The sequence below is a fragment of the Canis lupus genome, chromosome 31 (genome assembly GCF_048164855.1).
Source record: "Canis lupus baileyi chromosome 31, mCanLup2.hap1, whole genome shotgun sequence".
In the NCBI taxonomy this organism is placed as follows: domain Eukaryota; kingdom Metazoa; phylum Chordata; class Mammalia; order Carnivora; family Canidae; genus Canis; species Canis lupus.
The window spans coordinates 8,333,418-8,477,596 of record NC_132868.1 but is presented as its reverse complement, the minus strand read 5'-3'; the positions used below and the strand labels follow the sequence as shown (position 1 = coordinate 8,477,596).

General features: G+C 40.6%; 2 long non-coding RNA genes and 1 pseudogene across 7 annotated transcripts in view; 1 reads left to right on the top strand and 2 right to left on the bottom strand.

The window, feature by feature from the left end:
• The window catches only part of LOC140621938 (uncharacterized), a 13,503-nt gene extending 4,977 nt beyond the window's left edge, over positions 1 to 8,526 (bottom strand). For 3 of the 4 annotated variants that reach the window (XR_012021680.1, XR_012021679.1, XR_012021682.1), the window contains exons 1-4: positions 8,003 to 8,396; positions 7,149 to 7,201; positions 2,954 to 3,077; positions 327 to 442 (exon numbers count right to left, since the gene is read on the bottom strand). This is a non-coding gene — a long non-coding RNA (uncharacterized lncRNA). The other variant, XR_012021681.1, reaches the window with a different exon arrangement.
• Positions 8,527 to 29,429: 20,903 nt separating this feature from the next.
• LOC140622022 (NADH dehydrogenase [ubiquinone] 1 alpha subcomplex subunit 1 pseudogene) lies at positions 29,430 to 29,673 on the bottom strand (annotated as a pseudogene).
• Positions 29,674 to 58,970: 29,297 nt separating this feature from the next.
• Positions 58,971 to 115,410, top strand: LOC140621937 (uncharacterized). Of its 3 annotated transcripts, XR_012021676.1 has the most exons (6): positions 58,978 to 59,096; positions 86,297 to 86,398; positions 96,566 to 96,860; positions 108,718 to 109,014; positions 110,164 to 110,247; positions 110,706 to 113,522. It is a non-coding gene; the product is annotated as an uncharacterized lncRNA (long non-coding RNA). The 3 variants fall into 3 exon arrangements; XR_012021677.1 differs by lacking the exon at positions 86,297 to 86,398 and having other exon boundaries at positions 58,971 to 59,096; XR_012021678.1 differs by lacking the exons at positions 110,164 to 110,247; positions 110,706 to 113,522 and adding an exon at positions 114,956 to 115,410.
• The last annotated feature ends 28,769 nt before the right edge of the window (positions 115,411 to 144,179 follow it).

The following is a 144,179-nucleotide window of genomic DNA, read 5'->3' as shown; positions in this document are numbered from 1 at the left end:
CCCCCTTTGTCAGCTGTTTTGATGGGCCTTTTCCAGAAACTTCCATGGCTCATTACTGTTACTAGTCGTCTCAGCAAGAGGCTGTGTTTTGAATTCACCATGTATGTCTGAATGGCAGACATTTTTTTTTCCCATCTCTGGCAGGAGTTCAGTACCATTAACTGTTAAGAACTATTGACAGTTCTCTTCAAGGTCCCAACTGTTATTTATGCTAAGATTGATCTGTGCTTCAACACAGAAGGATGAGTGGCCACATGCTGAGTTGACTTACGGCAGTTTTCTATAGCTTAGCCTGTTTCACATCCTACCGTGGAAACCTGCTTTACCTTAGGGTCTTTGAGACATATGCTCCATGCTGGTCCATGGTGGGTGGTGCATGAATACAGGACATGTCTTGCTCACCCCTTCGTGGATCTTAGACTCAAGCCCAGTAGTTTGCTCCCTGCCAGACATAATTTTTATATTATTCTAAGTTGTGTCACAGTAAATTATTTTAGGTTGAAAATCTTAGAGGACCAGTAATTAATATCCTTGCTTTTCCTCCCTGAATTGGGAATCAGTTGGGAAATAATGTAGGGGTCCAGCCACTGGGGACCAAACCTTATTACCAAAAACCCTTTTTTGATTTTTTTATGAATTATACTTTTTTAAAGATGAAATATTTTAAAGGATTTTGGCACATTATAATATCATTGCAACTGGTGTAAATTTACAATGTGTCCCTTTTTTCAAAATCGACTAAATCAAATCAAGTTTCCATGAGATGGAACAATGAAAAGCTATTTCTGAATCTTTGAAGTGTTTTTTTTTTTCCCCTCTGGTATTGGTCAGTGATGTACTTTACTTTTATTTTATATTTTTACTTTTTGATACCCTATAACCTTTCTTAAACAATAAAATATGATTTTTATTGAATGTAACACACCTTAATTCTACTTATACATTCACCTGGTCACTAAGTTTTCTTCCCTGGGGGAGACCTTTTATAGCAGGGTAGAGAGAATAGACCCGATTACGTACTTCATTCAGACAGGCAGAAAGTTAGCAAAGGAGAAAAAAAGGTCCTTCTTAGGCTACCCAGTTTCTCCTCTCAAGTTCACTGGTACCAGAAATGGGGTCACCTCCCTTGGGGTGGAATGAGGACGGGTGGGTCTGGGGGCAGGACTGGTACTCCCACAGAGCTCCTTCTGTGTGGAAACAAGGAGGAGGAAACAAGGTCTTCCGGACTGTCTTCAGGAGGGGATTTATGCCTCAGCCAGTTAGGTGCATGTTTTTAGGAAAGTAAATTTGGAAGTTTTTGTCTATAAGCACAGCTCTCACTAAAAGCTGACTTAATCTGTGAATTTTCTAAGGTCTTAGCATTTTCTCTTTCAATTTTTCCTGTAAGCCCTATGGATATACTTTACTGCTCGCTGGTCACACCAACACGTGGGAGGGTGGATTAGTCAGGCTTTGCTGAGATAATGTTGTGCATCAGGGAAACCCAAGTATCAATGGCTTCTGGGAGCAAATGCTTTTTCTTGCTTAAGGAAGAGTGAGTTGGCTGACATTTGCGGGGCTTGAGTGCGCTTGGCTCCAGACTGTTGGGGTCAGTTCTGTCCTGGTGTTTCCTCATTCTGGATCACTGGCCCCTGGGACAGGTTTTGCTCATGGTGGAGGACAGGATCGCCAGCACTGAGCAGAGCCGTGCCGTGGCATACGATACGAAGCTGCCACTTGCATGGTGCCGGCTCACCTTCTAGCAACCCAAACAACTCGAAAGTGCATGCCCAACACGGAGAAGGGCCAGGAGAAGGAATATTTGGTGAACAGCAATGCAATCAGCCACAGCAAAAATAAAGCTTCAGCAGGTGAAAAAGGAAGTGGGCGGGGAGCATGTTTGCGGACCACTTCCTTAGTTGGGTGTCTCCTGTCTTGCTCTGGAGTCAGACAGCATCATGCTTGGCTCACTGGCTGCTGACCCGCGACTCTTGAGCTGTGACCAAGAGCTGCGGAATAAAGCAGCTGGGAGGAGAGCGCCAGTGTAGACAGGGGTGGGTTTCGGAGAGTGACAGTCGGCCAGTTCAAGGAAGGAGAGGCCCACCAGGCCGGAGAAGTTGGCAGGGAAGAGGGTTGCGTCTGCACGTGCGCATTCATCTATTCCCATCAGAGGAAGCAGAACTGGCTTATCAACGGATGCAGAAGATTCCAGAAGAGGGAGGAGTTCAGGCGCGGGAGGCAGGAGGCGGCACAGGGTGCAGCCCCGCGAAGACCCGTAGGGGGGGCGGGGTCGTCCCCGGGGTCGTCCCCACAGCCCGGCCGCCTCCCCCGTAAGGTGGCCGGTGGCCCGCGACTGCTGGGGGCCAAGGAAGGGAAGGGAAGGACGGTCCTTTAGGAGGAGGCAGGGAGGCGGTGCGGGCGGGGGCGGGGGCGGGGGCGGGGGCTGCAGGTGCGGTGAAGGGAAGCCCGGGGGAGGCGGGATGGAGCGCTGTCGGCCACGCGGACGGGGACTTACCGCGACCCCAGGGTCCACATCTGCGCCCAGGCCTGGGGTGCAGAAGCCGGGACGGTGGCCCCGAGCCCCAGGGGCCCGCGGAGCGGAGGGTGAAGGGGGTCTGGCCCGGCGCGGAGGGCAGGGGCGGGGGGCGCTGGGCAGGTGCACGGACCCGGTCCCCGAGCCCCCAGCGCCCGGCCGGCCACCGCGCCCCTCCAGGTGTCCGCGGCTCCTCAAGCACCCCTGTCCCCGGCTACCTCATGGATGGGGCTCGCTGCGAAATTAGGGTGCGGGACCACTTCAAGAAATGAGGGCTGTCAAGAGGGTGACACCAGGAACAGGGGCCTTCTGTGCCTCAGGCCCGGCGACTGCAGAGGCCACGTGCCTGGGAAGCCAGCTGGGTCCCCAGCACTGGGGTCTCAGCCCACACACATCCCACGCCTTCTCGTCCCTGTCCCTTCGGCATATGCCACCTCCTACCTCCTGTGTTGTTCCTCACCAACGTCCATTCGAGAATCAAAATCCCGTGTCTAAGCCAGTTCTTTCTGCTTTCCCAGGACTTTGTTCCAATTTCTGGAAGCACGCTTCTCTGTTCACGTTTAGACTATACATTATGTAAGGTGGTTAACGGAAGAAATGAACAAATTAATGAATAATGAGCTTTGAAGAGTCGGATCCTATGGAATAAACCAGAGAAACCCCGCCCACAGGACACCCACGTGGAAGGCGGCTCTTTTCCAGAACCAGGGGAAGCATCCCTATTCCTCTCACGTTGAAAAAGCCTACAGCTCTGTTGTGCTGCTGCAGCTCATTCATTAACTCCTTCATGCCTGATACACGGGCAAAATTGTAATTTACCTTTAAATCTTGAAAAAGGAAGTGACTTGAGATTTTACTTAAAATTTTTTTCTTTGGTTCGTTTTCCAAAAGACCTGAGTTCTTTTATAAGAAAAGATAAATGAAGGGCACTTGGGTGTCTCCTTTGATTAAGCATCTGACATCTGGTTTTGGCTCAGGTCTGATCTCAGGGCCATAGGAATGATCCCTGTTGAGTCCCATGTGGGGCTCAGTGTGGAGTCTGCTTAGGTCTCTCTCTCTCTCTTTCTCTCTCTCTGCTCCTCACACCCTCCTCCCCTTAAACAAAGCTTTAAAAAGAAAAGGGAACAGATAAATGAAGCTGAACCACTCAGATGAACACAGAAGTTCAAGATCCACCACAGGAGGGGGTAAGGTGAGGATATTACAAATAAAGGATCAGAGAGCTTCTACTGAACATTAGATTTGGTTCAGAATTTCTTGATAGCAAAAGCAAATCTACAGATAGTACCGTTTAATGGATTTCTAATTGTTAGGTCATATTCAGATTGGTGTAGACAGGGGCCGCATAGATGTGCCATGGATGGACACAAGGTTCCTCATCTTGTCTAGACAATCCATGTCTCTCCACAAGGATTCCAAGGGACATATGAGCACTGAGCAAAGAGCATGGCAAAGAGTCCCTTTTCTTCCTTGATATGTCAGCCTAGACTAGTAACTGGAAATCCTGAGACCAGGTCTGGCCCAGAGGAGAGCATCCTCCAGTGAGGCCATGCAGGTACCACAGCCCAGGACCATGCAGGGAGGAGGCTCTGTCAGGGTGCCTGTCCATCAAGAGCCCACACCTGAATCTTGGGGTCCCAGCTTCCAGTTGAGAAAACAAGTCCAGCCTGGGGGCCAGGCAAAGCAGGAGAGGATATGCCTGAACCTGAGTAGGGCAGGTCTACACTATCCATGAGACCTTCTCTGGTTGATGCCTTAGATACTCACACTGGCCAAACTTCCCTTGCTAGTTTTAGGTAGGCAGCCAGGGGAAGAGGAAGTCTGGCCCAGGAGAGACACTGTTTTTTAACGAATAGAACTGAGAGTATATTACTAAACTGTAGTCTGCAGTCTGTGAGGCTTACCCCTAGGGAGATGAGCTCATGTCATCTGACTGTGCTGCTTCCCAACCTTGTAGGTCAGTGCAAAGCTTCCAGAACCTCATGGGATGAATGGGCGGCATGTCCCTGCATACCCCTCTGTCTTTCTCACATTAGCAAGTGACAGACACAATGAGGCTTTGTCAGGAGTTGGGCAGTGTCTAATTTAGAAGCTCCGAGGGGAGATGTTCTGAGTTGTCAATTGAAGGGTGTCCAAGGGTTTGGATTTCAAAAGTGTAAGTACTGGTGTTTTATTGTTATATAAATAAAATGGATATATCCTACCTGCTCATGGACAGTCAGTCCACTAGATATACTTGCTAAGGTGAAGAAGGGGGTAGGCAAAAGTGGTATTTCCAGGTAAGACCCCCAAAGGATAAAGATGAGACTATTTTCATGTATGCCAGGACAGTTAAGTGCTTTCCCTTCAAATACAAGGAATGCTCTAGAATAAAATAAAGACCTAAGCAAAGTCATACATTCATACTTTGAAAGACATAAGAGGTTAATAAATTGTTTATGACCAAAGCAAAACAGAATAAACAATGACAAAGCTCAGCAGGCCCTTCTGAAATAGTATGCATAATGGGACTTACTTTGATCATGTTGAAACCACGAAAAATGAAAATATATTAATATGTAATATAAAATAAATAACATAATATAATCTAGAATATGTAATATATGACATTATTTTATAATATCATTATAATGTTATATAATGTCATATTTAAAAACATAAATACCTATGGGAGGTAAAGCCCTAGTGGATTTGAAAAACCCAAAGTAAATCAGAGAAGATTCAAGAACTTGCAGGCAGGCATAATCTGCCAAGTAACAATCCATGCAGCCAGGCAGCACAGCCTGGTGGTGGACAGCACTTCAAAGTTAGCAATCATCCCTCCTCCCGCTCACTGGCCTGGTGACTTTGAGCAAATGATGTAAGTGTGCCCCCATTGTTATGGGTGAAGTGGGGATCATAATGTCACGTACCTAATGGGACGGGTGTGAAAATCCAGTGAGAACTGTGCCTGGCTCCTAGTCAGTTCCCCTGAATATAAGCCGCCGAAGCTAAATTTAAACCAATTCCGGAATCTGTCTACACGCTTAGAGACAAGGTTTTCTGAGGAATCCACTTATTTAAAATGCATCTCTGCCTTATAACCTTCTGGCCAGAAACACATTATCGCGTTTGGATGTTGAGCTCTACCTTGAAATAGGCACTGGCTGCCTCCTTCTAACTGCATGGAGTCTGCTATTGGATCGCAAATCGTGGAGAATTATTACATGTGCACGTTTAGGAGGAAATATCCTGGGTGCATTTTAGTGTAATCGGGTAAAAAAAAAAAAAAAAGTCAGGAAATAAAATATCGAGCATTGCCTTGACCGCTTTTGAAATTGGGAACTCAGCAGTGCGTGCAGTAAGCCCCAGCTACCACCCAGGACTCAGACATGACGTGATGCTGCGGGCCCTCTGATTATTTTGAAGCTAGAGAATACATTATCAATTGAACTGGAAATAAAATTCAGTGCAATTTAATAGGCTCACGTCTTACTGTTGTTGATTTTCTTCCTTTTGTTTGTTTTTCCATAAAAGAAAAAATACTCTATGCAGCTGGCTTTAGAGCCATCTGTTTGGGGGCAGTTTGCAGAGATGCTAATTAAGGGGAAAAAGATTTGTCATCTTAAGGAATGCTGACAACTCTTACGATTCTCAAGGGAACAAAACCTGGTTAGAAAATGGTCTTTTTTTTTTTTAAATTGTGGTTTATTTGATGTCTAATTTATTCTTTTTTTGATGTGCAAGCAAGATACTGGCTTATTCTCAAAAAGGGTGCATACCTTTCTCAGAAGGGAGCAGCTCATTTCTGAGTTTTTATTTTTTCACTTCTTGTAAATTTCTCATTTTGCTCAATGGACCATCTTGTTGCTGTGGCCTACTAATTAAGAACATTTTAAAAAAATATTTTAATTATTCATTCATGAGAGACACAGAGAGAGAGGCAGAGACACAAGCAGGGGGAGAAGCAGGCTCCCTGCAGGGAGCCTAATGTGGGACTCGATCCTGGGACCCCGGGATCACTGCTTGAGCGGAAGGCAGACGCTCAACCACTGAGCCACCCAGGTGAACCTTAAGAACATTTTTATTGTAGTTATGTTTATATATATAATCATATATAATAATTATAATTATATGCTGTAATTGTATATGATATATAATAATATATAACATTCTGTATATTTATATATAATTTATGTATTATGAATAATATCTAAGATATACAATATTATTGTTTATGTATTATATACAGTTCATATATTCTATGTAATATATATTATATATATCATGTCATTGTGGCTTTATGTATACGTGATCTGCCATCATAACCACTGTTAAGTGTGCCATGCAGTGGTGTAAGTCCCATTCACAGTGGTGTGCAGCCATCACAACTATCTATTTCAGAAACATTTTTATCACACTAGCTGGGGCCTGTTTTTGTCTGAGACAAAGTTCACCGTGATTCGGGGCACCAGGCCCCCTCCAAACGTTTCTCAGAATAGAGCAACCAAGGGAAAGCCAGAGAGGAGGTCCTTGTCCTAGGACAGCGGGACAGGGACCCAGGGGGAGGGTGACAGGGCTGGCTGGAGCAAGGACCCGGCAGGGGCTCCCTCCGATGTCGGCCCTCGGCCCGGCTCTGAGCCAGAGGCATACTCACCTGTCTGCAGTGCAGGGCCCTTGTGGAAAATAGTGGGTTTCCTCTTCATTTTTCTGAAAATCAAGTCAGCTTGGTGACTACCGTAACCTTTGCTCGTCTCATGGGCCTTTCTCCGCCCCGTCTCACCAGCTTTCCCTGGCTGGTGTGGCTTCGGGGCCCAAGAAGGGCTTTCCCTGGCTCTGAGCCCCTGGCCCAGAAAAGTCCTCCCGGGGAGCAATGCAGTCACTCCTGCCTGGGAGAGACAGGCAGGAGGCCCAGAGAGGTGGCTTTGCTCTTTAAGGTCGATTGTTTGCCTTTCATCCAAATGTGGTTAAATTATAACTTCCCCCTTCCTCAGGGAGCTCCAAGAAGTTTCTAACAGAAACCACAGGAGACCATCTGCCTTTTATTTCGTCAGTAAACAAACCTATTAAAAGTGCATTTCCCCCCCTCCGGCCTACAGAATTTCAAATGAACCCTGAATCAGTTAAAAATTTAAATTATTTAAAAAATAATTTAATCTTTCCCGGACTCTTTGAATTCACTTAGTTCACTTAAAAATAAAAACAAGGCTTCAGTAAGTATTTGGACATACTTGATGCTCCACTCTGATAAGTTCATTTGATACCCATAAGAACAGAGCCTATATTATCTCTTGCTAGGAGTCTTTTCTTCTCAGAAATTGTCTGAATTTAGAAATTTTATATTGTATTTGTCATTAATATACCATCATATATTAAATTTTATATTACATTGTTTCTATTACTACATTATTACTAATCTATTATTAATATGTTGGTGCTATTTGCTTAACCCATTCTTATTAAACTAAATTTTGTAAAAACGAAAAGCTCAGAGAGACATTTCCTGCTTACAGACAACGGATCTTCTGGGCTCCGCGCATCAGCTCCGGTGACTACTGGCAGCATAGCTCCAGGGCGAATCTTATCAAGTGTGTACATGAGTCTGCAGAGCTGGTGTTCATGGGCTGTTGCTGCTGGGGTGCCAAATTTGAAAACACTGGAAAACTTTAGATAAACTTCAGATTTATGAACTCTAAAGAGAAGAAGAAATACATGAAAGCCAATGGCTTTGGCTTCTCTTGTTTCTTTTCTGCCTTCTTTCCTGCATCGCTAGGATGGGCAGAGGGGCCAGGGCTGTAGAGAAGTGTGTTTGGGGCTCAAGCATCTAGACAAGATTCTGATAATAGGAGAAAAACAGGAGCAAAGAGGCACAGGGTGTCGAGACCCATGCTGGGAAGGGAGAAGGGTGGCTCACAGGAGGAGCTGTCATCCATAGAGGGCCCCCTAGGTGGTGTATGTTGTCATAATGATCCCCAGGTACCACACCACCTCTTGGGAACAGAGACTTCATGCTGGGCCCTTCAGCTCTTTCTCTGGCTGATTCGAGGTCATGAGCTGTCTTGTCCATCATCTGACTCAGGAGATGAGAACAAAGGAAGGACAAAGGTGAACACAAGCCCTGGGCAATAGTAGGGCAGAGACACCAAAACTTGAAACAGAACTTTTCTCCAAAGAATACTATATTTGGCATTAAAAAAAACAAAAAACAAAAAACAAAAAACAAAAACAAAACAAAACAAAAAAACCTAGGGCAGCCCAGGTGTCTCAGTGGTTTGTTTAGCGATGCCTTCAGCCCAGGGCATGATCCTGGAGGCAGGGGATCAAGTCCCACATCAGGCTTCCTTCATGGGGCCTGCTTCTCCCTCTGCCTGTGTCTCTGCCTCTTTCTCTCTCTCTGTGTCTCATGAATAAATAAATAAAATCTTTAAAAAGAAAAGAAGTAAGATTTTTTTTTTATCACTGAAGGAATCGATCAGTGTTGGTTTTCTTTAGCTCATGGTTTAGTATTATTTTTATCATCATGTGTGTTAGTTAAAATAAAAATAACACTAAGCCACGAGTTAAAGACCACCATCCTGATGTCGGTTTTTCCAGGGATCTGCAGGTTGTAACCTGGCATTAGAAAGAGGAGCCGGTGCCAGGCTGATCTTCACACTTCGCAGAGGGCAGTGTGTTTGATGAAACGTTTCACCGTTCTATCCACCACTATGGCCAATCAGCTGGCCCCGAGAGATTCTCTTTGCTTGTCTATCTTCAGCAGTGATCCCCATCCCCATCCCCATGTTGGCAGTGCCACTCTGCTATATGGCCACTCACACCATGGATGGCAACCCAAGAGTGCACATTGTTCCCCGTCAGTGGCTGTGGGAGCCTGCGGGAGGGGCTCGTCCATGCTGTCACTTGGCACCCAGTGATGGTGTGAAAACTAGCACCACATCGGGGCTCAGTGCAGGGCGATGGCTGCGGACTGTGGGGTCCTGGGGCCTTTGCAAGCCAACTTTGTGCCAACACTGGCAGCTGGCGGTGCAAGAGAGCAGAGGTTGTGTAGTGTTGGCAGGACTAGAAGGGCAGCCAATAAGAGACAAGGGGCCTCCCGTATTTTCCTAGAGGGAAAGTTCCACTAGGGTCGGGGTCATTCTGTGATTGTTTCCATTGCCCCTTGACCACATCCATGCTGGCATGGCGTGGGCGCCTCACCTCAGTGGGGAATGAAAGTGTACCCCAAGACTGAGATCCTCTGGGGCTTTTCTGGTTTTACAATGTTGTTTTTCATGTGAAGCCATTCAGAAATCTGTACCTACTTTTTCAAAACACCCAAATAAGAGACTTTGTGTCTTCATCGATCCTGTTAGAGTTCCTAAATTCTCTTAGCCATGGCGTGCATTATGCCAAAATGGAATTTGTTAGCCAGGCTATAATAACACAACATATTTGCTAACAAACACCTTCAAAATTGGCCAGAGACCTCTTCAAGTTGCTACAGAAGAAGAAAACAGTTCACTATAGAAGTCAAATTGCAGTGAGGAGGCTTGAGGGCTCTGAACGTTTGAGCACAGTTCTGTGTATGGTGTGCATGTGGGTGATGGGCAGGGCATGGTCTGGGAGAGAGGGTGTACTAGGGGGGTTAATAACTGGCATTGAGCTATTTATTCCCACAAACCTGAACCCTTCATATTTTGGGATACACTGAGTAAGCTAACTCTTGCCCAAAGCCTTAGAGGAAGAAAGTGAGATAAAAACGAACAGGCAACAATAGTCACTTTTCCCTGAAGCCTTCCCAGCTGTCCAAGAAAATAGTCCAACAAAATGACATAAAAGAAATATAAAGCTAACATTTCATAACCGAAAGGGACAGATTGAATTGATTCAGTTTCTTCCAACACAGAATTCCGTGGGAGTTTAATAGTTTTTGGATTTTAAATCATGTGATGGTTTCTGAGTGTAGCAGATCATTTCTCTGACTCCAGCTGGGTGTGGCCAAGCTCATGGGAACAGGTCACCAGAGAGTTCTGGGGGGCTCATTTCTGACAGATGCTAGGCCAGGTTTTTTTTTTTGTTTTAATAATTTCTGTGCCTAGACTTTGCCTTCTGACTAGGATGGTGTCTTAGGGGGCACCCTGGACAACCTGGTGGGTGTCAGACCACAATACCCTTAGTGGTCCACTGAGGGAGAAGGGGGTGGTCATCCCATTGCCTGACTCGAAGGTGACCCAGCACTGACCTTCACTCAGGCCATGTGTCCCAGCCTTCAGAACTCATGGACCACACACACTAGGTCCTTTCTGGAATGAGCCAGGAGGCAAGTCATAGATGCTCAGTGTGCCAGTTGCAGAGACTGTCATGCATGGTTTTTGTATAGAAGTTACCCTCCGTCTCAGGAAGGGCCATCCTTTGTGTGATACAGGGAGCAGCCATCCTGACAAGCACAGCGAGGCAACCATGGTGCTTCTGGAATGTGTCCAGGCAGCTGAGCAGGATGGCTCGGGGACAGACCTGCAGCAGTAGGACATCAGAGCCTGTTCCACAGGCACTATTGCTGCTACATCCCATAGTAAGATGAAGCCAACATAAAAGGCCCATAGCCATAGTAAGAGGGAGGGGGCGGATCCTATTGTTGAAGGACTCACCTTACTGCCTGGGGCCACAGCCCTGTGTTCTTGCCTCTTGCATCTGGTTGACAGGCAGACCGGACACTGGGGCAAAGTGGGTTGAATAAGTTGTGACCTATTGGAACCAGGCTTATCTTGAACACATGTTTCCATGTCAGAGCATGTTCCCTGGGTCTTCCACTGTCCAGAACTTGCCAGTTATTTGGGAACAATTGTCAAAGCTCCATGGGTATCCTAGACTAGCTGACTCATGAAAGTAAAGGAACATAAGGAAATCACCCAGAAATTACCCTCTTCTTGACACAGTAACTACAACAACCACTGAGTAATAATAGCCAACATCTGCCAAGGATCCCCACATGCTGAATCCTTCCCAAAGCTGGCTTCAGTCCATCCTCCTGGCATCCACAGGAGGGTCCCTATTAGTGTCCTTGCTTTGAGATGAGGATATAGGGACTGGAGAGGGAGGCAGCCTCCCTGAGTTCATAGCTCTCGAAGAGCAGGATGAGGGGCCACCTGGAGTCAGCCCTCTGCTCGTCCAGCTGCTCACCTTTATCTCTCTTTTATCATTATCAAAGCACCTCGAATGCTGGGGAACCTACAGTAGATACATGAAAGGATCTTCATTTCAGATTTCTGTCATACTTTTGCTCATTTGGGGAATCTTTATTTCTCTAGACCATTTCCAGGTTGTCCATCTCTCCCTGCGCCCCTACAAATTTCCCTTCACAAGAAGATTTAGGAATCCTGTCTATGAAGGAGATGTTCCTTCAAAACTAGGTATCTCCTCCTCAGAAACAAAACTTGTCCCTCTGCCCCGAGTTACATCTCCCTTCCATGCCTGTTTTCTTTCTTGTAGGAATTTACAGCATTTTCACCCTGTATAACAAATATTCATTTCGGTGACAGTCTCTGTTTGCACAGAGAGGGTTGTAGTATGTGTGGCTTTATCTCCAGTGGTAACGCAAGTCCTGATACATGCTGTGTACCCTTGAATAAGTGTTGAATTGAACCAAATCACCAGATTGTGCATCGGAGCGCCTCCTACTATACCTGAAGCCTACACATTCTACTGTGTGGAGATGTCCTGAATGATCTCTTATCATGACCTGGACTTTCATGTAGTTGAGGTTTTACTATATTTACACCACTTTGGCTCTGAAAAATACCAAAACTAAGACAATTTTGAATACCTGTGAATTAGATTGAGTAACTGTGAATCAAAAGGTATGTAGCTCTTCTCCTGATTCAGGCAACGGGGACATCCAAGCTGCCATCTCGTTCTTGGGCATCTTTGGAAGATGCCACCAGCCCACTTGCTAGGTCAGGTAGGAGAATGCCCACGTAATGGGATCATGGCAGGTCAACTCTGATTTCAAGGGATTTCTGTTGAAGAGACTTCACACTCACTAAGTTCAGAGCAGGTCACTTGGTAGGGCTTGGGAAAGGCTGCAAAGAAAGAGAGGATGAACATGAAGGCAGCTGGCTTCCCTCACATAACAGCATCTTAAGGGGGCTGTCTTACATAAGCACATGGGAGGTGGAGCACCAGGGGCTGCCTGCTGAGCCTTGGCTGAGGTCCCTTTGTCTGGTTTTCCCAGGACAATAGCAGTACTGCATCTAATACAAGTGCTGGGCCCTGCCCTCCGCCCATTCTTTCTTGATCAAGACCCTTGGACTGGAAAGCCACAAGATGGGTAGGAGATGCCACCTTACAAATTATCCACTGCATTCTTCTGGACAGTTTCCCTAGGCATGCAATTTTGGGTTCCTAGGGCTCAGTTAAGCAAGTGCCTGATTCTGTTAGGTCCAGGGACATTTCTTTAGTACTTCTCCAACTCACCAAACTGCTAAACAAAACCTAGGAAGGCAGCAGCACTGGGAATCCTGTGGGTGCCTCCTGCCCTGTGACTGTTCCCTCCTGCAGAACCGAGAGAAGCCCGCTGCTCCAAGAGGCTCCTAGGCACCTGGCAGCCTGGTCCTAGTTACATGGTTGCACATCTTAGTGCCTCTGCCTTGATGTCTTGGAGAAATATACCACATGTAACCTTGTACCATCTTCCCAAAGAATTGTGAGTTTTGTTAGTTTCCTCTTTCCTTTTTATTTTTATTTTATTTTATGATTTTATTTATTCATTCATAAGAGACACAGAGAGACGCAGAGACACAGCAGAGGGAGAAGCAGTCTCCTCACAGGGAGCCTGATGTGAGAGTTGATCCTCAAACCAGGGATCGCGCTCTGAGTGGAATACAGAGGCTCAACCACTGAGCCGCCCACGCATCCCTATTTTTCCCTCTTTTTAAAATGACAAGCAGGAGACAGCAATTTAGAAGGCCCTGAAAAATGTTTTTCAATCAAAGTTATTCAAAAGCAGAGATGTGTTTGAAATGCATGGTTTTATAGAAATGTTTATATAAAAAGGAAGAAAATATATCCTTCATGGAACCAGACATGGGCATTGATTAGAACTTGGAATGAAAACGGAGAATCCAGGTCAAGGAGGGACATGCAGCAAATACACAGCCACCTCTCTGGCTGTGGGAATTTACCTACAGTATTTCCTAAGTGACTGAAATGCAGAGAACCTCTGTGCACTAGAGTGGCTGGCATCAGGAAGTCTGGGTTAGCATCTTCTGGCTTCCATACTGCCAAATGGAAGGGTCCTCCCATGGCTCTGGCCTCCCTGACCTGCAGACCTTGTCCCAAGCTCATCTCTCAGAGTGCAACCTCACTCTGTGATGGATCCTGCTGTCTTTGCTAGTATGCCTAATCCTAATCAGTTTGGTATTTAAAAACATCATCTTGATCAATATTGCCTTTAGAGCACTCATTTTTTTTCTTTAAGTAGGCTCCATGCTACAATATGGGGCTTGAACTCATGACCCCTGAGATCAAGACCTGAGCAGAGATCAAGAGTCAGACAGTTAATTGACTGAGCCACCCAGGTGCCCCTAGATCAGTCATTCTTACAGTGTTTTTGGAGCATGACACATTTGAAAATCTCGTGAAGCCTAGGCACCTTCTCCCCAGGAGAAGTGCACACACTTACCAAGAACAGTGATCACAAGTCCTGCTTGAGATGGAGAGCCCTCCTCTGCTGTGATCCCCATTCTGGGATACCACAGCAACATCAAGATGCTCCTGAAAGTCATTATGAGGCTGAATTCAAGAGTCATCCCTTAGGAGCACTCAGGCCTTGTTCTTGGGTTTGGGCCCCAGGCTAAGCTCACTTTTGCTGAGGGCAGTTTCATCTCAGGGCTTGCTGCTTTTCCTCGTACTGGCCCTTACTTGGAACTTACCTTTTTCACTCTGCTTGTTAAGTCAAATTTGGTGGGGGGGGGGGGGGGGCAGACATTGAATATCCAGATTCTTCCTTACCAACAAGGTCTAGAGTTTTTTTATGCAAAGTAACTCACCAATTCCTGGATGAATAGCTCTGCCTACCACAGAGTGAGGTGCTAAATCCCTAAGAAAAAGGTTGAATTATCCACAGCCATTCCGTAGGAGAATTAATTCTTCCTCCAGACATTTGTACAACTAAGTCTACCTAACTACTCAAAGAGGCAAAGTAACAAAGACCTGCTTCTCATCAACAATGAAAATGTCCTTACTTCCCTAGAAGTGATGTGTGTGTATTTGTGTTGTCAGATTACCATGATGGGGCACCATGGGTTTGCTTGAGAATTATTAAAATGCTGCAGTGAACCCATCTCTGTGTAGTATGATTTAGCCCACTCTGGTAAGACTGCAGCATGCCGTATTTACTCTGGTAAGACTGCAGCATGCCGTATACTGCTTTAACCCTGTATTGCATGTATATTCCTTTTGGATTACGGTAAAATAAAGATGAGCATGGGGGAGGATAGCCTCTTTCAGCTCAGCATGAGACATTTTTAGTTGGCTATTTGGATGTAACCATTTTGCCGTGCTTGATTTTTGTAGGTATTTTGACTCAGATTTGAAAATATCTCATTGAACTTCTAGAATCTTTAAGGCATAATGTGATGTGTAAATCCAGAATCATCTTCTCTCTGCAGAACTAGATCATTAGCTTGATGGATGTTGGGAATGGTGTGGTGCTTGAGATGAGGGATGAGATAGGTGCTCTCTGGTAGATCAATTGCATAAACCCCAAAGTAAATTTTCCATATTTGCTCATCTTAGATGGTAGCTATCTATTATTCTAGGCAATGTCTAAGAATTTGGAGAGTGTTGGATGAGCAGTGTCTCATAGACTCAGATTTTGTCTGCAAAGTTACAATGGCCAGAATTGTCCCTTTCCACCTCAGCAGCAAGCACATGTTACCTTATAAAATCTTTGCAATAGTTACTTTTGCCATGGTCTCTCCAGCACTCTGATTCTTCTTGGGACTGTTATGAAATTGAATAGCATGTTAATTGCATAAAATCCTTGAATGTATCATACTGGATCATTTCTCTCCCAGAAAGTGCTTTATTCCATCCAAATAACCATTACTCTCAGAACAGTAGACACTTCCCAAACTCAGAGAAGTGTGATTTTAGAGATTTTGTGTTGGAAAGTGAAGAACATGAGCATGATAAAAGAGTATGGTGAATCTTGTGGTTTGCGTGAGATGGAGTTCTAAAGTTGGGGAGTAGAGCATCAGGAAAAAGCCAACTCCATGTTCACTATTGTTTCAAGCAAGAAGCACTTTAGTTTATTCATTTTCCCAGTATTAATCAAGCATTTTCCACTTGCCACGTGTGATGCTAAGCATTATAGTCAAGTAAGACACAGACTGCTGTTGAAGACACATGGATATGAAGGAGTTGACAAACTCAGAGACAGTCAAAATGCAAGGGAGAACATGGGAATGGAGGGAGAGAGGAGGGGAATACTGGTGTCAGTCACAGGAGGGAGATCAGTTGGATGAAGATATGAGGCATTTTCTCCATAAGGGTCATTTGGAGATGGACAGTGGGCACCAGGTCAGGTTTTGATAGATAGACTATGAAGAGATGTTGCAGCCAGAGGGAAGGTTCTTAAGGCCATTCCAAAGAAAAGCAGTGGTGGAATGTTCAGGAGGTGGTGAATGGTTTGATTCTGTTTCATGGAAAGGTTTACCCTGAGAGATCCTGGGAGAGAATCTAGAAGAATAAGCTGACAGCTCAGTGGCCATATGCACACCCAGCCCTCATTTGCACTTATTGTTCCAACACATTTCTTAATCATCATTCCCTTTTCTCAGAAATGCTTCCCTTTTCTCTGAAATACCCTCTTTCAGACAGACAATGAATTACATGGATGGGCTGGCAATCTTTGGCTACTACTGTTAATATGGCAATTTCCCTCCATCCTAAAAAGAACAATTTTCTTAATAACTCCTGATTAACTATGATATGTCTTTTGCTGGCCATTTCATGTTAATGGGACAGAGTAGGAAATTTTATGTGATGTAACTTGAAAATCTGAAAGTAGACCAAGATCCAAAAGTCTCCTGCAGAAATGTCTGAAATTCAATAGCAGGAAGAACAATAATAATGAAATCCAGTGTGTACAGATGATCTGATTGACTAGGCACTATACTGCTGATTTCATCTTGGCAACAACCCAAGAAGTAGAGATTGTTGTTATCTCTGTCATACAGGTAGGGAAACTGAGGCTCACAGGGGTTACTCATTTCCCAAAGTGGTGGAGCTACTGAGCACTGGGACAAGCTTGCTCTGGAGCCACACTCAGAAATATCAGACTATTCCTAGGAATGTAACTCTTCAATTGCATTGGTCACGATTACAATGAAAATGACGAAGCTTTTCAATTTACAGACTACTTTTACATGTTTTCTTATTTGCTCCACACAGCAAACCTCTGCAGCTAGTAGATATTTGTCTCTATAGAAATTCAGAGAAGTTAAATATCTTTAAAAGGCTCACCCAGTTGAGAAACTATTGCACTGAGTGCCGAGTCCAGGTCCATTGGTTTCCTACTCCATTCCCACACAGACATGCCTCAGTTATGTGTTCATTGAGTGAATAAGTTTAATGGATACTTAAAGGGGAGATGACCACTTGCGGCAGTGGAACAAAGTCAAAAGTGGAATGTGTTTTCAACGTGTTGCTGTAAGATAAGTTCTAGAAATGTTCTGGACACATAGCACTTAGAGTTAACAGTAAGGCATACTTTAAAATATGTTCAGATAGATTTTATGTCAAATATTCTTATAAAAAAAACAAATACAAGGAAATGTTTGGAAGTGATCAATAGTGTGTTTAGTATCTTGGTTGTGATGACTGTATCATGAGTGGATGCATATCTCCATTCTTTTCAAGATATATACTTTAAATGTGTACAATATTTTGATATATCAATTATACCTCAATAAAGCTAAAAACTTCAAAGTTGTTATGAATATCTGTATAAAAATAAGAAAGAGTTAAAGATGTTAGGTCTGAAAAGGGAGGGGGAAGGAGTCAAAGAAAAAGCAAGTAGGGATGGTTGGAGACCTTCTCACTTAAGACATTTTCCTAAGGCTGGCCAAGACTGGTGGTATGGAAACCAATTCCATAATAGGGTTTTAGTTTAGATAAACTGATGATTGGAAAGTGGACAAATTTCACTATTTGGGGAGGAAACCGGGTGGGTCTCAAATCTAGGTTTTAATGTTTTTAAAAATGCAATAAACAAAGCATGATAGTGCTACCTTTTACATCCACGTATTCCCAACATTTAGGGGATAAGTTGAGTTTTGGAGAAATTCACATGTGCTATTGTGTTTTCTGTTTAAAAGTTACACAATATTAAAAGAAGTCATCATTATCTTTATAATGAATGCCATCACTGTCTCCACTGCACATTTGCTTTGTGGATGTTGTATGAATCTCTAGGCTCTGTAGTTCCCTTTTTCTTTCTAGGTGGCAACTTCATGATCGGATTTCAATTGAATGCATTTTGTTTTTAAATCACCCCCTCTTCTGGAATTGTAAAATGACGCGATAACTCGAGAGAGTTCAAACAGGTTTTTTAAGGACGTTTGATTTTAATATAACAAGAGAAATGAAAAAACAACAAAATAGTTAATTAAAAAACAAAACAAGAGAAATGAGCTCCTTGGAGGTAAGTCTCCGGGAAGGACTGTGGAAATTCGTTCAGCGCTGGCATTTTGAAGATTAGGTTACAGAGGATTTTAAAACTTTTTTTTTGAAATGACTTTTCTACAAATTCTAGCTTAGGTCAAGAAGGCAATCAGATATCTAATCTGAATCCATATTTTTGGAACAAGATGCAATGAAATGACCCACTGGGTCAACTTTTACAGAAGCATCTGTAGAAGCTCCAGTAGAGAAAAGTCTGTTTCAGTATCTCTTTCTCTTTCTGACTCAGGCTGGAGTCATTATTTCCATATCTGGGAAGTGATTATCAGCCCAATTTGTACTTATGAATTTGACAAAAGTTATAAATGAGTAATGACTAATTTAAATGAAATACTAGTGACCTTATTCCCTATACATGGCCACTGGCAGGAAATTGGTAAAATCTATGGAAGAAAACTGTGTAGTTTAGCCAAAACCTGCCTCAGGGATTAATCCAAGGAGAGAGAAAAAAAAATGATCTCTTTTTAAGAAGTAATCTTTGAAATGCTATCCAAATTGTACAAACAAAATATATACAAAAAACGTGGAGTAGAAAATGAAATAGAGTACCTTAACTTGATAGAATATTAAATAAGTATGAAAAAGGTAACTATGAAGTCTAAGGAGTCATACATGTGAAAAATTTTTGTTTTTTGACACAGTAGTGAAAAAGATACAGACTTCTATCTCTGCTATATTCATAGCTATACAAGTTACCTCATTAATGTCACCACTATAATATTTGTGCTGCAAGTAATTGTAACAACTCTAGAGTAAGAAGTGACTAAGGCCATGCCCAAGATTAAGGAAAGCCCCAAAACCCACCCAGAAATCAAACACAATTCCCAGAGGGCATGAAGGGCAGAAGACCTCCAGGCATGGCTTGTCCCTTAGTGTACTCTTTGATGTTTCAGGACTTTGATTCTTTATATTTTTTTCCTTTCATTTTTATTTAAGTTTTTTTATTTATTCATAGAGAGAGAGAGAGAGAGAGAGAGGCAGAGACACAGGCAGAGGGAAGAGAAGCAGTCATCATACAGAGAGCCTGACGTGGGACTTGATCCAGGGTCTCCAGGATCACGCCCTGGGCTGCAGGTGGCACTAAACTGCTGTGCCACCAGGGCTGCCCTCCTTTCATTTTTAAAGAAGATTTGAGGAGAGAAATAAAACTGTTGATGATAGAATGTGACAGTTATGTATTTCAAAACTTGTTAGTGTTAAAAACAAAACAAGCCCCAAATGGAGTCACTTGTGCTAAGCCTCATGTCATCACACTGAAATTTAACCTAATTAGAATTTCTCCTCTCCCAGAAAGGAAATCTTAAGCCAGTAGATCAGGAATCACTTAATCAGCACAATTTCGGTAACCTTCTAATAGACTCTGTTATCCCCTAAAGGAAAATGATTTTCTTGTAAAAACTGACTTTTTTGGTCTAGTATAACTTCCTTGTTTCTGCCCCCTTTTTCCTATAAAAGTCTTTCATTTTGTACAGCCCCTTAAACTCGTTTCTATCTACTGGCTTGGTTACTCCCAAATTCATGAATTGTTGAGTAAAGCTGTAAGATCTTTAAAATTTACTCAGTTGAATTTCATTTTTTAACAATAGGATGAAGCACATTTTCTCAAACCTAGCAGACTGTAATGTTTATGTTCTCACTCTGCATGATGAAACCCAGCCCATACAGATGTCCTGGGGACAAATGCTGAGGCAGTCATTCATACTGGGATACCCACACAGGTGCTTGCTGCACTTGGGGAGCAAACAGACATCTTTGGCAATTTAGTAGGTGGATATATTTATGCTTAAACAAATCAAGTCAGTAGTTCTATGGCTTAAGTCTATGGGTATTAAATCACCAGCACTAATTTTTTGGGGGGGTCATGAAAATCAATATTTGCTTACTTTTCCAGGAGATTCTTTATATTGACTGTGGAAAAAGACAGTCAACCAGGCATAGATTGTGGGCTTCCTTTCAGACACCCATCTTAGGAGCCACAAGAAGAGAAATAGGTTGAAAGAACAGAAATCACAGGTGAAAAAAAAAAAAAGAAATCACAGGTGAGAAAATGAAACACGATCTCCTCATTAAATGGGCTTGGGAAAACTGGATATCCAATTGCAAAATAAATAAATTGGACCTTTATCATATACCATGTGTAAAAATTAACTCAAAGTTAAAGATTTAAACAATTATATATTTAAATATTTAAATATAAGAACTGGAACTGTAACACTCAGAAGAAAACATAGAGGAAAAGCTTCATGATACTGTTCTTGGCAATGATTTCATGGATATAACAGCAAAAGCAAAAAAAAAAGAAAAAAGAAAAAAAAATAACAGCAAAAGCATAGCAACAAAAGCAAACAAAGACAAATAGGACTACATCAAACCAAAAAGCTTCACACAGCAATGGAAACTATCAGTAGAGTGAAAAGGCAATCTACACAACTGGAGAAAATATTTGCAAACCACCAGATATCATGTATCTGATAAGGAATTAATATCCAAAATATATAATTAACTATTACAACTCAAAAGCAAAAAATAAATTCAATTAAAAATTAGGGAAAGGACTTGAAGGTATATTTCTCCAAATTGCTACAAATGTCCGAAAGGTACATCAAAGATGCTTAATGTTGCTAATAATCAGGGAAATGCAAATCCAAACCACAATCAGATATCACTTCACACTTGTTAGGATGGTTATTATTAAAAAAGTTGGTTATGATATGGAGAAATTGAAGGCTTTGTACATTGTTGGTGAGACTATAAAGTGGTGTAGCCCTATGAAAAATGGTATGGCAACTCTTAAGAAAATTTAAAATAGAATTACCATATGATACATCAATCTCACTCCTAGGTATACACCTGAAAGTTGAAGTCAGATCTTGAAAATGTATCTATACTCCCATGCTCATATACAACACTCAAGATATGGAAACAACCTAAGTATCCACTGGATGAATGGATGAAGAAAATGTGATATATACATACATTGGAATATTATAAGAAAGATGCTCTGCCTTATACGACAATATAGATGAACTTTGAGGACATTGTGCTAAGTAAAGTAAGTCAGTTACAGGACAAATTCTGCATCATTCCATTTAAATGAGGTATCTAAAATAGTCAAATTCATAGAAACAGATAGTAGAATGGTGGTTGCCAAGGAGGGGAAATAAGGAGTTGCAAATAAATAAATAAATAAATAAATAAATAAATAAAGTTTCTATTTTGCAAGATCAATATGATCTAGAGATCTGGTGTATAACACTGAACCTATAGTTAACAACACTCCATTGTGCACTTAAAAAATTTTTAAGAGGGTAGATATTTTTAAGTGTTCTTATAATAATAGCAATAATAATAACTATGAGAAATCTGGGAAGGTGGAAGGTATCTGTCCTCTCATGCAAGAAGAAATAGTTGTGGGAACAGGATATATTGCCAGAGAACTCACATATGGGAGATGAGCCCCTTTCTCTATTTCCCACATGAGTCTAGATGAGTGTGAGATTGGAATTGTAATCCAGGTAGGTAAAATTTGGTCTAGTCACTTTTAGCTTGGCAATTTAGCAGATGTCCCATTGCTATGTGGGTAAACCCCTGACAGACAAGCCCTTGTCTACTCACCCAAGAATTTCCATCTACTTTCCAGAAGACAGATTGTGCACTATTGCGGTGGTCGGTTTTGAAAACATAATGCCAGCCGAGGGAAAGAGTAATATTCAAGTGGTGATCTGGGAGGTATAGGGAACAAAAAGCAGTGAGTGGAGGTGGCAGATTGCCTTTATGTGTATACTGCATTCCAACTTTGTCCTACAAGGCATCCTGAAAAATGACAACAGAGAGTGGCTGCTCTTGGACAGAAAAATGTTTGAGTGGAGAACAATGGGACTAGAAGATACCTCTATGGGGTCAGATTTATGAGTGATTCTCTGTTTTGAGGAATACTCCTCCTATTTCTCAAGCTCACCAAGAGGGCCAAGGTGCTTGGCCTTCCCCCCAAGTCGATAGCACTAGCTGAAATAGTGGACCATCCCAAGGAATAAAGACGAGCTCACAGGGAAAATTATGAGACAAATGTCAAACAGGCAACCATTGAAACAACATTTAATAGATAAAACAAAAACTAGTTAAACACTAAGAACATAACTTTTTAATTTTTTAAAAGATTTTATTTATTTATTTGAGACAGAGTGCAGAGTGAGAGGGAGATAGAGAGCAAAGTGTGTAGTGGGTGGGGGATCTCTCCTGATCAGAAGGAGAGAAAGAAGCAGGTTTCCCATGGAGCAGGGAGCCTCATGTGGGGCTCAATCCTAGGACTCTAGAACCACAACCTGAGCCAAAGGCAGATGATTAACTGACTGAGTCACCCAGGCAACCCAAGAACATAAATTTATTTATTTATTTATTTGTTTGTTTATTTATTTATTTATTTATTTATTTATTTTTAAAATGTATTTATTCAGAGAGAGAGAGAGAGAGAGAGAGAAGCAGAGACACAGGCAGGCTCCATGCAGGGAGCCCAATGTGGGACTCGATCTGGCATCTCCAGGATCATACCCCCAGCTGCAGGCGGCGCTGAACCGCTGCACCACCAGGGCTGCCCAAGAACATAAATTTAAAGGAAGCATAATGACTATCCTTAGAGGGGTGAAGGAGAATATTGGCAACATTTAATCATATGCAGCTAAATTTTAGTTAATACCAGTGTGTTAGTGAAGAGTAGCCGAGACAGGCCATCTGGAGGAGAATGAGTGCATGTCAGAGTTCTTATCTTGTATGAGAAGGTGTAAACTTTGATGATCTTTAAACATTTGTATGGGAAAATAACTAAGTATGGTTTCCATTATTTAAGAGTAACCACCAGAATAATGAATGAGTTTTAAACAAGTAAGATAAATTTATATATCAAAAGGAAAGTAAGAGAAGATAAGAAACAAAATTAAGGATGGTAAATGGAAAACATAAATTAAGATGGTGAAAATAAGTCCTATTAAAACCATAATTACAAAAGACATAAGTGGGCTAAATAGTCTGTTCCAAAGGTGTGTAGGTTGAATTTTGAAAAAGATTTCAGTTTATATTTATAAGCAATCTCAGTTTATTTTTATATAGAGACACATGAGACTAAAAAAAAGAATATAAGAAGATTAAAAATAAATGAATGCAGAAACATACATTAGAATTAAAAGTAAGCCAGTGTAGCAATTACATCAGACAATGGTAAGATTTTTAAGGAAAGAAGGAAAGGTGGGATCCCAATATGAAGGAAAGATGAGATTTTTTTGCAATAGAGTTAAGGAACTATTTAAAACTAATATTTGTTTTCCCTTGATATAAAGAACCTAGAAGATAAAAATCCTGAATCTATTGAAACCTAATAATATGGCCTTAGCAAATATAAAATCAGATGCAATCATAGGGAGAAACAGATAACTATACAATTATAGTTAGATTTAACACATCCTATTTTAACTTGGCAAATCAATATCATAAGGCAAGCTGTACCATAAATCTCTCAGCACTAAATAAATTAAAGGCAAAAGACAAAGAACAGCAAAAACAAACAAAAAATAGTTGAGCTGAACAACAGAATCAAAAGCTGGTTCTTTGAAAGGATTTAACATAGACAAAGCTCTGGTAAAATCGATCAAAGAATAAAAAAAGAAGGAACAATCTTTTTAATGTACAAAATGAATAAAGGAAATAATTTCCAAAGAAGTGCTGATGGGGTGTGGCAAAAATGGGAGCTCTCCTGCTCATCTGCTAGAAGTAAACACTATCCTAGCCATTGCTTTGAAAAAATCTGGTAGTGTCTAATGAGACTGAGTATATAGATATCGTACAACTCAGCAACTCTACTATTCTTTTTATATTCTCCAAGAAATCTGCCCAGATATCCACAGAGATATGGACATTATAGTAAAGAATCAGAAGCAACCCAGGAGTTCAACAGTAGGAGAATGGGTAAATAATGTGTGTAGAGGATGGAATGCAATGAAAACAGAAGGAGAAAGTATATCCTTGCATACATGGCAGCAAAAATAAATGTTGCTGTGAAAAGAGCAATGCGTAGATGAGATTTATTGCATAATGAGCATGCAAATAAATTAAAACTCACACTACCAAGAATACCATATATGGATGAACGCATGGAGATTCATTCACGGCAAGCAAAGTGCAAAGACATGTAGCAAATGGCAGTGGTTTCCATGGTGGGGAGGTATGGAATGGGATCAGGGGTAGGGTTGAAAAGGGGAAAGTTCATGCTAAAAGTGAGCCAGTGTTCTCTCCACTGATGCTAATGTTCAAGGATCAGGCATATGACAACTGAATTCTTTTTCCTCAGGGCCACCCTTCAAAAGAAAAAGAAGAAGGGGAAGGAGACAGAGGAGAAGAAGAAGCAGAAGGAAAAAAAGCTCCTTCCCTCAAATATGTAGCCTTTGTTTTGCCTTACTGCCACACTATGCTCAACCCTCACAATATAAATCAGGAGGAATGCCATCTCCCTGATTTGTCCTCCCTGCACACTGATTGACAAAATTCCAGTACTAAGAACTACCATTTGTCCAGTGGTAGTTTTAAAAAGAGAAGTCTCATAGATTATGTCACTGGATCCATGCAATAACTTGCAATACAGGCAAAGAAGACAGCATTACTAGTAGGCTCATTTGATAGAGGCCATTGGTTTTCAAGGGGGATTAGGGATTTACCCAGATGCACACAGCTGGCTTTAAACCACACCACATCTTTTTCTTCTTCCACGCTGCCTCCATATATCCTGGTAGGCTGGGCAACAAGCAGATTCAGTCTTTGTACTTTGACTTGTCCAACTCTCCAGACTTAGTTCTTTGCTGCAGTTGAATTAACTCCCATTTTTATACTACATTCCTCCCCTTTCACCTCCTATATATTTATTTGCAAAATATTTATCTGCAGATAGTATTTTTGGAGTGTCTGAGTTGTATTCAAATGGAGATTGCTCAAAAAATAACTTTTGGTGTGACAATTTGCAACTAAGTGAATTCCCTGGGACTCAGCCTGTCATCTGCAAGATAAGGGTTGAGTTCCATGAAAATACCTCTTTTAGTTCTTTCATTTCATGAATCTAGGAATGTAATCTTAAAGACACACTAAAATCAGCCTCTTTCTTGATTTTCGAGCCTGTAAACTTTTTTCATTCTCCAGTCTCTGTTGCTTCTGTATCATTATCATTTAATGTAAAAACAGTATGTTTTAGTAAGAACAAAAAACCCAATACCTTGAAATGAATCCTCAAATTGTATTGCAATTTTCTCTTACTAAAGTAATTCCTCCTACACTTGCCTTCTGTGCTTGGGGACAGATAGACGCAACTATACAAAGAGCTATAAAGCACTTTGTGAGAGTTTGAAGGTGGCTCTTCCTCCCCTGCTCTTGGGCTCAAAGGAGCTGGAACGTGGGTACATGGGCACAGGTCCCCCAATTGGCCTCACTACTAGCTCTATGGGACAATATATGGCATCTGCTGTTTTGAGACACCTGCCATTTCTTTTCCTCAGTTTCATTAAAAATTCTACTTGAAACTGAGAATGAAACACAGTTACAGGCCAATCTCCACCTTTTACTTCAATCACAATGTCTATTTATTGGGTGATTTGAGGCACAATGGAATATTCATATGGAAAAAATGTCAGATATGCTATAAAGGGAAGCTAGTATTTCTCAAGTAAACAAAAACCGTAATGACAATATGTAATAAATTGTAATTTATGCAAACCCAGAAGCACTCACATCCTTGGCATACATTTTTCTGTTCCACCTAGAGGATATTATATCTGTCTGTTAAGACATGATTTAGCATTTAGCAAGGAATTTTGGTACTATCAAGGAAAACAGGAATTTCAATAAAAGCCAAGATCTTATAAGAAGCAGGTAGTTCCAGTCAACAGGGAGTTTAGATGATGTCAGTAGGGGCTTGAATCCTGGCTGTGCACCTTATTGGCCATGTGGCCTTGAGCAAGTCAATGACCTTTCTTTTCTTAGATTTTTCTCATCTAAAAAAGAAGATAATCACATGACCTACTTTATGGAGACTTTGCAACAGGTGAGTGAGTATATGTAAGGCATTTAGAAGAACACTCAGCACATAGAAAGCATTGGATTGAAATGAGCCATGTTCCTTTGTCATTGCTATTTTTCTTATTCACCAGGAGACATCAATCCTTGTTTTGGCAGAGATGGGTAAACGATGGAATTACTTATATGAAATAGGATACATTCCCACTTATATGCAAGTATCAGTTCGTTCATTTTTACTGTTGTGTGGTATCCCATTGTATGAGTATACCAAAATGTGCTTGTCCATTCACCAGTTGCAAAATATTTGAGTTCTTTTCATTTTTGGTAATTATGAATCAGAAACCTCTCATCTCAGGGTTTATACAATGACAAACATTTGTAAGAATATTTGTTAGTTTCCCTGTGGAAAAAATCAGTAGGAGCTATTGAACTGGACCTTGACGCAAGCTTCCCTTAGTCTATATTTTCCAACCAGGTCAGCCCTCCATGAACTTGACACTCATCTCATTATCCAGTGTTTAAAGTGATCCAGTTTGATTGTCTTCCACAGTTTCTTTTTGTTCATCTAAATGGAAATAAGGACAAAAAGGAAAAAGGTGGCTTAGACTATAGCAATACAGACAATTTCTCAAGTTTCCAGCTTACAATGAATATTTACTGCTACGATTTCTGTTCTCTTGCTTCATTTTCTCACTTTGCTAGGATTCAGTACCTGTGTGGGTTATAAAGTGCCTTTCCCATTTTCATTTGTAATGTAGATTTTTAAATTCTTTAATATTCTTCAGTTTTATATAACCATGCTGTTTTGTGAATATTTTAGTAAGCGATTCCTTTTCAAACTTATTTTGCAAAGATATGCTTTTGCTTTCTCATTAACATTAATAGACTTTTGGTGGCAAAAACCATCCATTATATATAGAATTGCCAGTTTCTATGCATAGACTGAGAGATTTTAGCCTTATTAAAAAGTTCAGTGTAAAATGTTGGGTCTTTTTCCTTACTTTTTATCCATGATTATTCAACTAGACCTTAACAGATCATTCTATTTCTGTGCTTGGGCCTTCAGTGTGTCTGTGGGATTTTAAGACATGTACTAAATGAATGTGAGGAAGTTCTGATCACCAGAGGATAAGGCTGATGGCAGGCGTGTGGATGGGGGTGTGTGGAGATCTTTAAAGCAGCACCTGCTTGTCTTCACAAACTACCTTCCCTGGGCTTCCTTTCACATTTGCTGAGATTTTCAAGAATCCAACATCATTTTGAGGCATCCTTGTTGTTGTGCCCAAGATTACGTATCCAAGAAACCACCAAGGAGCCAACACTGATGCAAACACACGAGGGTTTATTTACAAACTCAAGCTTGGGTCCAAGTATACCCGACACAGCACAGCACAGAGGAGCAGGGATTTGGACTCCCGAGGTGGGTTCCTGCTTAGTTTTATGGGCTGGTCTAGGGGACCTCCAGGAGGGGTCGAGGAATTTCTCAAGTTCTGTTTACATTCTGATATGGGGCTTTCAAGGGCAAGAATTCTCTGTTCTCATTTTAATATGGGGGTTCCTGCCACTGGCTTGAGCTCTGTTTTCATTCTAATATGGAGCTTTCTAGGGTGTTAAGCTGTAAACTGTTTTTTTCCCCTGTAACTGAAGTAATGTAAATTTCAGCTCTTATTCACAGGGGCCTGGGATGGCTGTACTTGTGCTAACGCTGAACTTAAGGTGGAATGGCCTTAATTTTCTCGGCCTCCGCTCTTGTATCTCCTTCATAGCTAATATTTGACATATGCTCCCTTCCAGCTTCTAAGGAATGAATGTAGTTCAAGCCAATTTAAATAGGAAGTTCAGGGCAGCCCAGGTGGATCAGCGGTTTAGTGCTGCCTTCAGCCCGGGATGTGATCCTGGAGACCCCTGGAGTCCCATGTCTTACTCCCTGCATGGAGCCTGCTTCTCCCTCTGCCTATGTCTCTGCCTCTCTCTCTCTCTCTGTGCCTCTAATGAATAAATAAACAAAATCTTTTTTTTTAAAAAAAAAAGGAAGTTCAGAGGAAGAATGTTGGCTCCTGCTAGTGTGTGCCAGTCATAGGCACCCAAGAGCCCTGTGGATCTCCCACTCACTCATCTGGTAAGGGTGGCAACTTCCCCGGGGAGTCCCAGGGAGCAGAGAGAGGATGAGGCAGGCCGCCAAAGCATGTCCTTCTCTTGAGTGCTTTTATTTAACTGGACAATCCCCCTGAAAGGACTGTGCTGTAGAAATGGTATTCTCCAGAGCTGGCTCCCAGGGGCCAGCCCACAGGCTACAATATTTATTGAATTGAATTGACTTAAGCTTCTTATTAAAAGGACCAGCACATATGTTTTGGAATGTTTTTAATTCTCTTCCTTTCCTCAGTTGACTGTAGAACCTTTGTTCCTATCATTACAGATTCTCCAGCAATGGTTTCAAAACACAGGGTACCCTAATGAGGTCTTCTAATCTTTATATCTTTCCTTTGTTGTACCACAGAAGGAGTGCTTCTTTCCAGCCTCTCCACCTGTGCCTTCAGGGTCTGCTTCTCTTGGCCTTTCCATGGAAATGAGCCTTTTCACACCTGAAATTTTCTGTCTCCAAACTCTGTCCCTAGCGATGAATTAAGGGCACTTTTCATGTTTCTTTATGCATCGACACTCAGATGTGAGAAGGTATATTCTTTTGGGTACAGGGATTAAAAGAAAACTCTCAATTACTTTTCTTGATTTGATTACATCAGTGATTGAGACAGTTTATGAAAAGTAAGAGTCACCCTCTTTAATGTATGATTCTGTCCGTCAGCTTTTATAGTCATGTAGCCACCAACACGATTAAGATCCCAGCTAGTCCCATGAACCCAAAAAGCTGTTTGATGCCAGTTTGCAGCCAATCCTCCACCCAGCCTCACCTCTGACAATCCAAATCTGTTTTCTTCTCCTAGTTTTTCCTTATATATCATATAAAATGATTCATAAAGCATTAGTCTTTTGAGTCTTCTTTCTTTTTTTCTTTTAACTTTTTCATTGTTTTTGTAAAGCTCCTCATTAATACACACTGCATACCACATACATACATGCATACATACATGATACACTGCATAACCTTCTAGCAGGAGTAGATGAGCCTAACCCAGTTATTTTTAATAAATAGTAGAATGTTTTCTTAATGGATAGTCTCCAAACCCTTTGACACATAGTAATGATTAACTCTAGAGATACACCTATCTCTTCCCATCAAACTCCACTGATGTGAATAATGGACAAGTCTTTTTGCCTTGATCCTGTTAGTGAACCCATGGATCTATTGCACAGTGTCTACTACAGGGATGAGCAAGCACATGGCTAATCCCAGGCAGCATCTTCAACCACAGTGCACCATGGTTGCCAGGAAATCTTCTTTCTTTCATTTAGCCTCATGCATTTGAGACTCACCTATAAGATTGCATGTATCAGTAATTAATTTTTTAAATTGTTGTGAGGTATCCCATGTTGTGATTGTACCAGTTTGCTTATCTACTCACCAGCTGAAGGCCATTTGGGTCATTTCCAGTTTTGATCATTGTGAATGAATCCACTGTAAACATTCATTTGTTGTGAAACTCAGTTTTCATTTCACTTGCATGAATACCTAGTTGTGCGATCTTTGGGTCCTATGGTAAGTGTGTGTCTCACTTTATAAGAAATTGCCAAACTGTTTTCCAAAGTGGTTGCAACTTTTGCATTGTCACTGGCTTTGTATGAGTATTCCAGTCACTCTACATCCCTGCTTGGTATTAACAATTAACAATTTGTTGGTGTTGTTTGAAGTTTAACTCTTCTAATAAGCATGTAGTGTTTTATCTCACTGTGGCTTTACTTTGTTTTTTTTCTACTGACTAATGATGATGAAACATGTTTTCTTTCTTTTTTTTTGAAACATGTTTTCATGTGCTTATTTTCCGTACATATATTTCCTTGTTTAAGTATCTGTATAAATCCTCCTCCCATTTTTATTTTTTTATTTTTTATTTTTCCCCCTCTCCCATTTTTAATAAGGTGATTTATTAATATTTAGTTTTGAGAGCTCTTTATATCTTTTATACACAAATTCATTACCAAATATACTCTTCATAAGTATTTTCTTCTGGTCGGCAGCTTGCTTTTTAAATTTTATTAATGGAGTCTTTCAGTGAAAAAGGGTTTTTATTTCTGATGAAGTTCAATTAATTGATTTTTATTTTTTCATTAATGGCTCATGTTTTTGGTGTTTAAGAAACCTTTGCCTAAATCAAGGTCACTGGTAGTTTTCCTGTGTTTCCTAGTAGAAATGTGATAGTTTTAGATTTAGGTTATGGGTTAGTGTTTGTAAATGGTGCAAGGTCTGGGCATTTTTATTTATTTATTTGTTTATTTATTCACAGATATCCAATGGTTCCAACACTATTCGTTGAGAAAACTAGTCTTTCCCTTATTAAGTTACCTTTGCAACTTTGTTGGAAATAATTTGATCATTTACATGTGAATCCATTTGTATGCTCCCTATTTTGTTGAATTGATTTATGTGTCTATCTTTTTCGTCAATACTAAATTATCCTGATCACTAGAGTTTTATAAAAAGGCTTAAATTTAGGTCGTGCTGAGTCCTTAAACTTTGTTCTTCTTCTTTTATTCTACTTTTTAAAAAATTATTCTACTTTCTTTGCCTTTTCGTATGTTTTATAATCAACTAATCAATTTCAACAAAAATTTCTTCTGAGATTTTGAGTAGGATTGCACTGGATCTATAGAACAATTTTAGGGAAATTGTCAATATGGAACCTTCTAATTAATGAGTACCATGTACCTCTCCACTTATTCAGTATTTTCCCCATATTTTCCCTCTGTTTTGCTGTTTTCAGCATAGAAATCTTGCATATCTTCTGTTATATTTAAAACTAAGTATTTCATTTTAGGTTAACTGACTTCATCATTTTCTGTTATCACCATTGTTTCTTGAATTTTTTCATTTGCTTTCTCTACTTTACTTTTCTGTTTTATTTCCCTCCCTCCCTTTCTCTCATACCATCATTAGAATCATTTGTGCATACTATTTCATAAGCTTTTTCCCTATAACTTTATTTATTTATTTTTTTTATATCTTTATTTTTAATGCCTCCATCCTTCGAAAATTTGCAACTATTTACTTATGCCAAACACTTAAGTTTTAACTAGTTAGTGAAACCAGTGAACCTCTTTGGGCATATGACTTTTTAAAGAGGACGTATCTTTGTTCCTTATTGAAAAACTTTTGATGGCAAATCATTTAAGGGAAAGCTCATGATTAATCTACTCAATCATAAATATATGGCAATATTAAGAGTTAAAAAATGTTGAACTACATGAGAAGACAATAAACTGAAATATAAATTATCTGTATACATGTACAGTGTTGCTAAGGCCTTCTGTTATTAACTAGATTAGAGTGGCACAGTGTTTCCACAGGATTTTCCCATTTGACTTTTATCCTGGAGGTATAGAAGTCATGAAGTGTTTCTTATGTGACTATAATCCATTTAGCTCTTCTCCTTTTGATGAACATAAGGGTGTTCTATTTGTTGCCATCTGCCCCAGCAAGCACTTTTGTGCTTGTTCTTAGGCACAAGTATAAAGATTTTTCTTCAGTATATTGTTTCATGCCCCATATTTGGAAACTTTCTGTTTAATTTTATTAGGGGTAAGCAGCATGTGGGTATTTTTTCAAACCAATCTGATCATCTCTCAAGTGGATGATTTCAGTTCTCTTACATGTTGTGGCAGGTGCTGTTGCTGCCACTTCCAACATCACCTCCACCATCCTGAATGTTCCTGAGCTGAGGCACGTCCCTGGAGGCTGATGTCCTCAGCTCACATGTCTGTGTCCTCCTTTGTCTTTCCTTGTAGACCTTCTTAGGTGCTGTAGGCACTTGCTCTGCCAGAGACAAGTTCAGTGCTGAAATGATGGGAAGTCAAGCCACAGGGAGGCAACTGTGGTCAGTGGGGTGGTGGCTCAGTGCTTCCACTACACAATGGGAGATTCTGCCTCTAGGTTCTCACAGTTTGAGAGGGTCCCCACTTTGACTGAACCCCAAGCTCCCAAACACCCACCAGCTCACCAGCATACCTTTAATGGCTTTCTTATATTTCCTTACTTACATACACTTGCTGGAATCATCTTCCAAACAACTACGCATGTCCATCTTTGTAGTGGGCTATACTTTGGAGGGGTCCACATTCAGACCATTCTGTTATGAATATTATCTCCTTATTTTCATGTTGTCTGTCTACTTAGCTTTTTATATTCTTCTGCTGTTTCTGTCTTTTGCTGGGTTGATCTGGTGGTTTTGTTTTTGCCTCATGTCTTTCTTCTGGTCTGCAATCTACAGATTACATTTCTATTTCTTCAACAGTTGTGTTAACTTTTTAAGACATGTACACAGATATGAAAATTTCCAACAAAATCTAAATGTATTCTTATTTGTTTTGTTTTCCTCAAAAATAAAAGAACATTGGGTTGCTTTACCATTCCCTCCACCACTTCTGTAATTATTTCATTTCATTTTGATTGTTAATTGCTGTCAGTAATTTATCATTCTGATTTTGTCTATGCTCTATAGTGGATGAAATTAATCACTGTATTTCATCAATTTCTATGCTAATCATGATTTCTCAAGTACCAGGTTTACTTCTCTGCTTTTTACATGTGTACTTTAATAGTTTTGGACTATTATGCAGAAATGACCCAGGAGTGGTAATAAACTCTTATTTTCACTCTCTGAAAATGTCTTTTCTTTCCTGTTACTTTAGAATGATAATTTTTTAATCTGATGTTATACTTTCCCCTTAGTTCCTGAAGATATTATTGTCTTCTGGCATCAGTTGTCATTCATTGTCATTGATGAAATATTAACTTTTCAACTAATTGCTGGTTTCTCTGTAGGTAATCAGTACTTTTAGTCTGGCATTTTTGAAGATTCTCTTTTTTTATTTTTTATTTTTTACTTTATTTTTATTTATTTATTTTATTTTTTTAAATTCAATATATTTTTTTAAATTTTTATTTATTTATGATAGTCACACACAGAGAGAGAGAGAGAGGCAGAGACACAGGCAGAGGGAGAAGCAGGCTCCATGCACCGGGAGCCAGACGTGGGATTCGATCCTGGGTCTCTAGGATCGCGCCCTGGGCCAAAGGCAGGCACCAAACCGCCACCCAGGGATCCCGGATGATTCTCTTAATACCACTTACATTTTACCTTTATGTCATGCATGATGTGTGTAGAGATCTTCTGTGTCGTTTTCATATTTCAAATGTCTTATCTGTCTTCTGCATAATAGATACATTTCAAAAATATTCTTTAATTCTTTAATTTTTAAAATGTGTTGCCTAAGTGTCTTTTTTAAACTGGTTATTTTCTTTCTTTTTTAAAAAGATATTTTATTTATCTACTTGACACAGAGAGAGAGCAAAGCAAGGGGAGAAGCAAGCAATGGAGAGAGAGAAGTAGGCTCCCTGATGAGTAGAGAGCCCTATGTGGGGCTCAGTCCAAGGACCCTGGGAACATGACCTGAGCTGAAGGCAGGTGCTTAATCAACTGAGCCACTCAGGCACCCCTAACTGGGTATTTTCTAATTCACAAACTATTTTGCTTTAATTTCTAGGGATTTAAATAGATTCTTTTTAATGCTATTACTCTCCATGTTGTTTAAGAATCTCTCACTTTTTAAATAGTTGTTATTTTTTACTTTAACCTATGAGTATCAAACATAACTTTATTTTAAAGCCATGTTTCATGTTTTAGAGTGATTTTTATTTCCTCTGGGGTCATTTCATTTCCAAGTTGTTGATCTGTGGTGTGTCACTCTTAGCATCGGTGTTTCTCACTTTAGATTTGCAGGCTCATCTAGTCACTTTCTCTCCCTCCTGTCCATTCCCTTCACAGTCCTTCCCTCTTTCCACCTGCCTTAGCTAGTCATTTTGTGCATGCTTCTGCCTTGTTTTCCTGCAGCTCAGAATCTAGAACCAAATGTTGTCCTGCTGCTTCAGGTGTTCCTGACCTAGTTATAAAATAGCCTTGAGTTGCTGAGACTCAGGTCCTACATGTAAGCCAGTGTCACCTTCCTTGTGCCTTTCTAGATTAGCAGCTCGCATTGCCCACCACATTTGTTCCTATTGTCCTTCCCTTGTAGGAAGAGGAGTCTGATCCAACCCAGTTCAAATGGAGAGCTTAGCTTTAATCCCTAACTACTTAACACATGTGCCCTCCCAGACACTTCTATGTACCCTCAGAGCTGGATAACAGCAGGTGCAGGTCAGCCTTAATTTCCCCTTTTCTGTTTCTTTTCCTTTTCTAGTGACAAAGATGTTTGTCCAACTTCTCTACTCAGTTATATTCTCCTAACCTTCTCAGTTGCATGTTCTTGGTTATTCTTGTGTGTTTGGTGATGATGGTGGTGGAACGAAGGAAGATTTGACATATACCACACCACTTGGGCCAGAAGCTCAGTTTTCCCTTCACCAAGAGTTCAAATGTAAACTGAATATCTATTCTAATGAGCACATATTTCAAGTGAGATAAATAAAAATTAATGAAAGGATATAGCATCAAAGTATAATGTTTTATAATGGTGTTTTCAAGACAGCTGATTTTTCAGGGTCAATAACAGGATGAGGGAAAGTCTGTAGGGACTTATGAGGGTTCAGTATTCTTAGAAATTCATGGTTTGGCTTACTGGCCAAGGCACCAAATGGCTTCAGGGGAATTTACACTCTGATTAGTGTAGAACTTTAAAAGATAAATCTGTAATGGCTGCAGAGAAGCAGCAAAATTAATGGCTGGCCATCTGGCTTGGTTTTATTAACCTATTTGTTCCAACTGTGCTTGTTGGCTTCTGTAGATAGAGTAAGATGAAGACAAACTAGCTACAAGAAATTTTTAAAGCACGTCTGAGATTTTTCTTCCTCTTTTCATGAAAGAATTTGTGTAAGACTATAGTTTTATGGAGATGTTTATCCACTTAACAGACATTGATGGCATCTATCACGTAGTAGGCCTCACAAAACACCAAGCAGGAAACAAGAGAGGCGCACAGCCCTCGTGTCCAAGGGCACCTTGGAGACTGCTCTCCTTTGGATGCTGGTTCTGCTTCATAGTAGCCTGTTTGTTTTCAAATTCTTAACTATGTGTTGGGAATTTTGGAAGAGTGAAACACAAATCTTTCCCAGGTGACTAGAAAGTTTTCTTTCTTTCTTTCTTTCTTTCTTTCTTTCTTTCTTTCTTTCTTCTCTGCCTTCCTCCTTCTTTTCTATCTTTCCCTTCTCCTTTCCTTTCTTTTTTCTTCTCTTCTGCCTCCCTCCCTTCTTTCATAAAATATAATACACATGTTTATGGCTCCTTTGGTGAAAGAATTTAGGAAGGGGCTGTGTATCCAAATGCACAGTCCCAAATGCAGATCCAAGGCATCAAAACAGAGGCACCATGGCACTAATCAGCATCTCCCACCCTGAGTTCTGAGTTATTTGGCTGGCAAAATGCTCTTGAGGAAAAGGGAATCAACTAGTTATAGAGATAAGAAGAGAACAACATGAACGAAGAGGAGGAACAAGGATAGAAAGCCCACTACACCTACCACTCTTCTCACAAAATTTGAAATTCTTCCCTTAATAAGGCCTTTGGTATCTGATACTTACCTCAAAGAATGCCCATTAACACCCTATCCCATTCTTGGCCTCAATGGCACACTGGGTAGCCAGCAGGTAGAAGGAGGAGGGATGGAAAGGGTGGTCAACAAGGATCTGACAACATTAAGAGCTGTGACAGGCATGGGAACTACCTGTAGATATTAGGGCCATGGGGTCAGGGTATTCACAGGGTAGGGGTTTCTACAGGGCTGGGGTGCCCATGAGGCTGAGGTGTCCACAGCGCTAGATTATCCACAGGGTCAGGGTGTCCATGGTGTCAGGGTGTCCACAGCACTGGGGTGCCCATAGGGCTGGAGTGTCCACAGGGTTGGGGTGCCCATGGAGCCAGGGTGTTGTGGGGAGCGCTGAATTTACATTTGGAAGTGCTGGACTTGAGTCTTCTTTCACTTACCAGATGCTTGATGGGATGAGGCACAACCGATTTCAGTCTGTCTCTTTGCCTATACAATGGATAAAGCTATATAGCATTATGTGTAGATTAAACACTCAGGCTAAGTGAAAGATCTCTGCAGAAAATGAAAACAATCCAACCATGTAGTTTGGCCTCACAATTGTGGCAGTTGACATCCAGGTCCTTCATTTGGGACACTCATGTTGAATAATTCTTCATTTCTTTAAAAATAAGTAGTTTAGGGTCTTCCTTTTTGCTGTTCTTCCTGCTTTTATGTCGGACTTACTGATATGGCCTGGGAGAAATGTGGTGGCACTACAGGCTTTATCTCTAGGAGACTGGGAGCCAGATTTGTTTTTTTCTTTGGACTTCTTCAGCTCACTCTCCCTCTCTCTTTTTATCCCTTGTTCTAACACTTATCTTGAGAGGATGGACAACAATGGAAGAAAGGTCAGTATGGACAGAAAGAAGTCATTAATCCAACAAGTATTTAATTTGACTTCTACTATCTGTTAGGGATATAATGGCGGAGAAGGCATGGGTTTCAGGGAAGTCAGGGGGCAGGGAGGGGATAAATGAGGAAACCAGTAAGTAAGCACAGAGTTGCAAATGGGGGTACCTAGCATGATGAGGAAGCCAATGGTTTTCCTTTCTCTGCCATCTCCCTTTCTGGGCCTTGTTTATTTCTTGAGGGACATGAATTTGTGTAATGATAACAGTGACCACCATCTGTACCATTCATAGTGTGTGTCCAGCACTGTATTTTCCTCTGATCCTTTACTCCTCACCAAAATTCTACTGGGTGGGTGGCATCTTTATTTTCATCAGGAAATGAAAATATTAATGAACTTGAGTCATGTAGCTAGTGAGGAACAGAGCAAGAACTCACATCCATACTTGTCCCTGCTGCCTATGTTCCACACAGATGAGTTGCACAGATGTTTGTTTGGGAGGGTCCTAAGGTCAGTGCCCTGGGTGTATGGAGTTCTCCTGGGATACTATGATCATGGACAAGGTAGTTGTGTCCACTCATGAGGACTCTGAGAGGCACCCCAGAGGGACTTGACTGCACATGGTACCAGGCCTCCTCTTGGGTCCCCATGTGTAATATTCCCTGTGCATATATGCCTTATGCTGTTGTTTTTGTCAATCATGTTTTCAGTTAGAATGCTGGCTAGGAAGGATTCCAAGTGATGCTCTGCAGTCCTGCCTCTATAACAACCACTGTCATGTGTGTCTGTGTCTGCTATGTTGGGCAGTGCTTTGTGGGGTGCCCAAGGATCCCCCACTTCTCCTCTGAGGCACAGACAGGGGAAGAGTTTTCAGGTTTTGTTTTGGTGTAGATGTCCATATTTCTGTGAGCACCCCTGTGTGTGTATGTTTACTAAGTTTACATCAGCTGGCCTCAAATAACCCTCTTCTGACTGTAATGAGGCCACATTTTGTTTTCTCTGTGAATAAATGAGATCCAAAATTATCCAACATCTGCAGAGCTTGAGTTGGCATGATGCTACCTCCCCCTCCCTGTCCTTTCCAGAACAAAAACCAGTTTGCCATTTGCTCTCTGGATTCTTTTTGAAATGTTTATAGCAATGTTTTTTCCTAGAGAGTGAGCTTCATACTTTACAGTGTATTTTCCTCAAACATTTTTTTTCCCTCAAACTTTTTAATGGCTTTGACAAAAGTTATTGAATTCAATCCAACTTAACAACTATTTACTGGGACCCCAGTGGGGGGTCCAGTAGACATTGGCTTGAGCTCCTCTAGGTAGCAGGTTCCCCAGGGCCCTGTCTTTCCTGAATTTCTGCCATAGGTACCAAGCTCCTCCTTGTATTCACACCATAGACAAATCCCACAACATCTCTTCCTTCCAGCTTTGCCCTCCATAAAATTAAAGGGTAGGCCATGGTGAACCATCTATAAGAGTCCTAGGATTCTGGATTTGTTTGTAAATCTTGCGTTGAATCTCTTGTAAATTAGATAAAATTTCTCCCCATCTCTTAATTCCATAGGCCTCTGGTGTCTTTGGATGTGTATAACAATTGAACAACTGTTTAGATTATGTCAAGGCATTGAAAATTGGTCAAAGATGCATGTGTGACAAAATTCAGGAGTAAAAAGTCACTTTTTGTAGGAGTGATCTCATAGATTTTTTCCATAAGTATTTCAGCTATTGTTTCCATATGATATAAATGATGTCAGCCCGTTTTGATAAGTTTACAGTTAATGTTGCTAACATATATGGATTATATCTAGAAGTTGATTTTTTTATAATTGTGTCTAACTCAGGTGTCAAATTGTTCTCATTATCCAATAACAAAAGCCCTACTAATTCATCAGAAGGCATAGGCTTTCACTTGGTACTAGATGTGGGGAGGAATTCACACTGCAATCAGGAATAATAAAAAATTTATTTAAACATTCAAGTGAATCATACTTTGAGAAAACTCAGCCTATGAAGTAAAATAATATTAAACCAGTTTAATAAGACATGAAAATCAGTATTACTTCTGGATCTTAAATGAGCTTCTTCTAAAATATTTAAAGTACATTTTGATTAAAATTTTTTTGAGTTTTAATTTTAGCTTTTCAGAAGTTTCGCCCATCTTTATTGAGATACAATTGACAGATAGAAATTGTATATATCTCATCCTATTTAACTTTACAGGAAAGGGATGCACTTTGTGACAAAAGCTAGACTTTATATTCTGTAGATTTTTACTATGTCAAGGTAGTCCACTACATTCTGCATGCCAGAGTAGCGAATTTTTACAGAGAGCATCACCATTCCTCCACAAATCTCACGAAAGCGTGTTAAAGGTTTGTTGTATGAAAAACTGTTCCAATTTATACAGAACTTTTGTTTCCTCAGGGTAGTGAGGATAATGCTGGCCTTGCATTGGTTTTCTCAAGCCTCCCTAGCATTAAAATAATCTGCAGGATTCCAGACCCACTAGATCAGAATCTCCAGAGGAGGACCGGGAAGCTGAACATATGGCAAGAACTCCAGTAAAGCTTATCAGCCAGAAAGTTCAAAAATGTGGTTTTGGGGTATTGTTTAGGCTGCAGATTAGCTGTAGCATGCACTTACACCCTGGGTTGGTTTTGATTGCAGATGACTCACCCTAACTTCATGTTGACCTGAAGGGAAGGATAATAAAGTCAGGTAGGACATTTGAGAGCAAACAGAATCCAGGGATTTCAAATGACTCCTTCTTTTCAATTCTGTCTTTAAAACTCAGAACACCTGCTTGTTAGAGTGAAAGACAAAATACACAATAATGGTATAAACAGGGCACTAGTGCTGGACAGCATTAAGGATCATCGGAGGCCAGACATCATGGAAAGTACATTCCAGATAGGATATTTAATCCCCTGAAGAACCCTATGTGCCCAAGGGAGCCAAGTGGTCTAAGTAACTCATTCATATTATCCAGTATATGAGAAAGATGAGATGAGAACTCTTCTTGGGTTAACTTCAATTTCCACAATATCCACTACAATAAAAAATGTTCCTAATAACATGACACTTATGGGTGCTTTGTAAGGAGTAGGACAATTTTACAAACATGACCTCATTAGATATCTGGCAGGATGTCTCTTCTTCAACCCACAAGGAAGTCATGCCATTCTTCACGAATGCTGTTGTTCTCACTGGGAACCCTCCTCTACTTTGTTTATCCAAATTCGACTCATCAGGTTTTGCTTGCTCAAGTCCTACCTCACTGCACTCTTCTCCATCTATTCTACTACTCACCTCTGAATCATGACAGCAGTACTGATAAGTTACCTGCACTGTAACACATGGTTTTACTGTGATCTGTGCTATGTATTTTGCTGTGATTGTTTTCATCTCTTTCATTCATTCATTTATTTCTTCTGATTGTAATCACTCCAGTGTCCCCAGTGATATTGTGAGCTATTTAAGAATCACCCTCATTTTCATGATGGATTTGCATCTTTCATAGCACCTGGGACAGGCTGGATTGGTACTTACTCTCTTTTTTGATAGACGGTCACTAATGCCAATCGACTTGAACAGAGCTTCCCAACCTTTGCACTAGGAATGACCCCCACATTTTATTGGTCCTTGGAACTGCAACAGCCCCAGGCCTATTGGCTCCTGCTTTCAGCAGATCCAATATTTATGCTAATGGGATGGACAAATATAATTTTCAATGGGCGCCACGAAAGCAAAATGATTGAAAATGTTGAGAAGCACTGGGACAAGGACAGTCAGATGACCAGGCACATTCCTGGTCTTTACTCAAACAGGCCACAATTATATAGAGAAATTCAGAGGGAGCTAGAGGATGATAAATCTATTTTAAAGAACCATGTCTCTTGTAAAGTGCAAACTCCTACATGATTGTGTTTAAAAGGTTGGTATAAATAGCAAAACTAGAACATTCCATAATAAGTCAGACTAGCCCTAGAAATGCCTGATGGCTACATTTTCTATTAATGTAAAGTTGATTTCTAAGATAACTTTGTAAAGATATGGCTTTCTAAGCACAATATCAGTATTGATCATGAACTTGTAAGCAATGTCTCATTTTATATTGAAATTTTATGCAAATATTTAGAAAGTAAAATATAGGGTACACACAAAAGAATGTTCAACAGTGAGTGATCTTGGTCATTAGCAGTTTTCATATAATATATGAGTAACTCAAAAGAATAGCAAGGGCAACAGGATGGGGCAACTTTGTGGGCACTGACATATTCCAGAACAGTGTCTGAAAGGCCATAATCAAGGTGCGCATGGGGCCTGCATGCCATGGCTTGAGAAAGAAATCACCTGGACTCAAGACACTGGGACTAGGGGTAAAGTAAGGCCAATGGCCAAAAGAACAGGCTTGAAGTCCTGTTCAGATTCATTCAACATGTGCACTAGGCATTAGGTGCTTTAACATATGTTAACTCTTAGGTCTTGCAACAGCCCTGGGAGGTACATATTATTAGCCCCCATCACAATTTTCTTAGGTGAATAGAACCAGGATTTAAAAATTCCAGCAACCAAGATCTGCAGTTCCCCTACAGAATAAACTGAATCTGAATAACCAGCCCAGTCAAAGCATTCTTGTATTTACCAATACCCGATCATGAGCACCCTTCACTTTTGAGTTGAGATGGTACAAGGTAGAGCTAATGCTCATACCTCCATCTTTATCAGTAGAGGGTGTCTTTCCAATGGCCCCTTTCTCACATCTGGACTAGGTGTCAGTTCACCCAATGTTCAATATTTAAAGTGTAGGAATCAAAATTTCTGGAATAAATTCTGATCTGGTTTAGTACCTAATATTTCATATAGGTCTTCAATTTCTCGTATTCCTTTCACCAGGTATGATGGACATCCTGGGGGATGAAGTGGAAGGATGAGCAATTCTTCTGAAGCTCTTCTTAGAAACCATCCCTTGAAGGTAAGCTCGGTGTAAGAATCTGTCTCATATCAGAAATGGCAAGTATTTATGGAACCCAGAGGGGCTCATGGAGGAGAGGGACACTGTCTTAGAAGGAATCAACTTGCCAGCAAGAAGATGGCATCAGTGGGGGATGCCTGGGCTTGGTAGGAATTCACTTACATGGACAAAGTTGGTATCTTCCAGGTTTTGAAGAATCCTGAATCTGTTGTCATTTATGCAAATGACGTATTTGGATGCTGTTCAGCAAGGATGGTTTGGAGGGTAGATGTGGCCACATATCCCTTGTTATTTCTCCCCTTAAGGAGTGAAATAAAATTTTCCTCTCCTGAATCTGAACTGAACTAGTGACTTGCTTGACCAACAGAATGCAGTGAAGTGATGTATTGACACTTCTGAAGCCAGGCCATAAGAGATGGTGAGGCTTCCATCTCATTCTCCTGGAATGCTCTCTCTTGGGACACTCCCTCATGCTTAGAGGCAGCCCACAAAATTCCACAAGAGTCTCATGTGGAGAGGGCCTGAGGTTCCTGGTCAACAGGTCTTGGAGTGAGCATCTTGACAGCACGGTAGAGCCATAAGAAAATCTCAGTCTAACCTGTATCTTCCTGCACTGTCTGGGAAACACTAAATGAGGACTATTTCTGATATCCTGACCTGCAAAACTGTGGGCAAACCACAATGGTTGTTTAAACTACTAGCTTTGGGGTGGTTCATTATGCAGCAATAGATAACCTGAATTGAGAAATGTACCAGCCTGTGACAGGGGCCACAGGTACACAGAGAGGAATCTGAACCAATTCCACACCAGTCTCAGGCCTGGGGAGCTATGACTTTGGTTAGGGCTTAGAGGACAACCTTAGGATAACATCAGCTTCAGGTCTTCCATGGCCATGGTCAGGTCAAGCCAGAAGAGGACACTAGGCAGGGTTGTTGAGCTGAGTAGCCATCAGGCCATCTAGACTTCCAGACTGTGAGGTCATATTTTTCATAACCCATCTGGCTGACTCACCTCATTTCTTGAGGGAAGAAGCTGAAGCCACAGAGATAGATTGATCAACTCCAAGTTCAAAGATCTTCTTATAAGCCCTTAGCTTTCTTCAAAACTGAGGGAAGATGTGGGCTGTCAGACGAAACCATGGGACGCGGTAAATTAGAAATCTAAGTTCAAGGACAACCAGAGCACAGTGGAAAAAGCACTGGGCTAAGAGGCAGTTATAGAGCTCAAGTTCAGGACTTTCATTTGCCAGATGTGTGACCTTAAATGAACCACAAACAAATCTTTACATATAAGCAGCTTAACACAATGTTTGTTCCTTGCTCTGCCAAGGTCAGATGCATTGTTCCCACTCGGAGGGCAGCTTCCTCTCTGTGCTGGTTTGGAGTTCCAAGGTCCATCCATCTGTTGTTCTTTACTTCCAGTTGATGGACAAGGGAGGAAGAGGGGAGGCTATGCTGCTTCTTGCTTTGGGCAGAAGGGGCACCCATTGCATCCCTCACTTCCACTGGCAAAGGCTGCTCACAGGGCTCCTTCGGGATACAAAAGAGACTGGTTGATATGGGACCTTGTTGCAAAGCCATTTCTCAGTAACAACTCACTACTATGGAACAGGGAAACCACATGTTTGGGGGGATAGCCAGCTGTCTCTGCCACAAAGACATTTGCATCGAAGTAGGTGTTTGGCACCCAATTCAGATATCCAGGTGCTAGAGCTTCTTCACTCTCATGGTTTGATATCGGCCATAATTGCTGAACCTGAGTCCATGCCTGTTTCATATAACTTATCTAGAACTAGGCATCTCTTTCCCAGTGGAGCCCCACCTTTCTATTGCTAGCCTCCTTTAGAGACTGTAGTCCTGCCCCAGTTCCCAGAGACCGGCGACTCACTGCAGCTGCTCTGAGCTGGTATCTGCTGGTCTCTCTTAAGTACTTTCCAAATGCATTCTGCGAGTCACTCTCCATATCCCAGTGTCCCTCCGTGCTGACAGCTTGCTTGGACTCTGATCCTCTGTTGCCATTTGCGGTGGAAATTGTGCTTGGCTGACTGGACAGGACCTTTCCCCAGCATCTCCCATCGCCCCCAGCCCTATCCAGCTGAATGAGACCCCCTAGGTCTTTTCTACATCAGTAGAGTGGTCTGTCCAGGTCTCAGATGCTCTTGTTGAGCCTCTGTCTTCTTTTTAAGTATCAGGCTGCAGCCTGGGCCAGGTTCTGGCAGTAGGTCCTGACAATATTTAGTACCGACATTAGATATCTTGTCATTTTGGTGACCCACATTACTTCATGGCCACTAATCAATTCCATGGCTCTTGCTGCAGTTCAAAAAGAAGATGACCCTTGTCAAAAGATCTTTGTTTTAAGGCCATGCTGTCACAGAATCATTACTCTAATCCAGCCCAGATGACCGAATAGCAAGATTTAGAGAAAAGAGCAAGAATGCCATCTGCACAATGTTGCTGTGTGGTCTGTGCTCTAAGGTCTCAGGACATCCTGGTGCACTGAGTCACCACGTACTGGACACAGCCAGATGAATTATGGAGGTGGTTTTCACAATAACCACCCCACCCCAACAACGCCTTGATTTTCTTGGATCCCTCCAGTAACCCAATTGATGATTCTGATTTCTAGTCTGTGGTCACTTTCCTCTGCCAAAAGAGGGATGGTTTTCCCATAGGGTCACCTTGGGAGCTGATGAAATAGTGCATGTGGGAAATGAATGTGAGCACTTTTGCAAAATGTGAGTGCCTTCATGTTTTAATTTAAATGATTTCTTTTTATAACAGTCAGGAAACTACTCAATTCTATGCATCAACAGTGACTAAGATTAAAAAAAAAAAAAGCCCAGAAATTCGAATTTCCCAAATGTGGTTTTCCTATTCTTCCTGACAGATGTTTCTCATGGCATTACTGCCCATGGTGGTTGTGAAGACAGCTGTAGTCAATAAGCTACCTTTCTCTTGCCATCAGAACCAGAGACAATGGCTACTTGATTCTGGCTCTTGGGCCAGGGTAAAGGTTGCTTCCCATAGGCAGCTTTCCTAAACGTGATTTTTAACTGTGGGTCCCAGAGCTTTGCCTTGAGGAGGTTAGAGGAGAGGCTGGTTTGGGTTGGGTTGCTAGCAGAGGAGTTGCTGGACCAAGCATGACTCAGTGATGTTGCCTGCCTTGTGCACTAAGATCCAAGAGGATTCTGCTCCCCCGGTCCTGGCTGCTGGGGGATCCTGGGAGAGCGGGTTCTTCCTCTGTGGGTTAGCAAAGAAGTAACATTCCCAGAATCTGGTGGTGACTTGAATTATTGGACTGAGCTATGATCTCTCAAACTGTTTCATCCAGTTTTATGATAGATGCATTATGGGGAAATATAAGTCTATTGCCAATCCATTTACAAAATTGCTCTCCCAGTGTGCCTGGCTGCCACTGTCTTGAATAAAGAAACTGATTTGGCTGCAAGTTCCCTGTGAGCAGCTAACTCACTTCACAGAAGATTTCAGGCAAAGAAAGAGCTTTCAGAGGAGCGGTCCCTGAAGTTTTGGGAGAAGGCTTTTTTTTTTTTTTTTAAGATTTTATTTATTTGACAGAGAGAGAGAGAGAGAGAGAAAACGAGCACAAGCAGGGAGAGGGATAGAGGGAGAGAGAGAGCAGACTCCCCGCTGAGCAGGGAGCCCAATGTGGGACTTGACCCAAGGACTCCGGGATCATGACCTGAGGCCAAGGAAGATGTTCAGCAGACGGAGCCACCCAGGCGCCCGAGAAGGCTTATTTTTAGATGATAACCTGTTACCATGAATTCAACACGATGTGTACATCCTCATGTGTGCACATATTCATGGTGCCTCGATGGTGCCACAGTAAATCTCTGATATATGACCTTGTTTCCAGGAAGTTTACAAGCTGAAGAGACAGGACATCTGAAGACCAACAGGGAAGACTGGCAGGTAACATTTGGCTCCTCTCGACGTGCTTGCCTATCTTTCTTCTCCCTCACTCATCCTGTGAAGTGTATGTTCCGTCCACAAGCCCACATGAACAGAAAGAGTCACAGAACTCATGAGCCTAGGTGGGGATTTTCCTCTGAGTAGGAGAAATATGAGAACCTTGTGGTAAGTTCTAGATAGGGGTAAGTTCTAGACCCCTGGGGGACTCAGGTGCCCTCTTCCTGCAAAGACCCCTCTCTACCATGAGAGGGAGCTATTGCTCTCTCCCTCATTCTTCCACTGGTATTTCTACCCTCAGGGAGGTGCTGCTCAAGTGTTTCTTCTGCTTCAGAACAAGATAACATCTTCTCCAAAAAATGCATCTTATTGGAAGTTAAGAATTTTAAGCTCCAGAAATGGTGTGGTTTGCGTTTTTCAAAGGCAGAGAGCAGATGAAACTGCAAAATGTGTTTCCCTAGAAGACATTCTTTGGTAGTTCTGCATGTTATGCTCTTTTTAACACTGAATTTTTATTTTTATTTTTATTTATTTTTGTTGTTGTTGTTGTCTGCTGAATGTTTTAAGTGGTGGGAACTTAGGCCTTCAGTGTGGATCCTCAGAGCATGTCCTGATGTCCTATCTGGAATATGTGCTTAATGGATGCTGGCTATTGGTGACGTTTAGGAAAGCTACCCAAAGGTATTATTTCTTTGTTCCAGAATATATTTATGAGCAACATGACTGAATCTCCAGGAAATCTCAAGGAGTCTTATAATTTTGAAGCAGACATTTGAGCTTAGAGAAAATCAGAATGAAAACTTCAAGTACTTTGAAACACTTGGAGACAAATAATTTAAAAATCCCCATGGCATCGAACAAGCAGTTTTAGCATTATAGGGAACAAACAGTGTGTTATCAGCTCTTTTGCACATAGGAGATTAGAACAAAGTTCATAACCCTCTAAGTTCTTTGTAACAAAATTGCAGTGTTTAGAGACAGAAATAACTGACTACCATGGAAAGCAATTTTTGACACCTACTGTGTTTGAAATGAAAGTCGACAAAACTCTCCAAATAATGTGATCATGCAAAGTCTTGGCCAAAAGTGGGCCCTTGAATTAGCAAGGGAAGGCAACTTGGGGCTCACTGTCCCTGTAGACATTTGGATATGAAATTTAGCCACCGACAAAAAGAAGTTACTGCCCCAGATGGTCTAACAATATTTCAAGCTTCACTGATGGAATGCATTTGGAGGCCTGAAAGACGGGCTGGGGTGGGGTACCCTGTGTGTAGACTTAGACGGCGTGTCTCTCAATCATGGGCTTACTCCCAGGATCAGCCCATGCACACGGACGTTTGCACTGTGGCCCTACAGGATTGTGCCCTGATGCTCAGGGTAAGAGAGACAACAAAAATGTTCTGAATATTCTGTTCCAGTGGGGTCCTCACCATGGAGACGTACTAGAGAGAAGAATTTATTTTTATTTTTTTAGAAGATTTTATTTATTTATTTGAGAGAGAGATGAGAGAGAGAGAGAGAGAGAGAGAGCACGAGCTCAGGGAAGCGGCAGAGGGAGAAACAGACTCCCTGCTGAGCAGGGAGCCCAACACGGGGCTCAATTCCAGGACCCTGAGACCATGACCTGAGCCAAAGGCAGACACTGAACCATTTAAGCCACCCACATGCCCTGAGAAGTAAGAATTTAATCTTGGAATTAGTTTGGAATTTGTTCTCTACTTACCTAAACACTGCATGTGTAGGCCTACATACAAAGTGTGCTATGCTGGATCAGGACTGCCTCTCAGAAAAATGATAAATGCATCTTTTGAGATCAAAACCAAACCAAACCAATAGCTTTCTACTTAGGGCTTTAAAATATGATATGGTTATCCTTCAAAAACCTTACTGAGTAGAAAAACAGTAAATTCAGAGTTCTGCTTAGCTAAGAGTAGGAGATATATATATATATATATATATATATATATATATATATATATATATATAAAATATGTGACTACCTATTTATTTTTGAACCCAGGGTCAAGTTATTCTGAGTTAAACTAAAAAATGCGGGTTGCAGTTGGGGTCCTGAGGACTCTTGGATGTCCATTGAGTCCATTGAGGACTCATGAATGTTGGGGTTTCATCACTAAACTGGTATGGCAGATGATCTCATTCTCAAGGCTCACAGAACCTGTCTACAACATTTGAAATTGTCTTTCTGGGCATTTCCTGGGCAGTCAGTCATGAGGTTACTCCTGTGGAGGTAAGCACCCTATGGGCCATCTGCACCCTATGGGCCATCTGCACCCTATGGGCCATCTATTTTTGCTGGGTACCCCAATCTCTGGCCAGTGTTGCTGGGTTCCCTGGGTGGTTTGACCTTATGCCAATTGTTAAGTCATCGATTCTCAGTTCCTAGCTTGCCCTTCTGTGCAGTGTCCCTGGAAACCCTGGTAGTTCTTTGCCAGCTGGACGGCTGCTAGCCTTTGCCCATAAGGTGTAGGGAATGACTGGAGATGAGAGGAGGGAGACAGGACCTCCTGTCTTTGGCGTTCCTGTGACTTTTAATCTACACACCTCTACTCTGGCAGTGACAGTGGAGTCTAGTTTGTAGGTTTCTCTCAGCACTGGCTGAATGAATCTTAAAGCACCTTCCCGGGGACACCAGCACCAGCCAGCAGGTGCCCCTCTTTGGATGCCAGGATCCCAGGCTGTGAGGCGTCTCCTCTGAGCTCAGAGACACCCTCATCTGAGGTCTGAGTTTCAGCTCTGTAGGGCTCTCTCTTCAAGCTTCCAGCCTTTAATAATTCCAATTTTCCCTACAGCCCTGGTAGTGATAGCAGCTTCCTCCAGCATCTATGTACATGGCAGCATAGTGGTCTGTTTTGACCCATTTAGCTACCTACTTCTCAGTTCCTTATACCCAATTAACGATTCTTTGTGTTAAATTCTCTGTTACATTAACTGGTATGTTAGCTGGATCCTAGCTGATATGGATGACATCATTAATGACTTTAAGTAAAATTCCTTTCTCATCAACTTCATAGGTAGTACAGATTTATTCTAGTATAATTTTTCTACAGTGCCTGAAATCATATTCACAATCAGCTACAAAAGGATCAGAATATGGGCTATGGTCCACCAAAGCTATTAGTGAAAAGTAAATATATCAATCAAAACTCATGGTGGCCAGTGACAGAGAATCTAATTTAAATAGAAAAGGAAATCCATTGTCTCACTGACTTTATAAAGAGTCCAGGGATAAACACTGCCTTCAAGCATGACTGGACCAAGGGGCTCAACAGAAATCATAATATCTTAATCTCATTTTCCCCATTCCTCATCTTTGCTTTTCTCTTTGTTGGCTTTCTTCTCCAGCAGGCTCTACCTTGTGATGTCAGGGCCATTTCCAGGGGCTCCAGGCTCTTTCTTATTCCCTGAGCAAGCCCAACAGAAAGATCCAGTCTCTGCTTTCAGCTTCCCTAGCAAAAGCCCTGGGACGATTTCAGTGGCTGTGGGTGCTGGGTCCATCTCTTCATTAGTCCCCTATGGTGGGGACAGACCATGGTCTGATGGTGTAGGGTCATGTGACCACATGTGCAGGGTGGGGAGCAGGGTGGGGAGAAAGTCACATTCACCTAAACCACAGACTAGAATTTTTTTTAATTTTTTATTTATTTATGATAGTCACACAGAATGAGAGAGAGAGAGACAGAGACACAGGCAGAGGGAGAAGCAGGCTCCATGCACCGGGAGCCCGACGTGGGATTCGATCCCGGGTCTCCAGGATCACACCCTGGGCCAAAGGCAGGCGCTAAACCGCTGTGCCACCCAGGGATCCCCAGACTAGAATTTGATTGTGGTTTCCCCAAGGAAAATTTAGGTGCTGTGACCCCAAGGTGGGAAAGTTAATGATAGTAGCTTCAAGAATAAGAGATACCTCTCACAGCAGAGGCTCTGAGTCAAGGAGAGAGAAGAGGGAAGGGGCATCGTGAGGCCCCACACAGATCTCCTCTGAAGAGAACTGCTTCAAGAGCATGGCTGATTGACGACGGCCTCCAGCTGCCATGCCTGTGGGTCGTGCCAGACTCACTCCCTTTGGGCTGCCTCTAGCCGATGCCTGAGCAGGGTGAGCAAACCAGAACTGGCCACCCCTGCCCAGGGTGTATTCCTCTCAGAGACACTGTGCATCGTATGGGCAAGGCTCTTTCAGCACTCCCTGCACTCTGAGACTTCTGCTGCCCACGCCTTCCTGTTCTCCAATACTCCCTTTACCAGAGCAGACCTGCATCCTGATCTGAAGGCTCTCCATCCTTGCCCCTGCTTCCCTTTATCTTTCACAGACATTGCCCATATCATCTTTTGCATGTATAATTGTTTCTTCTCTTTCTGATCTCTTTATGTTCTTTTAATGAACCATGGTTCACCATCCAATGTCCCAGTGGTCCTAATTAACAACTAATAATTGAACAAAGTCACTGATTTCACTCATATGGGGACTTTAAGAAACAAAACAAATGAGCAAAGGGAAAGATAAAGAGAGAGGCAAACCAAGAAACAGACCCTGAGCTCTAAAGAACACACCCGTGGTAACCAGAGGGGAGTGGGTGGGGGGGATGGGGGAAACAGGTGATGGGGATGAAGGAGTGCACCTGCCATGATGAGCACAGGGCATTGCATGGAATTGTTTAATTACTATATTGTACACCTAAAACTAATATGACACTGTATGTTAACTAACTGAAATTTAAATAAAAACGATAAACCCACATTTTCAATTGTACAAGATGAGTAAGTTCTAGAGTACAACAGTGCCCCTTTAGTTAATAATACTGTATTGTACACTTAAGAATTTGTTAAGAAGGCAAATCTTGTGTAAGTGTTCTTACCACTTTAAAAGAAAAAAAGGAAAAGAAATAAAGCAAATCCTTGGGAGCGATTCTGTGGGTTATGGTCCCCATTTTGTCTTAATTGATAAAATTTTAGCTTTTAGTTTAGGATGATTTTTGTCTTAGCTCTATCTAATGATCATTAGCATGATCAGTGGGAAGGACTGGAGAAGATAAATTCCCACCCCTTCTATTGGAAAAACTCCCTCTCTAGGCTGAAAAAGGCCTTCCTAATTAAAAAGAATATTTCTCCTTTGTGGCCATGAGGCTGGTCTACTTAAAACCCCCAGGGCACTTATCAGTGAAAAATAGAGCATCAGCTATTTGGTAGGAGTTCAGAAAACAAAACTTTCTATCTATCCAAGCCAACAATGGTGTTTCTGTTTGTGCCCTTCCTGAGACCAATCACTCCCGAGGATTATTCAGGACTACATTTCTTTTCCATTGGTCTGGAGTCACTGATGGTCAAAAATATTTTGTCATAAGTCAGGGTAGCCTGTGGCATTGTCTTTTATCCTCATAAACATGGACAAAATCCCAACTGAACATGCCAAGTGTGCACGTGTGCCCATGTGCACTCACCTGTCAAGTTCAAGGTGCCAGTGAACATAAAGGTGAAATGATTTCAGTTTGCATGTATTTTAACTCTAAAACAGCTTCAATTTTGCCATAGTTTCACATACTTTCCTCACATGCTGAAAATACAGTCCTGGAAATTAGATTTCTAATGATAACAAGGGCATCTCTCTCACTGCTAAATTACAGTTCTCTTTAAAATTTCCTCATCTTCTCTATGTGAGAAAGAGAATTTGACACCACATTTAATCCTGGATTCCCTTTGCTTTGTCCCTTCCTCACCAATATTGCTTCCAGCTTTCTGATGAGCAGGCATTGTATAATGTGAATATACCAAGTATGAATAGTCTGGAATTAACTTCCTGTCCAAAAGAATTCAAGTAATTTGATATTCTTGAGATTCTTCGACTATTGTTGGTAGATAAAGTGATCACTTACACAGGCTCCTCAGCTACCTGTTTTGGATATTATCCTCATAAATGAGCTCAGACAATGGCTCCTGGCCAGGGCAGCAGTGGAGGATCTCTGGTGTCGAGTAACCTCACAGACAGATCTGGGAAACATGCATCGGTCTCTGCACTTAAACTGCATTACTGTATCGACCTTTATTTTTTTATTTTTTGGTGTTGCTTTCCCCCTGTGTATGATTTTTTCTCAACTGGTTAAGGAACATAGACTAATTTTTTTTAATAATTGAAATTCAGAAAGACAGAGTTTAATTAGCTTGATTGAGCTTGCCATTCACACTGGTGTTTTTAGTTAACTGGGGTGTGCTAAATAAAACAAGCAAACCATCTTTGTTACATCTGCTCCTTAGGCAGAAGTTGGGCGCCAGGGGTGAGGTTTATGGGGAGAGTGTCTGCCTCTCCTACCTGTTTCCAAGCAGGTTTCTCATTCTTCTGATGGATGAGGGTCCTTCGGCTAGTTTCTGATTTCTTTCAAGGAAATGGCCCTGTGTGTACCAGTACCTTCAGGGTGTTCCTGGGAGGAGGGGAGCCAGGAGCTACTTAATTTTAAAAGATGGCAAACTTTCTTCTGGCCAGGAGTTAGAACTTCTGTAAATTAAATGTGTGAAGGGGTCTAGAAAAAAAAATGATGGTGCTGTTGTGCTTGTCATTTATTTGTTTTATCAAACACTGGGCACAGGCTCTAAGTTCTGCTCAGTGGAGCGATTTATGGAGGTAATTTATTCATTGATTCGTGTTTAACGCACTTGCCAACAAACTATTGTGCGTAATAGTCTTGCTTTCCCGCTGACAGCTCCACCTGGATGGGGTGACTAATCCACCACAGGACATCAGGGGGACCTACCCAGCCATGCCAGGCGCAGCCTACACTATCACCCTAATGAGTGTCTCCACACTGGCTGTCACCCAGCAGGCAAAGCCACACTGTGCAGGTGCTGTTTAACAGACAGGTTTTTCCTTGTCAAACATCCCCCAAGACTTCCACTGGAGCAAATAGAATGGCACTAATATTACTACAGATAGCAGAGCTATTTCTTTGACTCATGTGGCTTCTGGCACATGGACTGTTTTACTAACCCTATGATTACATATCTGCTCATCTTCTACGAGGCTAGAATTGCTCAATGCAAGTGAGGTAACCTGGTCAAGATGTGCCTTGCCATACGTAGTTTTCTGGGGTCTGTAGTCTTTGATCGAGTAGAGACTTCTTAGTGTTGCTTGTGAGAGATATTCCAATAAGATGACAAACCAAGTGACTCTTTCCAGCTATCTGTGAATCATAATCCATAACACTGAAAAATGCCCTGAAATTCATTTATGATGGTCTCAACCCTCTTCAGATTTTTTAGACTATTTCTTAATTTTTCTTCAGAACTTTTATTTATTTATTTTTTTATAACTTTTTTTAAGGTTTTATTTATTTACTCATGAGAGACACAGAAAGAGAGAGGCAGAGACACAGGCAGAGGGAGTAGCAGGCTCCATGCAGGGAGCCTGACGTGGGACTTGTTCCTGGGTCTCCAGGATCACGCCCTGGGCTGAAGGCAGCGCTAAACCGCTGAGCCACTGGGGCTGCCCAACCCTCTTTAGATCTTGATGTAGTTGAGAGACGGATGGATTTCAAATTTTTACTTGATTTTTGTTTCTTTTTCATTAGCCCAGATATTGCTGTCCCTATTAAAAAACTAATAAGGGGTGCCTGCATGGTGTAGTCAGTTAAGTGTCTGACTCTTGGTTTCAGTTCAGAACATGATCTCAGGGTCGTGAGATTGAGCCTCCATCAGGGTCTGTGCCCAGTGCAGAATCTGCTATAAATAAATATTAAAAGAGGAAGAACTAATAAAATTTGTGTTTACTGACACCAATTATATATGTCTAGACTTTGGATTAGTTATTTGAATGTTATGTGGATTCTTACTCCCCAAGTAAATGTTGGTTGGTTTTTCCTATCTTCAAGATGCCCACACAGAGGTGCAAAACTGTGGATTCTCCCCTTCTCTTTGCTAATCATTCACTAGAAGTGAAGAGTCAGAAGAAGATAGTCTCAAATGTGTGTCTATGTTTCTATGTGCAAACAACCCCATACTCTCCTGGAGTTTGTCTGACTGCTGAAAATAAAGCACTCTTCCCAGCTCTTCAAAGATTTAGGATTTATCTCCAACATCTCCAGAACACTAAACCACAATTAATATAGACCAAGATAATGTATTTCATTGTAACTTCTGCCAAATTATTGGCATCGTAAAGGACAGTTTGGATAGAATCTAGAAAGAACCTAATAGTACGAAAATTATTGAGTGACTAAAAACATCTATTCAGACCAAAGATTAAAGGAGTGCTGTTGGCAAAATGTGTCATGAATTCTACTTGTTGCACTCAGAGTTGTTAGAGTGAGCAGATAAAATCGAGTAACACTAGGTGATACGTATGCCCCTTCTGATCACATTCGCTATGACTTGAAAAATGTATTTATTTCAAAAATAAGATATATAATTATATCCTTTGCTACGTATGATGGTTAATTTTATGTCAACTTGAGCAGTTCAAGGAGGCCCAGAGAGGTGGTATAACATTATTTCTGGGTGTGTCTGTGAGGGTGCTCCTGGAAGTGATTAGCTTTTAGCACGATGAGTAAAGACAACCTGCTCTCACCCATGTGGGTGGGTATCATCCAATCCTTTGAGGGCCTGAACAGAAGAATGGCAGAGGAAGGGCAAATTCTTTCTTTCTCTCTCTGCTATAGCTGAGACACCATCTTCCCCTGCCCTCAGACATTGGAACTCTGGGTTCTTGGGCCTTTGGATACCAGCGGCTGTCCAATTCTCGGGCCTTCGGCTTCAGACTGGGAACTACACCGTAGGCTTCTCTGGTTCTCAGGCCTTTGAACTTAGATTGGTAACATCACTGGCTTTCCTTGGTTCTCCAGCTTGCAGAGGGAAGATTGAGGGACTTTTTGGCCACCATAGCTGAGTGAACCAATTCCTATAATAAATACATTTTTATATATGTATATTTATATATACATATGGTGTATGTATATATACACATACATGTAGATATATATGTGCATAAATATGTATATACAGTATACATGTGTGTATATATGTGTGTGTGTACTCATATAGATAGTCCTCAACTTACTGTGCTTTGAATTACAATTTTTCAACTTTATAATGGTGCAAAAGTGATATGTATTCAGTAGAAAACCAACTTGGAGTTTTGAATTTTGATCTTTTCCTAAGCTGGTGATATGAGGTATGATCCTGTCTCATGATGCAGGACAGTGGCAGGGAGCCACAGCTCTAACAGCCATGTGATCATGAGACACTGACAACCATTCTGTACCCACACAACCATCTGTTTTTCACTTTTGGTACAGTGTTTGATACATTGCGTGAGATGATCAACACTTTAGGTTTTGCGTTAGGTGATTCCGCTCTATTGTAGGCTAATGTAAGTGTTTTGAGCACATTTAAAGTAGGCTGGGCGAGGCTACAATGTTCTGTAGGTTATGTGCAGTTTTGACTTATGCTGTGTTCATCTTATAACAGGTTTATTGGGACATAATCCCATCATAAATTGAGGAAGAGAAGGAACATATCTTTGGTTAATATACCACTCAACTTAAACTTCCATTACACACCATGGTAGGGTATTTGCCAAACATCTCATTCATACGAATATTGTCTCCCACTTACTATGTGGACCATGGTGACCAGTGTCATGTTACATAATCTTCCATGTCCTCTAATGCCACCATAAATCTGTGACAGACTTTTCAGAAATATTAATTATTTATATTTATTTTTAAAAGATTTTATTTATTTATTCATGAGAGACATAGAAAGAGAGGCAGAGACAGGCAGAGGGAGAAGCAGGCTCCATACAGAGAGCCTGACGTGGGGCTTGGTCCCAGGTCTCCAGGATCATGCCCTGGACTGAAGGCGGCGCTAAACCACTGAGCCACCCGGGTTGCCCAATAGCTTCACATTTAAAAGTAAAGCTGGATTAGTAATTCATGGTCTGCTCTCAAGCTCATAGCAACATGGGGAAGACACTAAGAAATTAGATAATTATTATATAATGAATTATATAATACAATGAGTGACAAAATAGAGCGTAAGTAAGTCATAGAAACCAGGAAGGCAAATGTTTCAAGGAAGGTGAACTGACCCACTATGACAAATGCCACTGGCAGGTCCAGTGAAATGAAAACAGAGATGTGACCATGGGATTGGTAACACGGGCTCAGAAGTGATTTCTCTGCATGTGATGTAAGTGCCACGTAGCCAAGTGGTGGGCAAGGAAGACTCCTAGGTGGGTAGGAAGGAAGTGTATTGACTTGGAGGCAATGACCATAGACCTCCTTTCAGAGGAAAGGGTCTATGAAGGAGGAGCAGGGAGACAGGCATGGGGGGAGGGCCAAGGGAGGATATTTTTACAATACAAAGATGTTTATATAGTGATGGAATGAGGGGCACCTGGGTGGCTGTCAATTAAGCATCTGCCTTTGGCTCAGGTCATGATCTCAGGGTCCTGGAATCAAGTCCCTGCATCGTACTCCCTGCTCAATGGGGAGTCTGTTTCTCCCTCTGCCTCCCTCTGCCCCTTTGCCCACTTGTGTGTGCTCTCTCTCTCTCAGATGAATAAATAAAATATTTTTAAAAAAGAAAAAAAATAAAGTGATGGAGTGAAACCAGTGGAGAAACAGAAAAGTGATATGCTGTGAAGTCAAGTACATCAAGCACCTACACCTATGAAATAGGTACAAATGAGGGAGAGGAGCGAAGTTGATCATAACTACTGTTTCTCAGAAATGTTGTGTCTAATTGTGGCAAAACTTCATGGTCAGCCTAGAAATCACAGAAAGTGTAAAAGTATAAATCCAAATTACCCAGATATTAGTCATTCTTAAGTAACTTATCTTAATATTTTACTAGTTCTGTCTGCTTGGCTTATTACAATTTGATAGTCAATATTAGTGTCGGTAGGGAAAGCTTCTTCCATTAATCTTATGGTATATTCTTGATTATCTACCGTTGTTTATTTTTTCCAAAAGTACTTCAAGTCCATTTTATGAGATTATGTAAATATGCTATTGGCATTTTAACTTAATTTTGAGAAATTTATAAATAAATGTAGTCAGTCTATCAACAGATATCCCATTTTCTTTTCTTTTCTTTTTTTTTTTTTTTTAAAGATTTTACTTATTTATTTGACACAGAGAGAGAGACAGCACAAGCAGGGGGAACAGCAGGCAGAGGGACGGGGAGAAGCAGGCTTCCTGCTGAGCAGGGAGCCCACGGTGGGCCTCTATCTCAGGATTCCGGGATCATGACCTGAGCCAAAGGCAGACACTTAACTAACTGAGCCGCCCAGGTACCCTGATTTTGTATTTTCAAGTCATCTTTATTTTCTTATAAGAATGTGTTTTCCTGGTTTTCTTCATAAAGGTAACATATCTTGTTCATAACACATATTAAGTTGGTCCCTGAATATTTTGTTATTTTGTTGTCATGGGATTTTTTCACTGTACTGTATCACAATGTAGTTTATCACTGATATTGGTTCAGAGATTTTTTTTTTTAAGATTTTATTTATCTTTAAGATTTTATTTATTTATTTATCTTTTATTTATCTTTATTTATTTTTAAGATTTTATTTATTATCTTTATTTATTGATGGAATAAAATCAATTCCATCATGCTGATTATTGACTCAATCTATCATATCATTTGCAGTAAAACTTGAATTTAGCTTTAATATAAAAGAGGTCATCTCTTTTGTATGGTATAAATGTCCTTGGCTTACTTATTTTTAACCAAAAGTATTCACAATGGAATGAATGTTTATGTTCCTCAAAACCCGTAAATTTATATGTTGAAATTCTAACCTCCAAGGTGATATTATTGGGTGGTGAGGGCCTTCGGAGATGTGATTAAGTCATAAGGGCAGAGCCCCCATGAATGGGACTAAGGTCCTTATGAAAAAGGCTCCAGAGAGATCCCTATTCCCTTCCCCTCTGTGAGGACATGGTCTGTGAACCAAGAAGTGGGCCCTCATCTGACACCAAATCTACCAGTGTCTTAGATTTCTTGGCCTCCAGAGAAATAAATGTTTGTTGTTTATATGCTGCCCGTTTATGCTGCTTTTGTTACAGCAGTCCAAACCAAATAAGACAGCATTATTTTAGAATTTCCTTATAAATTTCTCAAATATTAACTATTCAAGCAGATAGACTACAGGATTTGAACTTATTGGGGTGGTTCACAATGATCACTTTTGATCCTTTGTTTAAAGAGTCGATACATACTGGAGTGCTTGGGTGGCTCAGTTGGTTAAGCGGCTGCCTTTGGCTCAGGACCTGATCTTAAGGTCCTGGGGTTGAGCCCCATGTCAGGCTCTCTGCTCAGAGGGGAGTCTGCTTATCCCTCTCCTTCTGTGTTCTCTCTTTCTCTCATAAATCAATCAATCTTTTAAAAAATCTTTTAAAAATTAAAAAAAGAGTCTATACAAACTATGTCTTTGCAAATATGCTTATTCACAACAATTAATTTTGCTGAGGAATATATTCTGATATGTTCCCCCCCAAATAAACACAACCAGATGTTTCTTTCTTCACCTTGGGATTGCATATTTCAACACTAGAATGGCTAAAATAGGGCAGCCCAGCGGTTTAGTGCCACCTTCAGCCCAGGGCGTGATCCTGGAGACCCGGGATCAAGTCCCACTTCGGGCTCCCAGCATGGAGCCTGCTTTTCCCTCTGCCTATGTCTCTGCCTCTCTCTCTCTCTCTCTCTCTCTCCCTCTCCTGAATAAATGAATAAAATATTTAAAAAATAAAATAGAATGACTAAAATAAAATCAATGCCTAGAAGAATGGGTTGCAAATAAATCCTCAGTTGGCTATCTAAGAACATGTAATTGATAAAGACAGTGGGTGCACAACATAACAATGTTTAACCACAGACATTGATTTCTCTGCCATGTTGATGGCATCAATCTCGCCATCAGTGTCTGGTGGCAAGCAGCAGTGTTGGGATAATTAATGTATTTCTGTTATCCCACAATGATCGCTGTAGAATCAAGTCGCTGACAGATATTTATTCCAAAAGCATAAGAAGTGACACATAAAAATTTATTTTTAATATTTATTGTCTACAAGTGAATAACTGAACGCTATTCATAACTCAAAGCACTGTGAAACATTAACATATAAAATCAGAGAGAATTCAGATAAAATTCAGAGAGAATTCTGCTGCAGCAGAATTGCAACAAAGTGGTTTATTTGTGAATGCTTCCAGCGATCTTACCATAGTTCAAGTTCAGCTCATGATACTTATTTTGCTCACTGGATTCCAGATGGAATGGAACAAGGGTGGAACACTGGGCTGGGAATCAGGAAACATGACCCAGCATGTGGCCTTGGAAAGTTCACTTGTCTCTGAGTCTTCACCTGGGAGGAAAAGGTAAGGAGAGAGAAGGTAGAGTAGCAGGAAAGGGGGCCAGGGGCATTTGGGCCCCTCCTCCATGTAGTTCACCTGGGCCTTCAGGGCCTGATCTTGTATATATGACTTCCAATTGATGCTGGAGTGTTGCTGTGCACACCCAACTTTATGGCTTTGGAGGATCAGACACCTATAAGAGAACATTTGCTCATGATGAGTTGTGAAAGCCCCTTCTGGCTGTACTGATCTGTGGGTTGTCTCTCTTAATAATCAAATAGGAAATGGGAGCTGTATAAAACCAGATGGTTTGAAATAAATATTAAGTCTATATGTCAAACAAAAATTTTTTTGACAAACAAAAAACAAAAAAAATATTTTTTTTGTCAAATAAAGTTCATAGCGAGAAAGCTTCTTATATCAGTATTTTAATAATTTAATGTTTGTATTGGATCAGTACAATTGCTTAATTATTAGCTTTGGAAAAACAATAAACATGCCCTTAGATTATGAATTTCTCAAATTGGCAGTGTGGATGGATACTACTGAAATGTGCTATAAGGTCTGCTAGAGAAATGCAAATCTAAATTTGTTAATATGAATAGACCCATTATAGAAATGGCCCAGGAGGTTAAAGGCTGAAAGCATGTATATCAAACAGATTGATCCTAAAAACACCAACCCTAATTCTACTAGTAGCATGTTTTGTCCCTAACAAAATTATATTTCCTAAGCAAAATTTATATCAATTAGGGGAGAGCTGTATATTCACTAATCCCTCTGCCATCCACTCTGAAGAGATGGAATCAAAGAAGCAGGATTTTACTTTTCAAAACATTTTCCTTATGAAACTTTCTTATTCTGTAGGTTTCTTTTTCTTTATAGCTGGCAGTTATTGAATTTCTTACTGTATGATAAACTCTTAAACGTGATACAGCTGTCCACAAACCTATCACCTGTCTATGATTACCAGCATTATTGTTTCACACCAGAGGTAATTGATGCTCAGACATAAAGGAAGTCAGTGGCAGAGTTGGGAGTGGAATGTCATGCCTTCTGACTTCAAGGTTCAAACCTACCCCATCTACCCCCTCTCTCCCTCCTCTTACCTCCTACCATCTTGTTCTTGGTTTGCAAACCAGCTCTTATACATGGTTTGCAAAGATGAAAGAAGAGGACCATTCCAGTTGGTAGGTGGCAGGTTTCATAAGCAAGGGAACTTACACAGGGGCTTGTCTTGAGCCAAGACAAGTAGATCCACACATGCACCAGCCAGAATCCTGAAAGTTTATATAGACCCCTTAACAGAGTTGAGTCAGGTATTCAGGACCTTTGGTCCCAACAGCTCATTGCTTCTCAAGGCTATGTCCTTGAAATGGCTGCTGGAATGGGAATAGGGGGCAGAATGAACATTCCAAGGGCAGAGGAGGGGGTTAGGTGTCTCTAGTTGCCCAGGACCCACGGTCACATCCTCTCGGTGACCTCCTCCAACACTTGTTCTTTTCCTCTGCTCTCACAACAACTCTGCAAGGTAAATGGTAAATGCTATTACCTCTATTTTGCAGTTGAGGAAACTGAGCCCTTGTGTGGAGAGGTGACTTGGCTAGGCCACTTAGCTGGTAAGATGCTGAAAAATCTATATTCTGACCTATATCCCAGCTCCGCTAGGCTACTGGCTCTTTGATGTGGGTGCAGACGCCCTGTGCGTGTTGGCCAGGAACACTGGATCCAATGCCATCCTGAACTTTCTGCTCCTTCAGGGCAGAGGCAGAGGGAGTGCTACTTCAACCCTTGCTGTCAATTAAGACCTGAATATATTTTGTTAATAGTTTAATGTTCACATCTTTCTGTACTTTATTTCTTGCAGTGACCTATGTTCCGAAAGTTAAAAAAAAAAAAAAATTAGGAATTCTCAGCTGAGAATTGTGCTGGTCTTAAAATTCATCATCATTTAGAATATCTAAAACCCTTAAAGTGAGGATATGGTAAAATCACTGGGGACAAGCACTGGGGGCCACCCAGTGAGAGGCGAGGAGGGCAAAGGTGGAGAGGCGGACTTACACTCAGGCTAACATGTGGGCCGGTGCACCAGCTCTGATTTGCCTCCTCTTCTAAGCATCACCAGCACCTGCAGGTCATGTGTTGCCTCATGTTGTTTTCTTAAGATTTATTTATTTTAGACAGAGAGAGAGAGAGAGCAAGCAGGGGGACAGGCAGAGGGAGAGGGAGAGAAAATCTCAAGCAGACTCCATGTCGAGTATGGAACCAACTCGCATTTAAGCCCCTGATTCTGAATCCAGGCCCCTGTTCTTCTCCTAGCATTGCTTTAACCTATGTCTTTGTCCCATACTGTCGCTGACCGCACGTGGGCCTTTCATGGCAATTGTCAAGAATATTGTAAAGGATGTTGAATTTAATGACAAATGTAGTCTTTGCAGCAGTGATCACTTTCAAACTTTGGCAGTACATGATCATGGTCTTCAAGGGCTACAACATGGGAAAAGAAAACCAGTGTTTTTTTTAGCTCAACAAAACCCTGAATTTGTTACCAGCACGCAAAATCGGTAACATATGTGACACCTAATGAAGTACACCGTGAACGTGGGTGAGGTATGTATTGAGAGAGATATATATTATTTATTTATTTATTTATTTATTTATTTATTTATTTATTTGAGGAAGGAGGGAGGGAGAGAATCCCAGATTCCACGTTTGGTGCAGAGCCCAAAGCAGGGTTTGATCCCACAACACTGAGACCATGACCTGAGCCGAAAAAATCAAGAGTCAGATGCTTAACTGGCTAAAACACCCAGGCTTCCCTGTGCTATTTATTGGAAGGTGACTTTTTGCTAATTTTACAGAAAATACCAACAGCAGGTTTCTGTGAAACTTCAATAAGCAGAGCATAGGATGCAAATATTGGCGAATATCTTTTGGAAACAATAGGAACTGTATTGTGCTAAATATAATATGTTAAATGAAACAAGTGGCTCCGATCGACTTTTCTTTGGATGACTAAATATTGATTGGTAGACATGGCTAGTGTAAACACAGGATTTTTCTGGACTCTGGTTTCTCTTGAATAACTGGAATTTTCATGCAGAGGATACTTTTCACTTTACGACACAATACCACATGCATCAGATGAGGAAACCAAAGGTCAGACAGACAGGTTAGGCTATTCTCCCATGGTCATAGAGCAAGCAGAGAGTAGGGTGGGGATTTGAACTCAGATCTGCTACTTCTGTAAATGTTTAGCTTTATTGATAATGTAGGGACTGCTGGCTATGAGTCTGAATTCCAGGATACAAGTTATGTCATGCTTTTTGGTTCTTACAACGTAGAGGTTGTTTTAAATGTGACTTGCTTCACATTTTACAAGCTGCAAAACATAAAGAAAAATCAATTAGGAAAACATTCTGTTGATCATAAGGGACGTAGATGAAAAGGCTGTGTATTAGGCCAGCACTCAGCTGAAATGTCTCGGTGTAGGGGTCACACCCCAGCCTTATGCATCTCCCTCTCAATGGTTTACTTAGATTTTAGAATTAGGTTATGAAGAAGTCCCTTAATTATACTCAAATGAATCCTTGACAATGGAATTCTTGACAATGAACTCACATACATGAAAAAATTGCTCTTGATTGACATATCCTAACAACATCTGTGATGTTCTAGAAATGAAAATAATTACTCATTATCTCCTTGTTCTAAATAAATGTTTATTTGAAGCTGCTCTAAATTGGAAGTTTTTTATTGTCATATGCCTACTTCATAAGGCTGCCTGTGAAACCCAAGCCACTCAGGACTATCATGGAAGAGAGAGGCTGTCAGAGACTGCCCTCCATCACTGCACATGGGGGAGCCACTCCCAGGGGCCCTGTAGGGCTTAGCTCCCAGGCTGAATTATTCTGCATTCTTGTAAAATTCAGATGTCAGGGGTGACTGGGTGACTTAGTTAAGCCTCCAACTCTTGATCTCAGCTCAAGCCTTGATCTCAGGGTCATGAGTTCAAGCCCCATGTTGGGCTCCTCACTGGGTGTGGAGCCTACTTAAAAAAAATTTTTTTTTCAGATGTCAGCTATAGTTTCTCAGCCCCATGGTGGGGGAGAATGTGCCATAAATCTCCTGGTCTTCCCCACTGTGCCTGAGCAATTGTATAGCTAAGAGAGGCTAAGCTGCCCATAAGATACCCATGAATTTCAAGGAAACCTTGAGAGTTTAAGAGCTCAGAGTCTCCTTGACCACCTGGAGTTGGCTTCTTTTGTGGACTCTCTGTTCTTACCGTTGACCTCAGCCTTCATCAGATTTCTCCACCTAACCTTCTGTTCTCACTCCTGGCTTGATTTGTTCCCTCCCTTGGGTTTAATTTCCCTGGACCTTTGTGGTGACTGCTCTCTGACCACCACACTTCCTCCCACAGCTTCCTATCCTTTCATGGATGCATGTTGGAGGTCTTCTTCAAAGGACTGACAATGCTTGGTTGCCCATTTTTATTTGAAAGGGAGTTGGTAAAAACCTGATTTGACACACTGTGCGACAATCTCCCTGAAGGGGATTGTCCTGCAGGTGCTTTTGATAGAGACCACATCGTTCTGCTGGAGAACCCACAAATGTGTCTGTGTCTTTCTTCCTGGGCGGTTCAGTTTTTCCAGGAGAAATCTGCTATTCTCTCCCGCCTCTGCCCTAAAGTGGCTGCTGTTACCCTAGGCTCGGTGGGGATAATGACACAGGGACACACATATATATAGTTTCTAGACCTCTGCTGTCCTACATTGGACAACAGGAAGCTACCTAAATTTAAATGGATTAACATGAGTTAACATGAAAATCTTACTTCTTTGCTTACACTAGCCTCATTTCAAGTGTTCAAGAGCCAGAACTTGCTCCTGAGTCATTGGGTAGTTTTCACTTAGAACATACTCATCATTTCATAGTTTATTCCAAGAGAATTATTCCAGAGTTTCACTCCATCTTCAGGAAGCCAACCTGTGCTTAGCTGAGTCTGGTGCCCTGAGAGTAGAATCTCTATGTATCGACCTCTCCAGAAAGAAAACCCCAGCATTTGGCTGGGGTAGAGATGAGGGCTCTCTCTGCCTCTCCCACAGACTGCTATTAGGTGTTCCTCCCTGGGATGGCAGCTGTGTTCCTGGACCTTCGTCATTCTGGGACATGACACTTTGTTCCTCCTGTGTTCCCCCACTGTAGTCTCTTAATTTATACTTTTTTTCATTCTGCTAAGTGAGTTACCACTCATGCGTGCATCTGCTCTCCAGCTCCCAAAACTTGGTTTTCATTCACCGTTATCTCCCCTTCTTCTTGCTTTGTCTTTGTGGCTTCATAAGCTTTTTATTTATCCCTTTATCCTCCTGTGGCAGGGGCTCAGGAGAAACCATGGTTTGTTGCATGGATTCTTCCCACCATGTTTGAACTGGAAGACTTGTCACTTCTTATTACCTGTATCAGAGGCCTTAGGCAACAGAATGACACTAAGGGATATTTTGCCTCTGGCAAAGGAAGGCATAATTACCGTGACTCACAGCTGAAGGCACTGATAGCCGAAGATGTGCAGTAAGTACCACAGCTGTTATGTGGAACAGAAATGAGCCTGAGACCCTAGTTTTCCACCTCCTGGTTTAGATGGCAACTCTCCATCCATGTCATGTGGTTGAACCTGTTTCCAAAGGTTTAGGTGGAATCATCCCCATGATGCACATTATCTCAGGCTGATTAAGTTTTCCTCTTTCATTGAAAATTAATTTCTTTTGGATATAAGTAATTATTGATAACACCAGTCAAATTCTGGTGTTAATAGTATCCCAGAAGAACTAACACTACCCTGATATCCAACCATCAATCCATCCATCCACCATCCATCCATCAATTCAATAAACATTTATGTAGTAGGTTAAGAAGCCAGATCTCTAGTCCAGAATAACAAAAGTTCTAATAATAGCCTAACAATTATTTTTAAATGTTTTAAATTACTTTTGAATTAATAATGCAAAAATTCTTAGAAATATCCTACTTCCCCATATATTTTCACTAATCCTCTGAATTCTTTTATAAAGTTAATGAAAATGATTAGTTTCAATTTTAGACATACAACCTAGATTAACCCCAAACTCCAAAACCATTGGGATCTGAACAGAAATTTTTTCTTCAGAACTTTTCAGCTGCTTTTAGAATCCAGCTTTCCATTCATTCCTTCCAGTGGATGATAACTGCGTTCATCTTGCAACCATATGATTCATTGTCCACCACCTCATTTTCTCTGTCTCATTTCTCCCTCTGAGTGCTTGACACCAGGCAGGCGACTTGCAAACCCCTTTCCAGCCCAACTCCCCTTCCCAGCTCTTTTCCTCATCTTTACCTTCCTCCTGAGCATTTACAGTTAGTTGTTCTGCTCTCCTCCAAGCTCAGCACAATTGAGCTAGCATGCATGTACTTTCCAAGATGCTATTTATCTCTGTTTCCCTAATATCTGTAGGCTTAGCATTTTCTAATTCCCTTTAGATTAGAACTTTGTTATGTTTTCCTCCTTCATCTCACTCTATGTATCCTGTTCTCAAGTCTTATGATCTTCTTCCACTTTTTTATTCCTTCCCACACCATTTCACTGCAGGCATTGTCACGTGTCACTTGCCCTCATGCGACAGCTTCCAAACTATGGTTTCTTGCTCTCCATGGTATACACCAACAGAAGTCTAGCCTTCCTAAATTGATGCTTTATTATATCATCAGTTGACACTAAAATGACTGAGGTTTCCCTATTATTCTAGATGATAAGCATCCAATTCCTATATCTGGCATTCCAGGCTTCTAGTACAAGACTCCATCTCTCCTGACCTCTGTGGAGCTCTTCTCTGGTAAATCACTATCTGAAGTTGCATGCGTTGTCTATGCTTCTGACTTCAATAAATCTCTTTGCCCTATGTAATAGCAATTATCTTCCAAATCTTCCTCCTAACCTCTCCAAGGTTGACGTATCTGTCATGGCTCAAATCAACTGTTCTTCAACTTGGAATTCCACCCGGTGGCTCCATGATGGCTTCCAGCTCATCATGTTTACCTCCTCTCTGGACTCAGAACAAGTATTCCTTTATCTTCCTCTGCATCACTTTGGTCTTTTGCATTTCTACCCTTCTTTCTGTTGTTACACTGTTTGATTCTGAATTTCTCTTTGCCCAGGAATCATGGACTACATTTTAAATCCTTGGGACTCCAAATGAAGATTTATATATCTGTGCTTGTCCTCAGGCAAATGAAGTTCATTGGACAGGCGAGTATTTACTGGCAGGCTTGGGCAGCACCAAATGAATCAAGTATACCACCTAATAAAAAAGTCAATAAATTCTTCACTTTATCTAAAATATAGCTAGAAAAAAGTTAACAGAAAAAAGAAAAAGAAAAATGTTAACAGAAATAGTGGTGAGGTTTAGTGCTGCAAGCCTCTAAATTTTACTCATACCCTAAAACATACATCTCTTTGGTATGTGACTAAATGTAAAATACTGGCAAGATCTTGAGATCAGTAGAGTTAATATGAATCTTGTAGATTGGCCTAAATCCATAAATTGAGGTGGCATATTCATAGAATTAACCAAATAGGATTATTTTCCCCACAAAACAAAAGCCTGCAAAATTTAGTTTGCCTGGATTTTTCTTACCTATGATGAACAAATGCAGTAAGATGATTGATGTCCTATTTTTATTATTCTGTTTGAAGTGCTTCATTCTTTATAGGTACTAACTAAACCAATGCCTGTGGCATTTGATATTAGCTTCCATTTTTAGCCATGCTAGACCTCATTGGTTTGAAAGTGAAATGAAATCATTAACAGTGTTTGCATGAATAATGGAAAACTTCATTTCCTTCACGGAAAATTGCAATATTTAGTTTTTCAGAAGTCAAAGTTCCTTTCCTGCTGGGGAGTCAGCTTGTGCCACCTGCCCTCCTTTCAAGTCTCTCTGCGTTGATGCTACTTTTCACCGGCAATTCCTGTGGCTTGGAGACCAAGGGATATTCCATTAAATTTCTTCCATAGCTAGCACTTAGGTGTGAAGGAGAAAATTAATAACCAGAAGAGGACTTAGGTGTATTTATAGTTTGTTGTAACTTCCCTCCTCACCTGAAACCGATTGGCTCTAGGGTACATAATGTAAAAGACATGACAAGTCAGTGATTTTAGGTCTGTCCTGATAGAGTTCTCTGGAAATAAGGTTGGAAGTGAGTAGGCAAAGAGAAGCAAAACAAAAACTGATGGACTTGGTCTGAAAGCCAACAGATTCAGGGCAGAGGGAGGGTAGGCCCTGTCATTCCTTCCATCGTGATGTCATACTTCTCTGTACCACATCTCTTCCCCCAAGCCAAGAATTTCTTTTACCAAAATGAAGCCCATCAATGCAACTTTTGACTGCATATTCCTTTTTGTGAACTTCTGGGGGACTATGCTTTGCCATGTTCCTTTCCCCTAAATTTGCCATATCCTTTCTCTGAATCAGAAAGGAGTTCTGAAATGTAGCTCACATTCTGGTTGTGTTACTCAGGTGGTGATAATAAGAGTACTGTGTTAACAGGCAGGTTACATAACTTGGTGTTTTGTTTCTGCATAATTAATGCCTCAAACATCCCCAGAGAGAGCTGTTCTAAATTAAGGTTCGACCTGGAGCACTCTGGCCCTTTCTGTGCCTTAACCATTAGGATTCCACATGTTTGCACAGAATATGAAGATCATAGAGAATACTCACATGGGGAATTTGCATGAGAATAGGGTTTATTTAGTCCAGTAAATGAAAAAGAAGCAGATGAGTAGGCTTCAAGCTTGCAAAGAACTTTGCTATGAGCCTCATGTCTTGGCTCAGTGTGGTTAAGGCACTTTCAAGAAGCCCTCCTTCTGTGCTTCCCTATCATTTTGAACTGCTTCTACTGGCCTATGCCAACAAAACACTGGAAACCAAGTTGAGAAGTGGCCAATCCCGGAGCTGCAGTCTGAGGGCTACTTGTCAGCAGGAAGCATCTTTATGTTCACATTGTGCATAGTGAAGCATTTGCTTTTCAAATCTTACCCAATCAGGGCACCTGGTGGCTCAGTGGTTGAGTGTCTGCCTTCAGCTCAGGGCATGATCCACGAATCCTCCCTGTGGGGATCCTGCTTCTCCCCCTGCCTATGTCCCTTCCTCTCTGTATGTGTCTCTCATGAATAAATAAATAAAATTTTAAAAAATCTTATCCAATCAAAGAGGACTTTTCTCTTTCCTGGCCAGAAGTAGTAGGCACCTGGTGGGAAACACACTAATTGGACATAGACACCAAAGATTTGGACAAAGAGAGAATTCAGTTGGGACAGATATCTCACTGTGTTTTGGGGAGCAAACCATTTCATGCAGCAGCAGATTTGGGGCTGAATCAATTCTGTGGGACTTTGAGCAAGACTGGATTTTTCTGAAAATGGTAATGAACATCCAGAGAGGAGGACATAGCACTGGAAAAGCCATAGTGAGTGGGATAAGAGCTGTGGGAGGCACAAGAGTGGGCAGCGGATGCAGGTCCAGATATGAAGATTAGTGTGGAATGGTCCACAAAAGAGAGAATGAGGGTTTTACTCTAATTCCCCAATAACAAGAAATTGGAAGTCTATGTGTTGTTATTGATAGTTTGTGGTGTTTGATGCTATTCAAGATATTTAGGGTAAACCACTGACTTTACTAGTTGCATAATGTGGCTTGTCATTTACCATGAAGCTTTTTATGGTCACTGGGTGAGGAAGTGCAGATATTGGTACACACAGTTTCTCCCCCACCTGACACTTGCCCCTGGTTTCATAGAGAAGCAATCAGAGAATTCCATCACTATCTCCCCACCAATTCTGCCAGTGGCTTTGGTCTATATCCATAAACTCTGCTGTCTCTCCTGTGACAAGGAATGGATTCTCCTTATCCTGGCAAAGGCCAGCTCTCCCCCTGTGTACTAGACTGCCCCATTTCTCATCTGTTCTGGAGTTTGGCTCCTGAAATTCTCCTTTTAAATCTTATATAATCAAATTTTAATTTTGACAAGGGCATTTGCATCAGCATTTGAAAATGCTGTATTTTCTCTCTTTAAAACATCCTTCCCATGGCATAATTATCCCTTCAGCCATTTCACCCTGACCCTTGAAAGCAAATTTCCTGAGAGGACTTCTCTTTTTTTGTCTTCACTTTCTCAGCTCTTTTCTCATATGAGTGTATTTCAAGCAAGGCTTTGACCCAACAATCCCACTGGAACCACCATTATCAAGGCCCCTAACAACTGTCACTTTCTCCAATCCAATGGCCCATTCCAGCTCTCAGTGCCATATGGTAGACTCTATGTGCACTAATGTGCTAATGTAGTGTATGAATCATGAAATGTATCCCAAAAGAGATATGAAAAATCTTACATTAAAGATAAAATGAATAACACTTAAATTTTTCATAAATCTCCAACACTTCAAACTATCTTTTGCTTATATTTCAAAGCACAGTATGATTGCTAATGTGGGTCTATAAAATGTAATTCTGCACTATTAATAGTCTTCTGACAATTTTGAATGTTTTGGGCTAACTCTTGTCAAACCCAATTAGACCACTATCCTTTGCCTCTTTTGAAGGCTAAAGAAGACTCTGGAAACTCTGCCCTCCCCTGTTGGTCACCTGTGCTTGCACTGTGAGCTTTATGTTCCATAATTACTTTCTTTCCTGGGATCCTTTAAAGCCAGCTGTGCATTTTGTGGGGATTTACGTAGTTGAGATTTGATTATACCCATAAATATTTACTGCCATATGTAAATTGGCCACACATATGGCATCCATGGCAGCATTCGTTGAGGGTGAGCAATGGAGTGTAGAAAACCTGTCATGGGTTAACCCATCAGAGGTTAACTTGTCATGGTGAGGACCCCATTGCATTTGCCTGTTATAGTGGCTACCTGATATTGGGCCAAACAAGAGCACAAATGTCAATCCACACACTCGATATTATTCAGGCCAATTTTTTTTCTTTTTGAAAAATATAAATATATACTACACAAATAGAAATAATAAGGTTTCTTCTTTACTACAGTGTCCCATGGCACAATCCCCTTTGCTGAGTCTCTGCTTGGCAGAGCACTGCTCTGAATGGCACAATGCGTGGACGCACCCCTTCTCATCCCCCAGTACTGAGTGGGGATGCCAGGGTTTGAATGTAGGAACTATGGTTGTGATAGTCCCATAGGTAATCTAATAGGTGTGAACATTAGTATTGTACCAATCATTGTCTTCAATAGGCGACCTTCTCTCATTTTTTTCATAATACCTTGCGTATTATTGCTGCTAGGGCAATGTGACAAAACACCACATATTGGGTGGCTTAAAACATAGGAAGTTATTTTCTCACATTTCAGGAGGCTATAAGTACAAGAACAAGGTCATCAAGGATGGTTTCTGGGGAAAGCCAGCTTCCCAGCTTGCAAATGACTGACTCTTGCTGTGTCCTCAGATCTCTGTGTCTCTTTCTCTTCTTATAAGGACATGAGTCCTATCAGAGTAAGGTCCCAGCCTTATGACCTCATTTATCCTTAATTACCTCCTTCTAAACCCTATCTCTAAATATAGAGATTTAGATTAAGGGGATTAAGGGGACTAAGGGGATTAAGGGTTCAATATATAAATTTTGGAGGAACACCATTCAGTCCATAATATCCAATGACAGTTAATTTTACATGTCAACTTGGCTAAGTTAGGCACTCAACTGTTTGGATAAATGCTTATATAGATGTTGACGTGAAGGTATTTTGTTTTTGTTTTTGTTTTGTTTTGTTTTTTGGCATTTTGTTGATGCTATTAGCATCTACAATCAGTTGACTTCAAGTAAAGGCAATTACCCTGGATAATGTGGGTGGACCTCATCTAGTCATTTGAAAATCTTAAGAGCAAAAACCAAGGTTTCCTGGAGAAGAAGAAATTCTACCTCAAGTCTGTAACATGGAAATTCTGCCTGAATGTCCAGCCTGCCTGTCTGGGCCCCAAACTTTGGACATGCCAGCCTCCACGATCCCATGAGTCAGTTCCTTAGAAAATTTATATCCATCCTTATTGGTTTGGCTCCTTCGGAGAGCCCTGTCTGACACACACTTTTCTTATTTTAAGAGTAACACATATTAAATTGATAAATTTCATAATATATATAAATAAGTGGAAAGTATAAGCTAAAAACCATTATAATTCTAATGTGCAAAGACATACCTATCCTTCCATTGTGCTTTCTGTTGTGCTTTCCTCCATTAACATAATAAAATGCCCATGAAGCAAGAGGTTGCGATTATTTATGTTTGTCTTTACTGCTATACTATAAGCCCCCCAAGAAAAACACTCCCTGTTATGTTTTGTTTTGTTTTGTTTTTACCTCATTGCCTAATATACTATTTAGCAAACTGTGGACCACTAGTAAACATTTTTGAATTAGTGGCTGAGTAAATAGGAGAAGAGATGGGAAAACAGGTAGGCTATTAGACGTGTGGCTTAGACTTACAAACATTAATTTGGAGAAAATTCAAGACTAGGGTTATGAGTCAATAAAGGAAATGGGAGGGGGAGTTGTCTACCAGAAGAAGGACTGCTCTGTTACACATCATAGTGGTAGAGTGGATTATGCTGGCACCAGGAGAAAGGACTGAGCAATTCTTTACAATGGGTATCAGCTCCATCTGTAGAAGATGAGCACTGGTCTAGCATGGCACAGCACACGTAGGGCACAAGGACATGAATGATATCATTTGAAGGTACTGACACTGTTCGATGCAGGTTAGCTTAAAAAACATAAAGGCAAGAGGAGTCAAATGATTAGCTAAGTCCAAAAAACCCCAAATGTACTGGGAGGAAGAGAGGAAAAGAGGAAGGAGTTGGGTTTGTGGTATCTCAAATTTCCTATTTTCAGATGTGAAGAATTTCCAAATGATAACCAGATCCAGGATGCAGGAACCAACCACTGTGGTAAAATAGAAAAGAAGTTTAAAGAAACTGAAAGGTGAAACAATATGCTTTGAGATGAGCATATTGGATGGACTTTCCCAATTGCACTGATGTTGCACAGGAAGCAATTGTATTTAGGGAGGAAAAAATGAGCGTGAGCCTACTAACATTGAGGTCTTCACTGAATTTTGGAATGAGCCAGAAAGACAGAGAGATGATGGGAAGGGGGGGGGGTAGTGGGTAACAGAGACGGATGGTGGCCTGGGAATTTTTCAATGTGGTGAAAGGAAAAGTCAAGAGAATGAGCTCTGTCCCTGAGGTGTTTGGAGTGAGCAACCTGGAGCACTGAGAAGACACAGCCTTCTGCATAGAACCAGTTTAGTATAAAATAGTGTGATTGTTCACTGGAAATTCCTCCTGTTATTAAATATTACTCTGAAAGTTTGGATCACAAGAAATTTAAGGGTTTGTCTTCTTTTCTTTTCTTTTTAGTGAATTGAGGAAGTCAGATGCTATTTGGACCTTTCTAGTTTGGATAGAGAGACACCACATTCAAAGTATGGGAGTCAGATTTAGGACTTTGGATATCCAGGGGAGTGTGCTAAAACTTAGAAAAGAAAGACCAAAGGAAGGTGAAAGAGAATGGAAAGAAATCTCCACTTCCTTTCCCGTAGCCTGGGATTAACCAGGCAGGGTTTTGTCCACAGGTTCTCTCTCTGGCAGCCCATGCGGTTTATCCTTTGGTACGACATGCTTTACCAAAAATCTACATTTTTCCTGGGACTCTTAAGATTACTAAATTTCATGATAATTTTGGTCAGTGAACTCATAAAACAGGCTAATTTTAACATTTGTAATTTTTTTTCAAAAGAGTCTATATTTAGCTAACTCAGTCATAAATCTATTTAGAAAAAAGTCCAATTTTATTTCTTTATTTCAGTAATTTCTGAAAAGCCAATTTATAATAGGAATTTTTTCCTTAAGGGAAAGAAAGAACCTCTCCCTGCAGTCAATCAGCCTCTTTGTCCTATACTTGGTGTTTCTGACAGTGATTTTTTGGGTTTATAATCTGCTACTTATAGAGTGGTCCAGGGGATCCCTGGGTGGCTCAGCGGTTTAGCACCTGTCCTTGGCCCAGGGTGCGATCCTGGAGTCCTGGGATCAAGTCCCACGTCGGGCTCCCAGCATGGTGCCTGCTTCTCCCTACTCCTATGTCTCTGCCTCTCTCTCTCTCTCTCTCTCTCTCTATCATAAATAAATAAATAAATAAATAAATAAATAAATAAATAAATAAATATTAAAAAAAATAAAGTGGTCCAATTGGAAGTCTATGAATTGGATGTTGGTTTTACGGCTTAGCACACCATAGTCAGTACTGGGCAGAAGGAAAGGAAATAATTTTTTATATTATTTGTGTATTAGAGCCTATTGAGTTTATTTGCATCACTTTGTAAGGAGACATGGATGAATCTGGAAAACTTAGTTTGGTTCCTAAAGTGCTTCAATAAGCAAATCTTGTTTTTTATTTTGAATTCCTTTGGAGAAAACTCTGAATAACCTACACGTTGACATTTTGTATGATCATGATACTTTCTTAGACATCTAGACTACAGGAGTTGATCTTAAGAGTTCAGAGTCTTTCTATAAATGACGTGTTAGAAAGTAAAAGAGCAACAGATTTTATTTTCCCCATTTTAGACCCTAGAGAAAGTTGACATTCAAGGAACTTAAATGTCATTCTGAAGCCTAGGTGTGCTGATTCTACTTCTATGCTTTGGCTATGAATCCAGATGGTCTCTCTGAAACAAAGCCTTACAGATGGTGATGGAAATTTAGATTCCTAGGATCTTCCTGCAGGAAATTCCTTGGTTCAGAATTCAGTTGCTCTTTTTTTCCATCAGATTCTTATCATCCTGCATACATTATTCTTTCTTTTAAGATACCCAAGGAAAGAAAACATTTTTGTGCAATGGCCTTTTAATTTTATCAGGTGTTTTTGTAGCTCTTGTCTGGAATGCTGCTGCTCTACTATGTCCATGAGTGAAAGGTGTAACTGCTCCTTTAAATGCATATGGACCTAGTACTTGAAATGTATATGAAGGCTGTTTCCCTCAATAAATGTTAAGCACAATCATTTCAACTGATTGCTAAATTCCAAATGGGGACAGTGCATTGGCTTCCTTGGTGTCACTACTATAAGTGAATTTAAATAATTGTCTTTCTATTACTGTTCTAATAGCAACTGTGCAATAAAAATTGAAAAAAAAATCACCCCATACTGGTATCAGTGCATATTACATTATTTTACTTATTTACTCTGCATTTTACTTTAATGTATAAAATGAAAATTTCCTCATATTTACTCTACGAGGAAATAAACTAAATATTTGGATAAGCCTAGAATAGTCTAGGTAATTTGATGATTTATATTTTTAAAGATCCTTTTCAAGTCAAACAAATGGAAAGTAATGTCCTGATTCTACTTCATAATGTATTAAACTAGAAACTCTGTTTCTAAATCACACAGAAGCTGACTTCTTAGAATGAACCCAGGCTGTAATTTTATCTGTTCAGCTATGTCAACCTTTCTTGTCGGGCTGACTATGGTTGTGAAGGTCAAGGAGAGGGAAGGTCAAACAGCAAAACGAAATGATTGACAATTCATAGATACTCTGTTGAATTTTCTCTGCATGTGGCACAGCCTGACATGTCCTCATAAAAGTGATTCATGCCTTAATAACCTCCTTTAAAAATATTTTGCCTCTTTGTGTGGTCACGAGTGAGCCTCTGATTTAAAATTTTATACCCTTGCTGATTCTTATCCCTTTAAAAAAAAATAGGCAAATGATGATAGCTCAGTTTTCTAAAGCACATTTGGCTTTCAAGTATCTTATTTTTAATAAATCATTTTATTCTTTTAAGATCAGAAGTGAATACATGTAGCAAATCCTTACTAGTTCAGATCACCTTAACTTGAATTTTGAGTACTAGTAGAAAAGGATTACATAGATGCTTATACTATTAAGGATAGAAAAGTTAGTTAAATAGCTTAACAACTGCGACAGTACTTCGGAAGGCATATTTAATTTACTTGATAAAATAAACTGTCCTCATGTTCTGGGGAGACATGCATTTACACACTCCAGATCAATTCCAACAAAACAAAATTTTCTTTTCAAAAATTTTTATAAGAATCAATTCAGATCATTCTTCTACCCTCTTCGGAGACTCAGTAAAGTTTTCAGTGCAATCCTGAAAGGAATCGTTGTCAACCAGAGCATTCCTTGCCACTTTCCTGGTAGTTTGGCTCTGCTTTAAATCATTAAGCACAGAAAGGCCAGAATCCTCTTAAAAATAATCCTTGAAAGGGCTGGCAGAGACCTGTGAATTTGGAAATACACTGGGATAGAGCCAAAGTTTAGAAAAGATTAGAATGTGAGGAAAGGGTTTTAAATTTGGGAACCCGTATGTGGTATCTTTGCCTGCAATTAGGGAAATTTCTTGATAAGTCTTACATCTATTTTCAACCCAATTTTACTATTACACTGGGAAAAAAGCCACGACTGAAATGAGAGGATTTCTTTTTTCCCTGCACAGAATCAGTGTTTTCTAACTGGTAATATTCTGAAGACTGTTCTTTTTCCCTTGCTATTTCCAGCAGAAGCAATCTTTGTGGTCAGTTGGTTAATAAGGACAGCGTTTCCAGGTGGGAAATAAATTCTGAAAGAAGACATGTTTTGAATCCTCAGGATCTTTTCATTGAGCTAAGTCATCATGGTGTTTGAAGAATGCAAACCCTTAGCTCTGTGCATAGTGCCATATTCTGTTGTGCTGTGTGATATCGCCTCATAAATATTGTCACGATCTTTACCTTTTATAATTTTTTTTTTTATGATAGTCACAGAGAGAGAGAGAGAGAGGCAGAGACACAGGCAGAGGGAGAAGCAGGCTCCATGCACCGGAACCCGACGTGGGATTCGATCCTGGGTCTCCAGGATCGTGCCCTGGGCCAAAGGCAGGCGCCAAACCGCTGCGCCACCCAGGGATACCTTTTAGTCCTCACGTAGGATGTCTCTGTCCACTTATACTTCCAAACCCTTGGCTCATTTGCTAGAGTTGCTGATGGCATTTTGTAATTGTTTGACAATTCAGACCTATGGGGAATAGAGCACACATAAGAAGAACTCAGAATCCCAGGGGCATGTCCCTCCACTGGATAACAAAATAGGGATGCATGAGTTAGTAGCTGTCTCCAGTGGATATCGTTAAAAAGACAGGGAGCAGGAGAATAATTAAAGTCTGCCAAAAAAACATCTGGTAATAGTGCTTTATGACTTTCTCCTCTGAAGAGTGCAACTTTCCAACTATAGACCATCTAAGAAACCTCAATTTATGTTAATTTCCCACTATCTGCCTCCAGCTTCCGATCCACAATGCATTCGTGAATAGCAGAGTACAGTAGATCATCATTCTTAAGGGTATAATCGATTTTTCCTGTTCTAAACTTGGCGTAGAGAACCTAGTTTCCGTCTCCTGATGCTTCACTGTTGAATAACGGTGCTCTGCCTACCTTATAAAACACCTTGTGCCTGGTAGCTTGGAAGCAGAAAATGACAATAACGACACTTCAAAGGTGACAGGTGGCTCCCCAGAGAAGACAGGTACAGTGGGCGCAGAATGAATATGTGCAGAAACTTGGGGTGTTACTGCGAGGAAGAGAGGAAAAACAATGCCCAATGTGGGAAGGAAATGCTAAGAGCAAGAAGAAAGAAATGCAGGCTGCCTCACCATAAGCCTTCATGGGATGAGAGCAAGCATGAGTTCAGAAAAAATTATGTTGGGGGCCTGGGGCTGCCTGGTGAAATGGTCTTCCAGATTGTCTCTGAGAACTACCTCAGGCCAAAAACAAAACAAAACAAAACAAAACAAAACAAAACAAAACAAAATCACATGTCCACCAGTCCTGTGTGTTCCTACCCTCAGTACATCTTGGAGAACTTTTAGTCAGATATGTAACCACTTGTGGCTTCCGATATTCAGCAAATATATTTTTGCCTTTTCCGGGGATATATTTCTGAGCCAAAGATAGATACCATACTTTGCATTTCATAGAGCTGGGGGGCCCTTGCCCCTTTGTGCTTCCAAACAGAGGGTCATCCCCGTGACAAGTTGCTGAGGCATGATGGTGACATTGAATACAGTCACTGTTCCCTGAGCGCCTGACCAGTAGACAGATGTGGACCAGTAGTGTGCAGAGTCCGTGACTCCAGGAAGTTTAAGGGGCTCCAGGCTTTCTGGAGTCTTCCCCCCAATGTCATCGTCTGTTTTAGGCTCTGCATTAGGTTGAATTTGTAGACACATTGGAATCATCCCAGGCCGTTGTATAACCAGACAAGGCGATTCGTGGATCTGCATGATTTCCCAGTTATCTTACAAATTCTAGGATATACAAAATTCATTCCTTAGCCTAGTTGTAGCCCTGGATCTGCCCCCTTCTTGCTTCAGGAAGCATCATTTCTCCAGCTTCTGTCACCCTGGTGAGTCCGTAGATCATTGTTGAGAGCCTGCCAGGTGTTGACCACTGACCTGGGCATGGGAGGGGGATACAGAGAAGAGTTGCAGGTGCCCAAGTACCAGACACTAGACCCCAGGAGGGACCAAGAACTGTGATGAGCAGCAGTGAAAGTCTGAACGTTGGCACAGAATGGGATTGCTGGAGTCTGCATGAAGGGTCCAGGCTTCAAGCCGATGAGCCTACTCTGTTCAACAAAAATGAGTGGAATCAAATCTCCCCTAGAATTTCCCTGTCTAGCAAGGAGATTCGAGATTCCACACGTGCTTACAACACAGCAAGGAAGCACACACAAGGTAACCAATACTGTAGACCTGGGCTTAAACACAGGAGTCTGTTTCCTCATAGTTCTGGAGAATTAGAAATCCCAAACCAAGGTGTCAGTAAGATGGGTTTCTCCTAAGGCCGCTCTCCTTGGGGTGTAGACAGCCTTCTTCTCCCCGTGTCCTCACACAGGTATCCCTTTGTGTGTGACTGTGTCCTCATCGACTCTTCTTATAAGGACGCCAGTCATATTGGGCTGGGGCATGCCCTCATGACCTTCTGTTACCTTAATTACCTACTGAACACCACATCTTCAAATACAGTCACACTCTGAACACCAGGGGTTGGGACTTCAACACAGGGATTTTGAGGGAGCACAACTGAGCCCATAACAAGCCCAGAGAGTAAATGTGTGGACTCCAGGAGGGTTGTCTCAAGAAAGAGGGGCCTGACTCAAACTTGAAGTACGGCGAGAGGTGGCATGACTATGTCTCCCACGAATGATTGGAAGACCTTCATGGCAGGCCTTTCATCTTTGGACTCCCGGTAGCCCTATAAATACTGCCTTTATATAGAAGGTGAGTAATTATGAGCGGTTGAGCTACAATTCTGTCCCTCCAGGCTTGTTCCTGGGACAGTGTCCGTGGCAGGAATCCAAGCTGCAAGGGCTCGGGGAGCCCGGGCTGGGGACTAGTGTCAGGCTGTATTCTTCCCACACACATCTCTGGGCCCAACCAGCTTCGGGGATGGAGAAATAAGCTCACTCCCTTAATGGGAAGAGTTGCCGTGTCACATTGCAAAGGGCATGGATGTCTGGGGGCAGAGGATTCATGGTCAGTCTTGAAAACCACTACACAGATTATGTGCTGTCATAAATTAGAGCTTTGTACCAGTGCTTGTGTGATGTGTAGTACATGGTATTCTAGAGGATTTGCGGTGAAATATGATTGGAAAGAATGTGGATGGGTCGTTAAGGTTCTCTTCTAACATACCTTAGTGAGATGAGGATTTACCCTAGTAAAATATTAACTCCAAATCTCATCCTGACAACCACAATTATAATTGCTTTTCATAATTATAACTTAAATAATAAGAAATATTCAGATAAAGTTGGAAACTACAGAACATAGCAAAAGTTTGAAATGAAAAGGGAATGTCTTTCTTTTCCCACAAGCTCTGTTTAAACTTTTAGCAGTTTCTTGAGATTCTTTTCCCCCATGAAACAAAGATAGAGAGATCTTGCTCTTTTGCACTTGCTCTTTCCCCTTCAAATATTTTTTAGCCTTTTTCTATCAGTAAAGGAAAAGCTTTTTTATTCTTCCTGCTGTGAATATTCGTTTTTTATTTAAATTCAATTAGGCAACATATAGTATATCATTAGTTTCAGATACAGTGTTCAATAATTCATCAGTTGCTTAAAACACCCAGTACTCATCCTATCACGTGTCCTTCTTCACGCCCATCACCCAGTTACCCATCCCTGGCCAGCTCCCCCTCATCAACCCTGTTTGTTTCTCAGAGTTAGGAGTCTCTCATGGTTTGTGTCCCACTCTGATTTCTTCCCATTCAGTTGTGAGTATTCTAATATTTGCATTTATCATAACACATGATGTGTTTCCTACTGATGGTTCTTCACTTCTATTTGGTTTTTGGTATTATAAACCATGCTACAAGGGGTATTCTTGCACGTATATATACCTTTGCAAACATTTTATTCTTTAAAATTTTTAAGGTTTATTTCTTTACTGGGGGGGCTAGAGGGGCAGAGAGAGAGGGAGAGATAAAGTCTTAAGGATGCTTCATGCTGAGCACAGAGACCCACATGGGGCTCAATCTCACGACCCTGAGATCGAGACCCTGAGACCATGACCTGAGCTGAAACCAAGAGCTGCTCACCTAACCGACTGCACCACCCAGGCGCCTTTCCTTTGCAAACATTTTGAAAGCAAGATATATGTAGGATAAAGTTCTAGCAGTAGATTTCTAAGGCAAAGGTTAAGTATATTAATATTTTGATTTATATTTGCAAATTGAATGCCACAATTTTGTATACCTATAAAGTCCTACCTGCATATTGAGAGATTGTCTATATCCTCAACCAACATCAGCACCAGGAATTGTCAATATCTTTCCTCTTTTGACTCTCTGGTAAGTTAAAAACAATGAAATTTATCATTACTATTTTTGATTTGCACATCTTTGATTTTGAATTAAGAACTTTTTGATCGTTATTGGTTATTGGTCAGCTTTTCTGTAAATGACCATCAATGCCCTTGGCCATCTTTTCACTGACTTTTTATTATCTTTGCCTGATTTGTATACATTTTTTGTAATTTGAGGAAAATTAAACCTGTGTATTAAAAAATATTCCCAGTTTATCTTTTGGAAATTTCAGAATGTAGCAAAAGTTTGAAATGAAAAGTGAATAGCTCTCTTTTCCCACAAGTTCTGTTTATTTATAGCATGTAATATTTTACTAAATTGTGAAATATTAAATCACAGGAAGTGAATGATTAGAAGGTAATTTTCTATGTCGTTATAATACAGAAGTTTAAAATGTTTATGTCAAATTTATTAATATGGCCTGTGGATTTTTTTTATAGTAATAGTATAAACTGTATTTGAACCCATTTGTTGAATATCATGTACTAGGCCTTATTGGTTTTTTTTGGAGGCACAGCACATAAGCTACAGTGAACAAAGTGTTTTCAATAAATTGTAAACCCCAGCACTGTCACTGCTGCTATCAGAAGAGTCCTCTTCCTCCTCAGAATCAGAATAAAATTTCTTAGCAGGATTCTCTTTCTTTGCTTTTCCTGCTGGAGTCCATTCTTTTGCCTGCAACTCTATTACTTCTACATTTCGAACTGATGGGTCCAGCGCCGCCTCTGGCCAATTAGATAATTCCAGGTACCCGATAGCTTTAGTGTTGAGAGTATGAGATAAAGTGCCAAGCTGGAAATGATCCCTATCTTTAAAGGGAGATTCAAGCAGTGGTGCAGGTTTTTGTGCTAGGAATATTTTTTTGGCATATTTACTTAAAGCTCCACTCTTCTCATTCGGAACAACAAGCTGCCTAATAAATCTTGTATGGTTTCTGATATCGTAGTTTTGATCATACTTGCCGAGATTTAATATGTACTGGGTAAGCAATTTTGTCTGTTTGGAGTTGGTTAAATACAATTTTGCTCCCAGATTTAAAATCTGCATTTTTACCAGATCATCTTCATTAGTAAAACTTTTAGCCATCTTCCTCAAAACATCAGGGGCAATCTTAGGAACTCATTCACAGTTTTCTCCAATGTGTGGAGAATGTGCGCTACTTTAAAAAATCTTCATTATTCTAATATTATAAATAATTTCTCTGATCTTCTAGTATTTTTATAGTGTCAATTTTTTAAATGTTTATGTTTTTTATCTGAAATTTTACTGTGGTGGAGTGTGAGGATGTTATGTTTTTCTATTACTTGAACAGATAGCTAATCGTACTAACACCATTTGCCAAAAATTCCCTTCTTTTCACATTGATTTAAAACATTTCCTTTATCATAAATAGATATCCTGTGTATTCTAGGTTAATTCTGTACTCAATTTTTTTACAGATCCATTTTTTTCAGAATTAAATAGTTTTAATTAAATTTAATTTTAGTATAAAATAGGGCCACTGGCTGGAGAAGGTTTATGCTCATGGATAGGAGGGCAAAGAGAATGTGGGAGTTGGGGAGGTGAATGGAAAATTAGGCTACAGAAAACAGATGAAATGCAGACTTTGCTATTTGGAGCTTCTAGGGATTATCAAGGAAGATGTTTTAAAATATTTTTATAACACCTTTTCAGAGAAGGACTATTCTCTAATGGACACACACACTCTCACACAACGTTTTGTTTTTGTTTTAGTAAAACAGAATCCTGTATCTAGTAGCAAGGAAAACATGAAGCTGTAGCACATGTGTTGGGGGATTATTCATGTGTTTGCTTTCATGAAATCTACATACAATTTTCTGTATGTCAACTTGAGGAATAAGGTCAAGGTCAAGAAGAGTCCCTGGCCACCACTTGACAAAAATCTGTGGTGCCCAGGGAGTCACACATGCTGGAAAGGAGAGCCTGCCCCATTTCCCATTTTTGTTCATGGAGAAGACTAAGTTTTTCAGTTTGCCTTGCAGTTTGGTTGCAGCCCATGGGACGAAGATGGTAGTGATGTAGCCCAGCCATGAAGCCACCCACATGACTCTCCATCGTCTCTTCTCCTTGGGTGCTCATGTTGAAAATGAGGTTATCATCAGAGGAAGCAGCCTAGGTTTGTGAATGCAATCCTGAGAGAGAGACTCTCAGACATCACTGGATGTGCATGTTGGAGAGTAAGGGAAGTGTTTTGGGTTCATCCCCCAAGATCTGAAGGACATTCGCTTCAGCCTCAATCACTGACTAATGCAACCCAACCATACAATTGAAAACATCACATTTTTAAAGCCAGTATTTCAAGACAGGGGTATATTCTCAATTTTTTATATATAACAAATAATACTTGAATACTCAAAAACTGTCCACAGTCACCCAGTTTGATGGTGGTGGTGTTTGGAAATTCCATGATTTAGGGTCAACACTCCATCAGAAGTAAAGATATGGACCAAAAATCTACAAGCAAAGAGCAACTTGACATCTTTCCAGGTTAGAAACACTATTTTAAATCAAAATACATCCTGACCCTTATATATCTTCCCTCTTTACCTCCTCCCAGGCTGTTGTACAAAAAATAACATCCCTTGCAGCTACGTGTTTCATTTCTACTCACTTCTGAAGCTTACTATAATGCATTAAGCATTTCCTCCTAGTATGTTTTTGAGTATCTGAAAGTGTGTGTGTGTGTTTGTGCGCACCTGTGCACGAGTGCGTGAAGGACCTGGGGCTGGTTTTAGAGAGGATTGGATTCAAAATGAGCAGGAGAAGACTTTCAGTTGAAGGCAAGGAGGTGAGGTTTTTGAACATGGGCAGATGGCAGTTTCCTGGGAAGAGGGTGTCCATGGAATGTCCTTCCAAAGGAGAGATGGAACAGAGGGAAAGAAGATGGATTTAACATGCAATAGCCTCATTCCCAGGGAAGTTCACATCATAAAAATCATGGAATCCACCTACATACATCTATGGAACCAAAAGCTGGTAGCTGATCCTCTATGGACAAAATTCTTGTCTTGTGTGCTGCCTCTGAGAGTCTTTGGGTGAAGAAAGGAGAATGGCTTGGCATTAGAGGTCATGGCAGCATGTCTGAGATTACACACACACACTGCATTCTTTTCACCTTCTTTCATCCACTCCATTCCCTAACTTTCAGCCTTGACAACAGCCATTGACATCCTTCAGCCATGACAGAAATCCAAGTGGAAGAAGTCCGGTACCCATGCTCTGTTGCGTGAATTTGCATCATGCAATATCATTATTTTTATCATGAGTCTTAGGAAACGTACCTGTCACAAAAAGCCTCAGGGCACAGAAAAGCAAAAATCTCTAATTAAAATATGTACAAGAGACAGCTGTACATTTCAATCGCTCAGGGAGCAGGGAAGTGTCTCCCTCATTGCTTGCTGTAACAAGATTGATTTGTCAGCTGTGGTTACATTCATAGAAGGTCAGACTCTAGGGGTGATTTCACGCCAAGAAGATGAAGTAAATACAGTTTTTAATTTAGTATGTGAAGTTTGTAAATGATACAATGGGATCATATTGTCAGAACATATGGAAATGTTTTGAGGGATCATTTTTTTCCCATCTGATTTAGTGCCTGAAATTCAAAAAGCAGTAAAAGGAGTTATTTTGGTGACCTCAATGTTGCCCTTTTTATTTGAGCATTGGGGATATTTTATCAGGAAAGAATACTCAGTAAGGAAACCTATAACATAAAGATGCAAATGAGGGGACATAGGAGGCCAGGTCAGAAAGGGTACTTGGATGAAGAATCCCCCTTCTATTACTTCTTGGCAGAGAATTGGCAATATGTCTGTTCTCATTTCTCAGTTCTCTTTGGAGAAACACTCAGAGTGGGAATTGTTTAATTATTGTCATTCTCTGGTAGACAAGACAAAATTATAATGACTCACTGCACTCATACTATGTGTATAAATTAGTTGTTTATAGCAAAACTTGTACAGTGCCTCCCAAGTTTGAGTGTGAATACAGTCACATGGAGTTTTATTCAGATGCAGATTCTGATGCAGCAGGTCCTGGGTGTGGCCTGACTTTCTGCCCTCTGTAATGTTATTTATTGGAAGACTAAGCTTTGTGTTGCAAGGCTGTAGGTAATGAATCTTCAGACTGGCAACTTTGCCTTGGGAGAACTATGATTACCCGAACCCCCAAGTCACATGCAATTTGTAGGCATATATGTATGTATATTTTTCAGGAGTAGTGTTGGCTTTACTCATATTCTCCAAAAGTGTCTATGGGCTAAGAGGTCAAGAGCTTTTGTCGCAGAAGGAATAGGTATCCAATCTGGAAAAAAAAGTGGCCATGTCCAATAATCCCTTATGCATTATAGGAGAGATTAGTGAGATGTAGATAAGATAGAAAACCAGTTTAGCGACTAAAGTTTGGAAAGAAGGTACATGGCCCTCAGCTAACTACCACAAAATCTGAAAATGAAGCAGAAGTTCAGGGAAGAAGTGACCTTCTTTCCTATTTGAGGCATATGGCGACAACAAAATAGGCCTAGATGCTGGCTACATCATGGTACTCTGGCTACAGAGGTGATTCATCTTTACTTATCCTTGTGCTATCCCTACAGATGCCAGGCAAGGTATTGGTTTGCTAAGCCTGCCATGACAAAATACCATAGTCCTGGTGGCTTAGCAACAGATCATTATTTTCTGAGTTCTGGAGGCTACAAGTTCCCAGATCAGTACCAACATGGCTGATTGTGTTCTGGTGAGGCCCTCTTCCTGACTTAGAGATGGCCATCTTCTCCTTGTCCCCACATAGCAGAGAATGAAAGAGACAGAGACAGAGACTGAGAGAAGGAGATATTCTTCTTATAAGGCCACTGATTCTATTGGACTAGGGCCTTACCCATATGACCTCATTCAACACTTTAATTGCCTCCTAAAAGGCCTTATCTCTAGATAGAGTCACTTCAATGTATCACTACTAGGGGACACAATTCAGTCCACAGCAGTGGGTATGTTCAGAGTGAGGCATTTGCCTTTCAAAAATCCACAGCTGAAATTTCCACGTAGTCCAGATGGAGATCCATCCAATGGGACTAGAATAATAGGTGAAGAAATTAGTTGCACCTGAGAATAGAAATACCTTTTAGAAACCGGTAGGTGTCAGACTCAGGAATGTTGTGCTACTATTGGGATGGTCTTTTGGGGGCCATGGAATGCAGAGTGGACATCTTCCAAGAGTACTGGGTTTTCATTGCCAATCAGGCTGCCAACCTGCTGAGACAGAGGTTAATCCTAGGGTGTGAAATGGGGATTCAAGAAGGCAGCACTCATGCTAGGAGATGAAATATTATTCTTCGGGGTTAGAGGTCTTATGCCTGGATTCTAAGGCATGGAGAACCTCAGAAGACTCCAAGCAGTGGTGATAGGACCATATGCTGAACTCCCTCATTCCATAAGAACAAATCCTAGAAACAGCTTGGAGTTGAACCTGAGGTCAGGTCTCTCTCCTGGTGTCCCAGAACAGCCACCTTTAGTAGTGGGAGGTGAGTTACTCTCAGCTTCTCCTTCCCTTTGGCCCCTTCCCTTCCCAGGGATCAACACAATCTTGTGAAAGGTAATCATAGCAGAACAAAGATGGCAGGAAGGGTGGCAGTGGCAAGAGTGACCTCATGGTGTAATGAGGAAGCTAAAATGAAAATGGCATGACCACTGGCTGGTGGGCATGTGTGGAAGACTCTAGAGGAGAACACTTGGGAATGGGACTGGGGGGACATCGAGGGGAATAATTTTGAGCAACTAGTTCCCTGGGTCTTAGGTGGCATGATTTGGGTATTAAAAATAACTACAACTGGGACCCTTAGGAGAAAAATAATAAATGAGAGGAACAGAAATTTCTTGCCTAGGTCGAGTGAAATGGTTTACATGAAAAAAGAAATTTGGGAGATGAAGAGGGAGTAACTTCACCCAGTGGGTCAGTTTTAGCAAAGAAGGGTCCAATATTCTGAGCCTTAAAATGGCCACAAGTCCCCACCTATCTTGAGTCAGCAAGTGCAAAAAAAGAATATCCACCTTTCTAGGATTTTGGGTATTCCCAGCTCTTCAGCCAGTATCCCACATCTGCTCAGAAAGGGTGTAAGGAAGGAGAGGAGCCTGGAGGTGCTTGCTGAGAGCCTTCTCAGGTTACATTTCATGTGCAAAGGAGCCCCTTCCATGGGGATACACTTTGTGGAACAGGTGGTCCAACCGTGTTGTTTCAGGTGAGGAAAGCTGCAGAAGATATAGATATTTTCTCCAAGACCTCTCCGAAGATCTAAGACAGATCCAGAACCTATATGGGACTTCCAGAACTCTGAATATTGGTAAGGATAAAAACTCTGAGCTTAATGAACTTGTCCATTTTCATGACTTGGTGTATTAATTCTCTGTGGGCCACTGGATTTGGTTACCTAAGTCCTACTGGTTCAATGTCCTAAATATCCTGTTCACGCTTCAGAGCCAATTCTTTCCCCTTTCCAATGTGTACTGCTTCCTCTTTCTCTCTTCTTCACTACTAGGTATTTTTTCAAAATACATTAATATATTTAAGGTCCAAATACCATTTAAAAAATCCTTCCTTCTGTTAAAGTCTCCTCTGGGATGGCACGTGCTCTCTCTCCACCGTCAAGCTTCTGAGAAGAGCAGTATACACTTGCCATCTCTGTTTGATGTGTGTTCCCATCACTCTCCACCCACTCCTTACTGTTTTTTGTGCCTATCTCTTCACTACATTACATTTTCAGGTCACCATAGGATTCTTTTGGCTAAATCCTATAATTCCCCCTTTCATTACTCATCTTTCTTGGTTGCTCAGTGGTGTTGGATGTGAATAAGCAGTCCCTTCTCTTTGAATCTCCTTTGACCTCCATGACATCACTACTGGTTTTCTTCCTACCTCTTGGACTTATCCTTTACTCTGCCCTAGAGGCATCTTCTCTTCTTAGTCTCAAACATTCCTGGTGTTTCAATCACCATCACTTATTTTGTATCTAAGAAACGTGTGCCTTTATCAGGATCTCTCCCTTGAATTCCTGAGCTGATATTCAGCCCTTTATTGTACATTTCTGCTTGGATACCCTGATGACCTTTCATTCTCAACCTGTTCAACATCAAAGTTATCTTTGTCATCCTCAACCTTACCCTGGATGAACCTGCTTTTCTTCTAGTGTCCCTTGAGTAATCAGGACAAAGGCTGGGCTTTTTCTTTGATTTCTCTTACACTCTACAGGAAAATCCTATTGAATCTGGATCCTATATATTCATCTGGCAAACTATTCCCACTCTCACAACATATCACCCTGTATTTAATTTCCCACTTAGTTGTCTGAATTTCACTGTTGACTATAAGTAAGCTCCATCTTGATCATTTTGGTACATAGTGGGCACACAGGAAATACTGTGAAAAAATTAGTTAATCCTCTTATGTTGTTTCCTATAAACCTTGCTGTCAACTATCTCCAAAGAAAGTCAGCAAAACAAAAATGAGGCTAGTAGAATCTTCAAGGTCACGACTAGATAAGAAATTGTCTGTCATTTCATACCCCAGGAAGACTGTTTAGGTTTCCTTTTCACGCTGAGGTATGAATTAGACCTTATTGAAAATAGGTTGCTCATTAAAGGTGTTGCTTACCTTATTGAATCACTCCTCTTTGCAGATGCTGAGCCAAGCTAACAGGCTCCCTGGGGAAAAGCAAATTGGATTCACCAGAAAGTTAGGAGTTTGTGGCTGGATGATTAATTAGAACACTTGTTCTTGGTACTTTCCTGGAATTGTAGTCAATAAGCCATTTGAAGTAGTTATCTTTCCATTGATGCCATTGTGACAAGAGATGAATGATTTCCAACTTCCTTGTGTCAGGCATTTCCTGATGGAGGCATGGGGTCTAGTCACTTCAACAAACACATAGTAAAGTGAGAATCTCTGTGCTGGGCACCCTGTGGGGGAAGGGAAAGTGCACAATAGAGGAAATCATATCTGAACTCAAGTTGCTTACAGTCTCCCAAGAGGAAGTGGTTGTGTTCATGCACTTAAGACATGATTATTCAGTATGTCACAGCTGTTATGAAATAGTCACATAGTGTTCTAGACATTCATGGTGGGTAAATTACATTTAGTAGCATATTCAAGAGAGCCCTCACAGAAAATAAAATGTTTCGTGGTTCTGGAAATGGGGCTGGATTTCCATGGGCAGTCACAATAGGGAGAATGGCCATCATTGGCAGAGGAACTGATAGTCTGTTTAGAATTTGGATTATTGAAAGATACAGTGGGTAGGAATGGAGTGTCTTGCAATATAGCCTGAGGAGCCAGCTGTGAAAAGTAAATGTCTTGAAAGCTCATAATTGATTTTAAAATGTCTACTCCTTAATGCATCTATCTTTACTTAAAATAAAAAATGTTCTATTACTCATCAATGACTACAGTAGTTACCACAGGTCATTTCTGGAGCATTCCATGGTCCTGGGTATCCCATGGTGCATTGTCATGTCCACATGGGTAATAGGTCCCAGTTTGAGAAACATGATATTTTATTTCTGTGTCAAGTTTACCTGTAAAGTTTATTATGTGCTACAAACTACTAAATTTACAAATATTAACTAGTTTAAATCTTAAAAGCAAGCTTATGAGGTAGGTGCTCTCATTATCCCCATTTTGAAGAAAAAGAAAGTGAAGCTCAGGATGAGAGAGTGCCTGCCCAAAGAGAGAAGCCTGGTAGGGGAAAGAGCCTCAGGGATGGTGCTCTAACCACCAGTCACTGAAATTCTGGAGAACTCTGAACTTCATTTCAGAAACTAAATTGAGCCAAATAGCTAGACTACTGAATATAAAATCAGTCTACATTTTTCACTGGTGTGCAAAAAATATTTTTCCTAATATTGTTTGTACATATCTGTGTGTACAGGTACATATGTGGCGTGTATGTGTGTATACACACATGAATTGTAGTTTTAAATGCTTTGGCTTTATTGGTGATTATGACTTTCACTCTAAATATGTAATATTAGTTCTCAATGTAAATACCATGTGACCAGAATGTTTTAGGACAAGCCGTTGCTACAAACACAGAAAGTGTGCAAGGTAATCTAACTCTAAAAGTACAAACAAGATGCTTACCATGCACAGAGTCATGGCGTGGAATGCTATCTCCTGAGGCTTTATCAGCATTGGTGATAAGACCTTTGGTTAGGTGCTTGCTGGAGATGACCCATAGGTCAAGTCCCTGAGGGGAGACAGGCATGCTCCAACTCTGATCTGCCCTGGGGAAGACATCAGTAGATGAAATGTGTCTTTATAGTCCTGTCTTTTGGGTGAAGATCTTGAGAAACTCAGATATTCCAGCCCCCCAATTTCTATAGATAAAAAGCCAGAAAAAGACATGACTGACAGTCCATGATGGTCCAACATGGTAGCTGACCAGGGAGGTGGGCTTCAGATTTCAGGTTACAAACCCTCTTAATGTCTCCACAACACTGCCCAGGCTACTCTCCTTGAGGGATCTTGGACAATGAATAACTCTGAAGCTACTGCATGTAGTTCAGAGCCAAACAGGAAGTGCATACCTGAAGAAATAAATCATCCAATGATGGAGTCAACCTTCAAATTATTTTGCCTAAAATATTAAATCACGTGAATGTTACCAGACACATTATCATGTTTGCCTACAAGTACACTTGAATTGCTGATTCTGAATCATCAGCAGACAGCGAACATAGAGTTCACTTAGTTATTCATTTATTTCTTCATTCTACAAATATTCATTAGTGTTATCTGTGGTTCAGGTATTGCCTAGGTGCTGAAACATGGGAGGGGAATAAGGACACTTAATGGAACTTTGACTCTAGGACAAGAAGAAAAGCAGCCCATAATTATAATTATAGAATTGAAAATAAATGTGCAATGCATTAATAGTTGTTAGTCAAAGATGTAAAGACAGTAGCCAAGGAGAGACTATAGAGAAGGACTGGTCCTGGCTGAGGGCTGCTTGAATAGATGGACAGTTTAAGGCCTCTGCAGAAGTGAGAATAAAAGCAAAACTCACAAGATAAGATGTGAAGAGCATGGAAAGAAGAATCCCAACCAGAAGACTGGGAGATGAGAATGCATTGACTTCTTTGAATAATGGAAAGGAGGCAGGGGGATGTCCAAAGGGAAGAGGGAAGAGGAGGCTGGAGGTGCTGGCAGACCAGCTCCATGGCCCACAGGGTGGCAAAGAACTGGTGCCCAGATTTTTTTCCCAATTCTTTATAATGACTTTGAAAATGTCATCAGTCCCCATGGATTTTTATCATTATCTTTATACTCTCAAATATGACTTCCTAAGTCAATTTTGCTGGAAACACTTAAAAAGCTATGGGAAAAACTCCTTGGTCATTTTCCTAATTAGTTTGTATCAATTAGGCTATACCAGGACTTTACTTTTTCCTATTTTGCAGAACTGTTAAAGCCATTTTCTCGCTGCTTTGAAAATTAAAAATTATTGCTTTCACATAAGTGGCAAAAGCTTATTAAAATCACCATAGAGAGTGTTTCAAATTTGGGAAGTGTGACAAGAACAATCCAATTCTCCTTCAATGAGTTGAAGAAAAACTAAAGGACAGTTCAATATTAATTATCACTGTGAGAAGACAGAGGGCTCAAGAGAAAAATGTTGGTCTGGAGGCCAGTTGCACGGGAGAAGGGAAAGATGAGCCCATGGACTCACTCATGACCAGACTTGAGCTCCAGGACGTGGGAGAGGTTGCATGTGGGAGACAAATCTGGGGGAAATGCAATAATAGGCTTGGGTCATTGAATATAAAAGATGCTGAGCTTCACCAGTTGTTGGCTCCCATTGCCTCATCATTTAGAATTTCCAAGATGTAGGACACAGAGATCCATCAAATTGAAATTCATTCTCCATCACTGGCTTGGGCTCTGCTGTCAACTAGAGAGCTGGTATGGATGGCATGTGGTTTTCCAAAACTTCCATTTTATCCTTCCAAATTCAAGATCAGAAGTATGCTTGATTGATCATATTTCCTTGTGCTTTTCATCTAGAAGATGCACTCCATCTTCTATGGGGAGGCACCTGTTTGAAGCAGAAAGGGCACCACTGGCATCTTGCTGCTCTGGAATCTGGAAGGCTGAGAGTTTTGCGAGGACAACTGGCTCACATTGTGTGCTCTGAAACTGCAGAGCACTGTGTGGTTTTCATATGAGTTGTTATTCTATTTCATCTTTTGTGCCTACAGTTCAGGGGTGCAGGGAACGATAGGAGTGTGGCTAACAAAATTAATTTCATAGGAAGCAGTTGGAAACTCAATTTTATTGAAAACTTATTATGTGCCAGAAAAGTTTAGAACAGGGACTCTTGGGTGACTCAGTGGGTTGTTTGACTCTTGTTTTTTGTTCAGGTCATGATCTCAGGGTCATGGGATTGAGCCCCACATTGGGCTCTGCTCTCAGTGAAGAGTCTGCTTTTCTCCCTCTCCCTCTGCCTTTCCACCTATTCCTGCTTTCTCTCTCCCTCCCTCCCTCCCTCTCTCTCTCTCTCTCTTTTTCTCTGGAATAAATAAAAAATCTTTTTTAAAAAAAGAAAGAAAAGTGTAGAACACATTACATGGATGAACCTATTTAATGATCATAACTTCTAGGATATAAACTATCACTATATACATTTTACATATGAGGATGTCAAGCAATTTAACTCAAGATCTTACCTGAGACTTCTGACTCCTGAACTCACATTGTTAACCACTGTGCTCTTTCTTACTTGGGCTCAAGGAAGTGTAAATCCTCAGCAGTAAAGTCGAAGGAGTTAAGGTAATTTTTGAAATATAGAGAGGACCAAGGAAGCCCTCTTAACATGGAATTCATAAACCTAAGGACCTCTGATATAAAGTAGATATTTTATAACAAAAATATTTGGCTTGGGTTGAGAACTATGCATCTTAGAGTTAGTCACACTTCTAATAAACTAAGGATTTTTGCTCAGAACTATGGTTGGAGGAATCAGAACAGTGCTTGCAATTAATGAATTACACTTCACATGAGATCTACCCTCTGAGCCGATTAAGTGTATCATACACACAGTGTTGCACAGCACGTCTCCAGAACTGTTTCCTCTTGCATAACTGAATGTTCATAACCAGTAAATAGTAGCTTCCCATTATTCCCTTTCTTCCAGCTCCTGGAAACCACCATTCTACTCTCAGTTTCTATTAATTTGATTCTTTTAGGCATGTCATGTAAGTGGAACCATGCAGTATTTGTCCTCCTTGACTGGCTGCTTTCACTTAGTATAACGTTTGCAAGGTTCTTCAGTGTTGTCACGTATGGCACAATCTTACCTTTTTCCTAAGGTTAAATCATATTTTATTGTATCTCTCTCTCTCTGTCTCTGTATGCTTATGTATGCACCACATTTTCTTTGTCCATTAATATGTTGTTGGACTTTTTAAAAAGATTTTATTTATTTACTTATTCATGGGAGACACAGAGAGAAACAGAGAGGCAGAGACACAGGCAGAGGGAGAAGCAGGCTCCATGCAGGGAGCCCGATACGGGACTCTATTCCGGGACTCCAGGATCACGCTCCCCAGCTGAAGGTGGCGCTAAACCACTGAGCCACCCAGGCTGCCCTGTTGTTGGACTTTTAAGTTGTTTCTGTTTCTTAACCTTGGTGAATAACACAGGGGTGTGTACATCTGTTTGTCATCCAGAGATCGATTCTTTTGGATATACACTCAGAAATGAGGTTGTGAGATTAAAGGGTAATTCTAATTTTTAACTTTTTGAGGTACTTTCATACCATTTTCCACAGTTGCTGCACCATTTATATTCCTGCCAGCAGTAGACAAGGTTCCTAATTTCTCCACACGCTTGTCAACACCTCTTATCTCTTTTTGGCTAATACCCACCTTGACAGGTATGAGGTGATTTCTTATTGTGGTTTTGACTTGCATTTCCCTGGTGATTAGTAATAATGAGCATCTTTTCATCTGCTGTTAGCTATTTGTATTTCTCCTTTGGGGAAATGTCTATTCAAGTCCTTTACCTAATTTTTTTTAATTGGGTTATTTGTTTTTTTTTTTCCTTATCAAGTTGTAAAAGTTCCTTCTATAATTTGAAGATCAATCTTTTGTCAGATAGATAGTTTGCAAAAACTTTCTCCCATTCTGTGGGTTGCTTTTCCATGCCATTGATCTGTTTCCTTTCAAGTGCAGAAACTTTGATTTGATGTAGACCCACGTGCCTGATTTTGCTTTGGTTGCTGATGCTTTTTTTAAATCATATCCAAGAAATCACTGACAAGACTTATCATGAAGCCTTTACTTTATATTTTCTTCTAGGAGTTTTAAAATTTCAGGTCTTATGTTTATATCTTTAATCCATTTTTAGTTGACATCTGTGCATGGTGTAAGACGAGTGTCCAATTTCATTCTTTTGCATATCAGATCTTTTGCATATCAGATCCAACACCATTTGTTGACGAGACTATCCTTTCCCCATTGTGTACTCCTGACATAACTGATATTTGACAAGAGATTTTCAAAGATAAGTTAACTATAAGTGCCTGGGTTTATTTCTTGGTCCACTATTCTATTCCATTGTCAATATGTCTGTTTTTAAATTGGAAGTTTTAATAGTAATAACAAAAATCATAATTCTTTTTGTGTAGTTGTGTATGAGTGTGTATTTCAAAATGGATATATGTCAGTTTTTGATGATTTTAAAAGTAATACAGACGAATTGTAGGAAATTTACAAAGAAGAAATTTTAAATTCCCAGTAACCCCATTGGATTTAACCAATAGCATCTGCCTCGGCTTAGAGGTGCCTGCTATGAACTGTGAGGAACTTCACATGTTTTTTCTGCACTATCTCATTCTATCATCCTATAAATATGTGACAAAAGTATTCATACCCCCACTTTATGGATAGGAAAATGAAACTCATGGATTCAATTGCCCTATTTTTTTTTAAAGATTTATTTATTTATTTTAGAGAGAGAGCACATGAGTGGGGGTAGGGGTAGGGACAGAAGGAGAGGATCTCAAGCTGATTCTGCACTGAGCTTGGAGCCCAAAGTGAGATCAGATCTCACGACCCTGAGATCATGACCTGAACCGAAACCAAGACTCAGATGCTTAACTGACTGAACCATCCGGGTGCCCTTCAATTGTCCGATTTTAATTGTAGAGTTAGAATAAAAGTTACTTTGATCAGCTTTTATTTTTTTCACTTTCCTTCTTCATAGTTATGCACTTTTTTCCTATAAAATGGTAATCTCCACAAAAATGATTTCTCTCATTGCTAGGGAAAAATTGGGAGGATGTAATCATTCATGAGAGCAATGACATATCTACATGTCTGATAAGTCAAAGGGTTTGAACGTTTCTAGCTTAAAAAATTATCCTATCAAGTGCTGATCGGGACAGCATGGCTAGAGAAATAATCACAGTCAGGTTATATATCCAACATGGCTTATGTTAAAATATTTCTAGGTTTAAATCTAACGACTTAACAGTAAGAAGTATTAGGTTGCCAGAAGCAAATGAATATGCATATCCACTTGATGTCTCCACAGAGGCCTTTTCTTTAATGACCTTTCATGTTCTCCCCGCTTTGATGAACCAGATTTTCAGCAGGGAGTGGAACTGACAAATATATGCCATTATAGATTTAGTCTATCTGAATAGGGTGATTTTGGTTTTGAGAACACTCCAGTGAACACATTTACCTCATACATCAGGCGTTATGTTGAAAAGAAGGCTGCGAAGCAAACACATCAATTTATAGAAAATGAACGTTTTGAACTCTGTTCGGTACACCTAAGGTACCCTCGTGAGTGGGTTAATTGCCAAATATAATGATCTCTTGACTCTATTTTAACAGTGATATGAGGACCACCAACCCAATCATCACATAAAACAAAAGCTTGCAGAACATAAAAGATGTGAAGAAACAGCCATTTACTGTCACAGAAAACATCAGTTGGCACATGTACACTTCCCAAGACAGAAGACAGACTCTACTTGACTATTTATAGCTTTGAGTTGTCCTTTTTTGGGAAACATGTCTTTGGAGGAAAGGGCTGTATAGACAGATTTTGCCAATTTTTTAGCTTTTCTGATTTCATGAAGAAATGAATAGAACTAAAAATGACCAAAGCTCCTTTTTCTGTTTCAGCAATTTTTTTTCCTTTGCTGATAAAGACAATCTTATCCACAGGTTTATAATACAAAGTCATTAAATATAGTTCTGTTATTTTAAGAAGCCAGTATTAATAATTGATATGTTTTTTAACCTAAGAGGAGAATTCATAAATACTGTTCATTAAAAATTCAAGACAGTTAAAATATTAAAAATATTTCCATTTATCAAATAAGTAGGTTCATCTGAGTAACTATTTTTTCCCTAATGATTCAGTTTTACATATGCCTAGTTTTATGTTTTCCTTATTGCTACATTAGTTGTTACAATGCCAATTGGTACCAAGGAAGAATTGTACAATCTTGAGAAATACTGGTGCATTCACAAAACATATCGATTCTTAATTATGGATAGCTACCTCTAATATGGAATTCATTTGCTACTTTGCAAATTGACTCTGGACTCTTGTCCAGTAACTAAAATGTAGACAGCCTGCAATGTGCAAACAAATGTACTCCAAAAGTTCACATGAGAGTTTCTCTTACGCATAATGATTTGGTTGTGAAGTGAACAGAAGCAAGCCCATATAGTTTACAGGGAATTTTGAAGTCCACATTGGGCCTCTTCCATTTGCTCCTTTGGTTTCTTCTTTTTCCTCTTCTCCTCAGCAAGGAATGTGTGTGTGTGTGTGTGTGTGTGTGTGTGTGTGTGTATGAGAGCACTTGTGGTATGTGTGTGCATGTGGGTTTGTGTGTGCATGTACATCAGGTTGGGTAGAAGATGCAGGAGAAGAATGGGAGGTACTCTGCTCCATGCCCTTGTATCTTAGTTTTAACGACACTGTTTCTTATTTTTGAGAGAAGAGAAGATATAAGAATGGGAATCTGTTTGGAACTGGGAGTGTCTGCAGTGGTCAAAGGAGTAAAGCTGGGGAAAGAGGCACCCTGGCATCCTTTGGATGAAATTGTAATTACCCCGTGAGGAGAGTACAGAAGAGAAACATCCTATTGGGCCTGAATAGCTCAGTGGCCTGCATGTAAATAAATGGCTTACAGTCTATAGATACTATTTTTCCCAAGGAACTTGAGAGATTTGAGCAGCAGTAGACAGGAGCCAACCTATGTGCCATGCGCTGCAGGAAGCAGGGTCGTGCTGAAAAGGCAGCACCCACAAGCAATTGAAATTCAGAAGAATCCAGCTCATTTGCCAGTCTGGATGGAAGCAGATCTCTGTGCAGGGAGCTGCCAGCCATTGGCTGCACCATCCCGTCTGGCCTGTGGCTTTCCAAAGTGAGCAGGCCAGATGGCCAGTGCCTCCTCTGGGTGATGAGCTGATTAATCCTTTGGTCTTCACAGGCTGGATTTTCACACAATTCAGAAGCCATAAGAAAACTCCCCTGGTGGCAGGGAAAGGCGCTAGAAATCACCTCCCAGCCCAGCGACCTCTTCAAGGACATGATTGAAAGATACACATCAAATGTCTCTCACCAGAAACAAGGAGATGAACATGAATTATTTTCTCGAATGGGATTTAAACCTTCATGGCTGAGCAGATCCTAATTTGCCACAGGACATCTTAAATCTGCCTTTTCTGGAAACATCTTTATGAAAAGTAGGAAAGTGCATGTACACTTGTTTTAAAATGTTGCAGGTAAGAAATCCTGTTTATGCCTCCATTTCCCAGGGTTCGATATTGTGAGAGACGGGAACGATCCTGCCAGCGCTGTTCAAGTACAAGTCGGCAAAGCATCCTTGTTTAAGGGGAAAAGAACCAATGCAGAGGGTTGAAATTTTTCCCTGAAAAATAGAAGCTGTGACCTAATTGTGAAGTACTGCATCTAAGCAATCTTTTTTTCACATCCCTCTAACTCCTGTAAAAAAAAAAAAAAAAAATACACTATGTCTTCGTAAATCCTATCTAAAATCTATGGATACTAAGATCAAATTAATTGCTTTTCACATAGAAACCTGTGGTTTTTATCTTACATAGCAAGTGAAGAAATGTGGAAAGAGAATGAGCACTAAACCACACTTAGTTTTTCTGAAAAACTAAATGCACCAAACTTCTGTGTTTTTTTTGGATCTACAGAAGCATCAGTAATAAATGACCCCATCCTCCAGAATTGTCATCAGCTCACCCAGTTTTTAAGTTTTTCTACCACTTGTTCCTCCCCAACCCCATGTTCCCCTTATGTCTTCACACTGCTTCTAGTGTTGTCATGGGGACTCCTGGCTCCATTGACAAGAGGTCCCCATACTCCTCTTCCTTGTCCCTTCCAAAACACAACATCTTAGGCTCAGTTGTGTTAGGCTGCTGTTAGGTGTTCAAATGTTTGTTGATGGACTTAGTAATCAAAATACTAATTGGGCTACTTTCTTTATGACCATGCTTCCATGTATGATTCATATTCAAATAATACGCATGCATTTTCACAAAGGCCTTGAATAGTAATATCACAAAGGGATGTGTGGAACATCAAATGTGGGCAGGAACAGAGTGGATCATAGTTATTAGTAGGACTTAGTGTGACCCTGAGATGATGACATGGACATGGGCTCATATACTGGCTGGAGGGGAGGGGCGTAGCCTAGTAAGGCACAAGCCTGTGGAGACCATATAAGGCTGCTGAGCTGTCACAAGTGGGGTGAAATATCCCATAAGGAAAATAGCACCAACAGCTTGCTTTAACAGAACTCTTCTCAGAGAGCAGTAACAGTGGACAAAAAGAATATTTTAATAAACTGTTTGCAGTGGGACCTGCTGGTGTGATGGTACAAGATGGCCTGGCCCCTGGCAGCACTTGGATGGCAGGGGGGGACAGAGGGTCTTGGTGAGGCAGTTGGGTCCCACCCCTGGTGCCATCTTTCTCTTTCTCTCCACATGGTACCCAGCCCCAAAGTAACAACCACAACATTTTTGCTTCTGTATTTGTCTTTAAGGAATACAACTTTGAAGGGGACTTTGATCTGTTTCTGAAACGGCTGGATCTCAGACTAGCCCTGCAATAAGAGATGGAGAGAGAAACTGAAGATGTAATGCATGGGGATTTCAAATTTTCAAATATGCCAATTTCCTCCCAATTTGCAATCAAAATGCAGGAGGGAAGGACATGGAGCCGCTGAAGCTCGCATTGTGCTTGGTTTCCGCGAACATTGGCTGATGATCACAAGCAGGGAAATTTTTCCTGATTCCAATAAAATCACTTTGGCTTCTGGCCTTTTATACGATAGGCTATGTTATGTAGCAAACTACCAAAGTCCAGAGCAACAAATCTGAGATTCCCCTCTCTTGTCCTGTTCCACTTCCTTCTCCTTCTTCTTTGAAAGGACAAAATAGTCTGTCCTGAGACGGCTTAGGCCATTTCAAAATAATTTGGGTGTATATATAGAGAGTTTTGATTTCAAAGCTTCAAAGCTTCAGATCTGAGGCAGTATATACATATCTCTGGCTACTGGCTCTTCCCCAAAGGTGTGTAATCATTGTCTAGTTTTCCACCTGAAATGAATACACCCCTGCCTTGCACTAGCGCTTACTCTATCCTTTACAGACGAATTTCTGGAGTCTATGAAAGAGCAAGGTAGAGTCTGTCTTGTTCACTCTCTCACGTTCAGTGTATCACATAGCTCCTGTCATAAAATGTGTGCTCAGTAAGAAGGAATGGGCTACAGGAATAAATAAATGAAAGGTCTCCTCTCTCATACTTCATTCTCTAAATACGTAAATAAAATTGCATAAAAACAGTTATGGTCAGCTTAATAGATTATCACAAAGCAAATATCTATATAATTACCACTCAGGCTATGACGCAGAATTTTGTCAGCCTCCCAGATAAGCACTTGGACCACTTCCTAGTATTGCCTCCCTGCAAAGTTAATTACTATCTTGACTTCTAAATTACCATAGCCTAGTTTATCTCGTTTTGTATTTTATATAAATGGAATCACACATATATTTTCTTCTGTCTCTGATTCACTTTGCTCAGTGTTGTATCTGTCAATGTCATCTACATAGTCGTGGATTTTATTCTTAAGGAAACATTGTAAGACCTTATCATAATTTAACTTATCCAATACGTTGTTGAAGGATTTTGTTTTGTTTTGTTTTTTCCAATTTGAGACTAACTTCTCCTTTTGCTAGGACCAATTTGTTCATGTCTCTTGTTTGCGTGCACACACATTTTATGGGGGCAGAACTAAACTGTGTTATAGAATGTGTATGTTTTCAACTTCGGTGGAGAAATCCAAGTGTTAGCATCATTTTATACTCCTAGGACTTGAGCGTTTCAGCTTCTCTAAACCGTCACTAAAACTTGACATCATATTATTTCGAATTCCAGTTCTTCTGGTAGGTGGAGTGATAGCTCATTGTGGGTTTAATTTGCATCTTCCAGATTGTAATTTAGCTGGAAGACCTTTTTAAGTGTTTATTGACCATTTTGATTTCCTCTTTTACAAAATGCCTGGACAAATTGTTTGCTTGTTTTCCATTGAGATATCCATCTTTTCTCATATTGATTTGTAAGAGGCCTCTTATTTTAAATATGACCTTTCCCAAATTACATATGTTGTAAATATCTTGTCTCACTCTGAGGATTGTCTTTGCTTTCTCAAGTGTGTAATTTTTATCCATAGATTATGATTAATGAATGAGTCCTGGAAGATTGTTGGGCAGAGATAGATATGCAAAAATCAATTGCATTTCTATTCACTAGTAAAAAAGTTTAAAAATAAAGCTAAGGAAACAATCTCATTTATAACTGCATCAATAATAATAAAATATTTAAGTCTAACAAAAGAAGTGGAAAGCTTATAGCCTGGAAACAACAAATTATTGCTTTAAAGAATTTCAAGAAGTGCGATATAAATAAAAAGACATCCGTATTTATGGATTGGAAAACTTAATATCATCAAGATGACAGTATTCCTCAAATTGATCTAAAGATTCAAAGCAATCCAATCAGAATTCCAGCTTGCTTCTTTGTAAAAATTGGAAGGCTTACTTAAAATTATATGAAAATTCCAGGGGCCCATAATAGCCCAAGTGATCTTGAAAAATAAGAACAAATTTGGAAGACTGACACTTTTTTACTTCAGAACTTACTGCAAAGTTACAGTAATCAAGCCAATGTGTACTGGCATAAGATTGGTAAGACTGACATATTGGCATATACATCAATGGTTTAGAAATGAGAGTCCATAAACAAACCTTTACATTCACAACCAACTGGTTTTTTACAAGAGTGTCAAGACCATTCAAGAAAAAATTCTACAAATGATGCTGGAGCAAAAGCATATCCACATACAAACCAAAGGAAGCTGGACAGCTACTTCACACCATATCTAAGTAGTAACTTGAAATGAGTCATACACCTAAATGTAGTAACTACAAGTAGAAAGTCCAAAAGAAAATATAAATTATATCTTAGTAAAATTGTTACATAAAATTGGTAGAACCTAAGAATAGTGAATGTACTTTTTGAAAAGCAAACCATTTGTCAGCAAATGTTATGCACCTGCTGACTAGCTGGCCACGAGAGAGACTGTCACTAAATTCAATCACTAATAACTGTTCAGTGATCAGGATAGCTGCAATTCGTGTATGTTTGTTTCACTGTGTCTTAGCTATGCTTTAGGGCATTGATTAAGGGTTTTGATTAAGGTGTAATGCATTATAATTTTTCCATTAAAAATAATTAGAAGTAAATTTATCGTTAGTATTTTTGTATAAAGCTTGTGATTATCGGGGACATATTATCAGCACTAAGCATATGATACTTGAATTTCATTTGTCCCTCTTTTTAAGCTTGGTAATTACATATTGTTTTAGTGGGCTTTTTAGTTGTTTCCTCAGAGATTGCAACCTTCAATATTGACTCATTGATGTCTGCCTTCTCCCTCACAACTTTAACTCCATTACCTTCTGCGTTTTAATTTCAGTCATATTTATATTCCCAGATATTGTTAATATCATTTTTATTATTCAGTACATCTTTAGTTTTACTCATGTGTTTATTCCTCTTATTAATTTTTTCTAGTCTTTCCTTCATCTTTAACTTTCAACTGAAATCATTTTTTCCACCTGAAGGTATTCTAAAATATCACCTGTCTTACAGGTTCATTACTAATGATTTATTTATTTAATTTGTTGTTGTCTGAACTATATACTTCAAACTCGAAGGGATTTATTTTTTGGATGTAAACTGCTAGCTCACTTTTTGTTTTTTGTTTTGTTTTGTTTTGTTTTAATTTATTTTTTATTGGTGTTCAATTTACCAACATACAGAATAACCCCCAGTGCCCGTCATGCATTCACCCCCACCCCCCGCCCTCCTCCCCTTCCACCACCCCTAGTTCGTTTCCCAGAGTTAGCAGTCTTTACGTTCTGTCTCCCTTTCTGATATTTCCCACACATTTCTTCCCCCTTCCCTTATATTCCCTTTCACTATTATTCATATTCCCCAAATGAATGAGAACATATAATGTTTGTCCTTCTCCGATTGACTTACTTCACTCAGCTTTTTTTTTTTTTTTTTTTTACATATCATCGCATTTTCTGCTGATTTGCTTTTGTTCCTGGTACGAAGTGAACTCTGAGTCTTATTGCTTCCTCTTTGACGATGATCTTTTTTTTTTTTCTAGACTATTTCAATATTTTCTTCTTGTGTTTGAGTTTCTTCAACTTTACCCTGAAATTTATGGCTTTCTTTTTATTTGTCTGGTTTGGGAGTTCAGGGTCTTTTACAATTTGTGTCTCTACATTTTCCATTAATTTTTGAAAATTGTCATCCATTCTCTCCTCAAATATTTTTTTTCTGCTTTATATTAAGTTTCCTCTCTGTCTGGGACAATTATATGTATGTTAGATATTTTCACTTACCCTCTCCTTTTTAAAATTGACTTTGCATTCTGTGCTTCATTCTGGATTTTATTTCTGTGTCATCTTTTAACTCCTTCATTTTTTCATTAGCTGTGTCTAATCTGCTACTGATCCATCTAATACATTCTTAACTTTAGTCATTTCAATTTTTATGTCTATGATTTTTATTTTTTCCTCTTAGAGCTTCCAGTTCTTTTTCTCTAGCTTTTTGTTCTTGTGTTTTACATCCTTGCAAATGCAGGTCTGCTTCTATTGTTGTTTTCTTCCTTTTAATTCACGTTATTTGTCTGATTGTGTGTGGGTCATTGTTGATTCAGCGCAAGACATTGTATACAGAACTGTACAAATACCCTTGAGGCCTAGAATAATGATTCTGTCCTCCAGAGAATATTTAATTTTTTAAAAATATTTTATTTAATTATTCATGAGAGATGCAGAGAGAGAGGCAGACACATAGGCAGAAGGAGAAGTAAGCTCCTTGCGGAGAACCCAATGCAGGACTTGATCCCGGGATTCCGAGATCACAATCTGAGCCAAAGGCAGATGCTCCACCACTGAATCATCCAGGCATCCCAAGAATATTTCATTTTTAAATTTAAGTTTTGCTTTTAGCAGGTATTGGCACTAAGATGCTGCCTCACCCTCATTCACTCCCAGGATCCAAAATGATTCGAAGCTCTGCTAAGGAATTGCTAAGGCTAACTCATTTCTTTTTTTAAAGTTCACTTTTATCTGGAGATGCCTCCCACAAACATCATACCTGAAATCTCAATAGCAAGGAAGGACTCCTTTCCACTATCTCTGATATCCTCTGCCCATTTTATTTATACTTCTGTGAGGTTGCCAGAAAAATGGGCTCATAATTTTGGTTTTTTTTTTTTCCTGCTACACATTCTAGAATTTGTAAGATGCCATTAAGTGAAATGATAACCCAAAAGTTTCTTCTCCTGGACCTAACTCTGGGTATATTACCTTATTAGGTCTGTCTTGTATCATCTAGCAGACTTTTTAGATTATGCCCAAGTTTTCTGGTTGTCCTCAGTAGAAGTATCCCTGCACATTTTCTAGTCTAACCTCTATTCATTCTTAAATCCACCTCATTCAGAATTTTCCCACTGTGTCTCCATCAAAACTTCTCTCTATAAAGTCACCAATAGCCTCCATGTCAGAAGCTCTGATGGACAGTTTCAGGCCTTAGCTTTTTGAATACTCTTAATCATATGATTCTTTTGTCCTCTTCCACCTCTTAAAAATTCCCTGTTGATGTCTTCCTTTCCCAGCTGATCTCTTCTCATTCTGCTTTGCCAGTGTCTCCTCCTCTTCTCAATAATTACACCCTCTCCCTGAGAGAGTTCACCCACTCCAGTGGCTTCAATTAGTGTTTATATATTGATAGCCCTTGAAGTTACGTCTCTAGAGAAGCCTTTTCTGTGAGCTCTAGCCTGATGCATAGCTACATAGAAAGTGACTCTATCCAGATACCTCATTAATATCTCAATTTGAATGTGACCAAATGGCATCATCTTTCTCTAAACCTCACAGGTATCCTAATCCCATAGTTCTGCATTGTTGCTCAGTTTGAAAGCCTTGCTGATTATTTCTTCTCAATATTTCTCAAATATACCCATTTTTCCTAGCCCTATTGTTTGCCTCTGCCTTGGACCAAATTAAGCCTATCTAAACTTCCAAACCAACATTTGTTTTTGCTCCTTTCAACATATTCCCTATTTCTGTTCATCATAGCCAACAAGGGGTCTTCATATCACAGTAACTCAGGTACCCAGATTGACCTGTTCCATCCTGATATGTTCTTGAATGATCACAGGAACAAGGAAAGGAGAGCTTGCCAAACCTCTCAGTGGCTCCTGAAGTGTTTTGCCCCAGAGTGACTTGTGTCACTTCTATTCGCATTCCATTGGCTGAATTGCATCCTGAGCACACCTGACCTCACTATGAAGGATGTATACTCACCCCCAAAATTAGGTGAGCACATATTAGAGTTCACCATATTTCTCTTCTTCTCTCCCTATCCTTCCTTCTCCACAACATTGGCCTAATCAGCTCCTAATTCACATGGTTGTGCAAATATTGCTTCCTCAGAAAGTGTTTCCTGCTTCCATAGATTAGGCCGGTTGCATCATTAAACCGTCGTTCATCACACTAACCTTTACTAACCTTACAACCTCATGTTGTAAGATTCATGAGGGCAGAGTCTGTGTCTGTCTCATTTGCCTCTAACTCCCTTGTATCAAGCCCAGCACCTGGCCTTTAACATGTTTCATTAAATAGCCATTGAATAGATGGATGAATGTTTCCAGGATGCCGAGAGGAGCATTGTATACAATTTAATCAGTGAGCTTGATGGATAGCTGGCAGTTAATCTACCATCAGGAGACAGAAATCACTCCTTTCTGGCTGGGAGAAGGTTGCTACTGATGCTCAGGTAACAAAGACCTATATTTTAATACCACTATGATCATATGCTGGTTAGTTAACTTCTTTGAAAATCTATATACACCCATGAAATGGAAATGCTGCCTGTGCTGGTTAGCTCACGCAGTTGTTGTGAGGATAAAGGCCAGCGTATCATATTATATCTAGCTCATTTTTAAGAGCAGCAACTCAAAAACAGATGTTTTCAGGAAGTTGTGTTTCCTCCCTTTCTCCTTGTTTATCCTTCTTCTTTGTATTTCTGGTTTTTTCATCCCCTCTCCTTCTCCATTATGTGTTTATAACTAACAGGTGAGGTGCTTACTGTTTGAGACTTTGTGGAACCACAATCATGAATCTAGTTTCATCCTCAAGAGTTAAGTACTGTTTTTATCCCTACTTTTAACTGCTGTTATGTGAACAGTGGCCTTACTTGATAATCCTTCACTTTTCTGGGTTTCAGTTGCCATTAAAAATTAGTAGTCAGAATGGCACTATGTCATGTTTTCCTCTGTGTAACAATGATGAAATTTTGTTTATACTGAGATTATAGACCTTCACATAGGAGTTCTACTTCTATAGAACTATAGAACCACCATAACCATTCATAGAGACAGGATGGGCTGGGTTCAAATCCTAGCCCTGTCACCCTATCACTTAATGTTATCTTGGCTAATATGGATCTTGGCTAACTGAAATTACTTTCCAAGTGTCAGTTTCCATTTCTTTTAAATAGGAATGAAAAAAGCTACCTCATCGATTTTTGTTATTGTTGAAGATTATATACCATTGTGTGAAAATGCCTAGCATGATGCATATACACAGTGGGATCTCTCTAAATTACACTTGCTTTAGTATTTACTATATCAGTATATACTTAAGAAGATAGATTAGTTGGGTATAATTCATTAATGTAGACCAGATATTAACCTGTTCAGAATATGGCTAATAATGATAGACCTGGCCTTATATCGCTTTAGTCTAAAGATGGTTTGAGAAAAAGGTCTTTGACAGCTATGATTATACCATCACTCCAAGTTGTTCTGGAAGAAGAAAAACCAACAGTGTTAATATACAATATAAATAATATATAGTAGTATTAGTTATATAATATTAAATATAATATTTTAATAATAGTTAATATTTGTTGAATACCTACAATACTCCAAGCACATTTCTATATAGTTTCTATGTATTAACTCGTTCAACTCACACAACTACCTTCTGATGTAGCCTATGCATCTCATTTCTCAGCTGAGGGAACTGAGACATAGGGAGTCTTAGTTACCTGGCGAAATCACACAGCTAGCAAAGTATGGGGGCTGGAGATAATGTCCAAAGCAGCTCTCCTCTGAAATCCAGGATCTAACTCAATGCTGCCAATAGGACTTTCAACAGTAATGGGAATTCCATTTACACACCGCCCTGCATGTTTTCCACTAGCAACAAGTGGCTGTTGTTGAACATTTGGAATGTCACTAGTGCAACTGAGGTACTTTTAAAATTAAATTAAATTAAATTAAATTTTAATAGACACATGTGACTCACAGCTACCATAGTAGTGTAGCTGTAACCTGTATGGTCCATACCACCAGTAAAGTTAAAAACCTCCAAAGCATTCATAATAAAATTATCACAATAAAACATCCGCACTTTTAAAATGAAAAACTTGAGTATCTGTAAGTCCATTCGCTTGAATTAATTATTTGCATTTGTGCTCAATGGAATGTAGCCTAGGCATTTAAAAAAATTCCAGGGGTGCCTGGATAGCTCAGTTTGTTAAGCATCCAACTCTTTTTTCAGCTCAGGTCCTGATCTCAGGGTTGTGAAATGAAGCCCCAAGTCAGGCTCCACACTCAGCAAAGAGTCTTCTTGAGATTTTCTATCTCTCCTTCTGCCCCTGCCCCTCCCCACTCCATGTGTGTGCGCTCTCTCTCTGAAATAAATAAATCTTTAAAAATAAAATAATTTTAAATTCTAGTTTTATTTTTTATTTTTATTTTTTGAAGATTTATTTATTTATTTTAGAGCAAGAGAGCAAGCAGGGATTGGGGCAGAAAGAGAAGAAGACAAGCCGACTCCCCACTGAGAGGGGAGCTTGACGTAGGGCTCAATCCCAGGATCCCAAGAACATAACCTGAGCTGAAACCAAGAGTTGGACACTCATCCAACTGTCCCTCCAGCTTTGTTTAATAAAATAATTTAAGGCCTTAAAATTTGCTCTAAAAAATAAAACTCAAAAAAGTATATAATATAATGCAAATTTACTGCCTTATTACCTGAAAAAAAGAGCTTTGATAAAACATAACATAGACAGAGTTAAACGCATGTGACAGGCCAGAAGAATGTTTTCGTGACCTGTCACAGAAGTAACTTGAACAACATGAAGTGCCAACAAGGAGGAGACCAAAGGAAAACAAAAAAAATAAAGGCCATAACAAACACGACTGATGACAGGCAAAAGATAAAGCAACATATTATGAGATCCCTAGCTTCACTAATAAGAAAATGAGCACTTCTATGTAAGTCTTAAGGGCACAGGAAGGCCTGAGTTTGGCCAGCTCCAGGGCAGATGGTGAAGTTGGCTTCTCTTCTTCTTCTTAAAACCTGGCCAGTTGAGCCTGGAAATCATGTCCCTGTGTCCCTGGAGCAGTTAAGAGTGTAGTCCCAGAGATTAGTTGGAGAAGACATCAGTTCCTGCCTGCCCACCCCCCAGGCTTGTGATTCAGGGTGGTCCTTTCACACCTCAGACCCTGTCTTCCACCTTGCAAGGATTTGCAAGATACACCCTGCCCCCGATGGCAATACTTGCCAAACCTTGTGTCTGTGCCATGTGGACCATCACTGCAGCACTTTATATAAAAGAAAACATGGTGATGAGCATCTCTACTCTTTTCAGTACCTCTGGCTTTTTTGCTTTATTAGAATTTGTTTCCAAAGAGTTTTAAAAGTGTGTGTGAATTCAGTTTGTCAGACTTATGTGGAAGTGGAAATGTTTGCAAATGGCATTTGTCATTCATGGATCAATCAACAAATACTCTTGTTTGCTCAAGGCACAGAGCTAGGGGCTATGGAGGAGGATCTGTCAGGATCAGACCAGAGTTAGTTGGGGGAATTCAATATGGATCCCAAAAGGAACGGTATAAGACACATCACTTACATGCTGATTAAGAGACCTTACAAACTGTATTTTATCCAATTACTGATCCCTAAAGTTTTCTGCATTCCCAACCATGGAAATGCATAGAACAGCTAATTTTATTGTTCATATCCTTGTCTTATATTATTATTTAAATGATCGTTTCTGTCTCTTCAATTAAAATGCAAACTCCACTTCAACTGTATTCTCATTCCGATTTTCAGGGTGAAATGAACTACATGTAGGCTGAAAAGATTTACCTTTTACTTATTTTTTTTTAATATTTTATTTTAAGTACTCCCCACACCCACGTGGGGCTTGAACTCATGACCCTGAAATATGGACTTTATATGGACTGAGCCAGCCAGGCTCCCAATTTACCTTTTTATTCTTAATAAAAGACTAGGTTTAGAGTTGAAGGATTTCAGATTTTCTTTCTTCTTCATCAACATGCGCTTACTGACCACACAGATGGAAAGTAACTATAAATTTATAGTATGTGTGAGTTTATTGGGTCTAAAAATGTTGTGTCATTATTTATATCTTACTGTAAGAAAGACCTTGTCTGGGGAGAAGAAAAACAGCCTCAGGCTGCCAAACATGGTTGATATAATTATTAGCTAAATAAAGACTGAGGTTTTCTTCCTGCTAGAACATAAATATGAATTTATTATTGCACACTTTCCATGTTTCAGAGTCCCTGAGCATTGTTTGTAGAGTGTTGTCACCAGGCATGCTGGGTGCTTGTCATTTCTCTGGACTCAAGGCCCAGGCATGAGGGCTGTAAAAGGTACCACTCAGGGGCACCTGGTGGCTCAGTCCATTGAGTGTTTGCCTTCAGCTCAGTTCCTGATCTCAGAGTCTTGGAATAGAGTCCTGTGTCCCACTATCTGCTCAGCAAGGAGTCTGCTTCTCCCTCTGCCCCTCCCCGCTCAGATAAATAAATTTAAAAAAAAATTTTTTTTTTAAAGTGCTATCCAGGTTGTCTTTTCACAATCTTTTGAAGACAAATCTCTTTGATCTTGGATGTGAAAGTGAATTGTTTTTCCCCCTTATTTCCAGGGAGAAGACAGAAGACAATGAGAAAGCAAAACAGCAGCCTACAGGGGGATGCTGAATGAACTAAGACATTCATTCTTTTCATGAAAATACAAGTGCCTACTGTCCATTCCATACAATGCATAGTTCCTGGGGTCCAAAGATCAATCACTATAGTAGAATTCCTACCCTCTAGAAGCTCAGAATCTAGAAGAGTCTATTGTGACTTAAGCCAATGACAAAGACTGGTTAAAGTCAACTGGTTGAGTCATTCTGCCACTGGGTTGCTTTGTGCATCTTCTCTGGTCGATGCTGCTTGTGGTATGATGATTATCCTACTTTGTGTCCATCCACTCTTTTTTTTTAAAATCTTATTTAATTTCAATTCAATTAATTAACATATAATGTATCATTAGTTTCAGAGGTAGAGGTCAGTGATTCATCAGTTGTGTACAACACATCACATGCCCTCCCTAATGCCCGTCGCCCACTTACCTTTTATCCATCTCCCCTCCAGCAACCCTCAGTTGGTCCCTAGCATTCAGTCTTTTCTGGTTTGTCTCCCTCTCTGCTTTTGTCTTATTTTTTTTTCTCTGCACCCCAGGGTAGACGAATCTGTTTACTATCCCTCAATACTACCCCTCCCCATTGCAGTTCACAGCCCAGGCAGGGGTTGGATCCCATCGTTATCCTGTCTCCACCTGTCTTTCCATCCTCTCTGTGGTCCTGCTCTCCTTTCTTGCACAGAGCTGTTCACTCAGCCCTCACTTCTTCAGGGGGATTTGCTCTATATGTGAGTATGGATGGGGTGTGTTTGTGCAGGATGTGAGTTTAGGGTCCTCCCGAATAGCCATCCTGGACCCTCCTATGCCCACCCATTTTTGTGCACCTTTCCATTCCCTCTACCCACCTTTCTTTGTATTCATCATTCAATCTTTTATCTCCAGGCTCTTGACCAGCTGGTCAGGCCATTCATCACTGTGTCACTAGTCTTATATATATTCTGCCCTATGGTCACTTCTCTCTCTACACCACGGATGGCCAAAGCTCTGCCCATTTCCTTCTCCCTGTCTTTCACTGTCACCTGAGTGAGGCTATGGTCAGCTTTTGTTATGACCTTGGGGTTCTTTGCCTCTTCGATATAGGGACAGACACGAGGCCAAGGATGGTGCAGGGAGCAGTTAGTGTAAGATTATGCCTGAGCACAAGGAAAACAGCCACAGTAAGAGAGTTACCAGCATCTTCCCCCAGCAAAGGCCAGGGAAAGCTTTAGAAGGGGCTGAGTGGGAAAGGAGTGACATCTAGGCACATAGTGGTGGGGAAATATGGAAAGTTGGGGGCAATTGACAGAACATGCTTTTTCATACATTGTATGTATTCAAGTCTTCACCCCTGGGCATGATTTTTAGCATGATGATGAGGGGAAGGAGGCCCAGTGTGGCTCTAACTGGTCTGGTCTGGTTTTTGCAGGAGCAAGCCAGTTGTAAGTTGCGCCCTGGAGCTTGGTTCAAGCTTGTGGCTTTTGTCTTTCTGAGTGCAAGAAGCACCTGCAAGGTGGGCTGGGAAGTGGGCTGGGAAGTTGGCTACCTGAGGGGGCCTGTGGTTTTCTGCAAGTTCCTCTCCTGTAAAAGAAGTGCCTAAGAACAGGGATCCCTGGGTGGCGCAGCGGTTTAGCGCCTGCCTTTGGCCCAGGGCGTGATCCTGGAGACCCGGGATCAAATCCCACATCGGGCTCCCGGTGCATGGAGCCTGCTTCTCCCTCTGCCTGTGTCTCTGCCTCTCTCTCTCTCTCTCTCTCTCTGTGACTATCATAAATAAATAAATAAAAATTAAAAAAAAAAAAAGAAGTGCCTAAGAACAGAAAAACCGCAAATGGGTGGCAGATTTTTAAAGAACTTTTATTTTGAAATGGGCTAAAATTGTAAGGAGATTAGGGTCCAGGGTGACTTGGTGCCAAGACCAAGTTTTTGTCTTGTGTTTTTGTTTTTGTTTTTTGTTTTTTGTTTTTCCAGGCAGGTGCCTCGGAATCCCTGAGTCTCACTAACAGCTATATTCTGAGCCAGTCTATGCATCATACCCAGCTTCAGTTCCCACTCTCCTGCCGTACAGAGTATGCCAGAGATCCACAGGGATGACAGGATGATAGTCCCTTCTGAGGAAAGTGCCAGTGTGTTTTACTTCTACTGGAAATAGTTGTATCATGTTAGCCAAAAGCATGCCTTTGTTATCTTTATTTGAAAATGGATTGTGGGTTAGAGAAATGCACATGACTGCCACATTGGCAAGGGGTGGACTGTGGGAGACCTGACAGTGTCCCTTTGGCTGGACTGGAAAACGTTTCCCAGAGTTCCCTTCCAGGAAATTCCCAGTACGGTGGGGCATGAAGGGTGTTTTTGTGCACAATCTGGAGGGTAGGAGTCAAGTGGCAATCATTTTGCCCTTATGCTGGAAGTTCAGGGCAGGTACTTGTGTTGGCACATGCAGGTTTTGAAGCATGTGCACACACACATTGCTACTTACCTCCTAGCTCAGCTCATGGATGTGAGGAAGAAGTAAGGGCTGTATCTGCTCTTTGGGTTCATCCTTGTGGGTTCATCTGTTTTTCTTGACTAATATGTAAGTGTCCTATTGCTGTATAACAATTTACCAAAATTTCATGATTTAAAACAACATGAATTTATTATTTCACAGTTCTGGAGATCAGAATTCCAAAATACATCTCACCTGAACTAAAGTCAAGGAGTCACCAGGGCTGTGTTTCTTTCTGGAGGTTCTAGGGGTGAATCCACTTTCTTGCCTTTCACAGCTTCTAAAGCTGCTTCATGTCTTCCTAGGCATGTGGCCACCTTCTTCTACCTTAAAAACCATCAATATCACCACATCTGTCTCTGATCAAGGCTGAAAAAGAGCCTCTGCTTTTCTGTGCTTACATTTGGTGCATCCAGATGATCCAGATGGTCTCTCCACTTCAAGACCCCTACTCTTAATCATATCTACAAATACCCTTTTCCTTGTAATGTGACATATTCAGAGTTCTGGGGATTTGGATAGGGGTATCTATGGGGGCTGTTACTCTGCCCACCACAGCTGGCTCATCCACCATTGCCCCACCATCAAACAACACTTCTTTGTCAAGATGCCTACCCAAACATGGCCTCCTCCATGTCTTTCAGGCCTGTTCTCCCCCTATAAACTTCGATTCTTTATTGCTACTCCTCCAGCACCCTAAACTCAACATGTATGAAGCAATGCATCTTCCTGCCTGGCTCATTGTCCCTTCTGATGCGAGTCTTCTCCTGTCTGAGTCTGTATGTTGCTCCTTTTCCTAAAGATGCATCTGATCAGCTTGCAGTACTATACATAACAAAATAGAATAAATCAATAGATAACCAGGAAGGATTAATTGTAAGATATGGGCAGAAAAGTAAAGCAAGAAGGAGGTAAGGCTAGTGCACAGTATTGTCTCTGAAGTAATGTTCAAACACCAACATAGGCTCACAGGTATGGCTCTGAGTTTCCTTGATGTCAGAGCAGAGTAAATTAGGATCATTTACAAGAATTTTTTTAAATCATTTTTGGCAGCAATTTTTATTTTTATTTTTTTATGATTTATTCCAAATACCTCCAAACTATAATATGGACTAAAGCCAAAGTGTTCCTAAAATCCCATCTCTCCCATCTTGGTCTTTGAACACATCAGGGTAACTCCAGCCTTGTACCTTTGCATTATCTTGTTCCTTATCCCGGGGCACCTTTGCCCACAATCCACACTGCCTGCTTCTTCTTTTCCTTTGGTGATTGGCTTACAGGCCACTTACCCTGCACTTTCCACTTCTCTTATACTGAGTTACTTTTCTAGGCCACTATTATTGACATACTATGTATTCAGTTCGGCCACCCCCATTTGGAGGATTCCTAACAAGATACACACGGCAGCCCACATCCCATATGTGTAAATGTCTTCAAGTTAGAAGTCAACCTAACAAAAAGTTAAATGAAATATGTTCTGCTATCCTTTCTGACAAGTGTATCATTTTAAAAAACAAATTAAAAATATGGTTTTGAAATCGCTGAAAGTCATTCGAAATGAAAGGCAACTGAAGTGATTGAGCACTACTCACATCTGGGTGTTCTGTTCATGGACCATGCACATTGTATTAGTAATAAAATAACATACACATATATAATTTGTAAACTACTATACGTTTATTCCATGTGATTTATTTTTCTTTTTTCTTTTTTTAGAAAGATTTTATTTTATTTTATTATTCATGAAAGACACAGAGAGAGAGAGAGGCAGAGACACAGGCAGAGGGAGAAGCAGGCTCTATGCAGAGATCCCGACATGGGACTCGATCCCGGGTCTCCAGGATCACGCCCTGGGCTGAAGGCGGTGCTAAACCGCGGAGCCACCCAGGCTGCCCTATTTTTCTTTAAATATAGTTTTAACGAAACTGATATTCTGTAGACAGAAATGATTCAAATAATTAAACAGTAAACTATCATTACATTTGAAATGTACTTTAAAAAGTCCACTCAAGGGGTCCCTGGGTGGTTCAGTGGTTGAGTGTCTGTCTGCCTATGGCACAGGGTGTGATCCCGGAGTCCCAGGATGAGTCCCACATCGGCCTCTTTGTATGGAGCCTGCTTCTTCTCCCTCTACCTGTGTCTCTGCTTCTCTTTCTGTGTCTCTCATGAATAAATAAATAATCTTTAAAAAATAAAAAGTCCACTAAAGAAAATATAAAAATTTTGAATAATTAAAATTATTTCCAATTTTAGTTTATAAATTCTATTCTATTTGAAATATCCAAAATTATCTGTTAGAATGAAAAGGTAAAAATACAAATTATAATGAACAATTCATAATTTAAATTAGAAAATCCGTAATGTCTATTTCTTCGGTTTTGTAAGAAATTTATTGAATCTCATCACATATATTTAGATAAGTGTGACTACTTTTTGTCACCAAAGTCAGGATTAGGTTTTGTTCCTGGGTTCACATCCTGACTTAGAAATACACAAATACAACAGGGGACTCCCAGCCACCAAAGCAACAGGTGTGAGAACCAACCCTGGTTTGTTAGATGAAAGCCAGGAACAAAAGGGAAATACAAGAGGACACAAAGCACAGCTGGGAACATACCTCCTCAGGGAAGAGTCTGTGACATTTATGATATAGGAGGGGAAGATTTTGATACAGTGGTAACAACTGTGTTCCCCTCTTTCTCAGATATTTCTGCCATTCAGAGCACCCCCCCCCCCCTGAAGCCAGTCTCTGTTCACTGCTGCCCTTATTTTATTATCTCACTCACCAATTCCAGAAGTGGCTTTCCTTCACTTCCTTGCTCCTCACACAAGAGGGAAAGTCAGCTTGGCGAGGGACGTGGCCTTGCCTATCTTGGCCACTGCTCAGCCAGGCATGAGCTCCAAGTCAGGAACAATGTGTACTCATCTCCATGCAGATCACACATTTAGTTTTTATTAAAATCTTCAAGGTGAGTCTTTTCATTTGGCATGTGAGAAAATGGAAGTGCAGAGAGCCTACAAAGTTATAGGTGACGGAGCAAGGACCTGTCCAAACCTGGCTGACCTCACAGCCTGTGCCTGCATAGCAGAGACCAGGGCTGTGTCTTTAAGGAGCTGACGTGAATAGCCACAGCTAGGAGGGATTGCCCTTCCTATGTGTTCTTGCTGCTTTCAGCTTCTTTCTGGATAATTTCGTCATTGTAATCAGGAAATCACCCCTAATTCAGGAGGATCTGCTTATCTTCCCTGGTGCCCTTTCTTCTCCTATAAACTCTTTGGGAGCGCAAATGAGTGTGATGTTCAGAACATGCATGTTGCATGATCTAGAACTGGGTTTTTTTCCTTTTATAGCGAAGATCTCTTTGTAGTACTGGCTTTACTTGCCTATACCAACACTTGCGCCAAGATAGGTGAGCATTTTAATACCAAGCCATCCACCTCTTGTGAACTCGGACATTGCAGTCCAGACACTTCAAAAAAGGGGTTGTTCTTGACTGGCTTATCAATTAAGGAGTAAAGTGTTGGGTTTGTTGAGAATCATCTGCTGACTTTAACCAAAATGAAACCCCAGTAGTCACTTAGAGCCAGAACTGAATTTACAGGAGAGCAGTGACTGGATTGACAATTCAGTGGGTATATTGCAGGATCAACTCTGCTGGGCGTGGTCCTGGGGGCTGCAGGTGCAGACTTGGACCCATGGTCTTGTGTCCTTAAGATGCTCATTTTCTCATAGGAAAGAAAGACAAACAGATACAAGACCAGAAGAAAATGGCAAGCATTATTTGTTTTTCATCTTTGTTTCTTCAGCACCCACCACCCTTCTGGTGCAAAGCGACCATTTACTGAATCAAATAGGATGCAAGAATTACTAAACCACACATGTATTATTTTGCAAAGAACAAGCTAAATTCACAGGATTTCAACTACTCGTGTTATACCACAATAGAACATGATTTCCAGGGAAAATGTTTACTGTTTTCATATAATAAATACATATTATTTTTTACTATTATAAGATAGCTGAATTTTTTTATCTCACCCACATTAGAACTTTTCAAATCCATTTTTCCCATATTATAGGCTATCAAAAACAGAGAGTAAGCCTGTAATTTATATTTTTTGTAAATTCCTACGCATACTAATGATGGGCCAGTTCAATTACACATACAACCAACAGCATTTCAATTTCAGATGCATGTTGTTATCTGAGTGTCAAGATTAAATAAAAACTGGTTACCAAAACAAAACAAAAAACACCTGGTTACATTTCTCAGTTCCCTGCAGTGAAGTTAACCATTTGAAGAAGACGTTGGAGTCTAACCTCAGGCCATGTGTCTTAGCTGTCAGCAAGGTTGCCCTGATGAGATTCTCTCCTTGCCATGTGTCTGCTAGCCAAGATCCCTACAACAGTCATCCTAAAAGGAGGGGATTTGGGGGGATCATTAGAGGGATTGCTATGTCTTGATACCCTACCAAATTGAGATTATCATTTATGTTTGGGGGAGAAAACAATTTCTGACAATTCCTTTTAAAAAGTTTCAATTCTCTATTGCCCCTGGCTTATTAATCTCAGAGTGTGAAAAACTAGACCTCTCTTTCTCTGTGTATTTGCACCCATATTTTCCTGCTAACCATACCCCGATTTCCAATGGCCTGAGGGAGGCTTGTGTGTAAAAGGCTTCTTTCCAGGTTTTCCCAACACTTGGGGAAAGGCACATGTTTCAGAAGAGCAGATGTTTTCAGCTCTGGCATCAGGATCAAGTCAGAGTGGGGGAGGAGTCTGTCCCAGCTCCTGCCACAAAGTTACACCCTGAGAAATGACTGCCAGGAGTAGGTTGTTTCTAAACATAAGATCAGTTGATATATTCCTTCCAGGTAAAGATGATGCTTTAACAAAGCAGAAGAAAGCAACTGCATTTCAAAAGGAATATGCTCTGTAACAAGAGCATCAGAAGTAAGTGCTTGGAAAAGTTTTCATCAGTGCATTGGAGTCATTGAGGTGGTGTTGCTGACATAACCTCACCTTTGAAACCATTTATATTCACACACTTTAAAAATTGGAAATAATTTTCTGCCCTATTTAATAATCTTTCAAATAAGGACTTTCAGTGAGTTTTAATCCTATTTGTTTAAAACATTGAAAAGCTTGCACATTCTAATTACACGCTGAGAGAAATGAACTGACATTTTAGTACAAAGACCAGTTCAGTTGAATACAGAACAATTTGGTTTCACAGGTGAGTTTTAACAAAATTTGGCATCATCAGTTGATGGAATTGGTAAATAAGTACTATAATTTAGTAAATTCTGGATTACTTTATTGGACATCATATAGTCTCATGAGGTTTCTTTTTTCAACTTAGCAGCCAGTAAACTGGAATTTGAACTGGAATTTCACAACACATTGAACACAAAGTGAGAAACCAAGATTCCCAAATGCAATAATGATATTTCACAGTATCCCAGTAGATTTTTAAATTACAAATTTGAATCCCTATCCACTTTAATTCAGCATCAATACTTCAAGGAACCTATCCTAAAATAAAATTGTACAAATATCTGTGTATTGATATTCAAAGGAATTAATAGTAACATTATTTAAAATAGAAAAGCAAGATGGAAATACAATTAAATGTCTAACAAAAAGGGAATTAGATCATACATTTTGATAAAAATATACCTGGAATAATATGTAACTTTCAGAAAGCATGAAGCATGATTATAGAGGTTGACATGCAGAAGATTTACAGTGTAAAGAAAATGAAACACTTAAACTGTCAAGTGAAAGAGCCAGTTACCTACCAGTCTGAATACCTTTATTCTTCTCACTGTGTGTATATATGTGTGTGTGTGTGTGTATGCAAGTGGAAACCCAGATTTGTATACTTAAGAGTAAAAGGGACTGACTCCATTTGCATATTAGTGAACTAGGCAGTCAGTTCAACTCTTCCACTAAGGATTCATAGAACAAAATATAAAGTATACGTTATAAAAATGTGCTGGAATGCAAAGGAGACTTAGCAAAGTATTGGATTATTTGGCCAAGACTAGTTATATTGGCTACATAAAGAAAACAGGCTTTCAAAAAATGCATGTAGAAGAAACAAAATTCACCCTAAACCCATCTGGTTGCCTTCCTCAATTCAGCAGATGGAAACTCTGCCCTATAGATAATCATGATCCCTTTTTCTTTTCATTCATGTGGCTTCTTCTTGTGTGCCAGGTTATCTTCGATTTTTGTACCAGGCATTTTACTTACAAACATTATTCACAGGAAGCCTGGGATCATATCATCTTCCTCCAGAAAGGATTTTTATTAACTTTTCCTAAGCACTTTGGACACAACAATCTAGGGTTGACTTCATCCAATTTCAGAAAGCAATTGTTTTCTGAGCCTCCAGGTGACTCAGTGTTGGGCTGCAGCCTGTGTAAATACTGGTTTCCTAGCATGCAACCTCTCTTATTCCAATCAAAGGTACAGGTGGTTTATCAAGACCTCACTTTGGGGGATCTCTCTCACTCCAAATTTTGTTCTCCTGGGCTAAGAAGTTGGGCAAATCAACTGTTTCACCTCTTAGCCTTGTGTTCTATAATGGTAAATGTTCCTGGGTGGAGGTAGTCCCAATCATCAAGCCCACCCTTTTTTGCTGATAGAAAAGCAGACCAAAAAGTCATTAATGATGTAAAAAAATGAATAACAATCAACAGACATGGCCTGACAGCCAAATATTAAACACTTTACCCACCAAATGTAGAAGCACATTTCATTTTTCAAGCATACATTGGTTGCTTACAAAAACTAACCCAAATATGATTCCTCAAGCAAATCTCAAAAGGATTAAAATTATACAGCAAATAGTTTTGACCACAATTCAAGTAATCAATAAATCAATAAAAGTATATAACTAGAAAATTGCCTTATATGTGAGTTAAGAAACACACTTCTAAATAACCCCAATATAAAAAAGAAAGCATCATGCTTAAATTGAATGAAATTAATACCATATTCAAAACATAGAAAATAATATCATTTTCAAAACATAGAAGACTCAGAAATTCATCATGTTAAAAATGCCTTTACTAGGCATAAAAGGATGAAAATTAATGACCATATTAAAATGCTTTTACTAGAAATAAAAGGCTGAAAATTTTCAAAATGAGAATTTAGAAAAAGAAAAACAATGTAAGTCCAAAGAAAGTCATTCAAAAGAACTATAAAGATAAAAGCAGAATATAATAAGCAAACAAAGATACTTTTTTAGTAGTTAAACCTAAAAGTTGATTCTTTGAAACCATTTATAAAATTGATAAAATCCTATAAGCATGATGACATATTCAGTATCAGGAATGAAAATAGAGAATATAACCTTTAGATACTAAACTTGTAAAAATTGTATTAAGAATAAGAGTATGCCAAGACATATTAAGATTTAAATGAAACATAACTTTCCAGGAAAATGCAATATAGAAAACTGTGTAAGAAAAAGAAAAAGTTGAGCTTCTGAACAGTCCTTATCTTGAATCTGTATTTAAATCCATTCTTAAATAATACTAAAGATTCACCTGACTTCACCAGGGAATTATAATAACTAATCAAGAAGAAATTATTTCAATCTTATACAAACTCTTCCATAGAACATAGAAAGATAGAACACTCATCAACTAATTTCGTAAAATCAGCACAACCTTGATGATGGTGAAATCCAACTAGGTTATCACACAAAAGGAAAATTAGAGGCTGCTTCACACATGATCCTAGATGCAGTATTTATGAAATGCATGTTAACAATTATACATGAATCATGAAAAATATGACCTAAGTTAGAGGTTCTAAAGTTGGTGAGTTATCCACTAGGATGGTAGAGATATAGATTTATTTTAAAATACTTTATTTATTTATTCATTAGAGAGAGAGGCAGAGACATAGGCAGAGGGAGAAGCAGGCTCCTTGCAGGGAGCCCGATGCAGGACTTGTTCCCAGGATCCTGGGATCCCAGGATCTCACTCTGAGCCAAAGGCAGATGCTCAACCTCCTGAGCCACCTAGGTGTCCCTAATTTTAGTTATTGATGCTACCATGAAAATTAAAAACATGAAGCATATTCTACATAAAAAGAAAAAAATGGATAGAGAAGATGTGGTACACACACTCACACACACAATGGAATATTACTCAGCCATCAAAATGAATGAAATCTTACCATTGAGCAGCGTGGGTGGCTCAGCAGTTTAGTGCCGCCTTTGGCCCAGGGCATGATCCTGGAGACCCGGGATCGAGTCCCATGTCCAGTTCCCTGAAGTGAGCCTGCTTCTCCCTCTGCCTGTGTCTCTACCTCTCTCTCTCTCTCTCTGTCTCTCTCATGAATAAATAAAATATTTTTTATTAAGATTTATCTGTTTATTCATGATAGACAGACAGAGAGAGAGAGAGAGAGAGAGAGAGAGGCAGAGACACAGGCAGAGGGAGAAGCAGGCTCCACGCAGGGAGGCCTATGCGGGACTCGACCCCGGGACTCCAGGATCACGTTCCAGGCCAGAGGCAGGTGCCAAACCGCTGAGCCACCCAGGGATCCCCAATATATAAAATCTTTTTTAAAAATCTTACCATTTATATCAACATGGATGGAACTTGAGGGTATTATGTTTGTCAATCAGAAAAAGACATTTACCATATGATTCCATTCATGTGGAATTTAAGAAACAAAAGAGATGATCATAGGGGAAGGGAGGGAAAAATAAGATGAAACCGGAAAAGGGGAGAAACTGTAAGAGACACTGAACTGGAAACAAACTAAAGGTTGCTACAGGGAAGGGGAGTGGGGGGACCAGGTAACTGGGTGATGTGCATTGAGGAGGGCATGTGATATGATGAGCACTGGTGTGATATGCAAGTGATGAATAACTGAAATCTATATATGAAACTAATGAAACACTTATGTTAACTAATTGAATTTAAATAAAATAAATTAATAAAACAAATGAAATGAAAAAACCTAATGGAGAGGGGAAGAAACAGAAAATCAGAGAAATTAAAAGCACAAAATGAGATGGTAGAAATAAATCTAAATTTTTCATTCATTAAAAGTAAACAAATAGGGGCATGGGGGTGGCTCAGCCAGTTAAGTGTCTGCTTTCAGCTCAGGTCCAGCTGTCAGGGTCCTGGGATCCAGCCCTGAGTCGGGCTCTGTGCTCAGTGGAGAGCCTGCTTCTCTCTCTGCCTCTGTCTGTCCCCCTCCCTCCTTCCCACTCATGCTCTCTCTCCCTCTCTTAAATAAATAATAAAATCTTAAAAAAAATAAACAAACATGAGCACAGTCTCCACCTAAAAGACTAATGTTTCCTGATTAGGTTAAAAATCAAATCCAACTTTTTACCAAGGACACATGGATGACACAGCAAAGGGCTGGGGGAGGAGGTCCAGGAAATGCTAGGTCAACATCAGATTTATGTGTACACTGATTAAGGGGGAAAATCTAAAAAGACTAAGTTAAGGCGAAAAGCTTTCTTCGAGGGACACAATGATAAAAATATCAATTAATTAAGAAAACATAATTCTAAGCCTTTGATATTAGCCTAGATTATTCTCTTAATTCCTAAAATTTACCTCTTCTTGAAGACCAAGGCTGGGGCAGAGAGTGGTGGGGAGAGGGTGGTTTCTCACTTGCACCGCAGGTAAGAGAGGGAGGTCCTGGCTGGAGAAGCCCTCTGAGTAGGATCTTGGAGGAGAGGAGGCAGGGGCTGCGTTTAGGTCTGCCACCACACGGTTATATTACTCAGAGTTCCTTTGCTTCGTGCGTCTCTTTGAAAAAACATATACCCCGTGTTCTGTGCGAACTCCACTCCAGGCCCAGGGGCTGCAGATGGGATGAAAACCAGTTTCCTTCCCACGGGATCCCCATTGCAGAAGGGGAGACAGACACCAGGCAGGAAGAACCAGTCAGATCTAAAGTATGCCGAGTGTAGGTCTGCACCAAGGATAAAAACCAAAGAGGGAAGGGGCATAGGACAATAGACCCGGCTCAAAGTGTCGGGTAGAGGGTATAGGGCCAGAGAAGGTGGCGTCAGAACCAATACATAAAGGAGGTGAGAGGACAAGTGAGGAGGGGAAGAACTTTGTAGGCAGAGCAAAAGCCAAGAGTGCCCAGGTTGGAGGACTCCTGGCATGCCCAGGGACCCAAGGGGACCACAGAGAGTGTATAAGGCGGGTAAAGCCATCACTGTTGTCCTGGAGGGAGTGGGGCCTCACAGCAGGACCTTGACAGAGAAGAGGCATGCCCCGAATTCAGTATGATCAAGCCATGCTGACTTGATCAAGCCACGCTGGGTGAACCTCATAGAGGTGGGGAAGCTGGAACTCAGGCTCCCGTGGGAGCAGGAACATGCATGAGGCCAAGGGCAGGAGAGGGCCAGGGAGAGAGGAGCTGAAAGAAGACCCCACCAGGAGCTTGGAGCTCGCACGGCCCTTCAGGACTGTGTGACCTGAGGAAGGTGGAGGGACCATGAGTCCTTGGATGCTAGGCCTTCTCTTTGGATGAAGGCAATGCTCTGGGAAGGCCTCAGCTGAAAGCCACCTGCCAACAGCCCAGCGGGACAGGGTCATGGGGTCAGTCACCACAGCATGTGCCCAGAATCCTGGCCTGGCCTGCTGCAGGAGGGGAAGGTGTCCAGATGAGTTCGTTTGGGGAGAATCCACATTTTTCAAAAGTCTGTTTCCTTTCTGTGGCCAGCATGGTCTGGAATGTTTATAAGTCAAAGGTGAAAAGAAGAGCCACACTGATCAACCTAGCCATTCTTTCATGAGAAGTTTGACTTAAAATGACAAAGGCTCTTTTTGTCAGAAGCAGAGTAACAAGGGGAAGGCGGACGCGTCCTGAGAGTGACAGCATCCAGAATGAAAATGGTGTGGAAGCGACAGGGACTTTTAGACACCCCATGAGCAGTTGCCTCATGGAGAAGAAAGGTGACATTTTATCATGTTTTCCCTGCATACACCCAAGTGCACTGCTCTTGAACTTGGAGATGAAATCATGAAAATATTATAATGATCTAATTTGTTACTTTGTAACGGCCCTGCACAGTGTCTGGCAGTGTCTCCATCCCAATTTTATTTTATTTTTTAAATTCTCATTAGTTCTCCATTTTAGTGCTTGGGATAAATTCAAGTTTTATGGGCTTTTATTTAAACTATTAAGTTAAATTGGTTTTTGAAACTAATTTCTAAGTAATTTCCCCTTGCGAGTTTCACACTGAGCATGCCCAGTGCCTGTTTATTTTTCCGAAAAGTAATCAAATGATTAAAAGTCAAATAATTCACTGGATTCGTCTGATCTTCTTGTAGAATTTTGGATGACAGAGAAAAATACACACGTTTCTTAAAACATACCTTGCAGTGCTTTGTATGAACCAAAGGTAGTAGGAGGGTAGTTTTAGTTTAAACCTGCTCAGGAGCAGAAAATGAGGAGTTTAGTGCCTTTGGTATCTCGCTCTCAGGGGTCTGGTTGAGACGCTGAGTGTCCTCATCAGGCTCTGACCTGAACCTGCTCTTCTCACATCTCCAAAAAATGAAGGGAGAGTGAGTGGGGACACGTGTAGGTCTTATGGAACTTGCCAGGAAAGGGAAATACCCATGAAAGTCGAAAACTCTTACATAAACAGAGGTAGCGCTCCAGAACTGCTTCATGGATGAGATGCATAGTTTTTCATTTCTGACAATAACCCCTGTGTCTGTGTCCACACTGGAGACCAGGACAGTCTTAGAGGGAGCGGACTTCCACGCAGGAATGTACAAACAAAGACACGAGGGCCCAAGAAAACGGGAACAGAAGGTCAAATTCAGAGGATAGGGGTATTTTTCTTTTTCTGTATTTTTTATGGTTTATTTATTTATTTATTTGAGAGAAGACAGAGGATAATTGGGAGGAGTAGGGAGAGGAAAAGAGAATCTCAAGCAGACTCCACGCTGAGTGAGGAGCCCGACATGGGACTGATATCACACCCTGAGACCATGGCCTGAGCTGAAACCAAGAGTCAGATGCTTAACTGACTGTGTTACCCTGGCGCCCCTCGGGGTACTTTTCTAACTAAGAGGACTCATTTATGGGGCCACTACAGCATACAGAGAAACTAATAAATATATGTTGCTGACTGCAATAGTCAGGATTCTGCAGAGTAAAAGAGCCGATGGAATTTATCTATTTATTGATCTATCATTGCATCCATCCATCCATCCATCATCTACCGATCTATCCACCCATTATCTATCTATCTGTCTATCTCTCTACCTACCTACCTATCATCTATCATCTATCTATCATCATCTGTCTATATACCATCTGTATCTATCTGTCGATCTATCTACTTACGCATAGGTAAGTAAAGATGTGGACAAAAAGCAACTGAGAAAGTATGAGGTGTTACAAGAGGGTAAAATGGTGAGCTCCGATGTTATCAGAATGAGTCAAGCGGGATTTGCTAAGAACATGAACTTTAATTCAGATCTGAAATACGAATAGGAAAGAATCCAGCAATGGGTGGGCTGCAAGGACCCAGGTGGAACAGGGAAGATCTGGGATTGAGGAGCTGATGGATATCTGATGAGGGTAGGGAGGCAGGGGGAGCCCGAGGTGAGGCCAGAGAGTGGGCACAGCTATGGGGACGGGGCCAGCCCTAGACAGGTGACCAGTTGGTGAGATGTGGCCAGTCCTGGGTTTCCACAGGTGACTCTGGCTGCTGCGTGCAAGAGCAGCGACACACATGGATGCATTCTGGGGTTCTTTATGGAGCCCTCTGCCCCTGGTTTATGCCTAGGGACTTTAGCAATGTGGAATGTTTGAACAAGTCCACAAGTTGTAATACAAAAGCTGAACACTGGCTTTTCTTCTCATCACTAATGCAATCTGGGAAGAGTCTCTCAAATAGTTCAAGTAGCTGCTTCCTCATGTTAGAATACCAAATCCATAATACCTAAAAATCTTTGTGAGGAGTGAAAAAGTAATGAACATGAAATCCAGTATTCAGGTGTGTTGACACATTGGGAAGTCGATACATGCCACATGAACTGGAATATCAGGAGAGAAATAAAGCACAAGCCCCCCAGCTGTGCATCTGAATTCACGGACAGCTGTGTAAGAGGTGGTACTAAATCTCTGTTTAAATCAGAATCTTCGCACGTGACTTCTTTTCAAGGGAACTTTTGGCCTGACTTGCGTTTAATTGTTCTATGAAACTACAACATCCCTAAGTCCTCTTGATACATATAGAAATTATAGATATGTAGCTATGAAAGCCGTGAAAATAAATCTTTTGAGGATTTTAATTGACACACTACTTTATTTTTTTCCCTTTATTTCAAAGGTTTTATTTATTTGAGAGAGCACAAGCTGGGGGAGCGGCAGGCAGAGGGAGAGGGAGAGAGCAGAGATCCTGATGGATGACTCGATCCCAGGACCCTAGGATCACGACCTGAGCTGAAGGCAGATGCTTAACTGACTGAGCCACCCAGGTGCCTCTGACACACATACTTAATTTTATTTATTTATTTTTCTCATTAAACTTTTGTTTTAATGGGTCTCAAAATTCTGTGACAGATTTTTGGTCAAGTTTTTTCCATTAAAAAGTACTGATTTTAAAAACTAATAACTTAAAACTGCCACACACACACACACACACACACACACACACACAAATGGTCCACAAAACATTCTCCTTCTCTTCTGAAGGTTTTACGATGCATTGTTATCATTAACCAATCTTTTACTATTAAACTTAAATGGCCAATTGACACAAACAGTTCTGAGACGGTTCTTCTACCACTGATTAAAATTGGGGTGGCAGGTATTGGGGATAATATTCATTTAGCCTTCTGAGCTTTCTGGGCAGACTTGGTGACTTTGCCAGCCTCACCTGCCTTCTTGTCCACTGCTTTGATGACACCCACAGCAACCGTCTGTCTCATGTCATGAAGAGCAAAACGGTCCAGAGGAGGATAGTCAGAGAAGCTCTCAACACACGTCGGTTTGCCAGGAACTACATCAACAATGGCAGCATCCCCAGATTTCAAGAACTTGGGACCATCTTCCAGCTTTTTTCCAGAATGACGATCTGTCTTCTCCTTCAGCTCAGCAAACTTGCAAGCAATGAGAGCTGTGTGACAATCCAGCACAGGTGCATATCCAGCACTGATTTGGCCTGGATGGTTCAGGATAATCACCTGAGCCGTGAAGCCTGCTGCTTCCATTGGTGGGTCATTTTTGCTATCACCAGCCACATTGCCACCATGAACATCTTTGACAGACATGTTCTTGACATTGAAGCCCACATTGTCCCCAGTAAGAGCCTCACTCAAAGCCTCATGGTGCATTTCAACCAACTTTACTTCAGTTGTAACATTGACTGGAGCAAAGGTAACCACCATGCCAGGCTTACGAACACCAGTCTCCACTCGACCCACTGAGACAGTACCAATACCACCAATTTTGTAGATGTCCTGGAGAGGCAGATGCAAGGGCTTATCAGTTGGATGAGTTAGTGGCCGAATGCAATTCAGAGCTTCAAGCAGTGTGGTTCCACTGGCATTCCCATCTTTACAGGTGATTTTCCATCCCTTGAACCAAGGCATGTTAGCACTTGGCTCCAGCATGTTGTCACCATTCTAACCAGAAGTTGGCACAAATGCTACTGTGTCGGGGTTATAGCCAATATTCTTAATGCAGGTGCTGACTTCCTTAATGATTTCCTCATATCTCTTCTGGCTGTAGGGTGGTTCAGTGGAATCCATTTTGTTAACACCAACAATTAGTTGTTTTACACCCAGTGTGTAAGCCAGAAGGGCATGCTCACAGGTCTGCCCATTCTTGGAGATACCTGCTTCAAATTCACCAACACCAGCAGCAACAATCAGGATGGCACAGTCAGCCTGAGATGTGCCTGTAATCGTGTTTTTGATAAAGTCTCTGTGTCCTGGGGCATCAATGATGGTCACATAATACTTGCTGGTCTCAAATTTTCAGAGGGAGATATCAATGATGATACCACATCCACATTCAGCTTTCAGTTTATCCAAGACCCAGGCATACTTGAAGGAGCCTTTTCCTATCTCAGCAGCCTCCTCCTCAAATTTTTCGATAGTTCTTTTGTCGATCCCACCACATTTGTAGATCAGATGGCCAGTAGCGGTAGATTGCCCGAATCTATGTGTCCAATGATGATGACGTTGATGTGAGTCTTTTCCTTTCCCATTTTGGTTTAAGTTTAGCAGTGGTTTTCACGACACCTGTGTTCTGGCAGCAAACCCGTTGCAAAAAAGCCACATACTTAATTTTAAATGAACTTTTAAAATCATACTATATACTATATAGTGCTGGCAAGCACTCTAATTTTATTCCCATCCCTACTCTCTGAGGGAGGTTGATAATTCCATTGGATAATTGAGAAAATTGATATTCAGGGGGGTTGAGTAACTGGCATCAGGTCACAAATAGAAGTGGAAGATCTTGAATTCAGCTGGTTTTACAAATAATGGGAGAGTGTTAGTTTTAGGGTTTGTGGCTGGCAAAAGCACCAATAATAAAGGTGGAATCCATGAGCTAAATGAATAAATCACAGTCTACTTCCTGCTGACCCTGTCTGGGTATTAATCATCACATAAACCCCATGAGCTGTTTGCTACGACAACCTCTTATTTTCCACCTCGAATGTGACTTTCTGTTTCACGAGCTAACCACATTTGAATATCTGTGGTCCATTTGCTTTGTGTCGAGCGTCCATGATAGAAACCCAAACGATCATTTAGGTTATGTGAAGCAGAGATTCTTTTAATTATGAACTGCTCTGTTGCATAATATTTGGAAATGGGCATTTGAGTTCACATAGCCTTGTTTATTTAAATAAGCATTGCCCTCAAGGGTATAGTTTCATTAAATTATTCAGAGGTAGGGACCTGAATCTTTGCTTAATTAAAAGCTCTTGGAATCATCAGTTGGATCAGGATTCATTTGAACCCACAGCGAAAGAAACTTCCCAAGCAAACTTCCAAACTTCCTCAACCAGAACAAAACTCCCTGGCTTTGTACTCTCACACATTTTAAACATCCAGATGAGGTTAGAAATTTCTTTTTTTTTTTAATTTATTATTTTATTTATTTATTTATTTATTTATTTATTTATTTATTTATTTATTTTTTAGAAATTTCCTATTAGCAGCACTGCAAGGTAAGCCTCGGATAACATATGTATCCCTCTTTTTAGTGGCCAGTGGTTCAAATTTTAATAATCCCAGTACTTGCATGATGGCCCTGCACGTGCCTGCCACCCTCCCTGTGTGGTATTCAGTCTCTCTGGGGGGTAAAACCAGGACCAGACGTGTCACAAGGAAATACCAGAGGACCAGCACTGGCATTTTATAAACACCATCTTTTCAGATTCCTTCTATTGCCATCCACAAGGCATACCTACTTATGTCAGGAGCCGAATGTTCTCTAAGCAAGTGGAAGTGTTTTCAAGCTGGTGCTTAAAAATAACCTTTGAATGGGCACCAAATTATGTTTCCTCTACCACCTACTTATTCTTCCAATGTCTGTGAATAACATTTTCTTGTCTGTGAAAATAAGGATCCTTAGTTATCTGACAAAACTGGACAAAAAGGCATACCTGATAAGGTGATTTTCTGAGCAGCCGACAGTCCTTTCAAGTGCAATCCCCTCTTGTCTTTGGACGTTGATGGAAATATTTATGAATCATATGAAATATTTGTCCATGTTCTTACGCTAATTAATCTGCATTCACTAAATTTCTGTCCCTTGCCTTCAGTGACATCTCTGAGCATCAGTCAGGGGTTGTTTTATCAATGTGCAAAGCCAGGACATTTGGTTGAAATTTCATGGAGGATAGGACATACCCCCAAATGTGACTTACTGACAGCAACTTACCTTCTTATGACCTGCCATTTTTCAGAATGTTTGTGATTACATGATCCACTGGCCTGTCTACATCACTGATCTTTCACAACTAAAGTACAAAATCACAAACCCAGGTACCTTCCCCTCCTCCTGCTTCTTTTTCATGTAGTACAGACTGCCTGTCAGTGATTGACAGCTCAGAGACACGAAGCATGATTATTTCTGCCCCAGCACTGTTTCTCCTCAATCCCACAGGCCTCATTCCTTCCTCACATCATATGATGCTGTTGGCTGGGAGAATGGAATGAGGCAAGAGCATTCCTCAGCAGTGTGACCATTTCTATGATATGTATCTTTTCATGACACTTTAAAGTCCTTATTATGTGAAGCCCATTTTACAGATATAATTGTATGTAGTTTTTCCTAAGATCTTCTCATCTAATTTACTTTCAACAGAATTTGAAGCCCAAGCAGCATTTAAAGTCTGTCTTTTCAGGTGACTTCTAGTCAGCATTTGCAGTAAGGACCTGTGCATAAGTCATGAGAGACTCCTTCAGCCCCTGGTCAGCACTTGGGTTCACTGCTGGGCAGCTCTGGCATGCACCCTGGTGGCATCAGCAAGATCTGTGAGAGGCATGAAGGAGTTGGAAATATTCCCAGACTGCAGCCCATTCTTAGGGATGATTCTGTTCAGATCTAACAATGGCAAGCCTTGCTCCTCTCAGGTAAGTGCTTGGTTCCAAAAAGCTCTGTCACTGTCGAGAAAATGAGGTAAAACTGCTGTTCCTGAGGGCACCTCGGTGGCTCAGTGGTTGAGCATCTGCCTTTGGCTCAAGTCGTGGACCCAAGGGTCCTGGATCTAGTCCTGCTTCGGGCTCCCCACAGGGGGCCTGCTTCTCTCTCTGCCTATGTCTCTGCCTCTGTCTGTGTCTTTCATGAATAAATAAATAAAATCTTTAAAAAAAAGAACAACCTTGATGTTTCTGAAAACAACAGGTACATGTGAGGCACCTGTCATCCGTGCTTTAGGATGACATGAATCCCAGTCCCCAGGGTCTGACTGGTGGGTTAGTAACAGAAGGAGGCACACCTAGTGTATGCTCAGTCTGCTTGAACCCATACCCACCACTGGCTTCGGGGCGATTTTAGTGAGTTTTTCCAATTTGCTCAAAGTCTTCCACCAATTGTCCATGCACACTGACGAGGACACCTGAAATGCACAAACATCGTTATTAAAGATTTTTAAAAATAAGACCCTTATCATCCAAAACATGTCCCATTTTGAATCTCTTATGTTGTCTTTTAAAAAAGAATACAACTCAGTAGAATACATTTGCTAAAAGTCTCACAAACTCTGCTTCTAAATCATGGAGTAGAAGAAGTGAATATGGTAACCTGTGCCCTTTCTACCCAAAGCACACAGTGATGCTCTTACGTGGCTGTGTTGGGGGCAAGGCAGTTGTAGGGGCTGATTTTACCTGGAATCTAAGGCACGTTGGGAAGCTTGATGTCTCGAGAGCCGTGGCATCTTAGAGCATTGACTAAGTCCACGCCAAACAGCCTCTTCCCCAGAGTTTCCTCTTACAAATCAGTCCCGGATTCCTTTCTTGGCGCTACAGCAGTATTTAATGATTCTCTCTCTGCCTCTTAGGGGTTTCTGTCTTTTCACTTGTTGACTCTAGGCATCCTTCCCACCTCCTTGCTCCTCTGTTCCTCTCCCGGCTGTACTCCTGGGATCATGAGTGCTGCCATATTTGGCTGCTCCAGCCCACCCTCTCTTCTCCTGGTCTCCATGTGGGGACCCATCGCCAGCTAAGAGTGCTCCTTTCTTTGGCAACAACTCAAGCAGTCACCTGACAGCTATGCAATCCCACCTAGCATGGCCCTGGTTGTCTTCCAACATAGACCCTGGGCCAGGTCTATGAAGGATCCAGACAGTGACTGTACTCATTTCCTGGAGCTGTAGTAACAAGTGCCCACAAGCTGAGTGGCTTAAAAAAACAGAAATTTATTCTCTCCCACTCCTGAAGGTCAGAAGTTCAAGTCCCCTCTGAGGAGCATTGCCCTCTCATTTTCTGGTGGCTCCATGGGGCTTGTGGCTGCATCATTCCAATCTATCCTTCTGTCTTCACATGGTCTTCTCTGTGTCCCCATAAGGAAGCTTGTCATTGTACATAGGGTCCACGAAGATAATCTAGGATGACCTCAGCTCAAGCTCTTTAATGTAATCATACTTGCATAGATTCTTTTCCCAAATAAGGTCACATTCACGTGTTCTGGAGTTTGGGACCTGGACATATCTTTTGGGGGGCCACCTTTCAACTGATTACAAAGGTGGAGATTGAAATACATGAGAGTCTACTTCTAGTAAATATCTGCCTGCCATTTCTATGAATTCAGATGCTGTCCATTTGCTGGATGGTGAGCATTCTTGAGGGCTGCCCTCAATCAACACTGGAAAGAACTTAGGCCTCAAGAAATCTCCCTCCTCTCCAGGGCATGGCTGCTTTATTCTGCAGAGTAAGAACTCTCAAGCTACCTCGCTGGGCAGAAGCCTGTGACAGGATCACAGCATGGGTTTCCCTTCCATATTCTGGATCCTTGCTGCCTTTTCTCCCCCAATCTCTGCATCCTCTCCACGGACCCATCTACTCCTGCCCTGTGTACATTAGAGTCAGCTCTCCTTAGTTTCCAGCTCCCATGGGTCCCTGGGTTCGGCTCCCATAATAAAAACGATACTAACGATATTTACTGAGTGCAGAGCTTACTTATGTGCCAGCCACCATTCTAAGTACTTCATTCATTTACAACGTCAGCAAACCCATGAGTTAGACACTTTCATCTGTATTTTCCAAACAAGGAGACTGGGGCTCTGAGAAGTTAATCAGCTTGCTCTGGACCACACTGCTAGTAAGTGGTGGGTGTGATTTGGACTCAGGCGTCCAGTGCCAGTCATTGCATTTAGGCTTCTTGGGTTAGGAGCTGAGGCTTACAAGAAAAGGAAGGTGGCCTCCTTGGGGTCACGGCTTCTCCTGGTGTCCCCTCTGCTGTCTTTGTCTCGACTTTGTAACCCTCACCAGCTCTGGATATTCAGATGACATGCATGCTTAGGCATGATTTAAGATGCTTCTCCGTGTTCTTTCTACCGGTGTCCCCATGTCCCTCTCACAGACTTATTCAGCATCTTCCCAGAGGAGGTAAGTGTCACCCACAACTTCCCTGAGTCTGCCTGGTCCTTCCATCCTGACACAGTGTAATAGTAGGCTCAGCTCACCTGTCACTGCTCTCCACACTCTGTTGAGATTGCTCTCATTCCTCTGCCCAGCTCTGGCCCTCCCGACTCCCTGAGTCCTTCTCCACATGCCCCTCTTCCTCAGAAGGAGGCTGTTTTTTGTCTGATCTATTCACTTGTTCACTTGATGTCTCCCCAAGTGTCTAGAACCCCAGCAACAAGTAAACACTCAACACATATCTGTACCGAGGTGTTAAATAATATGAGTCACTGAATGGTTTTATTTAAGAGGGGCCTTCTGAAAATTGGACTCTAATTCCAAAGAGTGGGGGTTTTAGGCACTGAGGCAGGCTCAAGTGAAGGCAGAGAGGGAGCCTGGAGCAGAGTAGGAGTCTGTGTGGGTGTCACTCTGAACACCGAGCCTTACGAAAAAACTGGTAGGTTCACCTGGACCCAAAGCAAAGTACTGGCTGTAATGGGATTGATTCCAGCCCTGACCTCGTGACTTCTCTTCTAAGCTCCTAAGAGCTATTTTAATGGACTATCTCTGCCATCTCCATGAGAAAGCAGGTATCTCAATTTCTGGTGAAAAATGTCAATAAAATCACACCAGAGGAATTTGGAGGATGTCCTCATGGCTCAGGGGCCTGTCTCCCAAGCTTATGGGTGTGAGTTTCTGTATTTGACGTGGTCTCATGTGGGTGTCTGCCTGGATAGAATGGCTGCTCTGGGTAAAAGGTCTAATAAAAAATAGGCTGTTGGCCCAGATCTCTGAGAGTATTTCAGAGATGTCACAATATACTTTCTAAAAAAATTACTTCATGTTGCAAAATTTTTAAAAATTCATTAGTATAGGGTTTTTATCATGAATGGATGTTGAACTTTGTCAAATGCTTTTTCCCCATCTATTGAAATGATCATACGGTTCTCGGTGTTTCTTTTATTGATGTGATAGATCATGTTGATTGATCTGAAGATGTTGAACCACCCTGGCACCCCAGGAATAAATCCCACTTGATTATGGTGAATGACTATTTTAAGATATTGTTGGATTCAGTTTTTGCATCTGTGTTCATCAGAGATATTGCCCTACATTTCTTTTTAGTAGGGTTTTGGAATCAGGGTAATGCTGGCCTCACAGAATGAATTTGGAAGTTTCCTCCACGTTTCTACTTTTTGGAAAGTTTTTTAAAAATAGGCATTAACTCTTCTTTAAATGTTTGGTAGACTGCCCCCAGGAAGCCATCTGGTCCTGGACTTGTTGGAAGTTTTTGATTACTGATTCAATTTCTTTGCTGGTTATGTGTCTGTTCAATTTTCTATTTCTTCTTGTTTTAGTTTTGGTAATTTATATGTTTTAGGAATTTATCCATTTCTTCCAGAGTGCCTAATTTGTTGGCATATAATTTTTGGTAATATTCTCATAACTATGTTTCTGTGATGTTGGTTGTGATTTCTCCTCTCATTTGTGATTTTATTTATTTGGGTCCTTTCTCTTTTCTTTTTGATAAGTAATTCTAGGGATTTATCAATTTTATTAATTATTTTCCAAGAACCAGCTCCTGGTTTCATTGCTCTGTCCTATTGTTTAGTTTAGTTTAGTTTCTATAGTATTTATTTCTGCTCTAATCTATTATTTCCTTCCTTCAGCTGGCTTTAGGCCTTATTTGCTATTCTTTTTCTAGCTCCTTTATGTGTAAAGTAAGATTGTGTATTGAGACTTTTCTTGTTTCTTGAGGTAGGTCTGTATTACTTTACTTTCAGGATCACCTTTGCTGTATCCCAAAAGTTTTGAACTGTCATGTTTTCATTTTCATTGGTTTCCACGTACTTTTTATATTTCTTCTTTGATTTCCTGGTTGACCCATTCATTGTTTAGTAAGCATGTTGTTTAATTTCCATATATCTGTGGTCTTTCCAGATTTTTTCTCATGGTTGGCTTCAAGTTTCATAGCGTTGTCGTCAGAAAAGTTGCATGATATGACTTTAATCTTTTTGTATTTGCTGAGGCCTGATATGTGACTTAATATGTGATCTTCCCTGAAGAATGTCCCACATTCCATGTGTATTCTGCTGTTTTAGGATGGAATGTTAAGACCACACATCTAGTGCAGTGTGTCATTCAAAACCATTGTTTCCTAATTGATTTTCTGTTTAGATTATCTGTCTGTTGAAGTAAGTGGAGTTAAAGTCCCCTACTATTATTGTATTATTATCAGTTTTTTTTAATGTTTGTTATTGTTTTATATATTTGGGGCTTCTCTGTTGGGGGCATAAATATTTACAATTGTTAGATCTTCCTGTTTGGTTGTCTCCTTTATTATTATATTGTCCTTCTTTGTCTCTTGTTACAGTCTTTATTTTAAAGTATAGTTTATCTGATAGAAGTATTGCTACCCCGGTTTTCTTTTGACATCCATTAACCTAAGAAATATTTCTTCATTCTCTCGCTTTCTTTATTTTTAAGAATATTTTTTAATTTATATTCTATTAGCCAACATGTAGTACATCATTAGTTTCAGATGTAGTGTTCAATACATCAGTTGCATGTAACACTGCAAATCCCTCACTTTCAATCTTTCAATCTGCAGGTGACTTTGGGTCTGAAGTGAGTCTCTTGTAGGCAACATAAATGGGCTTTGGCTTTGTTTATGCATTCTGACACCCTGTGTCTTTTGATTGGAGCATTTAGCCCATTTATATTCAAAGTAATTATTGAAAAACATTCCTTTCATAAAGAAGCACAAACATTAAAATGTCAGATGATCCTAAAATTCAGTTAGGATATTTTTCAAATTTCTAGCTGTCTCCTCTCCTGCCAGGCTCCTCATGGTAGAACAGCTTTGACTGGGAAGGTTTTTATAAAATGACTTTCTGGCTAGCTCTTTCTGTTCTCTGTTGTTACAAGGTTAATTATTTCATTTATTTAGTTAGTTAGTTTTGGGGGGGGGAGGGGCAAAGGGAGAGGAAGAGAGAGAATCTTAAGCAGGCTCCACACCCAGCACAGAGCCCAGATCTCACAATTCTGAGGTCATGACCTGACCTGAAATCAAAAGTAGGATTCTTCACTGACTGAGCCACTCAGGTGCCCCTAAAGTTTATTACTTTAGGATGTCAATAATCCTTCCACAATTGTCCAGATGGGAGCTAACTCTACTGATCTATTCAGCCCTGCCAATGGTGGTAGGAACTTGAAGGATCCTCCTGCAAGGAGGAAGTCAGGAACTCTTGCCACTGCGCTTATTGTTACATAATTTCAAGAGGGTATGGAATTGGGAGGAGACTAGCTGTATTATACTGTTTGGGCTTCAAAAGTATTTGGGAAAATTTCTCTTTGAACTTGGTTTTTACCTAGTTTTACTGGCGCCCTGTGTTTTGGGGAATGTCAATTTACTGATAGGTCTCTCTATACTCTTCCTAAATCCGGCAGCTCTCACAAGCATCACGTGCCAGGCATGGTGATGAGTGTTTTATGTGGAAAAACTCATTGAAAGAACCTCAAAGAACCACTGCCATTTAACACAAGAAATACAAGCTGTAATAACTTAGCAATCTATTGGTCAAAGTTGCTCCAAAGAATGCACATAGGGTTCTCATCTTAACAAGGTTGGCTTCTCTCCTTTTCAGTAATCAGACAAAGACTTCAATATGTGGATTTATGTCATTATTTACACATTCTGTGAGTCAGTTGCTGCAGGAGAGAGATCCCATGTTGCTCTAATTATCGTTCACATTCTACTGAAAAAAAATTGACAGACAGAAATGCAAACATTTTCTTCTTGCAGGCCATTTCAGAAATTGGGTTAACTACTTATCGACTTGCCAATATCAATCTTTTAAATAAAGGATTCTGCTCTTCAGTGAAGGAGACATTTCAAAAATTGAGTTAGAGGTTGTGTAGCAATAACAGAATGATGAGGGCAACCATTACACCCCCAGGCAAAAAGGGCCAACTGGAAATAAAAACCAAGAAAAGAATATTGATCTTATACTGTGAAGATGTTCACTGGAGTGGGGTCATAGACAGGTTGGCAGGTCTGGCTTTCTGCCCAGTGGCCTCCTTCCTTCTAATCCTGACTGAGAAGGAAGAGCAATCTTGGCTGCCTGCCTAGCAGATGACATAATTTTACCTAAGACCTACCACTGGGGACAGAAGAGGCTGACTATGTGTCCAGGCAAGACTTGGAGTGTGAACCTCTACCCTGTGCTCATCCCAGGGTCTCACTTCTTTAAATATAGTGAAGATGGGCTGCTGATTCCTAGATGGGAATTCCTAGATTGTGTAGAAAAGTCTCAGTTCCCAATCAATGAGTAAGACACTGCAAACCAGAGCTTCATTAAGATAAGGAGGCAAGGTTGAAACACATAAGCCAAATGTTTTCCCCCTTGAAACCTTACCTCATTAAGCATGGAGACATCTTTGAGTCTCAAAAGTGCAGCTTAAAGGAGTCTGAATGCAGAACTGTGCCTCCTGAATCACTGTCAACTGTCCTCTCTTTGGAGGGCTCTGGGCACACTTGGTAGGGGGTGCTGTCAGCATCTCTACATCAGCTCTGCAGTGTAGGAAGACAAAGTACATTTTTATTCCTTTCAATTACAAAGATGTTGTATATCTGGCATACTAAAGAGGGAAATTGGGTCCTTTTTAATTAGAGGAAATTCAGAAAGACTTTCATACGAGAGCACGGCAGCCAAGGATATGTCATCTTTACTGTTCAGGAGTCCTAATTACTTCTTTCCCAGACCGCCTGCTGATTTTAGAGTACTAGCCTACTTAATTTAACACAAAGCAATTGAGGATGCTGTTTTGGTCATTGACTAGAGAAAGGAACTACCTTTAGAACCAAGTTAACTTTACTTCTTAAGAATCCCTTCTTAATGAATCCAATTTTTTTTGTCAATGTGGTTCCCTGTTCTTGCTACCTTAGCTCTCTCACATTACATTCTTCACTGTGCTATCATTTTTAACTTGGTTTATTTCCTCATCTTTCTTAAATGTAAGTGGGACATAATTTGGTTAGGTTTATCTGTGAAGATATATGTATTAGAACCAAGTATTTATTTTTTATTCCACAGAACTTTTTGGAATACACTTACAGGCCAGGAATGGTGTTCAGAAGGGACAGATAAGCCCCCCAAGTCAGGTCTTAGTGGTGGAAAGAGAAAGAAAGTCAGTCATCTCAGTGCAGGGTATGGATACTGCAGTAAAGGTCATAGTCAGCTCACTGATAATTGAGAGAAGGAGCAGCTCTTCTGACAAAGAGGTCAAGAAAGACTGAGAGACTGCGTTAGTGGAGAATTGGAGGAAATTAGGAGTCATTGGCCAGAGTAGCAGGGAAAGAATAATTCAGGCAAAGAGAATGTCTTGGGCCAACTCAGGAAGGCAGGAGAGGGCATGCTACATTCAAGGAACCATAGATGGGCTTATGTAGCTAATGCAAAATACCTGTTAAGGGTAAGGAAAGATCCAGAAAGATCTCGACCATAATGTTTGTATGGGAACAATAGAATCTCATTGAAGACTTTATTTAGGTTTCCTTTTGCCAAAATTACAGAAGGCGAACTGAAGTGGAAACTGAAGGGCAAGACTAGAAAGGGCATCAAGGGACCAACCAAGAGGTTGCAGCAACAAGATGGAGGATGGATTTGCCCTGAACAGTGGTGGAGTCATCAGGGCGGGACAGAAGACAATGGCGTGCAGAGGCAGGGTTAGCATTTGAGAGACCATTGGCTGAGCAGAAGAGAGAGAAGGTAGTCTCCCCAGGACTCCCAGGTCATGGCTGGTGTTGAGGAAAGATAATTATTTATAGAAGGAAGACAAGGAGAAGGGGGGTGTTCTGTTTGGTTAAAGAGATCTGGAACAGCTAAAAAGATTCAAAAGGGACAGTTGTGTAAGGAAATTTCCAGGCCGCAAGAAAAAATCTGGGGCACAGGGCCTTGTGTGTAAAGAGATGGGTGAGGAGCCCAGTCCTGCAAGTGGGGGAACCTCACTCTGAAGAGTTCTGAAGTGGTATTTCTATGTAAAGATTTTTAATTTTAAGTTAAAAGAGGTGAACCATTCAGAACAGTGAGGTATGTTAGTATACTTAGCACCACTGTGGTTGAGCGTCTAAGAAAAATCAGGCCAGAGAGAAGGTTCTGGAACTGAGGTGAGGCAGAAGCTCATTGCCACTTCTCTGAGCAGAACTCCCTTGGCAGGGAAGGGGGCTGTGATCACATGGGGTCTTATTAGTCACTGGCTCTCTGCTTTACTCTGAACAAATTACAATGTCAGAAACCAACTCTCTGTTGAGTGCATATGCTACTGGTTTTAATATTTTATTGTAATGATCCCGTGTTGTTGCTCTAACATGTGTGGCACTGATCCAATCCCACCTTGTCGATGTCTTACAGCAGCCCTGGGAGGCAGGTGGAGGAGGGAAAGTCGAGTGGTCAAACCAAAAGGGGACATGGGTTTTGGAATGGGACAAACCTTGGCTTGTATTTCTACTCTAGTATTGATCTTCATTACTTAACTTCTCGAGACTCAGTTTCCCCGTATACAAAGTAGAGATTACAGTAATATTGTGTTTGTTTCTGTAGGATAAAGTCTGTAGAAAGCCTGATATAAAGTTGGCATTTGGCCATCTCTGCATTTATTAGAGCTTTTCTGCAGCAGGGAGTGAATACAACTTGCCCTTCTTTCCCCTTGCCATCCTTCCCATCCTCAATGCCAGAATCATCTCACCCCACCCCTGCAACCCTCAGTGGCTTCCTTCTGCATGTGGGCAAATGAGGGTTTACAAAATACCCACTGAACCTCAATGTCTTTGTGAGTTTATTCTCCTCAGTGACTGGGAACCCTGTTCTCATCAGGTCCTCCAAGCTCAATGCCTGAGTTCCTGGTGACTGTTAATGCTGTTCACCTGGCCCAAATATTCCACTGTGATCTTATGAAAGGAGTCTTTAAAACTTGTGTATTTATAATAACAAAAAGATTAGAAGACTATTGGACTCAGACTTAAGTGGACAATTATAACCAACTTCAAATATTCAGAAATGTACCTGCAGCGATGACAGTATTAGTTTCCTATCGTTGCTGTAACAAATCCCCACAAACTCAGTGGCTTAAAGTAGCAGAATTTAATCCTCTCACAATTCTAGAGAAGCAGTCTAATTTTGGTATCGCTGGGTCAAAATCAAGGAGTCCGCAGGGTTGTACTCCCTCCAGAGGCTCTAGGGAGAATCTGTTCCTTGCTTCTCCATGGCTGGTGGCTGCCAATGTCCCCTGCTTTTTGACCACATCACTCCAGGGGCTTGTGATCACATTGCTTCTTCCTCATCTCCCTCTTATAAGGAGGAATATGATTGCATTGAGGAGCTGTATGGATAGTCCCAGATAAAATATTATTTATTTTTATTTTAGAGAGAGTGGATAGTCCCAGATCATCTCGCCATCCTAAGACTCTTAATCATATTTTAATGCAACGTCCCTTATTGCCATGTTAAAGGATGAGATCAGGGATCAGGAATTTTATATCATTTGGGGGACATTTTCTGGGCCACCACGGTAGTCTCTAGCTGCATCTCTAGCATGGTGAATCCCTCATGTGCAGCTCTCCGTTGGATGCTCAGACCTCTTCTTGCCATGATCCAGTTCTGTGTTTCCTAATGACCCTCTTCTGTGTACTTCTCTTTGGCCACATCTGTGATGTGACTTAGAGAAACCTGGTTACAGACACAATTGCTAACATTTAGGCTGTAAATGACAATATTTTCTCTTGCTCTGCTAATTTTTTTTTCTTTGTATTTGCATAAAACCTACAATTGCCTTCTTCCATGTGCTTCTGAAGTCCCCCTTTTGGGTCCAGGCCCATGCCTGGGAGCCCACCCTGGCACAGCCGTGTCCTCACAAGCTTTGGCAAAGGGGTGACTGATTGAGAGGCAGATGCCACAGTGTCTATCTAGACTGATGTGACTCTACCAGGAATGAGTTTATTAGTCATTCTATTATTTTCCTCATTAATTTTTAACGAATAGGGATATAAAAGGAAATGGACCCATAAATTTTAAAAACTATAGAAAAAAATCAATTGCATTTATATTGTCTCTTTGTTTCTGAGTTAAAATGACAGATTCTTCTATATCTCTTACCCAAGACTAATTTCCCCACAAACCTTTTTCCTTCCTTATGGAATTGGTCTTCTAACACAGCCAGCACTTGTTCATATTTAACATTTATACATCCATAAAACTATTGACATAATATTTCTGCTTCAATGCTCCTTTTATCACATGCAAGCAATGCTAAATTGCTAAAAATCTGTGTACTGTCTTGGGCATTTTACAACCATTCACTGTTGAGAATGTGAGTTTTACTTATAAAGGCAGTCTTGGTTTGGTATATGTGTTTTATTTTATTTTATTTATTTTATTTTATTTTGATATTTCAAGAAAAGGACTTTTTGCTGAGCTCTGATATCCCCCAAACCTAGGTCTAGGGACACATGTGAGCCTCACTCTGTCCCACCTTCTCAGTGTTTTGTGATTTGCTGTCCACATATGATTTCCTATTGCTTTTCTTCCTCGATTCCTGCTGCCTCTGGGATCAGCCTCTGTTTCAAGGACAAGTCTGGGGGAGGAGCATCAGACACATTCACCCAAGACATTAACAAGAAAAACATATGAATAAAAACACTGCCAATCAGCATGATAACTCCCTCCCAGAGAGAACTGAGATATTACAGTGCTGAAGTCCAGGGAAATAGCATCGAGACAATTACTTTGGGAAATGAATCTGATCTCTGGGGGAATGCCAGCAGAATGAAAAATAAAGGCAAGGATACCAGGTTGATAGAAGCTAGTGAATAGATCTCTGGGGCTGTACAATGACTCTACATATGGACAGCTTCGTCTTCCCCTAAAGAAGCTGCCTTGGAGACAGCATGCTTTATAGGATTCTGGAGAATACTAACAAATTGCTCCATAAATTAAATGTGGCTTCTGTAATTTGCTCAATTCTCTGAAAAATTAGGACATTGGCACTGATTTTAGAAATCTCAGGGCTCTCAATTTGATCTACAAGTTCTTTAGTTTTACAGTCTTTGGTAGTTATTTTCATTTTTCTGATTATTTTGACAATAGAAGAAGTGAATGACATTTTGAAAAATAACATCTATTTTTCAGCAAGGTAGACAGACCTCTTACATATTGACAAGGAAACAACTGACAGAAAAATCCAGTTTTTCACAAACAGATTCATTTCAGAGGAAGGCATGCTTAAGAAACACAGAAATCATAATGTTGATGCAACTGAATCGACTCTCCATTTGCACTGACTGCACCAGTTTGCTTTCCCACCAATAGTGGAAGAGGATTCCCCCTTTCTCTATATCCTCATCAATATTTGTTGTTTCCTGAGTTGTTAATTTTAGCCATCCTGACCAGTGTGAGGTGGCATCTCATCATGGCTTTGATTTGTATTTCCCTGATACTGAGTGATGTTAACCATTTTTTCATGTGTCTGTTGGCCATTTGTATATCTTCTTTGGAGAAATGTCTTCTGTTTATTTCTTGCCTAGATTTTGTAGTGTTCATGTCTCTGTTTCACAAAACAATTTCAAGGGCAATTTTCATAACAGAAATGGAATAAGATTATACATTTAAGGCTTCACATTGGATGAGAAAGTGAGAATGGAAAATTCTCTAGTTATTCCCAATTTTTCCTACTTTATAAAAAACAGAATATGTGTTAGCTTATTCACAGAGCAGTGTCAACTTTTCTCTAACTGTAGGGAAAGGACAACATTTTTACCATCTTATTTTCCTGAGATTTCTTTCAGCAGCATTTAGGGAGACTTTGATTTTCAAGGACGTGAGCTGGGATTCCATTATTTTTATCCCCAAGAAAGAGGAGGGAAAAATCTTGAGATGCTTAAAACCTACAGTATAGAAAGGGGAAAAAATGCTGCTATTATGCCTTCTCGAAAATAATATTTCTGGATCAAAGGGTATGGAATGTGTTTAAAGGCCTTTGCCTCAGAAGACCAAATTATCTTCCAAAATCATTACATCAACTTCCATTGCCATCAGCCATGACTTCCCATTTCACTGCACCATGACTTTTTAAAAACAACTTTTAGGTGATTCCTGGGTGGCTCAGTGGTTTAGCATCTGCCTTTGGCCCAGGGCATGATCCTGGAGTCCTGGGATTGAGTCCTGCATCAGGATCCTTGTGAGGAGCCTGCTTCTCCCTCTGCCTGTGTCTCTGCCTCTCTTTCTCTGTGTCTCTCATGGATAAATAGATAAAATCTTAAAAAAATATATTTTAAATACCTGTACTGATTTCTAGCTAAATAACACTGCCCATTTCCAAAAATATACTGTTTGAGCTGATATAGATAAGCAAAGAAACACACTTTGGTTGAAATATTAAATTGTATTTAACTTTGAAAGACATTGGGTACTGGCTCCTCTCTGTAGTTTTCACATCCTGATTAGATTTGGGCCAGGTCATTTTGAGAGTTGGTCTCTGATGAGCAAAACCAAGATGTAAAGGTTGGTAGAGTTATTGCAGAAAAAAATCCAATACAACAACTTTGGGTTATAAATTGGCGAAGGAAAAAGCCCCAAGGACATTGTTCTTGCACTCGATGCTGTGGGTAATGCAAACTCTGCAGAACTTTCCCACACTGCCTTCCCATTGTCACCATGCATGTATTGGCCAGAATGAGGTGCATCACTCATGTCTGCTGTAATTGTAGCAGTCAGCTTGATCGATTTGCTCTTCTTAGGTGATAAGGGCACTTTCTACAACTTTGCCATCACTGGACAATGTATGATGGGACAGCCATTGAGCTGTTGAGCTGCTACTGACAAGCCCCTGCCGTCCTGCCAAGGCTAATATTTGACAATGTCAGCACAGGATGTGGAAAAACAAACAAGTCTCCCAGAAGGCATTATAAATCTCCGACTCTTTGGCCTCTGGGATCCATTTTACTGCTAGTAAAAGTCAACAGGAGAAATACATGCTTTGAAGGAAAGCTAAGCATTTCATTTAAATAAATTTAAGTGAAAAATAACAACAAAATTCAGGAGAATTGAATGCCAGTTCCTCCCCCATTCTATTGCCCATTGTCCTGGCTGTTCTGTCTTCAAGGGGACATAACAGAATCTGCACCAAAACTCGATCTTTGTGGAAAGGGAGAATTTTGGCAGATAACGTGCTTCGCTGGAAATGTGACACGATTGTCACCTTGTGTTGGGTATTCTTCCCAAGTCGATGAGAAAAAAGTAAGTGCTACATTAATGGGGGAAAAAAAATCAGCTTTTTCAAAAAGAATATTTACATGTGAACAAGCACTGCTCTCTAATGGTGATTTATGTGAGGAAATTTTAAGGACTGAATAGTTGAAGTATTTGGGGGACTAAATTCAGTGCTTTGGCTTTAAAACACAACCCCACTGAACAATAAAAGTGGTAGTTAAAAGTTGTGATAAAAATGGCAAGTGTGAATTTGGCTTCCACTGATATTTACAAAGCCAAGACTCAACTAAGGAGGAAAAAAATAAAAGGTGGTGTTACCATTTCTTTTGGTACCGATGAAACTTTGAGATGGCCAAAGGACTGAGAATGGAAGAGAAACACGAAAGGTTGGAGTGCCATGAGGATGGAGACTGTTTTGTTCTGAACTGTATCAATATTTTCTTTCCATCTAGAGCACTGCAGGGGCCCTGAGGCTACTCAGTGATTTACTAGGTGAATGGGTGAAATGAATAAATGAGTAGGGCCTGGTACTGGTAGGTACCGGAAAAGCAAGGTTGCCATAGGAAATATTAAGTCTTCAAAATCCACATTTGAAGGATGACAGGCAAGAGCCAACCAGAGATGGCCTCATGGAGGGGCATGGGCTGGATGTGATAATTAACTGTGAGAATCCCTTGACCCACCTGCAATATTTCCCTGTTCTAGTAAAGATCCATAGCAATATAGATATACCCAACACATAGTTCTATGTATCTCAACTTTATAAGATAAAGAATATTTTGTCAAGAAATTTAAAAATATATAAATTATATGTTGAGTCTATAGATATTTGTCAATATTTAAATCAATTACCAAGTAAGTAAATATAAATATGTAGAGGCACACAATGCATGGGAAACTTGTGGTCTTTTATATCAATTGAATTACTGGTCATAACCATTAGGCATTCACTTTAGTATTGTTCTTAACAATACTAAATAGCCTAACTTTTGGATTGTTGACCTGCAAAACCATCCCCTAAAATAACCAAATTAACCTGGTAACTGAACTATGGAAGCAAGCAGGATCAACTTGTTTCTCTCAGTTAAAGGAAAGAACAAACAGCCTTAGCTAGCTCAGTGTTTTGATTCTATTAACTGGGGAAGTCCAGTTGCTGAGCAACTATTTTTAGAAATAGGATAGTCTAGTGATGTGTTCTTGTGTTACTTTCTTTTCTGGGCAATACAGAGGGCCTGTTCCAACCTATAGCCCATAAGTGGAGCCTATAGTTCTATTTGCCCATAAGCTACTTGAGACCACGGGTGCACCCTTTTGAGCCAGATTATCCAACAGGATGTTCCTCAAATGAATAAAATTCCCCTCTTGAAACACAATAAAAGAAATTCAAAAATGTGAATGTCCCAATATGTTCAGTTTCCTCAAGACCATAATATGAATATGCTTCAAAAAGAAATCAGTGTGCACATTTCTCAAGACTTCCAACCCTTTTTCTTTGGACATTCCACTGTTGTCATTGTCAGAAAAATATCACTGAGCTTCTGTTACTCCCCAATAGGAATTGATTTATTTCTAACAATTTTTTTCCCT